Source organism: Apteryx mantelli, chromosome 27 (genome assembly GCF_036417845.1).
Source record: "Apteryx mantelli isolate bAptMan1 chromosome 27, bAptMan1.hap1, whole genome shotgun sequence".
NCBI classification, from domain to species: Eukaryota; Metazoa; Chordata; class Aves; order Apterygiformes; family Apterygidae; genus Apteryx; species Apteryx mantelli.
In genome coordinates, this window is record NC_090004.1 from 4481358 (window position 1) to 4605661 (window position 124304).

A 124304-nucleotide genomic window follows, 5' to 3' on the forward strand; every position below is an offset into this window, starting at 1 on the left:
CCCGTTGCAGGAGACGGCAGGAGCCCCGCTTATTGCACTCGGAAGGGATGACTATGGCTTTAAGCTTTGAAGCCGTGGGAGGGCCGCCCGGGCCCCCGGCGGGGCCTTCGGAAAGGCTTTTCCTTGTGCACGGCAGCGTCGGTCCCCGTCCCGCGGCGGGAGGGAGGGGGGCAGGCGCGGAGCCCTGGCGAGCGGAGGCACACGTGGTGGTGATGGCTGTCGTTCCGGCGATTGTCCGTGGCGTCTCGGCTTCCCTTGGGGCGCTCCAAGAGAGGCAGAGGGCTGCAGTCCGCAAGAGCTCTTTAGCGCCCTGAACGTACTGGATGGCCCACGGCGCGCGGGAAAGGGAAAGGAGGAAGAGAAAGAGAGGGTTAGTGCCAGAAACACCGCAAGGAGCAGCAGCGCAAAGAGGATCATCCAGGCTCGCCAGAGGAGAGCGCAGAGTGGGATCGAATGAGCGTCGTGTTAGCGGCAGAGAGGTCTGGCAGCGGTTTATCCTACTGCCGGGACGGCTCAGCCGCGCGAGACCCTTCACAAGAGACCAAGAGGCGAGGTGTTAGCGCCCGGCACGCTATCACATCGTGCAGCAGGACTCTGCCACGCTGAGCACGACGGTCACGGCGCCGGACGGCGCACAGGGAGGCACCAGCACAACTTCCACCGCACCGACGGAGCGGCGGGCGCAGCCGCGAGACAGCCGGCGGGTGACCACCGCCTCGGCATCAAGGTCCAGAAATGCAGCCTGCTCTGCAGACCACGCTGCGACGGCAGCGACAAGATACGAGCAGGGAGGAAGGTCCGTCTGCTGGGCAGGAGAGAGGCCCGGTTCCAGCAGACACGAGCTCAGGACGCGTTGCACGGATGGAGGGAGAAGGCAGGGAAGCGAGCGCGCCAGGGATGGGATCGAAGCAACACTAATTCGCAGTGCGCTTCGAAAGGAACTTACCTCCGTTGTGGGCACGTCGAAGGACAAACCTTGGGTCAAAGAACAAAACTGAGGCGCAGGGGGAAGGAGGGGAGGGATCGCCTGAACCACAGAGCGCACCAGCGGCAGAGCTGGGATTAGAAATCTGTTCCAGGCTCCCAGGCCTCCGTTCACTGTAACCACCAAATCTCTGCATCAGCTGGGGGCTCCCTGCAACCCGGCAGCACCGCGGCTCGACCGAGTGCAAACCACGGCTGCAATCCAGCCAGCAAGCAGCTGCCACCCTGGGCTCGACAAACCTGCCGCCCTGAGCCCCACGGCTTCCTCCAGGCTGACCCGCCGCCGCCTCCTTCTCCGGACGCCGCCGCGCGCACCACCTCCGCGCACACCAGCCCCTCGGCTCCGTCCCACGGCAGGCCCCGGCGCAAAGCGGGGAGAAACCGTCCCTCTCTTCTCTCCGAGGCTGCGGGCAACCCTCGTAGCACGCAGCCCCGCGCCGCGCCGGCGAGCGGGACCCACTGCCCCCCGCGACAGCGGGATGCCCGTGGGGGTGTCGGCACACACAGACGTCTACACGACTGGCGGGTGATGGGCTCCGCGGACAGAGCTGGTCATGCAGTGGAGATGAGATGGGTCGCTGGAGCGGATGACTGGGGGAGGAGAAGAAAGCGCCATCTTACCGGCTAACCCTCAGAAAGCAGGGCTAACATCCAAGGAGGGGTATATCCCGTCAGGCTGTGCAGGAAATGGCAAAGTCCTGGCAGGCATCCTCCTGGGGAAGACACCAGAGATTACGCACCTCAACGTCTGCTGGTATGGACAGGGTGGGCTGGGTGAGACGGGGAGACCTCCGATTCTGGCACAGCACCGGACCGGGCAAGCGTCCGGGTGGGAAAAGGACGCTCAGCTGACGACTTCTGCAGGACAGTGCAATCGGAGCTGTGCCAGCTCCAGCAGCTGCAGGATGAAACCCTGTCCAGCCTGGAGACGCGGGCCAGAAGAAAAAACTCTTGGCTCTAGCAAGAGCTGTGGCACCACAAATTGCTGCTGGGCTCTGCTGCTAAGTGTCCCCTGTGGGCCCATCCTGCAGGAAGTCACAAGAGCTTCCAGGAGAGGTCGGTGACTAACGAGCAATCCAACTGCCACCTGACAGAGATGTTAAAAACAGACACCTGCCCTCTTCCATCTTAAAGGAACAAATAAAAAAAAAAATCCAAGCAATTAACTCTTTAAAAATATAATTTTATTATGTCGAGTAACAAAAGAAACCGGTTTAAATAAAAGCAGGAAGGCGTCTGGCCCCCCCGTAGCACCCCCACATTGCTCTCCCCAGCCTCGGGCATTCTCGGCTCCTCGCTGCCCGAGCGCCGGCCCCTCTCCACGCAGCTTGGCCCTCCTGCCCCGTCCCCAAGCCTGCCGCTAGAAGGCAGCGTTGAGGCTCCTTGAGGATGGGGACAAACCCCTTTGGGGACATCGGGGCAGGAGAAGCAGGGACATTATGGCACAGTAGCCAGCTCACTTCCTCTCCAGATGCAAGACTGGCTTTTACGCTGTCACACTAAGGTGGCCTGGCCGGTGACCCGGGGCAGGAGATGGCACAAAACGCGGGGCCAGGGCTCGCTGGGTCCAGCTGGCAGAGTGGCACCGGGAGCTTCCCCGAGCAGCGAGGGCCATCTGCCGGGATCCGGTAGAAGTTCAGCAGCTGCCGCCCTCTCACCGCGGCTTCCTGGCAAGAGGCCGGCCAGGCTCCGGGGTGCCACCACCACCCCGGGGTGCCTGCACGGAGAGCGCGGGCTCGCAGCACGCAGCGAACCCCAACGGCTGGTGGAAACCCTTTGACTTTGGCCTGGCCACCAGGAGGAAAGCGGGCGGACGTCAGCACGTCACGCCGGGGTCGCCCTGCCCTCTCCCGGCAGCGGGAAGCTGTCGAGCCGCAGCTCCGGCTCTTCGCAGAGGGGAAGGCAGAGCTAGCGGTCACAGCAAACTAACGCCAAGATCTCCGCGCAGCAAGGCAGAAACACAAGGCAAGAGGAACCTTTCCCGGGTGCGAGAAGCAAAATGTTAATCCACTCTGAAAGGAAAAGCAGCCCAGGAACTTGCTTTTCCACATCCCATCCCCAGAGAGGCAGGGGAAGGCAGCAAAGGGGCTCTTTGATGTCAGGACTGGGGGTGTCTGCAACATCCCACAACCGACAACCAAACCGGGTTGCAAAGAGTGCCGGAGTCCTGGGAGGGAGCTCCGAGAGCCGAGCGGCGGTCTCGCCGCACGAGGCTGCCGCCCCGCGGTCCCCCCCAGCCCACCCCGAAGCAGCGCCGACAGCCTCGCTCCCCTCCGCCTGCGCTAGCTCCCCGCTGCCCGCGGGCCGGCTCCGTCATTCACAGTGTGTAAAGCACAACGCTGGCTAATTCAGGGGGGACAGGCTGCCCCCCGAGATGCGCCGACTCGGCCTGAGGTTAAAATCTATGCGTCTGACCCACGGAAACCTAACCGGGTAGCTTGACACAAAACACTGCAAGTCTCTGCCCTGCTGCTAACATGCACAGCACTATCTACACTGAATATAAAACGTTCTACATAGAAAAAAAATCTACAAATTTGTGCAAAAATATCCAGCAGCTTTTAATAACGCGATTCAAGTATTGCTAACAAGGTCTGTGACTCTCCTCTACGCACGCTCCAGTGTTAGCACCCCGCAGAGCAGGCTGCCCAGCCCGGCTCTCCCGGCTGCCTCTGCGGGCGCGGAGGGCTGCTCGTGACGTGCCGAGACACACACAGGAACCGTTCCTGAGGTGCTGTGGACAGTCCTGCTCCAGTCTGCCGGCCAGAAACCCAAACCAAGAGCACGACGTGAGGTTATCAGAGACCAGCACCCACTCACTGCTTCCTCTGTGTAACTCCAGCTAGGAAGGATGCGACCCTCAGGAATTCGCCTACTCTTCTATTGCCTTTAAGTGTCCTACAGACAGGACCCAGCCAGGCTTTCCTGGCAAGCTGAGGTCAAATCCTACAACTGTCCCTTTCCAAGCAGCATCTCACCGTGAGAGCTGCAGAACACTGTGTGTTTTTCCTTTTCCCCATGAAGATGAGGTTCTTCCTAACTTGTGTCCTTGCTGCAAAACATGCTCCTACTGGCTGAAAGAGCCAAAACACTCAGAGCTCTTCAGTACTCCCTCAGCAACCAGCCAGTAAACAGGATCAATCAGCAGCTGGGACATCTAGCCAGCTTCCGCATCTGCTGGGAGACAGGGAGCCCTCCCAGGAAAACAGCCACAACTTATTAAGGCACAACAGCTTCCAGAAAAAAAAGCTGCTCCTGCAGCAGACCGAGACCCAACCATTAAAACAGAGAACCCCTCCACATTGGCACAGAGGAGGAGGCGGCATTCATGGAGATATCAGGAATACCAGGGAACTTCCACCTCTGTCATCCCAGAAGATGAGGCTTGACAGTACAGCACAGGGCACAAACCGTTTGCCAGTGCCCACCTCCCCTCCTTGGCCCACCTCATTATTCCTTGCAGTAAACACAGCGACTCCCTGGAGCAGACGCTCCAGGCTCAGAGGTCTGGTGGCTTTCCAGACCTATTTGCTTCCCAGGTGCAGTGAGGACCCCCTGCTTTCTGCTCAAGTCTGAGGGTCTTGCATGCTGTTTTGCTCTATCAGTCGAAAGTCCAGGCAGGCCACATCACAGTGAGACAAATAAACAAAAATAATAAATAAATAAAAAAAAGGCAACGTATGGCTCGACTGAGTCTTTGGCAGCTCTGCGTCACAGGGCTGTCCCGCCTGAGGCCAGGGAGATGGTAAGAGGGGAAAGTACTGGCTGGAGTGAGGTGCAGGCACAACAGGCACTGGGCTACGTCACAGCACCACTAGGGAATGCCTCCTACCATGCTGGTGTCAGTTTTGGCTCCAAAGGAAGGGATTTCATTCTTAGGACTGGATGGGGTCCCGACATCTGGCTGAATAAATCCTCTTCTGTCTATCAAACTGGAAAACAAAAGGGAAAGGGTGTAAAGGGAGAGGAGTTACAACTCTCAGGAAATGAAGACAAACAAAGACACAGAAATGAAGCTACACACCAGCTAAATCAACCAGTTTCTACAGAAAGAGATACCTGGCACAAAACAGGGCATTTAAAGCTTGGACAAGGGGAAGAAGGGGCAAGTCTGGTAGTGAAAATTCCCTTCTCCCAGTCTCATGAGGGCAGCCAGGTGAAGGAGTAGAAAACAGACTGCACTCAGTATAGTATCTTGGTTTGCTCAGCCACCCCAAGCAAGCGCCCCATCCTAGCACTGAGTTTTAAAGCAGAAGGTCTTGATCCATTCGGTGTCAAGCAAATGTGCAGAGAAGCTGCTGTCTCAGCTGGCCTGGGCAGCTAAATCAACTCTGCCCGCAACATCAGAACCCTCCTGACATCCAGACGCCCCCACCACAAGGATGGGAGCTCACATGCCGCAGCGGTTCAGAGATGGGTCTCCTTGCAGGAGCAGCTAACCAAAGCATCAGCAGGAGCGGTTTGGACAACACAGCTTCCTGTCCATTAGACAAACCACAAACATATCACACAAGCCACCACACAGTCTTTAGTCAGTAAAAGCTTTGGGTCACCACAAACCCAAATGGGAACTGGCGAAAGGACTTTACAGCAGGAAAACAACATAAACAAGAAAAGGCTTGGAGTAAATTGCTACTCTCCTGCCACACAGCTCAGCTCTCTCAATCTGCAGACTTATTACCGAATGGCAGCAGTGGCATTTCAGCACTTCTGGACCAACCAAGAGCTTGGGGGTACTTCAGAGAGCAGGGCAGGACACGAATGGAGATCACACGGACCCTAGCTACGTGGCCTTACTTGAAACCTCAGACACCTTCCCCTGCTGTTCCATTATACTGAATTAGCACCTCTGGGATGCTCTGTGTAAAGCCGGACTGGGTCCCAGCAAACAAAATATTGTCTCAAAGACACCTGCACGCTGTAAGACAGGCTGAGAGCTCCAAGTCAGAGTGCAGGTCCTCAACCCCAGCAGCCAAGTGCAAGAGGACTCCAGCCGAACTCTGCCCAATTGCACCCTCTTGTGACAAAGTGGTGATAATTCTACACTGCTGATGGGACTGAAGAAGGAAAAGCAGCCTGGAGGTGCCCATGCTCCAGGCCCAAAGCTTTATTTCAGTACACTTGGAGGGAAGTGCCTGCCTTCGTCTCTGTTTTAATAGTCGTTCTGGTTAACCCACAGGTAAGAGAATTTGGTAGGATGCTATTAAGCAGTTCAGGCAATCTGAGTGTTGCTTAAGGACCAGGGTCTCCATGCTGCCTGGTGCGGATCCCTGCTGACTGCTTGCCAAGAGTTACAGCCCGATGCTCAATCCTTGCACTACAAGGAGGAAAAGTATGTGCTAGCCACATACTGCCACAACTGGTGTTTGCCATCTGCCAGCAAGGCCTTTGGTGCCGTTACTGCCCCCTTATTAAACCACAGGATGCCTAAGCTGCAAGCTCCACAAAACAATTACAAGTGACCTGAACTCAGCAAGTTCAAACACAGAAGCAGCAAGTTAAATCTACTTTTACATTTCTCCAGTCTTTCTCTGCAGAGACTGGGAAACTGTTTCCCCATCTTCATGGATGGGGGATGTTCAGCATCATGGGAATAGATGTGTTTGGCTGACACAACCTCTTGCAAATCATAATAAACCTGTGCTTTCTGGGGCCCCTCTCACAGGGCAGGATGCACTTCCCAATGCAGTGGAGGTCAAAAGCTCTTACCTGGGATGGAATGGTCCACACAGCACTGCACAGCAGTTTGTGAGGATACTTTTATGGCTGTAAGGATTGGCAAACTCTGAGCCCCTCTTATTTGACCAGGACCCTTTGATCTGAAAGGGAAAGGATAGATGCAGATTAAGATGGGAAAGATGTGATAAGAGATAATTACATGATAACAGAGTCAGTTCGAATCCTTGCTCAGGAGGCAAAAAGCTTCTGCCTTGCTACAAATAACCTCCTCCTCTTTGCTTTAGCAAGCAGGACAGCTGCAGAAAGGCAGCCAGAGGAGAGAGCAATATGTTCTCCTGCCTTTGCCAAGGTTCAACCTTGGGGCTACAAAGCTCCGAAGCTGTGCCCTCCTCATGCTTCATGGCAACTGGTTAGTGCCATTGCCTTCAACTCCAGCCTCCTCTTCCCTCATTTTCTACCAGGCTGAAAGCTCATCGAAGCAGGGCTCCTAGCTAACGGTACGGTACCTCGTGTGCTCCTCAGGCTAAACAAACAGCAAGGGGATTCCCAGGCCATTCTGCTAACGCAAGGAAACAATGTCATCTGCCCACACCCTGAGCAGCTGTCACCGGGACTCTGATTTCGAAACCCCAGTCAAGTCAACCATAGGCACACAAGAGTGGGCAGATGCTATACCTGGCCTCAAGCCCCTGGCTGAAGCGAACCATCTACCACCACGTTTCCTCTTTTTGTTTTTACTTCCTCTCCCCAGGTGCAGCCCAAGTCTGGCAATGTGGGCAGTGCAACCAGAGAAGCAACGGGCCACGTGCTCTGGACTCGGCGCCTCGGAGCGCTCAGCACCACGGTGCAACCTTCATTAGCTTCACTTACACGACCTTGCACAGTTCTGCCAATACTTCTAAACAAAACCGAGGAGGAGGGAAAAAAATGCAGACATTTCTTCTGTAGTGATGGAAGCTTCCAGCAAGCATTACAGGTATCTGTGGCCAGAAGGGTGAATTTTGAGTCCTTCCAAGGATCAGATAGATCCTGCTTTTCCATACAGTCTGCCTTGCTCAGGGTACTCATTTGGCCCTTCGAATCTGCACGCACCACGGTCTTTAAGGCAAATATCTTTAGAAGCCGTCTGTACATTATTTGCCTATTACCCTTGAGGAACTGACAGAGACAGAGGGACTTGCCCAGGGTCTCACAGGAAATCTGTGGTTACGCAGGATGCTGAATTAAGATCACCCATGTCCCAAGCTAAAACCCAAACCTCTGGGGGCAGCCTTCCTTTTTGAAATCTCAGAACTCCAAATTTTAAACAAGGCCACATACAGACCAGAAAAAAAAAAAAAAAAGAAAAAAAAAAGGCACGTGACCTTTCAAACATCTCAGCTAGTTACTTCCTAGCCTGACACTGCCAAGTAACACGTGCTGCCCTCCCAACACGACGCCCTGCTGCCGTGTGCTGTTTTCTCCCCACTCAGCTATCTGAACTAGAGCCTAAATGCCTTGGGCACGGGCTGTTTGCTTTGCCATGAATTACCACAGGCAATGCAGACAGAACGCTTTACCCAACACCCCGCACCAAGGCACCCAGTCGAGGACTCCCTGAAAATCCCACCTCTGCTTAGAAAGTAGCAGGGCTGGCAGCCCCACTAACACCTTTCAGGGCCTGTCCTGTGAAAGCACAAGCATCTAGGTACTTACATCTTCATTCGTTGTCAAGTTGGAGGCGACTAAATAAGTGTGAAAACCTGAGAGGCCCAAAATAGACCAGACTGAGAAAAAACAAATCACCAGCTCCAGCACAGTGAAAAAAGGTAGTCAAGGAAATCTCAGGGAACAAAATCTTCCCACAGGGAGAGGCAAAGGGCTGTTTTGGGAGGTACTCATGGTGAAGACCACATGCACAGGGCCTTGAAAGCACCCTGGCTTCTGAGGGGTTGGCCAAGAAGCCCACACAACACAGGTACATGCCCACCCCTTCTTCTAGGGAAAAGACTCCCCCACTCCCAGCAAGGAGAGAGCATTTCAGCCACGAAGGCAGGTAAGCTGCTGCCTTCCCATTCCCTGTGCTGGTCTGAAGGTGTTCACCAAGGCACAACCAACTCCAGCCATTCCCCTTTCCACATAATCCTGCAAGCTGCAAAACAATTCTGCTACCAAGCCTTACTCCTGCCTCAGTGAGAAATGATAGTCCAGCTGCGGCAGTGACCTAAATATGGAACTAAAGGTCCTACCAGCTTGGTGGTGGTATCAGTGTACAAACGGAGAGATGCCTGCCTGCCCCAACCAGGTAGCTAGGGGCCTAAACTAGGTTTTGGAAAGTACATGAAGATGCCCCTTGGAAGAACTCATTGCACTTCCATGTTACACTGTTAGTGTTGCTGCATCAGGGCTTAGCAGTCTGAGCAACTGAGAGCATTAGAAGGATATCTTGCAGGCGTTGTCTTCAGAGTGGTGAGGAATCCATCTCTCTGAGAGCCTGCAAAGCAAAACGGGACAAGGAAGCACGTTCCATCAGGCAGCCTTGCATCTCCAGCCAAGCTGCTTCACTCCCGAGTACACAGCCGCCCCCCTGCAGGTCAGACGGATCTGCCTGGCTGCCCGTGAAATATATGCAGTCTGTAACTTTGCAGAAATGTCAGCGAGCAGACACAGCTCCGAGAGGTTCAAGGCTGACAGGCAAGTCATTTTCCTTGCGAGATCCACAGCAGATGCACCAAAGCCCTCCAGCCCACTGCTGCCCTAGCATCACATGTAACTCATCTGCTCTGGAGGGAATAACCTAGTCACCAAGTGTCACGATTTCTCTGCAGTAAGGTTCGGGGTGGATCTAGGGTTCCCTGCAGTCTGAGAACCAGTTTATTCAGGCAATGCTGCAGTGAAGAGCCTCGTATTAAAGCAGCAAAGACCAGACCCTTCCCCCACTCTGTCCGCTAAGAACAGTGACCCCGTGCTGCAGCAGGGCCTCGAGTCGCTTGTCTCCAGCAGCGCGGCGCTCATTGCCACTAGTAACCACAGTACTTACGCAGAGTGAGGTGGGTGACGACACAAGCAAAGATGAAGGCTGTCAGGAAGGAGAGGGAGAGGATGAAGGCATAGAAGTAGCGATAGTTGCGCTTCCCCACGCAGTTGCCCACCCAGGGGCAGTGGTGATCGAACCTCTCTGAAACAAAGGAACATGGTGAGGACTGCTGTCACCTCGCGCACAGTAACAGAGCGACCTCCGCCGAACCTCCGCGAATCCGGGGGCTGCAAACTGAGCTTCCACCCGCCACACTTTAAGATCAGAACCTCTTAGCAGCAGTACATTAGCATAAGGTTTCAACAAAGCACTGCAGCCTGCTCACATGCCCTTTTAAAACATTAAAGGCCAAACCTTTCCTCTCTCCAAACCCCACATAAATACAAACCTTGCAACCGGTAGCATCTACCATTACTAAAACTGAAAGAAAGCAGGGAAAGTGCAGATGTTTTTCCACTATCTGGCAGCAGTGGGTGTGTGCACTCAGCACCGCTGCTCCCCTTCTGCGCATCAGTCCCCCCTCCACCTTCTTCCGAGCAGAAAATAATTTTCAAAGTTGTGAAGATACGCCTCTAAAACCACAGAAACTGCCTGGAACCCAGAGCAGGTGCAATACATCTGGAAACACTCCTAGCTGTCTTCTAACGAAAGGGTTGTATTCAAAACTAACAGAACTGCTGTAACTGTAGCGTAGGGGCGACTAATGCAAGTAAAATTCATCCAATACAAAGCAGGAACATGCCTGTTCCTCCAGAAGGCTCCCCTCCAAACGCTGCCCCAGCCACGGCTGCTTTCCAGCGAGCCATTCTAGTGTAAGGAGGAGTCAGAACATCCACAACTATCCCCAAACACATGGCACTCAGCAGCTCGCAGACTTTTCTTAACCAGAGTCCTTGGGGTCCTGCAACACTCTCGGGTCAGTCATCCCATCCGTTCCTCAAGCTGCCCCTGCAGACAGCGTAATGCACAGCCTCCGGTTGCACGCGGCGCACGACCAGGAGCCTCCCCATGAGGACCGAACTCTCTGGACGTGCCACTCAACCACGTGCCACCCTCCTGCCAGTTCAAGCTGCTCCTGCACAGCCAGACTGAGCGGGGAACCTCACGTCATCCTCACGTTTCCTGCCCCGCTCATCCCCCTGCGCCTGCCTAGGGCCTGGTTGTGCGGAGCTATCAGAGGCTTTTCTTCACATCTCCATTCTCTCCTGTTCCTCCTGTCCCACCAGAACCTCAGAGCACGGCAGGAGACAGTGCCCGTGGCACTGTTTGACCGCTCTGTGTCTGGGGAAGGCTTTAATCACCCCTCATGATACAGTCCTCCCAGAACCACAGAAAGAGAAGGTGCAGAGAACTGGATGTGGTGTCCCCCAGCCCAAAACCACTGTGCTGGCGTTGCTGTCATTTTAAACAGGAAGAAGAAAGACGACTTAGTATCTCACTTCATAATCCTTTAAAAGGAGCAAAAGCAACCTGCCCAGGAATCTAAAATACTCCCCTGCTCCTCTCCCACAAGAGGCATCAGCACGTTCCCAGCCTCTGGACTCACCGACACAGTTGTCGCAGACACTGCAGTGAGAGGTTCGTGGCGGGCGGAACATTTTGCAGGTGTAGCAGTACTTTAGTTTCACCACGTACTTGTTTATGACCACTTCCATCGTGCGGGCTGGTGGGCGATAGGTAGAGGTACCCATGTTATCTACGAGGGGAAGGAGGGACAGTCAAAGTGGTGCAGGTGAAACCCAACCTACCACATGTTCCAGGCAAAGCTCCCACATCAGGCCAAGCGGCTTCCTGGCAGGATAAGGGATGGCACGTGCTTGCCTGCTCTCAGCATTTCAATGCTGAGCTGAGAGGCAGTTCAGCCTACGGGATTTGTTTCCGAGTGGGCAGCCAGGAACTCCAGTCAGCTCCTTGCAGCATTGTTTACGTTCCCTTCGCTGTCTGTTCAATGGAAACGCTGCTGGGATGCCAAGAGGAAATAATATCTGCCCAACGCTTTGAAAACATAAAGCAATATATAAATAGCGAGCATAAAAGCAGCAGTGTTAACGTGCCCGGTAACACCAACTCATCTCTGCACGCCTAACAGATCACAACAAAAGGAGGCACATGATCTGTTAATGCACGTGCGGCTCCTCCTCTACTGTATGCACAGCATCAAAGTTACAGAGATCAGGAAAACATCACGTCAGGGTAAGCTCAGCAAAAGCATCGCCAGCCACCGCCAGCACACAGCTCTCCAACCTGTAGCTGAAGCCAGCAGCGCAGCCACGCTCAAGAGACTCATTTTCGTGATAAAAGGGGAGGATGCAGGCAGGTCTCAAGTGCTCCAGACAGATTTCATTGAAATTTGACACATGTACATTAATAGCACAAGGGCAGCTATTCTCCTCCAGGTTGAAACTGAAGAATTTTTAAGGACACTACAAGTTGCATTTGGATATACTAGCATTTGACTATTAATTTGGGACTGACAGCTGCAGACTCTTTCCGATCAGCAAGAGTGTGAGCTGGGAAACCTCTGTATCATGTTTGTAGTTCTGGGGGTTATTTCATAATTTATTTAACTCACTCTTAAAAGAGCATCCTTCCAGCTTTGAGGAAGTCTTTGAAAATAGAGATTTACCAGTGAGTGGGTTAAGAAGAAAATGAATGGATTATATTAACAGTAACAACTGGCACAACCAGCGCTTCTGCAGCCAGCTAACAGCTTTAGGCACTTTTAAATAGAAACATGGATAACCACTCTGAGGATATTTTAAAACTAGCTGTATGGGCAGACACAGAATTATGGCCTTGCAACCATCTTCAGTGGGGACAGGTTCAAGTTGTCTCACGTTAGCTTTGCTAAAGCATTTGTTACCAAGGACAACATCAAAGCAGTCCACAGATCCTGAATGCAGACACTTGCTTGGCTACCACAAAGCCAGCGTGACATAGCAGTTTTTAGATGGGGACAAATATTAGCATACTGTTAGAAACCATTAATAAAGGAGACCTTGAGGCACGGCAGGCTAAATGGCAAATCACAACCTGAAAAAACATTCATTTCTAAATTAATTATCCTAAGTCCTAGCCACCGATATTTTGCAGGAAAACTTACAGGGTAAGATCCCGCCTAGTTTGGACAACATTCAAAGTAATTAACACGCGGTAACAGAAGGGCATAGGCGCTCTCACTCTAGTCTTTCTTTCGGCAAAAGAGAGAAGCAGAGCAGCTAGGCAGCCTTCTCGGCACCAAATCTGCAAGCCTGTCCTCCGGATCAGACTCTTTTCTGAGAGGCACAAACAGGGTGTGGGTGGTTAACAGCAGCGGCAGTTGCTGAGTTGAGTCTTCTGCTGTCACCACATTCACCTGTCACAGGGCATCCTTCAGGAAGGATGGGATTTTCAAAGACTTTCAGAGAAGTCAAGAGGAGCCCAGATAAAATTCCATAAAAGCCAGGCACAGAAACGGTTACTTAGAACTCCAAGCTGAATCTGTTTCACGCACATACGCACCGATTTCATGGTATTGGTCAGTACTATGCAAAACTACAGACAAGCAAAACCGCAGCCCAGGCTGCCCTGGAACAGGACACCTACTCGCCCCAGCCGAGCCTTGGTGCCTTCACCTGGAGACCTATTTAGCGCTGCTATAACTGCATTCACACAAACAGAATGAAACACTTGTATAGAAACGCAAGGACATGGGGGCTAAACACAGCATACAGCCTTTTTCCCTTATAAGGCTTAAGCTTTTGAGCTCACCCCTCCCTGTCTGCAGCATAACATAAGTAGAGATTTGTTGTGGTTTACCAGAAGCAGCTCTGAAATCCACTAAAACCAGCAGGAGTCTCCACGAGGGGTGGTGCCAGCCCCCCGCGCGCTCGCAGCTACCATACAGATTACATGCTCAGCTCCTTCTCACGTCAGTCGTCACAAAAAAACCCAGCATCAGTCATCTCCCCCCTCCGCTCCAGACACATCAGCCAGGAATCCGGCAGGGTGCTTCAAGGCTACAAGTCCACGGTCCCTCTACTTCACCATTTCTCCGGTAAAGTCAGTCCTGCTCTCTGCTCCCCTGCTTCATGGTCCTGCCACCTTCCCTGTGCTGACAGTAGCGAGAAACACTATGTCAGTGTTTGTCCAGGCAAATTCCCTGCTCCTGCTCCCTGGGCGACCACCCAAACACCAGCGCAAGGGAGGCAGCAAGAACAGTCGAAGATAAGATTACCCATTCAGCAGCAGACCACACTCAAAATGGATTCAGCTGACCGCAGAACCATTCTCAGGGTGGAAACAGTCTTTTTTTCAGCACCAGCCAAGTTTAGCTGCAACTGTCTCATTAAAACAGAAAAAGAAGGCTTCATTTCTGCATGTTTTTAGAAAGACTTCTCTGACCCAGGAAGCTGACTCAAGGATCCTGTCTGTCACCTGCTGGCCAGGGAAAATTCTCCCTTCAAATTCCAGAAGACGGGGGAATAGCAACAAAAGGCCAAGCATTAATGCTTTTTATCTTCTAGGCATGCTTCTAGTTTTAGCGGTTTTATAAATATTACTTAGTTAATCCTCATTGGCTTTCCTGCTTATCAAGGTCTCTATATTACAGCCATGTTACACGGGGAAAAATGTTGAAGTAGCAATGAACTGGCTCTTCCAAGAGGAAGAAATAAAATAAAAAAATCAAGTTTTGTAGCCTGGACTGGAATTCAGTGAAAATTCACTGGAACTCAGATCATCACAAATCCCAGCACCAGATCTGAACCAGTGTTCAGATCACAAAAACACTGCTTAAAAGCATGGCACAGAGTGATTCTGACTGGGGACTCTACTCCTCCAGCTGCTGGTAAACAGACTCTAATGGCATTAACGCTGAGGGCACCGATACTGCCAGCTCCCCCTTGTCTGAACCCCGCACGGGGCCACGGCCCAGTCAGGCCTCAGTCCCGAGGGCAGGAATAGTTATAGCCTCCAATCCCTTGCACAGGACTTTGCCTGGGAAAGCGATGGGATTAAATAGAAAAGGAAACCACCACTGCTTCTCTGCAGATCCCCTTCCTAAGGCGCAGCCTGCTGTGCTACAGGAGCTTGTCACACCTCTCATCAGGGCTCCTAAGACGCTGTAGAGCCTCCTGATCTACTGCTCCGGCCCCTTTCCCCCCCGAGATGACCGTTAAGGAGCCAAGACTCGCTGAGCCTGAAATGCACCAAACACACGCGTGCACTGAAGCAAACACAGGAGAGGGAGCAGAAGTCTCACCGATCCGCTTTTCCAGGTCTGCGGCTTCACTTGGGGTGGCTCGAGGCAGGATACCTGGATCTCTGAAGCTCGTCTGGAGCAGACAGCTGATGACAAAGAAGAAGAGGACAGCTGCAATGATGGGGATGGCCAGGGTCAGGTGGCTTGCAAGGAAGGGGCAGCTGTTAAAATAAAAAATGAAAAAAAAGAAAAAAAAATCATTACAGACCATCCCTACAGCACTGCACCAAACACTATGAATTACCGTGGGGTGGTGGACTAAAACACTGCTGCTTTGCAGAGACCTCTGGAACAGTAATACACAGCCCAGATAACATCCTGCAGCTCTGGAGTTGCACTGGGAAGATCGGGCCTTTGAAGCAAAGACAGCAGTACGAGCTCCTATACACAGCTTCTTGGTCCTTCTGACGTCCCAGAACAGTGCTTCTAAAAGCTGTCAGCTGTCCCAAAGCCTGGTCACCTTCCACAACAGTAGCATCAAGCATATATGGAAAACGCCCTAAGTTAACAAGGGATCAAAACTGCCATGAACGCGATTGCACTTGGTCCAACACGTGAAGCTGAAAGGGAAATTGGCTTTGATTCAGCACAGCTTTGCTGTCTCCGGATGACTCGCGTGTCCTTCATAGTGCGCCAGATGTTTGAGCGGGGACGCATTTCAGTACTGAAACTGCTGCGACAAGCCAGCATGCATCTAAGCAAACGATGCCCGGTCCTGGGGTCGCTGCTACTGAACAAATAGCAGTCAGACCTGAGGCCGTTTTCCTGCACGCAGGGACCACAGCAATTGCAAGCAGTGGCAGGGCAGCTCAGTTACTCACAGCACGACATGCTAAGACCTCCGAGGAACACAGCTCTCCACAAAACGCAGCGCTGGAGCCCCCCTCCCATTCCTCTCTCTGCAAAGGGATTTGCTATTATAAGCACTGATAAGTAACCCGGACTCGTCGCTGGAGCCCTGATGGCCATGGGCAGTGCTAAGTCTCAATAACATAGCGAGGCAGTTCAAAAGGATTAAGCAACTTTTGTTTCAACTCCCAGGCTCAGCTGTCCAGAACAAAGCAGCCACCAAGCAACAAAACCCCTCTGGCCTGAGACCAGCTCTGCTGCCCAGCCCCTCAGTCCTCTCCTGGATGGAGGCACAGAAGGGCCTCTGAAACAAGACACATGCTTTCTTGACACCCCTTTTCTGGGAGAGTCTCTGGGCCCCTCCTTCATCCTTCAGGCAACAGAAGGAATCGCATAAAATTGTGAACTGCAGACACAGGTAAGATGTATTGCTATATATCTAGCAAACCGTAACCCATGCAACAGAAGTGCACCGCTATAATAATAACCTGGAAAGCCCCAGGGTATCTTCAACCAAGAAACAGTGACTAGGCAAGAAGGGAGGAGGAGAGCAGATGTCCTTTACTTGGCCCTGTGCAAAGCAGTTACTGTGCTATTACCATCCATTAGTTTCACATGCAGCAGAGAAAGCTGTCAAAAAGTCACAGATGACACTACGAAAGGAGGTTTCGCACAGGTATCTATTACTGCCTCCCGCAGCTGCCTACCAGTTTCAGCTTGTCTGATTGCTCTTTCTCAGAACCTCTAACGTGACCAAATACCTCAATGTCTCTGACTGCAGGCTTGGGCAGCTATACTCTGGGACTCGGAAAGGTGACACGGTGATCCGAAGGCAGGTATGAATCCTCCACTTCATACAGCAGCAGGGAAAACAAGCTCCCTTCCCTCCCGAGAGGCAGAAATACAGAGACAGAACAGCAGAAGCCCTAAGAGATGTCAAGAATAACCTGAGCTCCCTCCCCAGCTCCTCTCAGGCAGTGCAGGACATAACTGGGCGTTCTGGGCTCTCCCTTCCTGCAGGGCACAGGAACAGGGAGCTTCCCTGGGCTGGCTCAGAGCCACCTTCCTGGAAGGAGAGGGAATTTGGGGAGACGCAGTTCCCCGTTCGCCAGACACCGCTGCATAAGGAAGGAAGAGCTCCAGCGCAGACCCTCAAGGTGAGCCCTACGAGTCAGAAAGGGCTTTGCCATCCCTCAAGAGCCTCTGAGAGGAGCTCTATTCCTACCTCCTCCACCTACCAAATGCACCGGTCTTACCGATTTTCTGGCTGCACGGACCGATTCTCTCCTTGGTAGGCTTGGAGGAGGAGAGACTGCAGGGCTATTAAGAGACAAGGAGGGCATCCCAGGGCAGGGAGCTGCTGAGGTGACTCCCCGCTTCGGTCACCGAGGATGTTAAACCTATTGACAACACCAGGCTCGGCAAACAAGATCCGGGGCTGCCTCTACCCATCCCTCCCACCCCGGCACAGAAGAAAGTCGGTGGAAGAGAGCGGAAAAGTCAGCGAGCTTCCTAGCGGCACGGAGGGGGGGGATCTGGGGTGACTCAGACCTCCCTCTCCCTAGCCAGGGGATCCCTGGGGATAAGAGGAACCAGTGCTTCCCCCCAAAGTGGGGCTGGGAGCTTTGCAGCAGGGGAGCAATTTAAGGAAAGACGGTGGGGAAAAAGGGAGCGATACCGGGACTCTTGTACTGGGGAGAGGCTCCCGCCTGCAGCTCTTCTCCCCCCCACCAATAGGCCACAGCGGGTGGGCGAGAGTGGGGACTCAGGGGGCTCAACGGAGGGGGCGGCAGTCACTCAGAGACCCCAACCTCTGGCAGAGAACGATCTGGGAAAGCGGAGAGGTGCACAGACCCCAAAGTGGGGGACAGACCCCACGAGGCTTCATCCCTGCAGGGAAGGGGGGGATGATCCCCAAAGGGGAGGAGGAGGATGAGGGCGCTGGATCTCCCTGCAGAGAGGCAGACCCCAGAGCTCCCCAAGGAGGGGGGGCAGATCCCCGGGGGGGTCCCAGAGCCCCCTGGAAAGGGGGGACCCCACAGGGGGCGATCCTAGAGCCCCCAGCATGGGGGGTAAGCCCCCAGGGGGACCCCAGAGCCCCCAGCATGGGGGATCTGCCCCCCTTCCTTGGGGCCTGCCCCCAGGGGGTCCCCAGAGGCCCCTGGAGAGGGCAGACCCCTGGGGGGGGTCCCATAGCCCCCAGTATGGGGGGCAGACCCCAAGAAAGGACCCCGGAGCCCCCAGCATGGGGGGCAGGCCCCAAGGGGGGGCCAGACCCCAAGGAGGGGGAGAAGACCCCCAGGGGGGACCCAGGAGCCCCCAGCATGGGGGGCAGGCCCCAAGGAAGGACCCCGGAGCCCCCAGCATGGGGGGGGGGAAAGGAGGGCAGCCCCCGAGCGCGGCGCAGGCCGCGGGCGCCCCCGGCCCGGCAGCGCGGGACCCGCCGCACTCACTCGAAGGCGAAGAAGAGGCCGCTGGTGGCCAGGATGAGGCCGAGCGTGAGGGCGAAGACGCCGCTGTGCCGCGCCAGCATGAGGCGGCCGCCGCAGTAGAAGCGGTTGCGGCCCGGGAACACCTCCCATTTCCGCCGGGGCCGGCGGGCCGCGCCGGGGCGCTCCGGGCCGGCGGGCGGCGAGCCGGGAGCGGGCGGCGGCGAGGCGGCAGGGCCCGGCGCGGCCGCCCCCGGCGGGATCTGCCGGTACTCGCAGTCCTTCATGGCGCCGCGCGCCTCCCCGCAGCGCCGCGCCCAGCCCAGCCCCGGCGAGGCGAGGCGAGGCGAGGCGCCGCGCGGCCCGGCCCCGTGCCCGGCCCCGGACACGGCCCCGGCCCCGCCGCCGGCCCCCGCCGCTCGCTCGCTCGCTCGGCGGACGTGTCCGCGCCGCCCCGCCCCGCCTCGCCGCGCCGCCCCCACCGCGGCGCCCCCTGCTGCCGCCGCCGCGCGCCGCAGCCCCGCTACGGGGGCGCCGCACGGTCACGCTCACACACACACTCCTGGGGTAGCTACACACACACTCACACACACACACAGAGTCCTGGGGGAGCTACACACAGACTCACACACACACACTATTGTGTGGTGAAATACCCCCCCACACACACACAGTCAGAGTCCTGTGGTGAAACCCCTTCACACACACACACGCACTGTCCTGTGATGAACCTCCCTATCACACAAACACACACGGTCCTGGGGGAGCTACACACTCACACACACACACACGGTCCTGGCGGAGCTGCGCACACACACACTCACATACACACGCAGTCCTGAGGGAGCAACACACAGACTCACAAACACACATTATTGTGTGGTGAAATACCCCCCCCCCACACACAGTCCTGTGGTGAAACCCCTTCACACACACACACACACACTGTCCTCTGATGAACCCCCCACACACACTCACACACACACACACAGAGTCACACAGTTCTGTAGTGAACCCCCCCCCACACACTGTCCTGTGGTGACACCCCCCTTGCGCACACACACACACACACACACAGAGCCCTGTACTGAGACCTCAACGCACACCAGGCAGGTTTGGAGGGGAAGAACGGGATCTGAGTGTGATCTCACCGGCAGCACGTGGCCCCCGGGCCAGGGAGGGCAGGAACCGCCTCCCCTTCCACAGCAAGATCTTAAAGAGTTTTGTGCGTGCTGGGCTTTGTACACGTTAATCAGCTGAAGGAGCCTTGAGGCAGATAAGAAAACCTCGCATTGTCCTTTCTAAGAGCTGGTGGTCTTAGGATGCGAAGAAGTGACTCCTGCCAGGCCGTACACTAGCCAGCAGGAGAAGAGAAAATGCTCTGTCCTGACGATCCCCCGCTCGCTGTTGAATAGAGCAGGAAAGAAACCACTGCTCCTCGAAGCCTGTTTCCCATCCCAGGACCATCCCTGTCACACCTCCCACCCACTCCAGGCCTCAGGTTTGCCAGAGCGGGAACTGTCACTTCACTGAAGAGAAGCAAACTCTGGTTCCTGTAAAATCTATTAATTTTTATTGGCGATATTCACAAACTTCCACGCTCCCTGTCCCACAAAGTGTTGAGCTGCAGCACCGCAGTCCCCTCCATAAGCCCCTAACAGCAGTCCTTGAGAATAGCCGTAGCCATCCTGGTTGTGTCTCCAGCCCCCCAGTAGCTCTCACGCACTGACACTGGCTCCTCTTCCCCTGTAGCTCCTCCTGCGTTTCCCTCACTCGCGCCATTGCCCCACACTCACACCTCTGCTCCATGCCCACCAGCAGCGGGTGGCCTGCTCTGACATGTGCCTGCCAGCTGCGGGTCGATGGTGGAGACCGTGACGCCGTGCTGCACTGCAGCTGGACATGTGCTGCGTAGCGGAGCCTCACACGTGGAGCAGCTCTGGCAGACAGCACACGCCACAGCTGCTGCCGGTGCCGCTGCCTCCCTGCCGCATGACTTGCTGCACTGTGTCAAGTACTTTGGCAAAGAAGGAACTTGAGAGGTCTAAGTGGCATGTACGACACAACAGGATCCTCCCGCAGAGCCTGGGAATGCTCGGGCTGCAGGAGGTGTTTGCTGTGATCTCAAGAACACTTCCCTGAGGTTTTCCACCAGCTGAGAATCTGGCAGCAACAGATCTTTGCCATAAATAATTGCTCAGGGACAGTACTTCACAGAAGACATAATGGACATGCATTCCCTGTTCCCATCGAACTTAGGGAACTTTCGGCCATCAGTAAAGAGCAGGGGCAGGATGCTCTAAGAGTCACAGCAAAGAGAACGTGCCCATTTTAGACATGGTCACATGCTGACAGTTTTGTAACTGAGCAATTAGTAACTGAGTAAAACAGCTTTGTAATCTTTACAACTGACACAATAGCACCATTACATATGTCGGGCTTTTTAAAAAAAGTGAGCTCCAATTCTGACTTCTGCCCCACTACCAGTCTGTAGAAATATATACTCCCAACTGCTAGCTAGGTCCAAGGCAAGAAGTTGCAGTGCAGGATCAGTCCCAGTAGCCAGTAGGACAGGAAGTATCCAAGAATGCATTTGGTGAGGGGGGTATTTAATCTATAGTTGAGCAGTAATCTCACAACGGGGTTTTCAGAAATCCCTTTCTCATAGGAGGCAGCAAGAGAGTTACCTAAGACAGACTTCTCAGAGAGAGGTGCTGTGGTTTGATTATCAGTTCCTTCACTCCAGAGCAAAGGTTCATATTCTTGAAGCAGGTGAGCAGAAAACCAGTACAGAATTGGCGTGGAGGAGCCAAGGAACCTGGTTAGAACCTGAGAACAGGCAGAGAGAGAATCCCATAAATTGCAGGTCTTTGACTCTAACCGACCCTGACTCTGAAGAATGGAAGGAGCAATCTATCTGCTTGAAACAGATTACTGATAAAGAGGAATGAAATACAGCCCTGCTTCACGGTGTTAGGATTTACTACACTTGGAATGAAACATCTCTCAGCCCAGGGCTGCTTTATTTATGAAGACGTTTGTGTAAGCAGCCAAGTGGTCTCCAGGTTTTGGACAAACAAATTGCCACAAAATCACTGAAATCCTTGTCACAGTCCAGCTTAGGATCTGGGCAGCAGCAGTAGCTTCAGGGGAGATTTGAACCTCAATGTTCAACCATTTTTTCTGGATTTTCACTGGAACACCCAATCTTTAGGATCACTAGCTGTATCCTGAAAAGGCCCTGAAACACTTTCTAGGGACTGACAACAGGCTCCGGATCCTTTCACTGGCATCCATTAGAATTCTACCAAACACGATAATGACCCAGTATCCTTATCCTCTGAAAGCTGTTCAGCAGGATTTGGCAAGCCTGGCATTAAACACATTTGAAATGCCTCCTAAAGCAGCTGGCACCTTTGATCCAAGTCCTAGTGTCCTCATGAAGCAACCTCCCTTCAGCAATTCTCCAGGAAACAAGAAGAACTAAATGATTTTGGAAACTGATTGGAGAAATAGCTCCTAGAGAGGAAAGGTAAAGCTTTTGGAAGCAACGTTTGCATTGTCCTGTGCCTGTCCCGCAGCTTAGAGAACTTCCTTCAGATTGTGTGACTGTCACTGAGTCACCTCAGTCCCACACCATATTCCCTTTAAGAAATCACTTCTCTATGTTGCTATGAACATCATACCTGCACGTGCATGCAGAAGACTCCAAACAGCAGCAGGACTGTGGCATGGACCACATACACCAAGACAGCAGGGCAGCAAAATCCAGTTCCTGGTTTACCCTCTTCTTGTTCTTCTTCATTCTTTCTCCTCTCTAGACCAAGAGTTAGGCAGTACCAAGGGTTTGCAGTGAGGTAGGTCCAGGCAGCCCATGAGCCCAGAAGTGTGACAGGCAAAGCAAGCAAGAAATTTGGTACCTGTTTGAACTCAAAATACCTTAGAAAGCCCACGTTCCAGTAAGCCTCTTGAATATAGGAATAGACCACAGGGAACCGCTGGGAACACCAAGGGGGTTTAAGCCTGTTCATGGCCGCCAGACGATAGCCCTTGTCCAGAGCCAGCTGCAGCAGCGGCTTGGGAACACTCTGCTGCAGGCCAGTGCCAGGAGCACAGAACCTCAGGTAAGCATAATACTGAAATAAAACAAATGGCAGAAAGATCCCAGCACACATCAGAATGACTGAAGATGCCAAGTTAAGGAGCTGCCTCCAGAATGGAGGGAGCTTCCTTACCAATCCTGAACCCACCTGGAGCTGGAGGGCAAAGCATTTACTGCGGGAGTAGATAAAGAAGCCAGCATTGATAAGCCCATTGGCACGCACCCCAGAAGCAAGGGAGAAGAGCAGTCCGCTGAGCCAGCTCTGCCCCTTCTCCAGTTGCCACATGGCACTGAATGCCAGGAAGGCAAACATGCTCTCGGAGTAAGCAGCTGCCATAAATACGTTGGCAGGGCTGATACAAAACAGAATGGCAGCGAGGAAAGCCACCCTGCGACACCGCAGCACGACACAGCCCAGCTTATACAGGGCAGCCGCTGCCAGGACAGAACAGAGAGAATTAAGAAGTACAGCTGACAGCAGCAGGCGGCTCCGCAAACGCAGCAGCCACTGCAGGGGCCACAGAGCAGCTTCTGCCACGGCACGCACGCTCAGCGGGTACGCTGGGAAGAAGGCAAAGTTGTGCTCGTACAGGTAGCCTCGCTCAGCGATGAACAGGAAGTGCTCCGCGTCCCAGTGCGAGAGGCCTCCCAAAAGCCATTCCAGGAGCAGGTCGCAAAGGCCAGGCTCAGACAGGCGAGGGGGAGAGAAGGCATCTGCAGCATGATCTGGGATCAGGAGGTTAAACAGAGCCTGGAAAAAGAAGGGAGGATTGAAGTCCAGCAGACATCCTCTTGTATCCTACTGAAAGCACCAAGCAGGAGGATATTTTTCAAATATGCAGCATGGGTCCCCGCAGAACTAGACAGGCAAAGGTTACTCAGCCCGGTGTTCCTGGGCACATCTAAATGCTGATGCTCACACCAGGCACCTTTGTAGCGCTGGTAAGCGTCCCATTGTACTGAATTTGGCCTTATCATCCCAGGCATGTATGAGGGAGAGAAGATAGAACTAGAGAAAAGATTTTCCCAGAGCAAATTGATGCAGAAGGCAGAGCAAATTTCCAGGCCCCTTCTCTAGTCTCTAGTTCACTCCATCACCTCTGCAGCTCGGCATGCACAAAAGGGTTCTCTTTCTGGAGATGAGTAAACAGAAAGCACGAACCCATTCCTCCCAGGAGCTTGTGGGGCTGACCACAACATTTTAAAAGGTGGAAGAAAAACCCAGACAGCTCATGAGATAGCGGGGTTGCAACTTAGCACATCATATTGTCACATTGAATAAAAATAGGTTAAAAAAAAAACACCAAAAACTTCAAATGTTAAGTTTTGCAGCTTACTAAGTGGAGACTGTGAGGAGTCCCCTGCAATTAATTTGGCTTTGGCAGAGAAAAGAAAAAGGGCCACATTTAACAAATTGGGCCTAAAAGACATACAATGCTGACATTTTGCAATGAAGCAACAGAATCACACATCTGGACTAACCAGGCCTCTGGCATCTGTAGTACAGAGTCTTTCACCTCAGCTGATGGTTCCCCTCAGCCCTACCCAGTGGTTACCAGAGCTGTCACAATTTGCCCGGCTGGTGGCCTGCTGCTGAAGATCTTTCTCACTTAGAGAGATTTTGTCTCACCAGGGCCATGGCTACAGCAAGACTCTTTGCTGGCTGCCTCGGTACGTGCAGCTAGGGCTGAGTGGACCAGGAGCTAGCTCATGCTCAGAGAAGGATGTCTCTGGAAATGAGACTTGGGAAGAATGTGCAGGAGGAGATTATTGTTCCTGTTCTGTGGATAAACAGAGGACTTCAGCCTGCTGTGCTGCCAACTCAGTCTCTTGTAACAGCAGCATGAAAACATAGTAAGTTAGAAGGAACTGTATATAATTTTATTTAACAGCAACCTGTCTCCTTGGATGCAGCTGGTCTCTTGGCTCTCCAAAGGAGATCATTTTTCAATCAAGCAGAACCAGCTAGCTCATGGTGCAAAAGGCAGTACCAAAGAGAGAAGCCTCGGAGCAGCAAACAACAGACATTACAGCATCTTTGCTTCGGGAACAGGAGACTTGCCTGCAGCAGAAGTGTCAGGGCTCTGCAACACACTGCAAACCACAGGACCTCTCGGAGGTAGGGATCTTGCCTGTTCACCAGCTCCATTCTGAGCTTGAAAGTTGCCTCACTAGGTCACTGATGCCAGGGAAATTCTCCCTCTGGTTTGGGAAACCTAGATTGATAAACAGAGAGATCAGACACAGAAAGGTACTTCTGGCTTCAGCCATGTTTGCAAATCATACACCTCTATTTACTCGTACTTCAAAAGGTTGCAAGTCTACATGAACAAGAAAGCCACTTATGAAAGAGGTCATGGAACTGGGAGATGATGCAGAAGTCTTCTGATACTCTGCCTATAAAAAAATAATTTCCCTGACTTCTTAACCTTGGCTAGGATGCAGAAGGAGAGAAGTGTAACATGTACTCTCAGCCCATTTCTTACTGGACCAGTGTAAATACCAAAAGCAGTCTCCTTGGCCTCTGTGCGCACATTCAAGTTCCAATGTGTTGAATGGGATTTAAACCTTTCTGCCTTTTTTTGAATAGAGATAATTAAATGTGGGCTTTGAGTGTAATATCCATGCAAGCACTTTCATGCCAGGGGCTCTCTGTCGGTCAGACACTGCCAGGCACTCTCTCTTCTCTCTCCTGCTGTCTGTCCTGCGTTTGCTCCTGGGAAGCAGAGAACACCTTTATTCAGGGCTGCCTTCCGTGGCACTGATCCTCTGGGCTATTTCACGGCCAGGCTAAAACGCCTTCTCAGATATGGAGGCTCCCCAACACACACCCTCCATCGATCAAGGACAGCATCCTCCTGACATGACACTTACATAACTCCACTCTCTCCACCTGTATTTTTTCAATATTTTGGCAGAGGTCCTGGTCTCCAGAGTGAGGGCATCTGCCTGTCAAGCAAATTACATATGCTAAGGTGGCTCTCTTCCATGTCTTCCCCTGCAAACCTTACCTGGAAGATTTAACCACTTTGAGGAGTCTCGTTGCTTTCCTTGCTTTACATTCTGGATTGACATTCTGGGACCAGCTATGAAAACTACTGGCCCGGAGCCACAAAAGGCAGGCAATATCTGCTGTGCAGCTTTTTAAGATAACACATTTCTTCCGTTGGTTCCTCAGCCACCAACTGCTTTTCAGTTTGAGAAACAGAAGACCCGAGGCGCTCTCTAGGTTCCAGTGACACCACATCCTGAGCTATTTCCTACCTGCCATCTTTCTAATCCAGTGCGGTTTTAATACATAAAGATCCCCAAGCACTTCACAAGTGATCACCTAACGATCTAAAAGCACTCTGAGACTTCCCTATTCCCATTTCACTGACAAGGCAGATTGAGAAGCCGGCAGGTTAAAAACTGCACGGGAGAACAGAAAGCGAGTCATTGGCAAAACAAAAAACAAGACCCAAATACACTCATTTACAGCTCCAGTCCTTAACCACAGGGTTATGCTTCCTATTTTGCCACATATAAAACTTCTGGTTTTGCTCATATTCTCCTCTTGCTCCAGAGCATTCATAGCTACAGACAAAGCAACTGGTGGGAGGCATATTCTACTGAAGCACGAAGCTGCAATGTTATTTTAAGAGAGGGGATACTTCAGCCCAGCTGTAAATTCTATTAAAGCACATTCACAGCTGCAAATCCTATTAAAGCACAGAGGCAAAAAATTGTCCAAGCACTTTAAATATTTTTTAAAAAGCACAGAAAAACCCTAGCATGAATGTGCCAAGAAGGCTCAAATCAAACAGCTTTAAAAAGCCTGTTCCTGTCACGATGCAGCACACCTTGTAGCAGAAAGCAGCAAAGTCTACAAAAAGCTGCAACCCACAACCACCATTCTGGTAGAGAACACAGTGTTACACGGAGCTGGAATATCTCTACACCGAAAGCAGCAAGAAGTGCTGCTTAAAAGGCACTTATATGAACACAAAAAAAACATAAAAAGGCAGAAGTGAGTTAAAAATATCTTCGCAGAAAAAGATGTAAAGTCTTAATATTAAAGGTATATTTCTCTCCGTGTTCTGTGTTTCTACCCATCCCTTTGCTCTTAGATACGGATTCATTCTTGCTCACTCTGGAAACTATACTATCGAAAAGGACACACATATGAACAAAACAGACGTTGGATAAATTATCATGTAAATGAAAATACGAATTCTGAAGGCCTGTAAAGCTGCAGTATAGACTGATTGCCACCCGGGGGCAGCAGGCACTTGCTACAAAGGCATTTCTTCCCTCCCCACACCATGGCAATCAGTTCCTGGTTATGTTATAGGATTCCTACTGGGAAACCTATTTCAGGCTGCCTACTGAAAACACAGAGCAATGGTTTAGGCATCTCTTGGCATTTCTGCAGTCTGCCATTAGATCAAAGAGATACTCAAAACACATCTGAAAAACTGTTCTAACCAGCACTCCAAAGATAAAAGAGCGAATTTAAAAAATCCCGGTGATTTAGCAGGGTTTCTGCTGGTCTGGGCACCCCTGGCTTCGCCGCAGAGCCCTGGCCACTCTCACTCTCGCTCAGTTTTGGTTGCTGGTCTGTAGGCAGAAATCCCAGTACAGCTTAAAAATGGATCTGAACGGAAAACAGTTTCAAGAAATGGGAACATTTCTACTGCTGTACAGTAACAGTTCTATGCGTTTGAACAAAACCTACATTCGACCAAAATGTAACATGACCTTTTCGCTTGAGACGACTGACCCACCGAGCGAAGCTGCTGAAGTTGGAGCTGCCCAGCGTTTATATCAGGTCTGAGAGCACCGCGATGAATCAAGCGTGAGAGTATGCTCCAATCATTTCTCTATTTTCCTGTGTTTTAATGTCTGCTTTACTCTTGTGCAAAGCCACAATGCAAAATAGTAACAACAAACCCCGCTTTGTAAAGTGCATTCAGTGCACATGCTAACTTTCAGTGAGGAGAAGCTAGGGACTGATAACTCGGTATTTCTGGTGCTTCTTCCTGACGGCTAAAACCGTCACTGCCTGCACCTGGCATAAAGTGACAGAAACACAATGCAAAATTGTTTCTCCTCACTTTGGAGATAAGAAAGGCCTGCAATTTGCCGAGACTCCAGCAGAGGTTAGATCATGGTTGAAACGCTTAATAGGAACGTTTTCAAGGTTGGACACAATTATCGCTTCTGTGTTTATTAACGGATTAATATTCAACACTATATAGAACCAATCAGCATTTGAGGCACAAAAGGGCTCAACCCCAAGGCAGATCAGTTCAAGTGTTTCCATTAAATATGCTCTTAGCTGTTGTTATAAGCCTCCCTAGAAGGGCCAGACCGGAGAACACTCTGCTATCTTGCAATGTACTGAGGTATTCAGCCTAGGAAATCTAATCTTTCCATTTCACTTTTTATTAGCCAGGCCTTTTAAAAGGATTGGTTTGAGTATTCAGTACCGCCTCCAGTTTAAAAATAAAAAATAAACGACATCCAGCCCTTCCCCCTTCCTCCTCCTCGCTCAGATTAGTTTTTATTTAAAATGTCAAGAGGAAATATTTCTCAAAGCGAATCCCACCCCATGAATGCGAATTCTAATTTCTGAACCCTTGCTGGAAAGCCCCCCCAAACTTATTTGCTTATATATAACTTAATAGCAGTTCAGCCCGAGGTGAGCACCAACCGTGTTCAATTCCCACCAGTTTTCACTTTCACCGCTGAATCTCCTGGCCTCTGAAACCAGCCCTTCCCCCTCCCACGCTTGGCAGTGGGGAAAATCAGACTCGTGCCTTTAACACACTGCGGCGTGGAGACAAGTTCCCCAGCAGGGTCAAAGAACAGAGAGGGGCAGCCGACATCAGGCTTCTGACGTGTCTACACTTGACCTTTTTGGTCCTTTTTGCCCAGACTGCCTGCGCCCGCTGCACCAGGGCTCAGCGCTAGCTGCTCTTGCGAGGTGCGGGGGAGTCAAACCAGAACACGACCAACAAGCAGCGCGTTTCCACCGGAACGTGTGACGGTGGGAGCCAAGGGCTCGGCCCCCAACCTGGACACGCTCCCAGGGGCCACGACGGGACCCCGAAGCCCTTAGCTTCTGGGGGGAGAGCAAGGTGACGGAGGCAGCGGGCAGAGCCGAGCTGCCTCCCGCCCCCTGGGCGCTGAGAGACCCCACGCCGCGTTTTACGGGCGCTGGTTTCCGGCGCGCGGGAGGACGAAGAGGCAAAGGCTGCTCTAGGCCCTCTTCTTCCGCAGGTCACGGAGAGCTCAGCGCCATGGGGGGACGAGGCTGCCCGCGGGGCCCCCTCCTCCCCCGGCAGCGCAGGCAGGGAGTCCTTATCGGACGCCCCACGCCGCCGAGGGGCAACTGCCACCCCCAGAGATTGAGGGGCTCAGGAAAACCAGAAATGGGGGGAAATATCTCTGGGGGCTGTTTCTCCCCCCCCCCCCAGCAGAAAGGGGGTATCGCTGCACCCTGGGGGGTCTGCAGCTGCTTTGGGCCCCCTGGGTCAAGGGCGCATCTCGACAGCGCCCAGGAAGGGCAGAGCCCTGGGGGCCTTATCCGCCCCAGGAAGGGGGGAGCTGTCGGGCTGGGGGGGGGTCCAGGCCCTGGGCGGGTGTTTGTCCCCCAAAGGGGGGTGTGTAGGGCCTTGGAGGGGGGATTTAGACCTTGGGGGGGGGGCTTTTTCCCCGCAAAGGGGTGGTGGGGGCCCCTTCAAGGGAGGGGGACTGTGGGGTGACTTCTGTCCCCTCAGGGGGGTGCGGGCAGGGCTGGCGGAGGGGGCTGTTCCCCTCCACAGAGGAATATGTCGGGCCCGGGGGGGGGAATCTAGGCCCTGGGGTCACTCTGCCCCCCCCAAGGGGGGTGCGTAGGGCCCAAGGGGTCTCACCGAACCCTCCAAAGGGGGGGGGGGGGCGCGGTGCCGGGGGGGGGAGGGGCAGGTCTGAGCGCGGCCCCCGCCCCCCCTCCGGCGCGGCCCCTCCCCCACCTGAGCGCCCAGCGCGCGGCTCCCGCGCCGGCTCCATCCCGCCGCCACCGCCCCCCACTTCCGGCCCCGCCCCTTCCGGGGCTGCGCGCGCCGCCGCGCGTCACGTGGCGGTTTGGGCGGGGGGGAGCGGCGCCATCTTTGTTAAGGGCGGGCGGCGGCGCGGGCCGCGCGGAGGCGCTCACGGCAGCGGGGTCCGGCCCGGTCCGGCCCCGGCGGGCGGCCCCTTCCCCTTCCCCTGCGCCGGTGCCCCCCGCCTCCTCCCGAGGGGCTGCGCCAAGGGCCGGCCCGCCGGGGCCGTCGCCCCAAGCAGGCCGCCCGCCCTGGCGGCCTTAGCGTAGGGGTGGCCCTCGGCCTCCCCCTGAGCCCAGTGAGGAAACAGAAAAAAAACGGTTTCCCCGAGGGGGCTCAGGGTCTGCTGCCGGGGAAGGCGGTAGAGGCCTGGCCCCGTCCCCCTGCCCGGCGCTGGGGCCTGCTCTCCTTTGCTGCTGCGGAGCGGCCCGTGCCGGCGGCCAGGTATTGCACCAGTGCAAGCCTCCAACAGAGTCAGGCTGCTGGTGCAGGAACGGCCCGGCTTGAACAAGTCACTTGCCAAAACACATTAAGCAACAAGTAGACGTTATTGTATTAATTACTTACTCTTGCAAGAGGGTGGGCAGGTTTCCCTCGAGATCTGGTCCGGGCGATGACAGAGGCATCGCATTTTGCTTTCACGCTAACCAAGCTCGCGCTACGCTTAACCACGTTGTGAGCAGCACTGTGGGGAGCCGGCTGCGGCGCCCGTGGTGGCACCGGGTCAGGCCTTGTTCCGGATCTGCCAGGTTCTGGCAAAACACGGCAAAGGCTGGCAGAGAACAGGCAAGTCCTTACGCTTCAAAACTGACTTACTACAGTATCCTCACTGCAGGAAAAAACATCTTTGCCAGCTGAGTCTTCAAGGGAGATTCCCATAGAGTGGTTTTCAATCAGGGCTCTGACTTGGGAAGAGCAAGAGTTTTCTCCTTTGCTGGTAAAAATGAAAAACAGAGCCTCCCAAGTCAAAGAAAGGAGTTTTAAGGAATGCCTACAGATACAGGGGTACGAATCAGGTCAAAGCATTGAGGATTTGCATTCTGTGCAGTCAAGTCAAGTTTTAGATCAGGTGTGGCTCTCAAAATAGTCCCTAATTACACACTGTGAACACTGCTTATTCTCATTTTACTAATTCCTCATCTGTGCAGTTTTAACCATTTTAGAAGTGTAAGAGGTACGTGTGTTTACGTGCACGCAAGCATTGGGGGAACAGAATCACTCCCCTCAGATCAATCGGTTGTATAAATACTGGTAAAATGGGTAGTTAGTATCACTTGTGACTGCTCTCTTCCTCCCAGATGTAGCATTCGCTTATGATTAAATTCACCATAACATGAACACAGAGGCTGTACAAAAGTTGAGTACTCTTTCCAACCTTGCTGTTAAAGTTCTGTTAAAAAAAAAAAGATTTTTATATTAATCAAACTAGTTTAAACAGAGATCCTAGTATACAAGACTAAATTATCAGAGAGAAGGTGCTATTAAATCAACAACACTGTCATAGAAAGGCAAAGTCTAGTGACATTCTTATCCTACCACCTGGCTTGGTTTCAGTTTTGCTTTTTTAAAAGCCAAGGAAGACCACCACCATTCCTAACTTAAAAAAAATCAACTTAAGGACTCCCTTTGGCCAGCTAGGCAAAAAGAAGCAGAGTTCCTTCCCAGCATTTACTGGTGATAAACAGACATTTCAGAATCACGTCAGTTTGATTCTGGCACAATTACTACCAGAAATAGGAAGTTTAAAGAATGCGACTAAGGGCTCTGGGAACTGGATGCTCCACAGGGGGACAACACAAGGTCTTTTTTTTTGAGCAAAAATGACGCTTCCCTAAAAAAGTTTCTCCTTTTTAACTGTCTCTTTTGCTTGAATGAGTTCGGTGCAGTTCTAAGCTAGCCTGCTTCTATCATAACTTGAGGATGAAGCTTCAAGCTAAATAAAATAGCCATTTGCTAACCCATGAAAATGGGCCGATTTTCATATGAAGAGGCTGAACTTTGGCCATTTGCTGAAGGGCGCTAGAACTCTGTCCGCTGGAAAACCCCGTCCTTTGGAGGAAGTCAGAGTCCACATTACAGTTCCAAGAAAATGTGAAAAATGCAGGGGGAACGAAAATTTTCCGTTTTAGAGCTGAAAGGGAACTGCCTGCCTTCTAAAACACGTCTCTTTTCACCCTATAAACCGAGCATCTATCAGTCACTGCCACAGCTTCACCTTACGCTGCAGAATCACTCAGCATAAGCAGTACTCAAGTGAAAACCCCATCACTGAAACAAGCAGGAGAAAAAACAAAAAGCCAGACCACATTGCACTAGGCTTTCTACAAAAAGAGAGGACTTCGTTATCCATATTGGCTGCCACATAAGCTGCTGTACTGGGTAGGACCTTTGAGGCCTGTACGCTCCATGGTAAGAGCTGGCCTAGAACATTAAGTCTATAACCCTGACAGCACTGAAGTCCATTCCCAATTCTGCTGCTTAAAAAAAAAAAAAAAAACCCCTTACAAACATCTTACCAAGATTTAATGTACATTTATTCTTAACACGTGGAACATATAGTATAAAGATTTCATACTGAATAAATGATATTCATTAAGCCAAAAAAGGAAAAAAGGGAGGAATTTACATCAAGTTTTTAGCTACATTGTCTGAAATACAAATATGCAGAATTCATCACTGAAAAATCTCAATTGTGTTTCTTCATCAGGAACTTCAACTGAACCTAGAACTTTTTCACACCTCGATTAGAAAGAAAACAAAAAACAGGAAAAATAAACTATAAGTTGATTGGCTGCTGAGACAGCAATGACTTTATACACAGAGACCTGTACAGCATCCTCCAGGGAGGGATGTCTGGCAAGAGATTAAATAATTGTGTCTCGCTTTTGCAGGTCATCAACTCGTTAACTCGTCATACTATAAAGGGGTAGGGAGAGGGGGACAAAACTGCAAGGAATCTTAGGGTATGTGCAATGTACAACGTCATATATATATACACACGTGGCAGCATTCAGGCTGCAGCTAAAGGTTAAAACCAGTTCTAAGAGGTGATCTCAGGGTTATTCATACAATCAAGGAGGAAGAGAGAAAGAGGTCAGGGTGTTGTAGGTTCACACATGATACTTTGGGGGAAAAGCCTTTTTTCTCCTCAACATTAACTAAAAACATTTTTAAAAACTACAGCTTGCTGCTGATCCAGCGTTTTTTTTCCATGTGAGACGTTATTACAGTATGTTTACAGTTTAAGGTGTACAGTACATGAAGTTCTACACGCTACTGCACAGGCCTCCCTTGGACAAGGTCTGTTCACAACTGGTAACTTCTTGGTTCCTGCAAGATTGTGAATGTACAACGATAAACCACACAGAGTTCAGCAGTCACTTTTGTCCTTCAGAGTTTACCATTAAAAACAGTTATGAAAGTGGCGCCTGTCAATGTGATAACACGGCAAGTCGTTTTCCCCAAACTCACTGTAAACGACAGTAACTTTGGTTAAAATAAAAAAAAAAGTCTTCTATGCAGACAGAACTTTGTCTCCTTTAATAAGGGGTTCAGGACAAATTTGAAGGGCAGGGGAAGGGAAGAGGGAACAGGGACATCTTTCCCCAAGGGAGAAGCAGGACAGCGCAGGGCAGACAGTGGATTCTGAGGTGGTTTTGCATAAATAAAGGGCAACAGTCAGTTTCTAAGTTCTCCACTCACGCACACGCACACAGGGTCTCGGATCCCACAGCTGTCATGACTGGCCAATTAAAAACAGTACATCACAAATAACTTGTGAAACCAAAGAGTTCATCAAAGGCGACACGGAGATGTCCAACAGCCGCGACTCGTATAACGTGAACTCCGAGTGGTTCTCGTCCACCTTGGCCAGGGCGAGCAGCGCCCGAGCAGCTCGGCGCATCATGTCCACGCTCGTTGACTCGAAGGGTGGGTTCTGCATGTGCATCAAGCCAGCCTGGCTCTGCTGGAACTGCGTGGCGGCCAGGCTGTCCTCCAAGAAGCCCAGCAAGTTGCCAATGCTGCCCTTCTGCACAGCAATCGCTCTTGCTGCCAGGCTGTCCCCCTGTGCCAAGTTGGCCAGTAGTACCACAGCCATCTCTCGACACACCGGGTTCTTTCTGTCACTAAGGAAACGCACCATGGTGCTGTAGAGCTTCTCCAAGCGACTGAAGGGGGGAGTTGCAAGAATCAAATCCACGTTGTTGTCCTGGATGCTGAGTTTGCTGAGTGTTTCCAAAACCAGTCTCTGAGGGGAGAGGACAGCATTAGGCCCCAGCGTTGGAAAGGGATCCTGGGCCTCTGCTGATGGACATACTGCCCAATGGAGAAGTCCATCCAGGATAGGCAAACAGATGCTTTCTGGGTAAGGGGAAAGGTCCAGCTGGCCAGAAATGTTGGCCAACGTGACCAGTGTATTTTCACGCAGCATCTCCAAGCAGTCCCACCACCACTCCACCTTGTTGCAGCTCACACCTTGGTCCTGCTCCTCCTCTTTCTCATATGTCAGGGGTGCCTGTTTGCGCTCTGGATGCTTGTGGTGCAAGAGAATCAGTTTCCCTAGAATCAGCAGCAGCCCGGGATGTTTAGACATTTCAAAGTCATTGCCCGGCACAAATGATAAACTCCTGATGATGTTAGAGACACAGATGCAGCGCTTAGCCAGAGAGTCCTGCCAGTCTAGGAGGGTGCAGAGGGGCGTCTCATCTTTACTGTGAGGCTCGTCCTCCAAAATTTTTATATTTCTGTGGCTCTGAGCTGGACTAATGCCAAATGGAAACTTGCTGCTTTCCTTCGCAGTTTCTGAAGCTTTGACTTCTTCCTCCTCACCTGCCAGGGAGCCCGGACGTGCTGAAAGCATGTCATCCATGGTGGCAGTTATCCTCTTCTCTGAGGAGCTGTCGGACGCAGAAGCCTCTCCTTCCCTAGTGCTTAGATTGCTCTCAGCCGCTGAACGTTTCCTCAAGACAGAGTTGCAGGAAGCTCGTTTGTGAGTAAACAGTAGCTCCGTCTTGCTCTCAAAGTGGGTCTGAATATGCTCAGTGGTATCTCCGCCACCGATCCGCCAGTGCAGCAGTCCGCTGTCAAACTCCTGCACTCGCCCCAGCTTGTCTGAATAATCTACCACAAACGGGTCGTTTTTCTGCACGACCTTGACTGGAAGCTTGTCAAATTTACTAACTAGCTTTTCCTCGCTGCTCTCTAGAGGTGCTTTGTCCTTGCTCGCAAATGCAGCCTCCTCCTCTTCTTCACCATCCTCTTCCATCTCACAGTTCAGGCGCCGTGGTTCATCATCTTCATCCCCTTCTTCGTGAAGGGGACTTGAAGCTCTGCAGAACCTTCCAGGATCCAATAGTGTTCTCTGCCCTGGGTCTCCCACCTCGTATTCCTTCAGGATTCCAAAGATCTCGATCAGGCAACGCCGGAAATACTCCACCAAGAGCTCCAGCAAGCCCGGCAGCTACAAGGGAGGAGAAAAACAGGAGGGGAAGGAAGGGAACAGTGATCAGAAACCAACTTAGGCTAGCATGAGCAACAGGGAAAGCAGGGCATGAAGGGCTAAGAGTTTAAGCAGTACTGTTAATTAACGCGTTCTTTTTACGCTGGCAAGAAACTGCATTTGCAAAAGGAGTTTTCTGTCCTCTGAGAAAAGGAACAAATGGAAAAATAGATACTGTCAGTATCCAATCCCCCCTGCCGCAACACACACACATCCCTCTGCAAACACACATCTGTTCTTGGTCATATCTCCTCTCCAGTTAATACACAGCGAGCCAAAGAGCAGTCCTAAGCAAAAGAGCCTTTACAGTGTCGTGGAGCGGTTTTTACAACAGCCACACATGCACGTGGCAGCAAACTGAGAAAGGTTGGCCTCTCCGGACTAGCAGCCCAGCCTCAGTAAAGACAGACCCAGGGGAGAGCCAGAGCTAGAGGCGCACGCCATCAACACCAGGAAACACAAGCAGCCTCCAGCCTTTCACAGTGCCCACGCTGCAAAGTCCGTTTTAGCCTCCTCACCCTCATTCAGTTCCTTTGTGCTACAGAGGCAATACATCTCACCAGAGAGGAGGTGACACGTGCTCTCATACCAATAAACATGGAAATTACACAGGCCAGTGTGTCACCAGCACGCAGCTACCCAGACCCCGTGCTCTCCCCGACCTGGCACACTCCGCAGGTGTGGGGATGCCTGGGAGTTTGGCCCTGCAAGGGCACGAGCTGCTTTCTGCTATGTTGCTGACAGAAAACTGTGCAAAATTAGCACTTCAAAGACCTGTGTCACAGAGCATCTGCACCCACCTGGCTGAGGTTGAAGGTCATTATGCTGTTGTCATCATAGAGCAGGATGTTTATGGTATCTAAGGCCCACGTACTTTCAGCCAACAGTCCAGACTTCAGAGACATCATCACTCTCCAGGCTTCAGGAGTTCCTGTAACATAAACACATGATACTTCCAGCTCCTGGAGTTTAAAAACAAAAAGGAGATACTTGATACTGCTTTCTGGTCCCATGAAGAGCAGAGCCTGCTTTAAGATGTTGTACAAACTGTATGCACCACCAATCTCTCTGCAGACAATGCCAAACACAGACACTGTAGCTGAAAAGGCAACTATCCTGCAAAAATGAAGTCCTTACAGAGCCAGAGCCCTTCCACCTGGCAGCACTGTACCAAAGGGTAGCAGCAGCACCTCTTGATGGACACAAGCAGAAAAGCACAAGCTTCCTCTTACCAATATCTTTTGCTGTCAGCCGTCTCCTCTGCTTCAACACAGGTTGCGTAGCTTCTACTGATCCCGGAGGGAAGGTGATGTCTCGTCGTATCATGGGAGGCTGTACAGCTGCTGGTGTTATATGCGAGGCAGGGACTGGTGGTCCTGCCTTCTGCATTTTCATCCCCGAGTGCAGGAATGGAGATTTACTAGGAGAAGTGCGGTTCTCCAGAGGTCTGGGCAGAGGTGCTGGGCTGGATACCTGAGGAATGTGATTCTGCATGCTAGGAGGGGTCTGGTAGTTAGACTGGGGGGGCCTAGTCATTGGAGGTACGGGGGCAGAGGGACCATAAGGAGGTTGCCGGTTCCCATGGGAAGGCCATGGTCCCTCATGGTTTACCCTCTGATCTGAATGCAGAATTTCATCTGTTCGAGTCACTCCGTGATAAGCAGGCCCCTGGGGCGCAGAGCCAGTGCTCTGCCGATTCGGATAGCTGTACCCTATTTCGTTGCGCCCTTGCCACATGGCGCCCTGCTGCGGGCCCTCTGGAGTAGACTGTATGGGGCCACCCATCATCTGAGGAGGCATGTTCTGCTGAGCATTGGAGCCTGGGGGAGCCGAGACCCTGTCTCTGCCAAATTGGAATGGGAACTGGTTCTGTGGCCCTCCGGCAGATCGGCGGTCAGCAGCAGGGTATGTACTCCCATACTGGTTATACAAGTCCTGCTGGGGAGACGGCTGTGCAGTTTGCTGCTGGCTCGGTTGCTGGGTCTGCGCTGGAGGCAGCTGCTGCTGCGTCTGCCCTTGCCCGGCACTGTATGGTACGTTGTACATCTCCCCTTCGTGCCGCTTGGCAGGCGGGCCGTAGCTGCCATCCATCGGTCGCTTGTAATTCTACAAGGAAAATAAAGGCATCGGCAACAATGAGATGCATTTAGTTAGAAAGAAGCAATCCTAACTCAGTGGGCAGATCCACACAGAGCCAGAGACTGTCTCCACGGCATGGGGACACATCCTTTCTCTTTTCTTTTCTTTTCCTTTTTTTTTTTTTTTGTTAGCCATATCCAATGTGAAGTTAGCTCGACCTTTCAGTTTCACAAGCCGAGGCCAATTCCTTGCGGCAGGCTGTGTAGTTTCCTTGTGGATCCTACAAGGATGCCCTAGGGGCAGAAATCTGTCCACAGAAATGACTTTCCTGTAGAAAGGGCTCAGCCCTACTGTACATTCACCACAAACCAATCTGTGTTCAGGTACTTGTTCCCTTGCAAATCCAGGAACTTTATCAGACCCTATTTCTCTTAGATTTCCCAGAAAACAGAAGTTTCTGCCAAAGCATCAAACAAGATGCATTAAAAGCTGTTAGTACATACTTTCTGCTTCTTCCTTTCCTTGTGGATTTCAAAACACAGCACTGAAAGGAGCAAGAACTGTTCTCCTCCTCTACTTCTTTTAAGTGCCAATGGAGAAAAAAGTCAATTGATGAGACAAAATTAAAACCCAGATCCCTCCTGCCTCCAAGGGTCTGTGCTCTAACTACTATCCAGTCGATTCAGAAGCTCTGCTGTCATGACTGGCTTCAGATGGAGCTCTAGGGCTTTAAAGATGACAAGTACCAGAGTAACTCGAACTCTTGGCTCAGAGCCCCATGGCTCTGGTTGCAGAGCCAAACTGCAGAGCAGTTGGAATTATTCTTAGCACAGCTCTGCAAGTGCCCTCTCTACACTCTCCTAAACCAGAGGGCTCAAAATTATCAGGAAAATATTATGGGTCCTGGCACTGATACAAAGAGCAAGTTATATATAAGGATTATGGAAAGAGATATATGTTCATTCAAACTCTCTCTGAAACAAAGCTATGAGTAGGAGAGGCAGTGGGGCAACAGGGGAGCGGAGGCACTTCTGAAGCCTTTGCCTGCAAGCTCATTAAGTTGGGTGGAATGATCCACCTGAAACAGCTCACCAGAATTATCAAGGGACTTATTCCAAACAAAATCCTCTGATTACTTGGATCAACTTGGTACAGAAACACAAAGGGACTCAGAAAGTTCCAGAGGGGCAGAGAAGCCCAATAAAGCTTCCTGATCTCCTGCCTCCTGAACCCCGAGCACACCCGACCGAACTGCACAGCTTCCATTCTCAGAACATGGTGCTTTTTCTAACACAACACTGGAAACGCTAATTAAAATTTCTTTATGCTATTTGGAAACTGGCAAAAACCTGTATAAGGTACTTAATTCTGTCTAACACCTACATGTCCATAAAGCAACACACCGCCCAAAGAGTTTTCATCCTTCCTTCTTCACACTTTGCACAGATAAAACTCCTCCTTCTCTCAGTCAACCAAACTGGAAACTTTCTGATAACTTACCTGCTGTTGCTGTTGATACATGGTAGTTTGCTGGCTAGGGAAAGGGCTGCCCGAGGATGTGCCTTGAGTGGAGAATTGATTGCCATAGGAATCATGTCTAGAGAAGAAACAGATGCGTTACTCTTCTGATCAGAAGCATATTTCGTTTTAACAGTCTCAAAGCTCCCTAAGTGGGAAGAGCTGTTTGTGGCAATACCCTACACAGACCTTTGCTGCTGCTGCTGCTGCTGCGGGTAGCGGCTGGGAGAGTACATCCCCGACTCAGGGGTGGAAGGCATGATGTTTGGCTGTGGAGTTCCAGTAGCTAAATTGCCCTCGGGTCCCATGCCAGGCTCCGTCCTACATAGAAACAAAGAGGGAAAAAAAACACACATTCACTTAAATTCACCCTTGCTCCTCAAATGGGAAAGGACGGTCAGGAGAATCACTGTAGTGATGAGAAGGTAACCGTTTCACATGAGTTAAGCAAACCAGGTTCTCACTGGTTTCAAGCACCCACCTCACTCTGTCGTAAGGACCTCCGTAGGAATAGTGTTGCCGCTGTCCCATGGCCATGTTACCCATCCCTGGACCTGCAGCACGATTGTAAGGGTCACCCATACCACTGTTGGGGCCCTGCCCTGAGGACATGAAGGGATCGCTTCCCGGAGCTGAAAGATTGAAAGAAGGATCAACAAAACATGTCTACGTGTGCTCTAGAGACAAATCCCTTCTTCTGGGGGAAGAAGGGCAAGCAGAAGGTCTAAATACTCCTACAGCACATTCCAGCATGCAGCCAGATACAGGGATTAGCACTCATGGAGAAAAGGGAGAGAAGTAGGCAAGGACTTCCTCACCTTTCCTCATACTGCTGTAAGGATCTTTATTTGGCTCATAAGACATGCGACCCATCATGTCGGAGGTATTCATGCTGGGCTGGTAACCTGGATTTGGAGTCATGGAGTTCCGCTTCTGGAACGTGGGATCGCCGCCATCTGCGAAGGCATCCTGAAGGCCCACTGAGTTACTCCTGATTCAAAAAACCCACAAACACAGGGTTATAGAGGTTCATGATGCTCTGCAGGATTCTTCACCCCATATATTCCCTCTCAGGTGTTGCTATCCCCTAGAAGGACTGTAATCATGCTCCTCCAACAGAAGCAGGAAAAACTGCCCTTCTGCAACACCCTCCTCAGTCTCAATCCCCAAAACAATGATTATACAGACACACAGAGAGATGCAGAGTCAGCAGTGTTGCTGTGAGTCGTTAACAAAGGAGGAGCAAAGCCATGGAGCCCCATGACCCCCCCATACGGTACTGACCCCAAGACAACCTCACAGTTGCTTCTTGTGGCCACCCTGGTGGGAGAGGGTGCGATGGTTTCATACCTGATGCCTGGCAAAGGGGGCATCTGACTGTGTGGCGTAGACGCTGGAGTTGGCGGCTTCAAGTCTCCTCCTTCTGCCATGGAGCTGCTGGTGGACTGAGGCGTCTGAGGACCCTGCATGGAGCCTGAACCCGCTGCAAGAACAGAAATGTAGCATGAGCAGCTCTGCACTCAACAGATGCAACCCAGAACCCCCCAGAATATCAATCTCAAGAACAGAGAGTGATGAATCCTCAAAGACAGTGACAGATAAAATATGGCCAAAATACAAGGAGCCCAACACTGCAGGAACGTACCACTGGGCCGGACTTCCCAGAAGAACCACACACACAAGTATAAAGCTGAGAGGACATGTTCATTTTTGCCATGCCTCCATTCTTAACCATGTTCCCTTTTATGCACCATGCCACCACAGCGGTCACGTTCCCCAGGCTACCTAGTTTCAAAGAGTGACACTCTACAGTGTGCCATGAGGAGGGGAAGATGATGCTTCCTCTCAAGTGACAACTACAGCCCTGTCACCTTCACATTCGCTTTCTACCCAGGAAGGAAGGTGGGTTCGAGCCCTCTCCTGCAGCGTCACATTCTTTATGAGCGATGGAAACTCCAGCACTTCAGCTGAAGTCACTAAGCAACTCTGAACAAGGCTCCTCTGTCTGCTGTGCCCTTCCAGTGGGTTAATTCATGCAGGTTAATTCAAGCACCACTCCCAAAGATTCCTGGAACAGGGAATGCCGGAGATGCCGGATCTTTCACTGAACGACAAAACCCGTCCGGCAAGTTCCCTGGCTCTGCGCGAGTTACTTTACGCTACAGCAAGCTTTCAGCAAAAATCCCAGGCCGTCATGTGTAATCCAGCTGTGCCGCCAGCTCCAGGAGCTCTGCTCTGCCCCTGGATCGCCGTGGCAGTGTCAGCTCTCAGGTTCATACGCTCCTCGCAGCTGGCAAGAGCTGAACTCTTAATTAATGTTTCCATTAGTTACCAGCCCCAGCACCCGATATCCCTCAGCTTCAGCCCTGCTGGTTGATGAGTCATTTCAGCTATTCATTAAAATCCTCCGAGGTCACGTCCAGGGCACGTTTGTTTACACCCCACCTTCCTGGCACCCTGTCTCTGCTCGCAGCTCCCTCCCAGCCCGGGGAGGTCTTGGGAGAAGGAAGGGCAGAGGCGAGCTCAGCAGGGAGCTTCATTCATGAGCCCTCCCCGGCGTCTGTCTCCATCCTCAGCCAGCAGCGGTTCAGTTCCCCTCCTTCCCCCAGGAATTTGCTGCTCGTCTCCGCCGCGCGTTACGAGCGCTGGCATCGGCAGGAAGAGGCCTCAAGACATTCCCAGCGTCGCTGCCATTTGGTGTTTGTCCCCACCCCCTGCTGTCCCTCCCACTCACAAATTTACACACGGTTGGACCCAGGCCAATTCCAAGCTCTGGGAATTAAAACCCAAGAGCAGACTGATTACGCCTCCCCGGGGACACACTGCTGTTGGCGAGAAGGACCCAAGAAGGTTTGCAGGAAACCCATGCTGAGCGCCCGCAAAGCAATACCCAGTTCACTTCAGGCAAGGCCCTTCAGTAAACATTCTTGGGTTTGGAGGGTTATGAGTGCACGGAAAACAGCTCTGGCATCCAGAGCTCTACCCAGACAATCGCCCAGCAGGGCCTTTAGATGCTCCACAGCCACAAAAAGTGATATTTAATGCAGAATAATACACTGTGATCTTCACAAAGTTATGCAGAAGCTCGTTTTCACAACTGAATGGGCTGGAATGAAGTATAAGCCAATGCCAATGGGTTATAAAGTCTGCAAGGAGAGCAAAGCACACATCTCTCTGAGGGATGGCTTACAGCCCTGCATCCAAATGATGGGACTTCAAGATGCCCTGCTTTTCTCCACTCAGCTTTCAAACAGGGACGTTATTCTCCAGCAAGTGTGATTCCTTGGGAGACAGGCCTCTGCGCATGCAAGGCTGGAGGATGCTGCCTTAGAGGGGCCGCAGCAATCCCTGGAGCAGGAGGGCTCCTCGGGACTCAGTGCTCCTCTCAGGCTCTTAAGCCCGGAGCTGAGGTTGAGAGAGCAACTCACGTTGTCCCCAGACTCCTCGATTGCTGCTGATCCAGGGGAGCAAGAGAGAGGAGGAAAAGGAAAGCGAAGGAGTAGCATGAACATGCCGAGTTATGTGGCTGAAAGGATTGCAGCAACCAGCTGTGCTTCAGTGCTGCTTCTGCACATTCCCAGTCACAGAAGTTTGGACTAAGACAAGCGGAGAGAGTAGTTTAAATGTGAAACGCAGAACAGTCTTCTCATAGCAGGAATCAAACCTATGGACCGAGTCAACAGAGCCGCACAGACGTGCAGTTCGGGGTACCAGCCCTGCAAATTCCTGCAGCTGAAGTGCTGAAGCGCTAAAGCAAGAGCTCAGTCTCAGCACAGCCCTGAAAGGCAGTCTCAGGACTTTCACGTACCATCACATTAGCTAAAACAAAATAAGAATTGATGCACCATCTAATCCATTCTGGCAGGCACCTCATGCTACAAGAGGTTTTAAGTGGCTTCCCAAATGCCTCAGCCCTATCCAAATAAACTCCAAATGCTCTTAACATCTTTGTTCCACTGCCTAGTATCTCAGCTGGCAAGAAAGTGTTTTTGGAAAGAAAGTGCGATGGGATTTGTGATCTAGTTTAAGTGGAACTCAGATGCCACTTTAGACAGAATTTTAGTCTAGTGACACAAAAGTCATTTTGTCTTGCAGAATACACCAAGGTTGAATCCATACTGGGGCAGGTTTCCTGACTAGTGGAAAGACATTACTTAGTCCTTAAAAAAAAACCCAAACCCAAAACTCTTTGACCGAGGGGACAGATAAATGTAGTTGCCAACAGAACAGTGATATTCGGACAAGCACACTGTCGATCAAGGGATTAGCAGGACTGAGATACAGCTGCAGTACAATCAAAAAAGGGTTCATTATTCCACTCCTCAGGAGCTAGACAGAGATCCCACGTTTCAGAACCAAAAAGGCTTTTTTTTCCCCAAACGCTAGAGGAACTTCAAAGCAGACAAAGTTTTTATTTCACCTACATGAACAGGCTCCTGACCAGAAAAGGCATCTGAGGGTTTTGCTTGTAAGACAAACTGGAAAACTGAAGCTTAAAAGCTTGGCAAATTCAGCAGCAATTCAAGCAATGAACTTAATGCAAATGAGACAGAAACAATCAGACTTCTGGAAGACGAGAGAGTATAACGTGCACTGCTAGCCTGGCTGTTTTCTACCTTTTTTTTGGGGGGGGGGGTGGGTGGGTGGGTTTGTTTTAACAAATCTGAACTGGTCTCTATGCTTAAATGTTCAGAAACAGGAGATCCCCATTAAATTTGGAACAACAGCATAAAGATTAATGAATTCCTAACTTATTAAAAGTTCATTTTAAAGGTCTCAAATCCTAGAGCATCTAACTCCAAGCAGGCTTACAAAGGTCTCTGAGCACAGAGCCTCAGAAAGGCCTCACTGTCTCCTGCTAAACACAAAAAGAATTCATGAGGAAGATGAGCGCACACCCACATCAAGCATTTACTGCCAGAAGGTAGTACTTGCAGTCAAAGCAAGCACTGCTTTTCTAGAAGGTTCCTAAAGCTAAGCAATAACAAGGTCTGCTGCTAGAATATGCAGAGATCGCCTCAAAAAGTTGACTTCAAACTTCTCTCCCCACCAGACTCTCATATTGCAGTGATTCACTGGTAATCACAGAGGTGTGTGTATATACATATGTATATATTTATGTTTTCACTTTTTTTAAACTTTGTACATGGGTGGGACACACAAAAAATGAAATATATCCAACAAGAGGCTTGGCTTATTCCCAATATCATTCACTCCCACATTAGGAGAGAATTTAATCTACACAACCAACAAGAGATCTGATTAGGAACGGACACGGGGACTTTGCAGAAGGCTGCAACCAGCCTGGCCCAGAGCACGGGGAGACAGGCCTGCTGGGTGCAGTCGATCCCCTGGTTCAGACAGTCATCACACTCCTGAAACCAGTCTCTAAACTCACCTGGAGATGGAGGTTGTATCTTAGTTTGAGACTTCTTCGAATCTGCAGCTGCAAAGATATCTGGAGGGGGGTCTTCACCTCGCTCAATCTTGCACTCAAAGGCATAGAGACACTGGATGTACTGCTTCTTCAAAGAACTAGCTGCACTGCTGGACGTGCCCACGTTGAGATTTGTGGCTAACTCGCGCCATTTCTTGTTTTTGTTGACCTGCACAACCAAACAAGAGGCTCTAAACTCAAAATCCCAGCTACTTCTCTTCCAGGACACTTTCTGAGAAGAAATTGACACTTCCCAACTAAAACAAAAGGATGCAGTAAGGGCTAAACAGAGCATCTTCAGTAGCGTTTAAAAACAAGAACGAGCAAACTCTCTTCTTCTGAGAGTAAGCTAGTAAACTTCTCTTTTCTCACCTCAAGAAAACAGTTTAAACAGGGACAGATAAGGTCAAGTGGCAAAATAACTAGCCACAAGGTCAGTTGACAGCCAGATGCAAAGACAAAGCCAGTGTCACCAATCTCTGCACCAGACAGAGGGGAAGGGAAAGCACTTGAATTGGATCTCACCACAGACTGTTCTCGACCAGACAAGAGGACAGACGTTTGGCTCACTTAAAAGATGCTGGGTTTTATAGGCACTATATAAACTTTTTTTTTTTTAACCACTAAATAAAAGAAACCCACAGAAAAAAAAGTCATGGCTCACACCTAGCAACAAAGCTACCTTTGAATTCTGTTGCCTATTGACCTGTGACTACCAGACACTCACCTGAGTCAATCCTCCAATCTCCTTCACTGAGATGTAGAGCCGGTAAAGGTCCAAGGGTTTCCTGCCTACTGCTGGGAGATTGGTCATGCCCATGGCCTTCTCTTCAGTAAAGGCTAGATACCGATCTACCCAGATCTTCCTTTCAGGCTCACCACCCAGCTCATAGAGTTTGGTGATCTTCTCGTTGGTTGTAGTAGAGGAACTGGACTTCTAGGAGAAAGAAACAGATATCAGGACTGAGCGCACAAAAACAGCAGGTTCACATCCAAGATGGTTTTAAAACCAGTCAGATGAAAGTTCAAGAGTCAAAATTCTGCTGTTACATGGAGAACTGCCTTATATTAGGCCTACACTTGTCTTAGATCAAGGTCAGTATAAAAGACAAGTGTTATTTGACAAAGGTATCAAGAAACCAGCTGCTATTCGAGGAATTCGCAGAATACCTATTTTTAAAAATAAGTGAAAGGTTTTAGAAATGCTACAGAAACCAAACAAACCTCAAGGAGACTTTGCAGAGAGCCATCTCTCTGAGAGATCCTCTGTGGGCTTGTTTGCTAAATATATGAGAAAACTTCTATTTCAACTGCAAATGAGATTCCCGTGGCTGCCGCACTCTGCCACGGTGAATACTGCCCTCCAGTCAGTCTCTCCTCTTACACAAGTAGAGGATGGCAGGATAAACTGGCACGAAACATTGCAAAGGGAATAAAAATAAACATGCCCCAGGCAACCGCTTGACCAATACGTGTGAGAGGAACCCCCAAAACGATCTCTGATCCCTTCCCTATTCCCTGACAGAAATGCAAAGATCTCCTGCTACCCAGATGTGACACGAGTTCCCATACAGGTTTGCTACTGCTCATGCATCAGGATCCAGGAAGACTGTCTGATATGGAAATGTATTGTAGGAATAAGGATTACAAGTTTACAGCCATAAAGTATGCATATCACCCACTGGTTCCTACACATCTGCTTCACTAAGTTGTCTGGGAGTCTATTCAGAGGTAAAATCTGCAGTCCTGCATCTTGCCTCAATTTTCACTGGCCTTCATGATATGAGAGGACATCGCAGGCAGTTCTTGATGATAGGAAGAGAAAACTCCCCTGTCAAAGAAAGCATGGCACAAACTTTCTCTGGAGTAAGTTTTCTGATGCTTGCTTTGCTCTGTTTTGGCCTGCTGAGCCAATCTGCCAGGAAGAAGGTGAAGGCCAGGGAAGCACAGTGCTATGGTATGCTTTGATTTGGGATGCACCTACAAGAAAGCTGAGTGAGCAGAAACGATCCTTGCTCCCCCCCCCCCCCCAAGTCATTTGATGTAGTGCAAGACGATGTTATTTCGTCTTTCATCACCTGGATCACATACAGCTGCAGTAAAGGCAGAAACGTTTTTGGCATGCCAAATGCCTACTTAAGAACAAACTTCCGAAGTGGACGTGAACTTCAAATCTGGTGATGTTCTAGATGAAGCCCTACACCCAAAATAGGGTGTGTTCACTGCTACTATCCTGGCAGAAAGACGTACAGAGAAAAGCATCCTCCAGACACCCAAAGGGAGCCCTTCTAATTGGTTCACAGGAAAATTTGTTGGGCTTGACCACATACCACATGCAGTCAACTAGGCAAATAAGCAAACTTCAAGGCACAACAGCTGTGGATTTTAAGGCTACAATGATGAAATTTCATAACTGATGTCAGAACTGATGAAAGCCTCTAACAGGCTCTGACTTCAGTTTTAGTAAACCTGATTTCCTTGTCACCTTAGAGGAGCTGCCACAACAGTTACACACACAGCCAAACTCTTTCAGGTGCTGTAATGCCAAAGTGTCCTGCCCTTCAGTGATGTGTGAGATGTCCTAGTAATGAGATATTCCTACTAGAAGTCCAACTTATTTTCTTTAGACCAGAAAAAACTTATACACTTGAAAGTTATGAGCTGCAGCCAGTCTTGATCTAACAAGGACATGAAAGAGGCTGATGCACCATTCTGAACGTCAAATCAAACAGCATGCTTATTAAGCCCAGCACGTGGTATTGGCCTCTTTGGGGAAAAAACCTAACAGAAGTAAAATTAACATTCCTGAACTCAAAAGCACTACTGTGTGTTTCATGTTCTGGAGGAAAGTCCATTAGCACGAGATAATCCTTGAATAGTGCAGGCCAGGAAGACACAACATCCCCTATTTGCAGGTTCCAGGATCTCCTGGTTCAAGAGCATTCAAGTCCTTGTTTCTCCTAAATAGAAAGGCAGCTGCCAGAACACATGAGCAGAAGTGAGAGATCTTCTAAATCTTCCTAAAGACTCTTGTACTGGTGTTAAACTTGCAGAGTGTGTATTTTCCTTCAGGTAGCAGAAAAGGAGACTAAGGGCTCAGGGTTAGAAATGGCTTTTTTGGAGGTACTTTTGAAACCGTAACAGTATCACAAAGAAAAATACTCCTTGAAGAACTTGTTTGCTTCCTTCTTCTGGCTTTAATACAGGGATTAGTAAGAGGTTTGTTTGTGAAACAACTGCAGCACTCTAGTTTACCACCTCCCAGCTGAGAGGGGATAACTGACTAATTCTGAGCCTGCACCAGAAACAAACCCAGGTTTGTTTATACTTCTTTTGGCAGTTTCATCATGATGGGTGATAATTCCTAAAACCACAAAGTTGTTTTGCAGTTGAGTCTGATTACTCCCAAAGGGCTAGGAAACACTCCTGGAAGCCCTGGGAGGAAAGGGCTTTCCTTCTTTTCTGAACTGAAGAGTTGATGAATTGCAGAAGTAAAATCTTCAGTTGTTTGAATCTTCCTGACAAATCCTGAAGAACCTCTTGGAACCACTGGCACAGCCCGAGCACAGCCCATTGGGCTGGACACATCAAGGGCAGGTCATGTTGAATCTCCTTACACCTAGCACTTCAACTAGATGGTCTTTACCTTTCCGAGACCACTTCTGATTCAAGCCGCAGTCTGTAATTAGCTATGAATAGCATCTGGAGGCTCAAAAAATGCTGACTCAGAAGATGCATCTGTTCAGGTACCTTCTCCCCAGTTAGTAAAGGCAAGACTGACCCAGGAATAAAATGAGAACATACAAATTCCTGGAGATGGACAGGGGAAGAATGGCACTTCCTCCCAGCCGGCTCAAACATTAGAGGAGATGCCAACATACGCCACAAATCTCCTGCAGGTCGCAGCAGCCCCTGGATGACAGACGCCCAGGTATTTAGAGATGTGGACCACTTCTCAAGGTGTATCAGGCATCTGTTAGAAATTCTAGATGGAGACCTGAATTCCTGAGTCCTCAACAGAAGAGGACATGTGAACAACAGAAAAGTCCCTTTCCCAGCCTTCCTGATGGCTTATGGGTCTCTGTAAAGGATGGCAGGGTCTCCTCATTCAATGGCTCGCATGGCTCATGCTTTTGATTCTAACTTTTACACCTCTCCAGGGCACACCATGGTCAGCTCAGGCCAGATTTACAGAAGTTTTTTTCTAGGATCTGGGTGTTCTATCCACAAGGCTCAGCACATGGGGCAACACCTGAGATCTAACACGATCTCCAAATATACTGTGGTCAGCTACATAACCATGGACGTATTCATTCGTTTAAGTATAATCATGCTTTCCTAATCTAATCACTGGCAACTCCAAACCCTTTTTGCTTCCAGCTTTTTCTTCATAGGTGAAAGGCATGGAAGAGGGACCCGAAGTCTTCTAATACAGACTTTAAGAAGGGTGCTAATATGCCCAAAAGCTGAGTGTATACAAGGAACTGGAACCTCCTAATGTTAATGTGAATGTGGACAACACTAGGTACAGAGTGATGCTGGGCTAGAAGACAACACTGGGCACTAAGTGTCAGGGAAAACACTGGGTGCAGAGCAGAAAATGAGCCCTGTGCGTATTGATACACCCTCACACAAAATGCCAACGTGCTGCCAAGCATTCAAGACAGCCATCTTGCAATGAATTTGCATAACAGCACTGCGTTAGTTGCAACATATTGATAAACCCCCCAGCGACAGGTAACAGCGCAGACAGACTAACTGTCATGATGCAGGAGCACAACACTGAATAACGCTGTGCCTACCACAGAGCCAGGGAGCATGGCTCTACCAATGAGACACCACAGTCCTGGGGTCTAGCTTATGTCCCACGGTAACTATTCCTGTCCTTAAAGGTCAAACATCTCTGAGAGCTGAAGGAATTTTAACCTTGCAGTGAGAGACTGAAACCCAAAAGGAAGAAGTGTGCCCTGATGGCATCTGTAGAGAATTCAGGTGTAGCTGTTCCTGCATCACCGGCTCCATACAGGATTCAAATACAGCAGAACATATAATAACAAGTAGATGGTACCTCCCTGAGAACCAAGGTGTGTGCACCCATGGCAGGAAAGGGGAATGTGATATCTACACTCAGATTTGGATGGGGAGACCAAAGTATCTCCTTGGGAAGAGATGATCTTCTTATGGGTTTGTACTACACATCACAAATACAGGCTCCTGAACAGTGCCTTTATTAACATATGTTGATATTTAGTGGTTTTTAAACAGGAGTAATACATTGCAAATATAGCCAGAGCCTACTCTAAAACACACTTACACATACATTTTGAGACACTTATTTCTTTAATTATGCTCCAAAGCATAACACATCCCAAAAGAGGATATCCAACTCACTCGCTACACTCTTGAGCAAGAGCCATGGTTGCAAGTAGCAGTCAGATCACATATTACAAGGACAACCATGCTAATGAGAAGTCTGTTCAGGGTAAGAAAGGCAAATCAAATTAGGTTTCTCTCGGGAAACACACTCACTAGATAGATACCATGTTCAACCCAAGTTAACACATGACAGTTTTATTTCCCTGGACACTGGGGAAGATGGGAGTCAGTTTAAAAAAAAAAAAAAAAAAAAAAAAAAAAAAATCAGAAAACCAAAACATTTTACCTTTGACTTGGATTCTGCTTTTGGCGTCCCATCTGCTTTATTGTTCATTTTAGTAGCAGGTGTTAACTTGGCATCCCCAAGACCCATCATTTCAGGACTTGCTGCCATCCCTAGGAAGTTAAACAGAAGCTTTAACACTGATTTTAATCTAGTACCATGAAATCAGTGCAACTCCCAACAACCAGTGAGGCTTACCTGCAGAGTTGTTGGCCATATTGCCACCCATCGGATAGGGTGGGCCCTGGGGGTTTATCATGCCAGCCATACTGTTAATTCCCTGTCCGTAAGGAGGTCCAGTCCCCATCATCCCCCCTTGGTTCATGTTGGGATAACCAGGAGGCCTAAAGGACAGGAACAAACAGACTTTTATTCCAAATATTAAACACTAACATCTTATCTTCTACCGAAAAAGGTTTGCTAAAAGAGACCTTCTGCAGAAGAAGTAGAGAAGTGACTTTCTCCAGATCACCCTTCCACCAGAACTTACCAAAGATCAGGCGCTCCTGTAAAGCTTAACTACTCTAGACCCCAAGCCTCATTCTCAAAAGAAAAGGAGATGTAAACCATTTTGAAAGAGGGACTTCAGTTCTGAACATTTTCACCCTTTATCTTGGTCTACTGCATCCCCAAGCTGAACTTCATTTCAGCTGTTAAGTCACCTATACAGGGAACAACAGATCTGCAAATTTTGCAGCTCTTCGCATTTAAGTGAAAATATACTATTTGTATAGATGGGCAGGGCAGTGTCCCAGCAAAATTTAATGATTCTTCTCTCTTTCTTTTCTCCTTGTTACCCATATAAGCTACATAGCTTTACATGTATGTATCAGGCAACTTTGTACACAACTGTCACTGAAGCTTGTTATTCAAAGGGGCAACTTTGATGCCTTTATTGGCGTTTGGGAACTTGACCTCTTAGCAATCATAGGTAACATCAGGCAGTGAACTGAGCAGAAAAAAAAAAGCCCCTTAAGACAAGCCAGCATAAAGAGCACAATGCCCAGACAGACCACAAATACATCCAAATCTAACAGCTTTACTGGGGGAACCCGATTTATAAGCAAGTTCATGGCTCTCATGGCATTCTGATAGGCAACATATACCTACTCTGAAATGTAGAATTAAAAAAAAAACAAACAAAAACCACAGAACATAGCTGCAAAATTTAGTGCTGAATTCCAGCTCTCATTTCATAGCTGCTTATTAAGACCCTAAAAGGAAAAAGTTCATTACACTGGACGAGCAATGCCTTGGTTGAGACAAATGCAGCTGGATGGCTGTCTGCTAGATTTATGGGCTCTACCACACACACAGCATCTTGTAAGTCACTGATCCAACGAAGTAGACCAGAAAGCCAAAACAACTGAAGGGATATCCAAGTTAAACAGATTTCTCTTACGAATATTGAAAATTCCCTAAGCATGTCATTGACGGCATATTCAAAAACACTGCTCATCCAAGTTTTATTCTTTTTCTTTTGTAACACTTGAGATTGATGAATATGCCTCCAAGGGCATATATATTCAGGATTCCCCCACCTCTGGGTTATTTCATCCACAGCTTTAAAACCCACAGATACGACACGGGGAAGGGACCTAACAGAGTCCAAAGGAAATCTCATTCCTTACCTGGTCTGGATGGAGTTGGCAGCAACATGCATAGCGGCAGCAGCCGCCTCTTGTGCTTTGCGGTTCATGCCACCTGGTGGGGGGCACATCCCTGTGCCCACCTGAGGAGGCATATTCGCCATGTTAGGCCCATAAGGTCTGTTCCCCATGGTCGCATGGCTCATCCTCCCTGGGGGAAGCCCACTGTATGGTGGCACACCAGTCTGCCCATGCATCTGGCTCCCTGCTCCCATCGGGTTCATGTTTCCTCCCATTCCTGGACTGGGGTAGTTGGCATTGGACATAGCATTGTAGTTTGGCTGCCTGGGATAACCTCCTAAGGAGATAAAAAGAGGGGGGAAGACAACATCATTCAACTAGTTAGTTTATGAATCACTATAAAAATCTTCAATCAGCAAATATTTAAAGATCACTAACAGAGATGAGGGGGAGTGTTAACACCTCAACAAAAAGTCAAAGCATTTGGATATAAGCCACATAAAATGTGTTTTGACACAGCCAAGTAACAACATCGATTCAAAAGCTGCCTGAAACTCTCCCAAACCTCAACAGAGCAAAGTGAGCTAAATGATCCAGGACAGGATGTAGAAAATTCACTTAACCCTTTCCAAAACACGTAACACTATCAAACTTCTTCCTCTCTAAAGAGGACTGGATCTTCTTCTCCACTGCACTGGAGGCAGTACCTACATCTTTTTAAACCAGGAGGAAGGATCCTGCATTTAGAAGTGCAACTAGCTCTGAAAGCAGCATATTTCATCAATCTCGAACATGATACACAAAGCACTGTTCCTTCCAGCTTATAAGGAGTGTATTGTTTTGCATTACCCACGCATTAAGAGGAGACAAACACACACAGTTTATCAAAGACAAGAGATATTACAGTAGACACAGGTCTTGTGCATTTCTGAGCTCAGTTGCCACCTTGAGGAGCTCGCTGCGCCTCACCTTGAGGTCCGTACTGCCCGCTCTGGGGTCCGTAGCTCCCCATGGAGTTCTGCTGGTACGGCCCGATTCCAGCGTGCATCTGTCCTCCAGAAGACTGACGGGGAGATAAGGCTGAGCCGGGCTGGGGCGAGCTGTACTGGGGCATCTGAGGATTCCTCTGCATGTAACCTGGGCACCAGAGAGAGGAGCAGACAATTATTAGTGCAGCTATTCAGAGGTGCCACTGGACACACGTTCTTATGTAACAGCAGTCTCCAGGACCCACTAACAAAATCCTTCCAGCAACAGCCTCGACAGATTTTACAACAGTTGCTAGCAAGGAGCTCATGTTCTCCATCAGGACAATATACTCAAATTCCTGTTTTTACCAGGGAAAAACTACTGTCACAGGAGTAGACAAAACAACTCAGCAAATCCTTATTTTTTTATTTTTATTTTTTACTTTTTTTGGAAAGGTGACAACTATATACTTTCAGCCATAAAAGCTGTAATTATACATGTCCCCCCACACACTTTATTCTCTTATGGGGCAAAGGCACACAATATCATTGCAAGCAGCCCTCATTTTGAAGTATAAGGTCATGGACCTTGGACAAGCAACATGCACAGAAACGTGTTTCAAAAGCCAGAGAAAACACCTTACAAGTCAAACCACTAGCTTGGATGAAACATTAAAGAGGCTAAAGGATGGCCAACAGCTGAATTTCCTGCAATGTGCCTGAAACACTCGCAGCTTCTAAAGCTGGGGCAGCTTTTTTTAGCACTATATCACCACAGAATCCATGCCATCAAGCCAGGTATTTTTTAATTACATATCTAGCTTTACAAACTCTTTATGGCTCTTTTAGTTAAATCTTTTAATTCATGTCACACACCTCGATCTTGCGCTATGCTTGACTGGTTCATGGAAGGATGCATGATACTGTCCGACTGGCCGCTAGGCGGTCGGGGTGGCATCTGATTGCCTATGCAACAGAAAGGAGGGTGGTTAGTCAGAAAAAAACCCTGCATGCCAAAAAATCCAGGATGCAAGAGTATTAAATACCAGAACTACGAACATTTTCAAGAGAATGGCATGTCTGCCCCAGCAAGGGAAAACAACAGCAAGGGGAAGATCAGTCACATTAATATTTCCTTATTAAACCTTGGAAAAACGATGCTGTTGGTTTGCTAGCCAGCCCACCCTTCTTACTGCATGCTTTACGGCTGTGTTTTAAAACAAACAAAATGAAATCACAAGATCTCAATGACCACGTAATACTGTCACTGGCCAATTCTCCTCACTGGCTATTTTAATTCACTTTTCAGCTGCATGAGGCAGTTGCATCAAAGGATTGACACATGTCAAATAGCATTACCTGGTACTGCAGCAGGTGAAAGTGGACCAGAGCGGGACTGAGCAACACTAGCAGGAGATCCAACAGGGGACGGGGAGGGTCCTCTGATGCCTGGCAGGTGAGGAGAGGTATGTGGAGAGAAAGGAGACTGAGCTGGGTTACTCTGCTCTCCTTGACTGCTGGAAATCCCTGATGTGCTTACTCCAGGACTCAGGGCTCCTTCTGTACCCATGGGCAGATCATCTATTGAACCAGACAGGTCCTGCAATACACAGAGAAACAGATCAGGCAAAAATAAAGAGACATGGGATTGTTCCCTCATCTACCACCATGAAAGAGTGCGTTTCCCCCTTAGGCTTACTACAAATAGAAATCAATGAACCCGGTTCATGTTATTGTCAGCTACAAAGCTGCTGCACCGGCTGAGGTAACTGCCAAATGCGTCTTATCCTGCTGCTTGTTCCTGAACCCAAGAGTTCCCTAGCTGGTTTGCTGAGTGCTTGCTGATGGTCCAGACAACTGGCCAATTCTCTTATTTGTTTCTTTTAATTCAGTTTAGAGGCTAGAAATTAAAGAATGCATCAACGATACACGTAAAACTGCAAATAGGGGAGATGGTCCACGTGATCACGACTTGGAAGAGAAATGTGGCTTGGCCTTTGAAAGGCAGAGAACTCCTGTCTCCCTGTAATTAATTCATAAACCTCATATGAGCTGGGAAGCTACTCACTTGAGATGGATAAAAACAAAATAAATACAGAGATTTAAAAGAAAACTGTAAAACATTTTTCAGGGTTCCCACTGCTCCTCCTTCAGAGATAGCAAAAACTAGCGATTACAATGTCAGCTTTTAAACTTCAGCTTTTGAAGGTAAGGCTAGAAAACACCTTTCCTAGCGCATGTATCCACCCTAAAAAAGAGGAGCATGAAAAGCCTGTTTAAGAGAGCTGAAATCTCCAATTGCCACAACAGTGGCCACAAAACTACAACACCAAAAAAATCCGTCAGCAAGTCGGTGAAATGGGGACGCTTCCGAGCAGATGTCATTCAAACCCAACATGTGCAACTGTACTGGCTGTTTGATAATAAGGTGCATCATCTATTCAGACTTGGCCTGGAGTAAATGAATGAGTTACAGACCAAGACCAAGAAAGATGAATAGGCAGCGGTGGCACATTTGAACAGAACACCGGGAAGTCGTAACTATTCCAGTGATTAGATAAAATCTCTGCCAGAGATTCAAAGGATCGCAGCAGGTGAAGAAGTGGCAGACCCAAGCTCACCCGGACTTCACCTACCCTTTGCAAGTCTGTCAGAGCAATCAACCCTGGATGAGAAGTGCTCTGGCCTGTGCCCTGAAGTCATTTCAGATCTGAACAGGATTCAGCTGACCAGCCCAAGCAGAGCCAACCTAATTTCAAACACCATGCAGAAAGGCTAAGCCAACTGATAAATAACTTGGGCGCTCTGGTCTCATTTACACTGGCTGGATGATTTCTTGTTTAGCAGCAGTTCAGATAACACTTTCCCAGCTCTGTGCAACACGGAAGGACCTCAGACACAAGATACTGCAAAGTTATCGGTCTTCAGAAGCAAGCAAGAGCCCTATCACTCTGTAAGACCTGTCTGCCAGGTGATGTGTGAAAAGGCTCTGACAGCATGTCCCAGCATCTCGGCCGGAGAGCAGTACTTCACCACCTCTTAGGAAGTGGAAAATTGGAGTAATATAAGAATAAAAAAGCCCCAGCAGATATCCAACCACCTCATCACACTCGTTGGATAGATGGTGACATTCAAAAGGACAAGCAAATGGGAGAGTTGGGTATCGGCTGGACAGCACGCAGATGTCTGTTGCAGTAGTGCAACCTTGACTATTTGAACAGTAGAATTTGGTCAAAGTGCTTCTAACAAATGCTGGCAAATGCTACGTTTGAGCTGCAAACGCCAGACCCTTAGTGGGATGACTTAGTGCATAGTATGTCCTTCCTCCCCTGCCATTACAGCTTGTTTGGCAGATCAATTCCTGCAAGACAGTCTCAGAGGTATATCTGCTTACTGCTGCAGTATTATCTTCCTGAAAAAAAAAAGCTTTGTTTTATTTCAATGAAAGCTACAAATTTGCAGAAAAAGCCTAAAAATAATGTCTATGAGAACTTGCAATTTGCATTACCTTCCTATTGTAACATCAAAAGCATTGCTAGCTACTTGTTTCTTTTTCTGCAGACAACTTTGACAAAACCCACATTTGTACTGCAAAGCCATCTGAAGTGGGAGTAAAGGGACAGTATTTCCAACATTTTGCATTAAAAAACATCAACCAACACAAACAACAAAGAGCAAAAAGCTCCTTTCCCCTCTGTAACTGCTATTTAAGAGGGAGATTAATCACACCTAACTTCAGCCCTTGGCGTAAGCTGTCAGAGGGGTTCGCAATGTCCAGAAGCCAATTCAGTCCAACCTAAAACTATTTCTAATGTCTGCTGGCATTCTCCTGAAATACTTTAAGCTACTTTTAGGCTGAATCACCATATGCATCCAAACACTCCATTTTCATTCTGAGAGAAACAAAGTTGGAGGCCAAAACCCCTTTGCAGCTGTAAAATCCTCCATCACCAGCTTTGTCAGACCTGTGTTGGAGAGCGAAGTACAGCATTTCAGAGCTATTAAACCTTTACGCCAGAGGGGCAGAGCAGAGAGCTACTTAGGTGAGCGACTTTAGGCTCGGTGGAGAAACACAAACGTACATGTGAGACAGAATATTGGCATGAAAGGACAGGTAGAGGGCTAGTGTGCAAAGGGAAATGTCAAAACTTCCTTCCGTTATCCGGACTATAAGGGACGTGCTTCTGACCTCCAAGAGGTAAAAGAGGGTGTTTGTCTCCAGGATCTGAGGAGGTCTCTGTCTTCTACATGATACAAGCAATATTCGTACATGAACTGGGCAGAATAAGGGTATACGGCTTGGTAATGACAGGCAATGAATATATCTGCAACACGGAAACGAAGCAGTATTAAGAACTGTTTGAATATTAACTCCTAAGTAACTAGATAAAAATCTTTAAAGCTGATGCCTTCGACCTGGCCTATGCATCAAAGCTTAACCTAAGTACTGCAAGTCATTTAAAAACATTCAGTTTTAATTAGGCGGGTTAATACAGGGCTGCTGCAGACATGCAAGCGAGGGCCCCTCTGCATTGTTAGCATACCATCGTGGACCTCACATATCGGAAAAGTGGGCCTCCCAGCTTTAAGGCTTCGGATCAGACTCTCAGGCAGTTTAAAGACGTTAAAAATGAATCACATGTAAACCCTTCTTGGATGTTAGGGCAATGCGCAGGAACTGAAACAGGACAATACTGTACAAATCATGTAACTCATGAAGCCACTTCCATCTCTAAAGCTTTGTCAAGTTTTATGAATCCCAACAATACAGCCATTCCCCGGCAAAGAAAGGCTCCACCAGCACAGCGGAATTTTTCTAAGTTTGTTATTCAGCTTCCAATTCTGCAGTTCTGTACACTTCTCAGAAAGCACCATTTCTGCGAGGGAAAGGAGAGAAGCAGGGACTGGAACGCCAAAGCGCAAGCAGCTAATCAGCAAGGAGCTGTTTGCCTCCTATCACAGTATCTTCTCAGGATGCCAACCATCAAGGCAAGAGCGTTTTTTTAACCAGACCTAAAGGACACTCAAACTCTGATATTCCATTTACTGAAGTGCACCACAAACTGGGGAGGGGGAATCTTTTTACAGACTGCTTTAAGGACAGCTATAGCAGAGAAGTCCTGGGAAAAAAAAACAAACTAAAAATAAAAGTAAACTTGTTGGAATAACGGAGCCTTACTGCCTTTGGTGGTTTATGGATCAAGCGCAAGGAGGAGAGGGCCAGTGAGGTTTGCTTAGCCCCCGCAGAGGATCAGAGGAGACCTGGAAAGACGCAGCAGCACGAGGAGGGCTCTCCCCTTCCCTCCTCCTCGAGCGCAGCCAATGGAGCCGAGACAGGAGGTGAGCCTCAACAGCAGTAACTCTGCCAACTTGAAGGAAACGTCAGGGTCTGGAGAATTTCCTCACGTGTTTCCAATGTGTTTTTTATGCATTTTATTGCTCATCTGCCATGCAGATCAAAAACGCTGGAGGGATTCCAACTATTTCACACAGAATCTCACACTCCAGGCTGGCTGCAGCCCCAAAGCCTGAGTTTCTTCACTTGAAATACTGCCCAGTGTTATTTTGGGATGTGACCTGATAGCGGAAGCCCACAGGGACCCTGCAACGATAACTGTTCCAGCTGCGACTGGTTGCCCAACCGGCGCCGATGCCAGCACGGGTTTGTCAGCGCTGCTGACAAACAAGGACTCGGCAGCTAACACCTCCTTTTCACACCACAACAAAACCATGCCTGAAATCGCACAAGCCGGTACCCAACCGAGGGGCCGGGGAGCTCGGCTGCCTCAGGGAAAGGGCTGCAAGTTCTGGCACGACCCACACAAGGGCGCTGGGCAGTTTGGGCTGCAAATAGCAAGGGTGTTTTTATACGAAAAAGGGCCCCACCATTCCACTATCTGATACCAGCTCATTTGTTAAGCAAACGCAGAGATGAAACAAGGAGAAATACTTAAGATCAAGGTAAGACAACCCCAGAGGAGGGCAGATCCCGGGTGGTCCTCCGGCCCGTGCCCACTGAGCGGGGCCGGCGGCTCCCGACCTACTCCCCTGCCCAGCTCCGGTGCGAGCGCACACGGAAAGAGCAGGGGAAGAGGAAGGAGCGCAGTCGGGCTGTAATGATCGGCGGCACTATCAGATCACTAGATAGCACTCAAGGAAATTATGAGCTGAAGACGAGCGTGTGCCGGAGCTTAGAAATTCTGTAAAGCCAGTTGTTTCCATAAAGACGCGTACAAGCAAACCCAGAGAACAACGGCTGAATTTCTTCCCCGATTCTTTCTGAAAGGGAAAAAGCCTCTTCATTGCTTCTGACTAATTGCAATACCGACTTTCTATTACAATTTCATTTTCTCTGCAGTTGCTTTTCCACTCATTCAAGAACTATCAACACTCAAAAACCACAAGCTTGTCCTTTCCTTCCCCTTCATTTCCACACCCAAAATGCCTCAATCCACTCTATCACAAAAATTACGCAGCTGACTGGCAAGCCAGGATCTCCCTGCTATTCTGGGGAGCTGTGTAGACTGGTTCCTCCTTCTACAGCCCAGACAACCGAATCTTGCATCTTCTGCTTCACAAAGCACGGGTCTCATCACACAAAGTGGCCTGGAGACCTCACACGCTCCACTTACACTAGACTTAAAGGCTTGCTTCACAGCTTGAAGGTGCACAGAACCACCTTGCAAAGCTGGCTTGAGGTTTCCACAACTGACAGAAGGGTCCGGACAGGGGCCTAACTCCCCCTCGTCCCCCACTGCCTTCCTCCTTACCATGTGTCCCCTTTGGATTGTTTCCCCGACAAAAACTAAAGTTAGAGTTGGGGATCCTAACTTAAGCTACAGTAGACAGTGAATTTATACATAATTTTTTTTTAGGAGTTAGAATATTCTATCTCCAAAGTTTTGTCTTGTCGACAAACTGAAGAGACTTCTTATCCTTTTGCTTTAACAGGTCTCCCATCCCATAATAAAAGCACCACTCAATTACAGAACCTGAGACTAGATAAAAATCCAATAAGAACTGTGTTTTTCAGTCTCGGAGCTGAAAAGGCACCAACTCCAGCTTACTGGAGGCATCCTGACAAGGGCCCACGCTCCCACAGGCCTGGGTCACCCCCAGTTTGATTTCACTGCCATGTTTCGTGAACCATCAGCACGTACCAACACAGACATGAACCCCACCAAACACGGGCTCTCAGCATTTGTTAGGAAGCTGCTGGCTAGCTGAACGTCCTTGGCAGGAACATAAAGACCTATGGCTGCCACGAAAAGGAACAGAATTATTCCATAGCCAAAGCACATTTCCAGAAGTCCTTCCTACCCCAAAAATACACAAGTTGCCCCAGGGAGAGCCACTATTCAGCTCGCTCCATGACCGGGTGTTGTGCAGAGGGGAATGATCGCTCTGTACAGCGCCAAAAACACCTTCTGGATGACCGTTGTTCTTCGTGTGTGTACAGGCTGGGCAAGAGAAAGGGGAGGAGGAAGGATGCGTGCAGAATCTCTCTTCAATAAAACCTCCCTCAACCTAGAATATTTCTGGAATTTAAAATGAACTCAAAGATCCTGTTAACAAACGCTTTGCTCCTGTCTGTTCTGTACCCTGTCATACCTGGGGGAGGAGTGGGGTAGAAACCAAAAATACATATTTTTGAGCTGTAAGTTTACCTGTTATTTATTTTGGGTTTATACACGTGCAGGAAGCATGCTCAACCACATTCCCAAGCTACCCAAGATGACTAAAAACTAATGAAATACTATCAAAGTCTAGCAATACAAGCTGGTGTCCCCTTGACCACGTACAGCTTTCCATGCCACTGCCATAGCTCTTATATCTTACTCTCCTAAGCACGGAAAAAGTTTGTTTTAGTTTAATAGGGGAAGATAACTTTCTCCTGGCATAAAAAACAGGGAATGCTTAGAAGAAAAATCACTACCATAGTAGCATGAGTCTGCACAGTGCACCTCTTCCATGCCTTCGTGAAAGCTTCAGGTTCATAGCCTGGTCTCTTCCCTTAAATACCCTTCAAAACAGGATAAAGATCAGTGACCAGAAGGAACAAAGAACTTTAATTATGTAACAAAATCACTGGTTTTGCCCCTCAAATATGTCCATGAAAATTCAGCCTCTGATCTGAGCAAGGACCACATGCGAGCAACTACAAACTAGACACTTCTTGTGTTCTGCATCAAGCTCTTCTGGGGACAAATCTAAGGTCCTGATTACAAAACTAAGGATGTGTAAAAATGTTTAAGTCCTATTACATGCCACTTACTTCTTTTATTTTAAAGATTGCTTGCAGGAGTAAGTAATAGACTTTTACTACTTCAAGGGAAAAACACCAGCCCACTAAAACAAATATCAGTACAGTAACACCATCAAGGCTGCAGTCTCTGCTAGATGGAGTCCATATTCCCTTCCCTTATGAGGAGTTTAAGCTCCTCTCGGGCATCAGTGCTGACAATTACAAACCTAAGATGGGGACCAGAACATACAAGAGAGATTTGTACAGTTTCCTTGCTCAAAAATGAAGCTGAAAAGCTCATTCTTCCAGGCTGGCTTTAGACAAACTGGTAGAAGCTGCTGGCTCTAGCTGCACTGCAGGAAAAAGAGCATTTGGAAAGGAGGCTGGCAGGAGGAGGGGCTCGATGTCACACAAGAAATTTTACTCTGATTGCAAAAATAAGCCGCTGTTCTAATCCACCCCAGTAAATCTAGGTGAGTCTGGCCGTTTGGCAGAAAGCAGGTACAAAATAAAAAGGAAGGAAGGTAGACGGAAGTGCTGCTGGCTTTACTACATTCCTGCAATGGGAGCCCTTGCAAAACAGCCAGCACTGCTACTGCAGCAGCCATTGATTTTTCAGAGGTCGATACTCCACTCCCACAGATCTGCTCGGCAGGAGCTTTAATCACATCTACTGCTCCTACTCTGTGCCACCCCCCCTTCTCTTCCCCTCCAAATAAAATTAAAAAAGAAAAAAAGGGGCCTTTCCCCCTCCTCCGAACACTGAGCAGACCAGCAATTTTCATATTCTCGCTCTGCCTTCGGAGAGGAGAGATGCAAAAGCTGTAGTTGCAGCATGAACTATGGAAAGAATAACATGATTCATCCACAGAGCAAGATGTCGCCGAAGGGAAACCCACCGCGTGGAAGGCCGGCGTTCCCACCCTGGGCGCTGCGGGTGCTCAGCTCTTCTGCAGGACCCTGGGAAATAAAGCAGCAAAACTCTCCAGAAGGTAGTTTCCTTTTAACCCTTCGAGAGCTGGCTCAGCTTCTGAAAGTATTCCCAGGTTTATCTGAGCATTAATACAACACAGAAAGCATTCAGAGTAACAGTGGGAACGCTTACGTTTTGCTTGCTAGCCTAGTGATGCTGGCTAATGTTAAAGTCGGCCCAGCCATCTAGCAGCAGCAACAAAAAACAAAAGGATAAAAAAACTCAAGTTTCAATAGTAACACTGATCCCTTAAAAAAGTTGCAGGAAGAAGCATGCATGACCCCAGGCACAATGAGCAGCACTATCTCAACAGCAGCGAAGGATGTTCTCAGCGACGGTGATTTTTTGGAAGGTGTTTCGGGTGGGTGAGGGCGAGACCTACATGCTGACCACATCAATCAGAAAGGCTGGTCCGACACCAGGCCTTGGGAAGGAAAGTGCAAGTGAGAAACTAGTACAGGTCTCAGATGACAGACCACAACCTGTTTATTTAAAGAGCTTTTGGGTTTTTTCCCAGAGGTTTTTGTTTTTTAAGTGTTCTTCTACTGCAGCCTAAAGACAAACCCCAGATCATAGGCAAAGCTCAATCGCGGCAGAAGCAGGAAGCTCCCCTCTTCTTGCCAGCCATAAGGATATTCCAATTCTGCAGCAGTGCTTCCTCTGCAAGGCACTTTCCAATCTCTGATGTGTTCAATTTAGACTCCAAAGCATTTAGTCATCTCAGCATGTGATTATGCCACCATGCCAACCACATGAGCTTGGGTGGGCAAAGAAATGCAGCAAAGGCAGGAGTTTAAAATAGTTTTAAAAAAATGTTAAAGGCACCTGTTAAAGCCAGTACTTTGGATTTTAAGACGACTCAGCTTTTGGTGTTATCATCAGCCTCTTTGAAACAATTAAGAGAATGACAGAATTAATTTCTAACGAAGCATAAGGAAGAAAGCGATTTTAGGAGAGAACAAGCTTTCTAAAGGCAGCAGATATCTGCCAGCCTGATGAACCTGGCAGCTCCCTCGCGAGAATGGGCTGTTGAGGAGCCCGTTGAAAGCTGGCAGCCCCGTCCTGAAAGCCACCGTACCTGCGGGCAGGCAGCGACGGAGCGGCTGGAAGGGCGGCTGCCGAGCCCTCGGACACGGCCAGCCGGGGCTCTGTAGAAAGGCCTCTTTCATGCACACATCTGTCCTACGCAACGTACCCGCGCTCAGGTACCGCTGGCCTGGATGGGGCCGAGGAGCTGAGGACGCACTTAAAAAGTCAAGGAGATTCTCCTCTCGCAGTAGCTTGGAGCAGCAAGCGTGCACAAGGAGAGGTAAGCAGAGTTTCTATTTTCCCAGGTAAGACTCAGTTTAAAAAAAATAATAACTACACAACTCCTCCTCCAAGCCTTGTACCCACACAGACATGGCAACAGCCCATCGAAGCAGCGCTCGCCGCTGCAGGAAGGGCCGGCGCAGCCAGCCCTGGGCCTGGGCCATGCCCGCGTTCGCGAGCCGCGCAGGGCTGCTTCCTGCGCGGTGTTTGCGCACGCCTCCGAGACGAGTCGATCCGGAACGCCAAAACGGCATGGGCAGGAAAAAGACTTCTGCAAACCGAGAGCTCAGGTGCGTGGCGTTCAAAACGCCAAACGTCAGCCCCGTCCTTTCTCCCTCGGGCCGCTCTGCGCAGCGGACACGGGCTGAGCCGGCGCGGAGCCCCGGCAGCGGCGGGGGCTCCGGCAGGGCTCAGTTTGACGGAAAGGGCGGGGGGGCGACGTCAGTGCTTGCAACAGGGCCACGGAGGCTCCCGCACGAGTCTCCAGTGCCACCCACTCAGCAGCGAAAAGGAAGTGAAAACCCGACTTCCCCGGCTGACGGTGCCAAGCGGCTCGAGAGGGTCGTTATAAAGCACAGGGTCGCCCCGCCGGGCACCCGCTTTCCCCGTTACGGTGTAAACTAACGGCTATGTATTTTCAGGTGGCATCAGTTCAGGGGACGCGCGTGACTGAGCCCAGACTATTGTCCAGGATCCAAGATCACAACCGCTCGGCCTACAGCAATTTCCGGATTCGGCACTGGCCCGCCTAGTCGCTCGAGCGGGGCCTCAACCCGGGCGGCAGCGGGGAAGGCCAGCGCCCGGCTTTCGGCCCCCATCGCCCGTGCCGCCCACCTCCCCGCGCCGCCTTTCGGCTGAGCCTGCCGCCGAAACCGCTCCTAAGCCAACGAAAGGCTCCGGCGAGGGGGATCGGCGCAACGCGGCGAGGCAGGAAGCGGAGCTGCGCGGCTCGCGCCCGGAATAGAAACAGGAAACGAGCCCTGCATCGAGCATAGCGCAGCCGGCGGCGGGCGCCCGCGGCCCCGCGCGGCGCCGCTTCCCGGGAGCCGCTCATTGGCTGCGCCGAGCGCCGAGGCCTCGGCACAGCACGGCACGGCACGGCACGGCACGGCATGGCCGCTACGGCCCGGGGGTGGGGAATTTCCTCCCCGCGCACCGGGTCAGATTAGCTCAGCGCCAAGCCCGGAGGAAGGGGTGGGAGGAGAGGAATTGCCACATGGACAAACAGCGGAGCAGCCCCCGAGAAGCAGGTCACGCACACGCCCCCCTCCCAAACACGGCACTGGAGCGGCCGGGAGATTAGGGTAGCTTTGATGGCGGCACGCAGCGCTCTGCAGCGGCTCTTAGCAAAATTAAAAAAAAAAAAGAAAAGGCATGGCCTTCCCCAGAAACCACATAAAAATAACAGTCGCAGTCACACACACTTAGACTTATGAGCTTTGGTCAGGGAAAAGCATTTTTAACTCTTTATATCCCCATAACTTGGGCAGAGACCTTTCATACCATCAGAAAGTGGGATGCACCCATCTCTCAGATACCCGTGTCTCAGGTATCGCGCACCCTGGGGCGATACCTCTGGGTGCTACCGCCTTTATCTGCACATGGCTACGATGCCCAGGCACCACGGCGCACAACCAACCTGCTTTGAAATGCACACACCACTAATTCTGCTCTTAAGGGGAGCAATAAGACAAGCTCAGAAGGCCAAACACAAACCAAGCAGAAGCAGGAGGCCACGTCTAAAAAGAGACTGAAGTGACACCCAGATTCTACTATAAAAGTTTGCTTTCCCTTCCCCCAAAAGAAATCCCCAAAATGACTGATACTGAGCTCAAAGAATTTTTAAGAAAAACATTCATTTCCTGGGCTGCACCTTCCTCACCATCCACAGCAGCTTTGAGACTTTTTAGCTGCATTTCAGCCTGTTGTATTGATTATTTCCAGGTCAGGGGATGCAGCTGACGGAGCTCAACTTTATTCCACTTCAAGGACCTACAGAGTACCAGCTGAAGTGACGATCTGGTACAACTGGCAAATCTGACTGGTGCTTTCCTGAGAACCTCCAAAGTGCCCAAATTCAAAAACTACTTAAGGAAGGAAAAAGCAATCAAACAAATCAACCCCCCAAAACTGCTGGGGAGGGAGGGCGTATGCACAGAAGGGCTCCTTCCGCCCAAGCGAAAAACCAGTAGCCTCATTCTTCTCCACCTCTAAGCCCTAATTTTGTCAAATCCATCCTGCAAGGATCCGAGACCAGGATGCATGTTTGGAAGTTAAATGCAGATCAGAAATTTGTTTTGAATCACATTCCTTTCTGCCATTGACAAGTAAGATGCTTTTCAGACCAGAAGTCGGTGACGAACAAACAAGTGAAGCACGGCTGAATGAAAATAAAAGAGTTTTGTAATGGTGTAAAGTACTGAGATTAAAATAATTCCCATTCCCCATCAAAATGAAACTATATTGCCCAGGAAAGGGACGAGGTTTCTCCCTCAGCTGACATAGTACCCTAACCAAAAAAAAGCAAGGACTTTCTGGGATGGAGATTCTGAAACATCTGTACGAGCTGCCTCATTTTGCCATTACACATTTACTGCAAAAAAAACTTAAACGCATCCTTGCCATATTTCCCTGCCGATATCTCTCCTCCTGGTTTGACCAGCAGCCTCATCCCATGGATGACCTTTCCCATCAAAGCACTGCTGAAAATGGTGCCTCTCTCAAAAGTTTCGGTTTCAACAGATAGAAAAACGTCACTGAAGAAATCTCAGGAGATCCAGTGAAAAGCACATGCAGCCAGTAGATACTGGTATCAGAACAATTTTGCTTTATAAACAGCTTTTGGGGCTGATCAGTAAGTCCTGACATCACAGTTATCAACTTCTGTGCTTGGAAAGTTATAAACAGCTTAGGATGGCAACCACTCTTGCTATGCTCCACTCCACATCCACATTCAGAGACGTAAGGAACTTGCACTCGACTCCTTCAAGGCAACCCAAAAGACAGAGACTGGGGCAACATAACGACCTGCTGGATGTTCCCTAACGAGATACAAAATCCCTCCCAACAAACCCAGAACTCCAGTGATCTTTGCAAGAGAACTGATTTGCAATCCAAACGTAACTGGATGTCCTAACACCCTGTTTGCTTCCCTCTACTTGCTACCAGCACCTTTCAAGTCTAAACAAAAAGTAATTAATAGCTGGAAATATTTGATTCCAACAGACTCAGAATCCAAGTCTCAAAAGCTAGAGACTCCAAATAAACTGAATATGACTTGCCAGGAAGAATCCTTTGCTGAAGAGATGAGACTCGGGATTCTCCTGGGAGAAAGAGATTTATACTAAGGATTACTACTCAGCTATTACACCCAGGCACAAAAGACTACACTTCTCCCATACACAATAGCAATCTTAGTTTAGCTGCAATCCTGACAGCAACTCCCTAGGGAAGCAGAGAATTCTTCAGAGAAATTCCTCACCCAGCCAACTACAGGAAAAGAGTACCAGCCAGGACATTCGCACGGATGCATTACTCTTTAAAAGGCATCAGCGAATTCAAGTTAGTGGCAGCATTCTCCCCCAATACTCTAAGTATAATCTTTAGAAAGGGAACAGCAAATCAGGAAATATTTAAGCTAGAAGAGCCTAGTAACACAAGCAGATATGGAAGACCAGACATTTTGCTGCTTACAGATGAGCACATACAGCATTAGAGAAATAAGTAATTTGACTCTTCCGCTGTTAAAAAGTCTGTATATGGGAACATTGTCAGGAAAAAGTTTAGTTAGGGACACAAAAAACGTCACTGGAGAGATAACTTAAAGACCCCCACCCAGAAAGATCAACATGACATTTCTCAGGCAGATCCTAACAAAGCCAGCAAGAGCTGTCACATTGCTCAACTCCTATCAGGGTTACCATACTCACGCTTACATCTCTTGGAGATTACCATCTCCTGAAATGGTGATAGGATCTGCTGAAAAAATATTTCCCCCTTTATTGCTGAAAATCCCAACATTAATACTGAAGCACAACATTAAATGTGGAGCAGCCAAAGACTACTGTGAAGGCTCTAGGTACATAAATTTAACACTTCCTAAGTTAAGGGCCTAAAAGCTGAAATTCCCTATTCCTACTAGAGCTGATCTATGCTTAATTAAAGATGATGCATGGTATGATTTGCCCAGATTCCGAGATACCCAGTGAGCTATGCCACAGTGTCTGCTGAGCCTTGGAAAAGGACTCAGACCTCAAACAAAAAATTAAAAGCCCACTAACTATGCTTCTGTAAATCATATGTATGGCAAAACAGTGATCTAGAAATTCTCCTGAGTAGGATAAAACTTTCTGAAACAGATAAGACTGAGAATATAAGGAAGATTAAAAGAAACCAGTAACACCCTTCCATGTAGCACTTCTGCTTCTAAGCAGCCCCCATCCAAACTGGGGGACTGATCACTGAAACAAGAGGGTGGCGGTCACAGGGGTCCTCTCTCTAAACCACTCCATGGCATCACCGCCTGATGCACTTCTCACTTTACAGCCGGGGTGCTGATCTTGTCCTACGTACCTGGGGGACAAAGAAATCTGCAACACATACAAGAATAAGGGTGAATTTCTGTGCAGGGGGACGTCTCCTTTTTTTAGCTTTTGCTTACCTAGGAAGAGAAGGCCCAAAAGTACACCAGGCACAGGTAAGCTAAAGACTCACTGATTTCTTAAATGCAAATTATTTGGTGATAGAGTCAGAAAGTCAAGACGACTATAAAATTCAGTTTAAAACACAAAACAAGCCTTATAGCCAGCCAATTCCAAAAGCTGGACCAATTACTTTGTGCCCTGGGTTTCTCTCCAGAAAACCTCCCAGGTACCTGATCAGAAACTGGGGGACATGTTAACATTTAAAAACCTTAAACAGGATCAAATTCCCTCCTTTCTAGGTTCCCCCACTCTTACAGGAGAGATGGGTATCTTTTCTTAAGCTATCTGGAAAAAGGAAAAGGGCCAAATGCATCTAACCACAAGGTACAAAATAAACTCCCACTTGGTGCTGAGACGAAGCCACTTCTGCTAAGCAGAGCAACTAATTCCTATAATCTGAGTCAGAGGGCGCTGATTGGTAGGATTCATGAAGGCAGTATCAACAATGCCACTAAACAGGACTTCCCACCGTTCAGAGCTACAGCAATTTCTTCAATTACTTCAGTGGCTTCACTTTTCCTACATTCTTCGCCAGAAGATGGGTCACATGGAAGAACTTGTGGAGAGGCAGAGTGGAAAGAAACATGCTATTTAAAAGGATTTCCCCCCAGGCCTCAGAACAAATTAAATCTTTGTAATCAGGGTCCAAAAGGAGGGAAAAAAAGAAGAAAGAAAAAAAAAGAAACAACCCACAACTACTCCCACTAGGGGGTCAAAACTAGAATCGCTTTGTATTTTGGGTGACAATCTGTACCCACAATCCAAAGGAATTATTTCAAGGGGCTCGCAACAGACCTGTTACCACTCCTGAAGGCAAAAATAACTCCGCTATATACACAGCTCACTCTCCTTTTACCAATCCAACTGCTGCTTAGAAAGAGATTTAGCCAGTGGCTAAATAAAAAAAAGACTCACTCACTTCCTACTAGGTACAAGTGACAATAACCAGCAGAATCAGAATTTTCAGCAACTCAAACTGTTCTTTCAAGTCAGAAGCACAGACCAACTTGGGCAAACTAACCTCAACTTTTAATCCTTCTCCTCAATTTTCTTGATGGAGTCTTAACCTTAAGTTTAACTATTTTAGTCCAAAAACTGCTGGAACACTAGGTACTAATCTGATACCCAACCGTTCACTGTACATACAGCAAGCAGATTTAGAACACAAAAGGGAAAAAAAATAATTCTCCATCTGCAAAGGAAGGAGCTATCTGTGCCTGATCTTCCTCACTCCAGGTACTAATAAACTTGTCTTTTTCACCAACCGTTCAGTCCAACTGGACCAAAGAAGCTTAAATCGGCAGTATAAGGATCCACTGACACAGAAAGGCAACAGATCTACCAAGCTGCCAACCACCAGAAAAATAGTGGGCTAAATGAACAATAAAATAAAATAAAAATGAGATACCTTGCCCTGAAGTTCAGAGCCTACTCTAGCAGCAATCAGGTACTTCAGACACTGCAAACTGAAAGCTCAAGAAATCTTTTAGCTAGAACATGCAGAGCAGAGTTTTTAGGGTTAAACTTTACTCTTGGATCCATTACTTTTGTAAATTACATTTAATCTCCAGTGGGAAGCCAGAAGCTAATGACTTAGTAAAAAGCACAGGCAGCCTCCATCATTCCCATTTCCATGTGGAATACTACCAGTGCTAATTTATCCTGCTGTGCTTCTGATTGCCCTCGCCCCATTCACTTCTAGATCAGCTCACCACTCACCGGCAGGCTAGAAGGTCTGGACTGAAGATTCAGGTTCATATCTTCTTGCCCTTTACTGGAAGCCAGTGAGGGAGCAGATGATGCCTGGGACCCAAACGAGTCTTGAGACAACTCCTGAAAAATCAAGCAACAGCAAAAAAACATACAAATGGGAATAAAATAAAGGCTCTGCTGGAATCGGTCCGGTATATTCTCACATTGTGGAAGAATTATGTACCCTTGGTGACATTTGCCCAAAACAGGAAATAAGACAGTAAAGAGTTCAAGTCAGCACGCCTACTGCTCTGCAGGAGGACAAACGCTGCTGGACTGCTACAGAGACTGTCAGGACTGGAAGTCTAAAATACGACAACACAGTAATTCTCTGGCTTTCCCTTATTACAGAACCAGAAGAACAGAGACCGTCTTGGGAGACTGCCCACTTAGCTTCTTGGTCTTCTAACATCTTACAATAGCAGTAAAGTACTTCATTACACAAACAATGCAAGGCAATTAAAAAGAAAAATCTTCCAACTTTTGGGAAGCTACCTTTGATGCGATGCAATGTTTGCTGAAAGGCTTCTAGTTAGCTTTTTGTATAACTGTTACTAAGCCTTGCTGGAAATAAATACAATTAAAAAAAAAAATGCTTCATGATTGTATCTTCCATTCCACAGGCACACCGCTTTATTTCTCCTCCCTAAAGCCAGGTTTTACATTTAAGAGCAACTCTGCCGTCATCATCTCTGCGTCACTCTGCAAACTAACTGTCTCTTTTTGGCTCCAGTTCCATTTTTGCTGCCATCTGTAAACGTACGTGGAAAAACTCCACCCAAGCAGCAAGGAACTCGAGGAGCTTTCCCATGCTCGTTTCCTCTGTGCGATCAATACGCCTCCTGAAGTCTTGGGCTGAGACACAAAAGCACCAGGAAATAGGTTTTTTTGAAGACTCAGAAGTGCTCTGTTATTGTGCTAAACTGAGTAGCTCTGTAGACCACCTGGAGATATTCCACAGACCACAGTTTGAAAACCGTTCCAGTATGAAATCCTTTAGCCTGGTATTGCCCATCAGCAGCATTTACGCCACACTAGCCTTCAAACTGCAGTATTAACGCAGCTCAGCCTGTTACCACCAAACAGCTAAGAGATACAGATCTAGACACAACAGAGAAGGCAGAACATTTATTATCGTAATCATTGCAGGCAGCATGCTGACGTGCAGTCCAACCAACTCAAATATGTGAAAAGGATTTGCCCAAGTTTCTTAAAAACCACTTACGCAAGGAAACGAAGCGGGAGACGGCCTACCTGAGGAGGGGGGAAGCGTTGCTGGGAGTACGCAGACTGCTGCTGCTGCGGCTGCGATGGAGGGTATGAAGATGACTGCTGAGAAAGAGCCGAGGAAGCCGTCTGCTGGGTTTGTTGCTGCTGCTGGTAGGGCGACTGCGACTGCTGCTGGGAGTAGGGAGGCTGACTCTGTTGATGTTGCTGGGCTGTGGATTGCTGTTGAGGATATGGAGTCGGGGACTGCTGATGGGGTGGCTGGGATTGCTGCTGCGAATAGGCAGGCTGGGATGTCTGCAGCTGTGGAGGTTGAGACTGAGGCTGTTGCTGCTGCTGATAAGAAGGCTGAGAGTGAGGGGTCTGGGATGGAGGCTGCTGGGAGTACGGAGGCTGCTGCTGCTGGGGATGAGGGCTTTGCTGGTTGTAATACGGAGTCTGGCTTTGCTGCCCATATGCACTGGGGCCCTGCTGTCCATAAGGAGGAATCTACAGAAGAAGAGGGTAGAATTAAACCAGTTAAAAAGGTATTTTACGCACACACGGAAAATGAGATTACGCTCAAGAAGAGACAATTCAGGGACTCGCGCAGAGCGGTTAACTGGGAACATACTGGAAATGCCACTATACAAGGAAACCTCCCAGACAACAGCAGAAGTCACTTGTGTATGACATTTTTCTTGGCAGTAACAAACCATCACTAAATTCTTAGGGATCCCTATCTGACCACCCTTCAACGATAGCAACATCAAAAGGAATGTAGGCTTGCTCCAAATAAAGGCAACCTTTTCAATCCTGCAAAAGTCCTGCAGGAGCCACTTGGATCAAGCAGTGAGCCAAAACTGACCTGGAAGTCATTTCTACTCTAAGGAACATCTGTGACTTTAACAGAACATAGTAGAGTGGATCTTAGTCCACTAGATCTTTATTTTCCCTTGTTTCTGATTCACTGCTCTGCTGTTGCCTCTCTTGGAAGTAAGGATTTCACAGGTCACTGTACATCACACTTGGATCCTGATGTGGTGCAACATGCAGCCTGAAGAAATGCCCTTCTACCCAAATAACTGTTTCTGACCTGGTTGAAGGCAGTCCCTTCAGAACACACAGTATTTTGGTGCTCTTCTGCTTGCCCCTGCTGTAAACAGAGACTACAGAGGCAAGAAGCTTGGGTGCTCTACCTGCTGTGCATATGAGATGCTGCCCATTGTACTCTGAGTCCTGCTTTGCATTCCCATGGGATATCTCTGGGGAGTCTGTGGCCCGTATGGCTGTCCTGGATAGCCATGTCCTTGCTGCGGCCCCGCCTGAGGTCCCTGCTGTTGTGTGTATGGGTTGTTTCCTCCATACGGCTGAGGCCTCATCTTCCCCATCTGATCCATTGGGCTTGAAGGCTGCAAAGCAAATTGTGACACATGATGTACATCAAGCTGCATACAGGAATTGTTCGCAACTTCCAAATCCCCCCAGAAGACTTCATCAGGAGGTGTAGAGAATGAGAAGCTAGTCTGCCTCTTTGAGCGCTAAAACCCATGGTTATGTTCTGAAGTATAGCACCACTCCCGCTGCCCTTTCAAATCTATAGATATTGTGCAAAGAACAAACCCAACGTGAAGAAGTCATTCTATGCTGACATCAGCCCTGTGGCCTGAGACAGAAAATTAGAGGGAAGATCATTAAGAAAGAAAAATTATCAGCAGAAGTGACTTTTCTCCATAGCAGGGAGTGGTTTAATGTCCAGATATTCCACAACAAGGTAAGTTTAGGCTGAAAACTTAAATATTCACAAAAAACACTGCTTCTTGCACATATAACAAGGTCTCCCAAAACACTACAGGCAGTTAATTTACACTTACGCATTTGAATTAATCCATACTGATGTACTAACACTGGGGAGTGCTACCGACATTCACATCAGCGGTCAGGTAAGACTGCAGTTCCATTTTGCCCACTTTTTGTGCGCTCTTTGTCTGCTGCCTTTTGTAGAACAAAGATTTCTAAATCGAATTTCTTTGGATGCATGAAAAAAAATTATTCATCCTTGAAAGTCAAGTCCCTGAATTTTAGAGCAGACATCATGAGGCAAGCGAACAAATGCAACTTTACTAAGACTTCCTAGCCTGTACTACCTCTGCCTGGAGCCAAGACATAAGCATAGTCAATCAAATTTCCTGAAAATACTATAAACTTCAAAGCATAGTCTTTGAATGCGTCTCCTCTACCTAGGCAGTACTATTCCCACACTAAAGCAAGGACTGTCATCAGGCTGTTTTAGCCTAATAACCTCTAAATGAATCCCAGGCCCAGTCTTTAACCTCCACCATTTGGACTGAATAAGAACTGTTCACTCATCTCTTGACGACCTACCTAATACCAATTAGATGTTTTCCACCAGATCACCATGACAATGGACTCCCTATTACACCATTCCTTCCTGCAACTAGCCCTAGGGTGGTATTTGCACAGATCCACCCTCTCTTGCCGAGATCAGGTGCTTGAGGAGTGGCACTACAGGCCTGCACAAGCCAACAGCGCGCAAAGCTAGAAACCCCCAAAAATCCCAGAGACTGGAACACTCTTGCAGTTATGTTTGCAGAATCTACCCTCCTAGGAGAAAGTTCATGCAGTATGGTACACTTCAGAAAATCCTGCCCCAACAGCCAGCACAGCTTGAAGCCCCAACACGCAGCCCCTGCAAACATTTGTTTGACCAGCTGTCTGCTGCTCCTCGCCTGCCAGGCGAGCCCGGCAGCACCACGCTCACGCCAAACAGGAGCGAGCAGGGGCACAGCAGCGAGTTAGCGGTACTCTTATAGGGGCAACTGGAGCTGGGGGCATGGCAGGGGGTTTCAAATAGTGCAGATGGCAGGAGAAGCACTCCAATTTTTGGTAAACGGGGGGGCTACCCACTTAGCTGAAATCAGGTTCTCTTGGATATATTTACATCACAACAGCACAAATCAAGTAAGAACCAGACCCCAGTGTCCTCCTCCACTTCAGTTCAGCCCTGGACACCCCTGCAAACAGTATTTGCTGTCTTGCAGAAGCCGTTCATAGACCACCACGCACACTTTACCAATTTGATGCTCTCTATCAAGACAGACAGATTTAAAGAGAGATGTCCTGCCACGCTCGTTTGTGCTTTTAGTGCACACCGATACTAAAACAGTTCTGAAAAAGTTACGCTTCATGTTTTATGGTAAAGCTACCGCAGATGCTACTGCTGAAGAGTAACATGGATTTCGGCTGCCGTAACTCGGAGAAGGAAGAGCGGAAAAGCCCTAGCCCACGGTGCTCCCAAACGGCAACACCCACACCAACCATCACCCGCATCTGCACAGGGCTTCAAGGGGCTCCGAAGAGGAGCTTCATTCAGGGGGATGGAAAAAAAGGTCTTCAACTGCTGTAGTCCGAATCCTCCGAGCTACAGCAACTACCTCCCGAATGGGAGCATCCATGTGGAGCTGTAATACACCCTAACGGATGCAAATTGTGTTTACACCTTCCAAGGAATTGTCCCGAATGCTTCCTGAGCGTTGCCTTGTGATATCACCCTAGATTACTGAAATCTTTTTCCTCCCCACTTTATCTTCTTTGGTATGTAAAAACAGTACCACCAGGACCGTTCGTCCTCTCCCCCTACTCCACACACCCCCTTCCTTTCTCCTACCCATCAAATGCAACTTTTGGTTACTGACTAAACATTTCGGCATCTTTTCCGCTTGTTACTTGCTTTCCCCTGGTTGTTACCTCATCCTCGCAGCACGCTACTGAGGGCAGCTTTCAAATACATTCCTGTCTGAGGATTTTTTTTTTAATACACACACACCACATGCTGCCTCCTCTGCACAGATTTGCTTGTCTGTGGTCACCCACAAAGCTAACCATATCTTCAGGAAGAAGAGAAACAAGGTGAAGATCCACTCTTGCCATGACTCCTACAGGAAGCTGTTAAAAAAAAACTCGAAGAAACATTTGGAACCATTTATGTAGCCATGAAAAAAAAAAAACCCAAAACACAAAAAAGCGTATTTCCAGGATGTGACCACGTTGCCACCTTGATCGCTCAGCGTAGGAGTACGCGCGACGTACTTCCAAAAACTGCCACTCTTCCACAAGGGCCTAGCACCCAGAGGGTGCTAAAAACAAACAGGAAGAGCAGCACGCTAAACTACAGCCTTTTAAATAAAATTCTAGAAACAAAAGAAAACTCAATGCCAATTATTCTCCAGTAAAGGAACAATTTCATACACACGTTCCTGACACTTTGCAAACCAACGGGCTAACTCACGCTCCCTGGGGCTGCCACGGACCTCTGAAATACCGCAACACGCCGTTTCTTCCTCAAAAATCTCCCATTAAAGACACACAACTCTCTCACCAGGAGGGCTTTAACTGTTCTAGTTGGAGCAGCGTCGCCCTGGTTTAAAGAGCACACCATCAGGAAGCCTACTCCAACCTGCTATCTCAATCCTTTTAGGTAATTTAACTGCACGTGCTTCAAGAAAAGAGCAGTCGAAGCTGAAATGCACTGAAGTGCCGATCGATCCGAGCGCTCCGGCGAAGGCTTTGGGGGGAGCGGGGCCGGCATCCAGCTCCTTTGTACGCTGACGTTATGCGGGACAGGAAAGCCAAGAGGAAGCGAAGCCTGTTCTCTTGCAAGAACACTTGAGGATAAATAAGGAAATACCAAACTCTGACTGCAAAAGGCTGGAGCTTCTTCTCCGGACTGATACATGGGAAATCCTTTCAATAGGAAACCGCAGGAGTAGATTACTGTGATTACACTTCAAAAGCCAAGGCCCTGCCACAGAGAGACATAATTGAGAGAAAGTGTTGCTCCTTGATCACTGAAGTCCAGGCCCCCTGCTTACACCTCCTTGCATTCACAGAAATTGCTTCTATTCTCCCTTCAATCGCAGAATCTTTGCTGTTTTATAACACCGTTAAGTACCCAAACTTGGCAAAACATAGTTCTGTCACCGGTCTAACTTCCAAAACCAAAGGTGCTTGGTACGGCGCATAATGAAAGCGACTGCAGAAAACGCTGATCTTTCAATAAAATTTAAGATATTTCTAGACCTAGAGCTTGTAACGTCAAGCCCAGAGTGAGCTTAAATTGCCCAATTCAAAGCAATGCTCCAAATCAATATGTGTAATGTAAAGTATGGCAGACCCCTAAAATGAAACAGCACCGTGAAAACCAACTATTCTTCAAAAATAATGCCAGAGCTTTCTGGCTGCGTGACTGGGCTGAGACAGCCTCAAAACTGTAAAAATCGCCCTAAGCGGAGAAACAAAACAACCGACAGCCAGGACTTCTGCTTTACAAGTATACAAGCAAACGGGCACAGCTTTCTTAAAAGTCTAAGCAAACAAGACGATTTCACATCCAATTTTTCTCGATTTTGTCTAGTCAAAGAAAAATTCACCTCTTTAAAGAGCAGTTTGGTTAAAGCGGAGACTTTCTTCCCGGCAGGAAAAGGAGTAAAGAGAAGAGGCAAATCCCACTTTGGGAGCAAGAGCCAAGGAGTCCAACCCTCCGCAGCCATAGAGAGAAGCATAATTCTGACCTCCCCGATTATCTTATTACGTATTTGCATTTTATTGGGCCAGAAAAGGCAGTGAAAGAAAAGGAAGGGGAGCTATTTACTGAATTCTCCAGTTTCAAATCAGCATCACTCAATTATTGGCAAATCTGGGTATTGGCCACAAGCGGTTTCCTCGGCCTCCCAAGAAAATAAAAAGGCCAAAAAGGGGGAGAAAAAAAAAAAAGGCACCGAGCTCTCACCTTGGATCTGAAATCTTTTCCCAAGCAGATCTGCTGTCCATTTTTGGTGATAAAAAATAATAAAAAGCATTACTGGCTGTTTAACCGAGAGAAGCCCTAATTGATTCCCACAGTAATTAACCTGCATTTTACCTCGGAGAGTGGTAGTTAAGGAAGTCGGCACTGCTATTTATAACTCATCTCAAATTGAGGGCAGACTGCCTAAAATCTAACACATCCCAGCTGTACTCCTGTTTGAACTGGGGCCAAGGGAATTTTTTAAAGCAATCTTGGCACTGAATGAATGACACCAACAGTATGAGAGCGCGTGCGGTTGTGTTGTGGTGACGTAGCCGCGGAGGTGGGATGGGGAAGGGGGGGCAGCGCGCCGTAATCCCTCTCCCGAGCGCCCGCGCCGCCGCGCGCAGGCCCCGGCCCCGGCCCGTGCCGCGCGCCCGGAGCCGCCCACCGGGAACCAAACACAGGAAACGGCTTTTCCTGTGCAACGCCTTGAAGTGAGAAGCACATGGCTAATCTGCATAAAAGCAAAGCCACGGCGGGCCCTGCCAGGAAGGTTAGCGCTTGTAATCGCTGGCCACGAAGCCGGCTGCCTGCGAGGACTTGGACCCGCGCCTGATAACCCAGAAAGAGCCGGGAACAGATGGGCAAGGACCCCAGCAGCAACAGCACCGGCGCACGTGACTCGCCACATGGCCCCGCCAGCGCAAACTATTGTCCGGCGGCCGCGTGCCGCTACAAAGGCGGCCCGGCCCGGCCGAGCCCCGAGAGGCACCGCCGCTCCCCGGCCGGCTTCAGGGCAGCCGGGGGACGGGGACGGACCAAGGCCCGAGGGCTGGACGTCACCTGGGGGACGGGAGCACTAACCCAGGCGAGCTCCCAGAAGCAGCTCTGCTGGCTTCCCCCAGGCTGAACCGGGACGGGGTCACAGCGAAACGAAGAAAGTAGGTTTTGGTACGGCATCGTTCTCATTCCTCGCATCTTCAGCTCCACGTTACCCAAGCGCAAAGGCAACGAGTCTCTACGGCTAGTTATAAAGCAGATTTTCACGATAGCTAAAAGCGTTAAGTCAGCGATGGACAATACTGGGGAAGGCGAATCATTCTCCCTAAGAATCTGTCAGCCGGGATCGTGGCTGTATCGGAATGAACTATTTAAACAAGGCAAGAGAATAAAACCGCCTGTGCTCCCAACAGCTCTCTGTGGCGTTTCTATCAAACTCAACAAGCTGCACAAGCAAAAGTGGAAAACCAGCAACAGCAGCATCAACTAACACATGGGCAACACCTACAGCAGCTCCTGGAAGTGAGTTGGACTCCGAATCAGCAGCTTTACCTGCCCGTTTTCCACCACCTTTCCGTCCCCTTGAGACATAGCAACTACCCCAAGGAAAGTAGGGGAGAACCACCGGCAAAAATCGAGAATCATTCAGGAAAAATATTTTGTCTCGGTCACGAGGCAGCCAAGTATCAACACAGCAGTAAAGTTGTTTCTAAAATGCAGCCCAAATCCAAGCGGAGAGGCTGCGCTGGAGACCTGCGCACCTGCTAGTGCATCCATGTCCTCCGGACCTACTGAGAGCCGCAGCTGCGGCAAGGCATCAAACACGGGGCCTGTTCCTGAAGGTCCCAACACCAACGCTATTAACAGGCATCCACATCACCCTGCGGATGAGGCGTTTAACCTCCCGCCATGAAGCCCTCCCGTCAAACTAAACCTCGGTAATATTTTAAAGGATGCTATTAGAGCTAAGCTATCTGAAGCATCAAGGCAACAGCACGCATCAACAAGACGGACATGAAATTTTCACAAACTCACCAGTCCCAAAGCCCGTTAGAGGCAACGGTGTCTGCGCGGACAAGGAAAAAGCACTCGCTGAACGAGAGGGATCACCCTCAGTCGGTACGAGCCACCACTGACCCACCAACACCAACCAGGCCGTGGCGATTCACACCGACCAAAAACTGCCAGAAGCTGACAGTTGTACCCTTCTGACATCATCTAACCATGGCGACGCCGCGACATCATAGAACAGAGCAGAGGAACCCGGGGGACGTGGAGATACGAACCTCCAGCAGCAACGCAAGGCGTCCCAGCGCATCCAGCTTGCTGCAGCTCGTCCTCGCGCCTCGAGCTTGCGCTTCAGACACTTCCCTGCCTAGCTACAACTTCTGAAACTCCACACACAAGCGACTCAAATTCCCCTGTAACTAGTCTAAAGCGTTCAAAGTTGAGAAACGAGCACAAACTAACAGCAGTGAGCAAACACAGGTCGTCTTCCAGTCGGGAACACTTTCATGCGATCTATTTAAGATGTAACTGGCTGTGCTGGGGTCAGGATCCCAGCCTGAACTCGCTACCTTTTATAGCCTTCTGAAGGGCCAGCATACCGGGTCATACTTCAGTGCCTCTCTTCTTACGGTCTTCCATTTTTAAAAAGAGATGGCAGATGCTGAGGTGAAATTAAAGTTAAGATAAAAAGAAAAAAAAAATCCTCCTGTAATAGATGAAGATGCCCCCAAAAGACAAAGACTTAGAAAACCCCGTTAGAAGTAATCACCACGCTAACGTGGATCAAGTGTCCCACTGGGATAGTTAAAACTGTAGATGTGCTTTATTCAGATCATCACAGAAGCGTGCACTTCCCTTTTTTTTTCCCCTCCCCTTTTCAAACTTGAGAAATCCACCAACTGCCTGCAGTCCCTCAGCCGAACGAGGGCAACATGCAAAACCGGCGTGGGTACTGCTCGGCACCCGTCACTCGCTTTTCTTGACTACCCTCCAGGGACGTACCTATCGCTTTGGGAAACAGGCAGTCCCTGGCAGACCAAGGTCAGTACCTCCAAGAGGCAGTACTAAACTCCTGGAGGTATCAGACCAGCGACAGCAACCAAGGAAATGCTCTATGTCGACCATACAGTGACACAGCTCTGCTTCAAGGTTCCCTGCATGTCTTCTCCCATCCTTGTGCTGTAGTAACGAAAGGGGGCAGCTGGTTTGCCTCATACTCATTTGCCAGGGATACCAAAACCAGACTTTTGGAACACAGTTAGGCTTGGTTTCAGGGTGATGAACACTCATCCTTTAGAAATTTGAGGGACAAAGCCAATTTTAGGTGAGCTACAGAAAGTAAAATTGACACACACGCCCCACCACGCTATAATATAATTTAGATTTGAACACACAACCAAGTGGTGAAAAGCTCATCTCATTATCAATGATGTATGCAGATTAAATTATTGGTTACCAGTGTTTGAATAGCTGAGCTCTGTTTAATAGTTTCAGTTCTGCAACTACAGGGAGCTTAGTTTTTCTTCTGATTTTTTCAGTAGGCCAGAGTTTGACTGAACATACTTTCTATTCCTCTAATAATCTGCTAACACACAGACCTCAGAATAGGCTAATGAAATCAACTTTATACACAGAGGGAAAAAAGGGACATTTTCTAAATGACTTCACTCACCTGCTTCTAACCAAGAGTTACTTGGAGCACCCGCAGATTTAAAGTCAGCCCTGTTCAATGTTGCTCCTTTCTTTGATAAACATTTATTGCATTGGTTTCCTTTGGGAGATTTTCTGTAAATCCATGATACTAAGTTTTCCCAGTGAAAAAGGTGAATAAGTTTCGTCCAAATAACTATATTGTTGAATTGCATCTTCCTGGTTAAACATAATACAGTAATTACCCTATTAACATTTCTCAGCAAGAGGCCAGTCCACACATCTCAGAGGACTTTCCTAAGCACCACTCTTACTAATACTCTTCAAATTGATTAAAACTGACCAGAGTTTTGCTTACAGGATACATCATTATAGAACACTTTGTTCCTAAAAGAAGTAAATCAGGAGAAGGTGATCTGGTGGAGTGAAACCAGAGCTTCAACTCAAACCTTTCTCAGAAATAACCCAATGGGGTACAGTGTTTGTACCCAAGTATGATGGGGGCTCTTGGATTTTTTCTGTTTTTGAAAGGTGCAGGAGGGAGGGAGAGAGGGTGCCAAGAAAGCCTCCGTTTTAACGAAGTGCATTCGCTGATCTCATCTTTCCCTCCAACTTGACTTTAAGCCCTCCTTAACAAATCCAACAAATCCTACTTACCAAGGCTCTAGATTTCAGGCCCTTTCTTCAGTCAGTCATTCTCCTTGACATACAGCCGTGCTGCTTATCACACCACATTATTTAGGTATCTCTCAGGACCCTTGCTCTATTATTTCAACAGCTATCATATCTAAAGATGACAAACAATTGGTTTTCTGCAATCTTCAGAACCTCCTTGAAGCAGATGCATACTTACATTAACAGGGCATTTTTCTACATTTCTGAAAAGCTGCTCTACAAAAGGACCTGACGTAAGGTTTACACTGCAAATACTGACATGGGCTGCACCAGGTGACGGGGGAACTCTGCTTTGTTTTTATGCAAAGTTAGTGCTTGTGAAGATGCCAGGCAGACAGGCCCAACCTTGCTCATAGCCAGATTTGCACAGCTGGTATCTACCATGCTGCCCATGAGACAGAGAAGCAGTGCGCCGCCGGCTTCCTCGGGGACTCCTTTCCTGGGTGCAAACTCAGGATACGCTGTCAAGCACACATCCTTGTTGAAACACTGAACCAGCAACCCCCTACCACCTGCAAATGAGGTAACAGACCAAAAGTTTCTTTTCACTCTTTCTACAACTGGTTTTGCCAGCACGACTCTGATGACATGACTAAGCATCCACCTTGTTTCAAAGTAAGGGGATCTAAAGCCTTCACAGGAGCTCTGAACTGCAGAGAAGGGAACAAACCAAAGACTAAGCGGGTCTCCCCGAGGTACAGTTCATCCTCACACTACAGGACACACTGCACGACACATGGCATCTATGTCTGACAACCTGGCCCAGGCCGGGTGATCTGGCTGGGCTGCGAGTTGCTTTTGCTCTCCCTCATCAGCAAAGATGTCTCTTCTTCGTCAGCAAAGAGACAATGAAGTGGAAGCGGGAGCTGACAGTTACCTACACGCTTAGTTTGACATGGGACAAGGTTCTGACAAACGCTATTTGCTGGATTAGTGGCGGTCTAAATTAACAAAGGTTTATGATCCTTCTGCAACAGGTGGAAACTAGTGAAATTTTCAGACATTTCAGAGGGAGTTGGAGTCAGGTTACGTAGTTTGCTATTTAGAGGGGCAGTGTGATTTCCAGGGCATCCAATAATTTCAACTTACATTTACACAAGAAAAAATAATTTCCTTTTGCCCACATAGTTAGGTAACTAGCTATCCCCTCACTCTCAAACCTCATTTTAGAAGCACACTATTCAGCCAGTTCAGCCCAAAATTTCCAAAGTGCCACTGTTGACACCTTCCAAAGTCGTCTTCTACGCAATCCCGCATCATCCAAAAATTGACATCTCAACCCCATGGGAGATGATCCCAAAGCAAATGTGACAGATGTAATGAGGAGGTGCTTCTTCTATGATGGAAGAAAGAAACTTCCTTCCTGAATATTAAATCAGGCTTTAGGTTTAGCCAACATCCTACATCTGCTCTAATGAACTGGAAGCAAGTCAACGAAAAGGCAGTTCAGTGTCTGATTACAGCATTTTCGTTCCAGACCTCCTTACACACTAGAAGGAGCAAGCATGCTCATGTTGTACCACAGAAATGGGACCTGGCCAAGAGCAAACTGTAAAAAAAGCAAGAGGAGGAAGGGCTCGGATGGAAGAGCAGAATTATTCTAAGTGTCACCACTATTTAAGTGATCTAATTTCAATCACTCAGAGTCCAGCTGCTCCAGATTGCTAGCAAGATGCAAAATACTCACACTAAGCACTACGGAAAACCTACAAGGGCTCCGGAAGCCCTGTAAAACCATCCAGACAAATGCAACCTGCGGCAACCTCCGGTCACCACTATTCAGCTAATTCTCCAAAACCCCTGTTTCCTCTCAAATAAGCAATATGGATCTCAAAGATGGATGTCTTTTCATACCCAACATTGCTGACATTTAATTTGTCCTCCAAAACTTTAGGCCTGAAGGAAGACCCAAGACAAGAGGGCTCACTAGAGTTTACTTTCCACAGCAAAGTTCGTTTCATCAATTCATTAACAGCCGTATGCGCACAGAAATCCAAGTGGTCCCAGTGTGCATTCAAAACTCTGGTAAGGCACCTTCAGCCCATCCTCCTAATTTTCTGAAAACAATTTCTTGTCATGGGCCTGGATGGCAAACCATTTATACATTATCTGAGCTCCAGAGCATTAGGATAGAAAAAGAGTTCATGCATTTTCAACTTCTCCCACTCCAAAGCAACAAAACAGTAAAGCTGCAAGCAGTTCAGAAGGAAGTCATGGGTCAGATTGCCTGTCACGCAACTTTTAGGGGGGGAAAGGAGCGGATACAGTTAAATTGCAGAACTAAGGAGATCCAGATTCTGACTGTACTACATTAGACAGCTTTTGTCATTTTAACCTCTGCCTTAGTTTTTCACCCATAAAACAGGAATAAATATGCATTACAGGTTTCTACCCACCAGGGTCTGTCCAGAAAGCACAATCTGTATTTGAACATTTCATAATTTTGCATTTTTCTTCTTCCATCGGGGTAAAGGGTGGCTGAACAGACTCACTGGGCAAGCACGTTCCCATGACCGCTTCCCATGCCGAGTTGGGAAGGGTGTAGCCCAGAGGCCTTACAGGATCAGTTCAGGGATCCAAAACATTACAGGTCTTCAGCGCTCCCAACTCTCCTGCAGTAGATAGCACTAGGATGGAGGAGGCCACTGCCACGCTCCTAGGTGCGAGAGGTACGGCTGTCAGAGGCCACCTCAGCACAGCATGCACAGCTCCATCTTGTCCAGAGCAGCTACCTGCTTTAATAAGAGCTGCATGTCAGGGCCTGCAGTTTCTACAAGCTATGTTTCAGACTTACGTGGGCTCTCCCTCGCTTCTGCACAATAACCGAGCTCATCGGAAAGCATGGATAACACAGCTAAAGGAAGACCCAAATAATCCAAGAAAGCTAAATTTTGGAAACAGTCTGTGGAAAAGACAGACGATCTCAGTTTAACACCCGAGCAACACACAAAACAGCGTTCCACCAGCCCATGGCCGCCTTCACCTCCGAGACCCTCAGTTCTACCTGCTCAGCAGTTGATGGTGGACGTCATGGCCCGAAGGGACACCCCTACCCCTGCCAATGGTGCTGCGGCAACGACCTCCAGAATATCTCAAACATACTTCGGTTACAGATTAGCAGCTGATGTTCACAGCACATTCTGTATTGCACTAAGATTAGTCCTAGTGTCACCTCATTAAGAAGCACTTTAGTACTCCTTAAACACTGTCCATCCATCCTGACCCCAACCTGATATTTTATAGAAGGGATCCAACAAGATACAAGCTAACACAGCTCTGTTTTGATAATAGGAAGAAGAAAAAAAGTTATTTCCCCCTTATTACAGCAGCTGACAAATTTGGATGCTGTTTTTGTGGACTTTGTGGAGCCTTCTTTTATTTTAGCCTTAAAATTCAGCCTTCAAGACTCCACTTTGGTTCCATGGAACCGAAAATACTTAAAACCGCAGTAATGGCAAGTTATTGCCTGCATTTACCAGTGAAGCACTCGATAACTTTGTAGCAAACAACAACCAGTTTCCAGGATTCATACCCAAACAATCTATTTGCATCCAGAAAGCAGAGCTGCTGTCATGCCTGTGTTGGGAAGAGGAGAGGAGGTTGGAGGAGATGAAAAGACCATGCAGGCAAGAAACTCAGAGCTGCAACCAAGTAGGTGCTCAGAGAGCAGTGAAGACACTGGTAGAGCCTTCATTAGGCCAACACTGTTCTGATTCAGGAACATTACTCTTGGAAAGTCCAACATAAATCCCGATCCTACAGTGACACAAGGTCATCATCATTAAAAACAAACAAACAACAACAACAAAAAATCAAAAAACCCCCACCAGCCCTATGTAGCTAGTTATAACGATATTGAGGCCTGGGTCTTACAACCCCACGTTAGCTTCTGCCCTTGGGCTTCGATCCCATCTATGCCCAGAAGCTTTCAGCTTCTTTTAAAGCAAAATGAACAACGCAGGGAGTTGTTTAGCAAGTTAAGAGTGCGTGCTGGCGGCTGGTGAGAAGATACAAAAATTCGTAACTGTGCCAATGCCATGGGGGGAGGAGGAACAGCCAACATTGCAAGCTCTTCACTGGTTTCAGGAACAGGTATAACAAGAAACTGTAAGACAACTCATACGAGAAAAGGAAAATGAGACATGACTGTACCTTGACAGCAGTGACAACTCTGAACAGTTTATTGCCATTTACAGAGTGATCGGATTTAAAGCTAACATTAATACATGTTCACCACTCAGTACAAGTATTACTGTTGCCCTGACACAATGCACTCTCAATATACTCCGCATTCATCATTAAAGCCAATACACCTATATTCTGAAGCTCAGAACCGAATTATACCGCTATTCTCTGCTCCAAAATGCCCAATAAATTCTTCTCCTAAGCGCTCAGACAGCAGATTTAGCATCTTGTTCCAGAGAAAGAAAGGGAGGCAAGGGTTAAGGGCCAAAGCACAGTTGAAAGCCAACAAGGAACACACGATTGCTTGGGGATATTTCATAGAACACTAATCACTTCATCTGATTTTAATTCCTGACACCAAATCAGCATATAGCTTTTCAAAGGAAATCTTGTCCTAGATTGCAAGGTAATCAATCACAATTAACGTGGAAACAAGCTTCTCCATCGCTGTCATGCCTTGTGGACCAAACAGGAGGGCCAGCAAAGGCATTTTAGAAATATCTTTAAAATCCAGGCAGGTAGGATAATTCAGGATAGGCCTGACAGTCGCTTCTACACATCCAACAGTAGCTACTGGGAGATAAACTTCAGCCAGGCATTGCACTTCTCCTCCAGAGCATTAGCTGAATGAGTGCTTTTTATGCCATTTCTATTATGAACCTTCAGCCAGATCCAGGATTAGCACACTCATTACCTGAAAGTCATTTCCCTGCTAACATACTGTATTCCAGGGGAGCCAAGTTCTGCCCTCAGAAAAGCCACAGGCAACCAGAACCGACATTTCCAGTGAGATGATTTTTCCTAAAACCAAAGAAAACTCTTCCAGGTGTAATCCCATGCCCAGAGAGAAAGTACGATCTAGCAGTTATAGTATTAACCTTGATTTTGTGAGATACAGCTTTGAGTACCCTACTCTGAAGACTTCCCATGCAGCAAATCGCAGGGTTTAGAGGCATGGAAAAGCTATCTGAAAAGTGGAGAACTGCTCTTACTAGCTTCACAGGTATATCATGATACACATATATCATGAAAGACTAGGAGACACTTTGATATTTAGATGGCTCTTATCACAATAATACCCAATTACCCATGCACAATTAGAGAAAATGTCCAAGTCTGCTGCATGCAGCAGCTGCCCTGGGTCCTTTCCAGGGGCTCCAAAGCAGTGTAATTATCACAAGTCCCTGATGCCACAGTAAGCAAATGAGTTTTTTTTTTTTAAAAAAAAACCAAAAAACTCAACACGCACATATCTACCCCAGCCCAAAGGGCAGGACTCAAGTACTTCTTGGACCACTGTCACAACGTGCGCAGCCACAGCACAACAAGAAGGCAGTTTCTGGGAACACATGATCACGCTCAGCAAACTGGCCTTGAATCTGGAGCCTTCTCTTTAGTTAGCAATGCCAGCCACCGAGTCAGAGATACTTCGTTTAAAGAAAAAAGAAATCAAGCTCTATCTAACACCAGCACTTCTACCATTTCAGTATATCTCCTGCACAGAGGTAAGAACTTTTCTTCAAGCTATTTCACAAGTATGTCTGAGGGAAGACCACCTCTAGTCTGGCACCAGCTTAATTATTTACATACAGTTAATGAATACCAGATTCTCCTCCTAAACTTGTACAGGGTGCATAGTCCTACAGTCATTTGGACTTTAAATCCATCATCAGACTGTTACAAAGAACAAAAATCAAAACAAGAGTAGAGGAAGGATCCAAAACAGCAAAGGAAAGCTATTTATAGACTGAGCCTGTTCATCTCTGGGACCCTGGAAAAAGTTCAGGTGGTAAAGCAGGACAGTCCAATCCCTTCAAAACAGTCCCCGGCAAGCACAGAAATCTAGAAGTCAAAGGAGACATTTTGCAATTTAACTGGCAAGTTTATCTCGAGGAGCTAGGGGAAGGGGAGAAAGCCCCACATTTAAAAAGCAGGTTATCCCATTCTTTTGCTTCTGTTCCCCATAGCTAGAGAGACTAGGACAAGACCAGAATAAAGATAAGCAAAGATGACTTGAGTTGGAGTATTTTTCCCTATGTCTAATGTTAGGGAGAGCAAAGCACTGAAACAGCCTGTCTGAGGAAACTGCATCGCCTTCATCACTGCCTATCCTGCTCTTAGGTATAGCTGATCCTGCCCTGAGGCAGGAGAACTGGCTAGATGACCTTTTGAATTGAGATCTAGACCTCTGTTGAACGATAGAGCTATAGAGCCACCTACGAAGAGCATGCAGGCAACAAACCGACGCCGGCAAGGTTTTGCAGGAAGGACAGACTGCTCTGCACGTTCTCCTCACCAGAAAGATCAAAATCAGTGCCCCAAACCCAAAACAGAACATCCATTTTCAGAGCATGCACCCTGCCTCTCCTGCGCTCGTGCGTCTAAGCCTGTATTCATACTGCTGTAACCAGCGCTCTGCAAACTCAAAGAGTTTTTAAAAAGTACGAACCCTACCACGGGCAATTTGCGTGGCTGCGTCACGCACCGGGCTGCGCGTATCTCCAGCCCCGGCCCTCGCCGGGCAGAGCGGTCTCCCGCCGCGGTGGCGGGAGGTGCAGCTGCAGCTGTGGCCTGGGCACAGGTTTTTAAACATTCCTGTGCAGTTATTCACAGGCAAGTTGCCAGCACGATGCTGACATCAGAAGAGAAACGGTAATTTTCAGAGTTTCTCTTAGTCAGACCTGCATGAAATTTCACAAGCGAGGGGAGGGGAAAAAAAAAAAAAAAAAAAAAAGTACTTGTTTTAAGTCTCCCCTGGGGAAATTCCAGAGTCCTCCTAACTTCAAAAGCTTCTCTTTGAGAAGAGTCGCAGAATTTCTCAGGACGGAAAGTCACAGCTACTTTAGGCCACGGTTTGTTGCTGCTGCCACTGCAATGCTCTCTCCTCCCAGCCTCCTCCAGGACATCACTGTCACGTCCCAGAAAAACCGAAGAAGTTATTCTTCAGCCCCCTGATCTGGTTGGTCATGTGGCCAAAAACTCTCGGGCCAGCACAAAACACAAGGGCAAGTCCACGGCGGGAACCAGCAGCCGGGGTCCGCTCCATGCGCGCAGGGTACCAGCGCTTCGGGGGCTCCCTCAGCTTCTCCAAAAACTGCTCCCTACCTCCAACTCGCAGCTTGGTGGGACAGTTTAGGCATAATATTAATTACGTAGGAGCAACAGGAAGTTACGCAAGTTTTCAAAAAAAAAAAAAAAAAATGTTAGTAGCAATTTAAGTTGTCCTTGAAAGAGGTTCAATTGTGATAGTTAATTTAAGGAAATAATGACATGCTGGTTACTGCATGAAATGCCATAGACTATAATGGACCAGTAGGTTTTTCAGGGTTACTTACACAAACTGATTTTTCATGGGAATTTCATAGGAATTAACACACACACACGCACACCCCTACAGGAAATTTTTTTAACATGAGTGTTTATGGAGCGAAACAAATCCCCTTCTTTACTTGCTCCTACTCCTTTTCACTCCTTTCTCTCCCAAAAAATAAAAAGGAAGAAGATCAGAAATCTCATTTTAGCTACAGTTATCATTTTACTCTGAACATATAAAGCAAAGAATTATCTGCTGAGAAATTCTGAAGTAGCTTTTATTAAATTTACCTACCATTATGTAGCATCTTTTACATTTCGCTACAGAAAGCTCATGCCTACATTGTGTAAATACTTACTGAGCTGTCACTTAAACTCAAAAATACTCCAGAAAGGAAACCATGGCAAACTTGGAAATGCTCTTCTTGATGAATTCCACAAAAACTCAAAAAATGCTCAAGTTGCAGGACTGAACTGCTGAGCTCCAACACTGGGAGTGCAGGTGCACAGAAGAGTAAGAAACAGGAACCCCTCCCTCATCCATATGTTAATACATATTATCATCTGATTAAGACACTACAGGAACAAGTAAAATATGTGCATGAGATCAGTCCTGAGAGAAGCAGCAGCTCCTGTTCCAGCCCTGCTTCTTCCATTCGACAAGCCTCCGAGGGCAGCTTTGGATGCTGTTTCTTTAAGCGCGTAACTCCATTAAAAGGGTCTTAACCACGCATTCAGCTAAAACCATATACTAGGGAGGAGTGATGGTCCTGCACTTACAGAATGAGACTCGGAAGACCGATACTCCCTTCTCGGCCCCGTCCCAGCCTCGCTGCCTCCCCTTGGCAAGTCCCACCATCAGCCCCTTCACCGCAGAACAGTCATTGGAGGAGCTCAACACCTTACGTTCCTCATCTACGTACCAGGGACGAACAGAAGACTGCCCAAAGCCCAAGTTTCTACACAATTTCAGCCTTAAGAACAAGAATATACTTAATAGTGCGGAGATGACGTTTAATTTATGGTCGGAATTTTACTGGAATCAATTTACAGATACAGCATGGTCTTCCCGAGCCTGCAGAAAGCACAGGCTGCCTCTCTTTAGCTGCTCAACTCCTCTGCCTTTTCAGCCACTAAAATAAAAAAACAAACAAGGCATCATCAACTTTGCTAATGCCATCGAGGAACAGGTGGACAGCAGGGACCCAGGCAGAACGCACGGCAGTTTCGGTCCAGCGTGCCAAAGAAAACTGCCTTTTTCCTCAAATCCTGCCTGTCTCTCACTTCTAGCTGGAGATTTATAGCTTTGGCTAACAGGCACCTAGTATAGTTTTACCAGTAGCATGTACGTAACCCCTTGATAAGCTAAAGGCTGAATTTCTTGAAATCAGCACATGACAGAAAAGCCTTTGCAGAACTTTTTTTTTTTTGGAAAACTTTCTTCCTCCCAGAAAATATCCTGTTTTTTTCACCAGAAAGAAATGGGAGATATTATTTTGCATCCACGCTGATAGTTTAAGGACCCTTCTAGAAGAGAAAGCAAGTGGCCATAACAGCACTGCTAAATACTAACAGTCTTATCTTTTTCATTTCCCCCCCTACACTTATGCCTGCCTTCGGTTTCTGCTCTGCTGCCGCTGCTGCTTGGGAGTTTCAAACACTCTTGGCAGGAATTGGGCAACGGCATGCTGATGAGCTTTTCCCCAGAGCAATCCATCACACAGGAGCTGCAATTCAAAAAAGAACTCAAACCGACTAGACAAAGCATTTCAAATACGCAGAGTAAAAACTGGAAAGGGCATCTTTCTCCTCTAATATTTTAATTACGGAGATCACAGATTCAGATGCGCAGGGTAACAACTGGCTTTCCAAGTTGGTGGTGGTCCTTTGAAAAGGGTAGAAAGAAAAATGGTGGAAAAGTTGCATAGGAGGCAAAAGTTTTTTAAAAAAAAAAGAAAAGAAAAAGCAGTACTATTTAGCTTAATTTTAAACTTTAGTTTCTCTCTGAAGGAAAGCTTCTGGGATTTTGATAGGGTCTTCATGTTAATACTTCTGTAAGGTAGCGTTCATTAACCAGTGCTCTCACATAAGACTATGGAAAAACAAAATATCATAAACATACTAAACTGAAGAGACCAGTAAGGCACAGATTTACTGGAACATTTGACTCACGCGCTCCCCCCAACCCCAATTTCTAGCACTGTCTAAGAACAGGGAAGAGCTTCAGCAAAGTTCAGCAGTCACTTTAGAAAACAAAAGTTTTAGCATTATAGTTAAGTAGAAGGAATTAAACTGGACAGTTTTAGAAAACTGGCAAGTATTCTAGCCAAAAAACATGGCCCAAAAGTCAAACACAACCTTTCACAACTGCAAGAGACACCACATGGAGAAACCTCCTTCGTCCAGGTACCAGCCAAGGACTGACAGTGCCTTTAACTTACACCTGGAAAAACACAGGTAGGCAAGCACCACCAACCCCACTGCAGTCAGAAAAAATACAAGACCGAAAAATCACGTGATTTGTCCCAGGTTTCCTAGTAAGCCAGTGATAAGGACAGGAAAAAAGAGCTCAAGATGAGAGTTAAAAATTAGATGTACCGTCCCGTATCCTAATTTACACACCCCTTGCCTGGGAAGGCTAGTCACCTTAACAACAAGCATCACAACAACGGTATTTCAGAACTAAGATCCTTTAAGAGAATCAAGCAACACTTTGGCTACTTCAGACCAGAGCAGACTAGCTGGAAAGGTAATCCAGGAAAACCTGCAGCGTCCACTTTAGAATTAACTAGATCCATCTTTACAACGACATTTAAATACTGCATTTTTCTAATACAGAGAAGGCCTAAAAATACTGCCCATTCAGAGCTGCGCCCCACCTCAGAAAAAGAGGATGCACCACTCTCCTTTTTGTTGGAAAGATCTAGCGTTTGCTACACCTTGCAAGCAACTCGAGGCCTCCTAGCATTACAATGCTAAGCAAGGAAAAACCCTGCGATAAAAGCCAACAGGAGCCAGGTCTCAATTTCAGATTCCAAGATATCACAGCTCATTGGCAGCACAGAGCCATTTGGTGCCAATTTAGTTTAAAAACCATATTTTCAACAACATTTTTCATGCCTCGCTTGCTACTGAAGTTGAGATCTAAGTCAACAAAAAATAGCTATTGTATGGCAACGGGCCTGGAAGCGTTTTTTAACATACCATTTTTAAATTGACTTTGCTGAACTTATAATAGAGGCCTAGAGATGTCGGTACACCTATGGGGAGGTTATCCAAGACGTGAATGTTTAATGCAATCCAGAGGCATCTCCCGTTACAGGAGATGCCGTTTGCTGGAGCGAGAGCTTGATCCGCGAGAAATGCCCACCTAGTAAAGGGAGGGAAGTCACCTCTCTTCAGCAGTTTCCTTGAAGTCTCAAGGCACTAGGAAAGCCAGCTGATAATTAAGAAGGGCTATAGACTCTGCGGGGAAGGGGAGGAAGAGGACAAACACATGACAGAACTGTTAGTAAAATGGAAAAATTGAAAACAAAGAGCCCTGGCTTGGTTTCCTACCAGTTGTTCCCACAGAAAACCACAGGTTTCTCATTCCACATTCTGCAGAAGAGGCATTCTGATCTCTTGACCCTACTCTACATTTCCCAGCTATAAGTCATCAGGAAAAACTGTGAATTCCCTGAACCTCCATGCCAGCCCCTACGAACGCCGAGCCCGCCTGGGCTCCCCGTCGGCACTGCGCTCCAGGGAGCGCCCGGCCACCATGCACGTTAGCGAGGGCTACAAACTGCAGTCTAGGCTGTAGGCAAGCGATTATATTCTCGATTTATTACCGGAAATATTCTGCCAAAACAACTTTCACGCCAGAAATTACTTCACTTTTCTTGATGAGCGATGTGAAGAAACTCCTCTTATGGCATCATTCATAAATCCTAATGAGTTTAGAGAATTAAAGGCACTTCTCTTTTCTGTATAATCCTTCTTCCTCTCCCCCAAAACCTCAAGTTTTCTATCCCAAACGTGCCTGGATGGAGGAAGCCCACATCATCTTCTCCAAGCCTGTACCAAGGGATGCTTCTCTGTCTAGTTTTTGGCCAGAAGAATTACATCCTCCTGTCACTCTCCTAGAGTTTCTCAAAGTTACATGGTAAGCACCCACTTTGCTCCCTGCTGTACAAGACAAAGACAAGACACAAGCTCAAGCACTAAACTCTTCCAGGCTAGGGCACATAACGGAGTACACCAAAAGTTAGGACTGGAGTATTATTATTAATCAACCATTTCTTGTGGGCAGCACAGATGACATGTGGAAGCTTGTTTCACAATGCTAGATAAGTCTGGGGTTTTTTTCTTTTTACAACAGCAAAAACGAATTGTCAGTTTGAGTCCAATAATCCTTGGCAAAGAAAGGGGTTTGGGGTTTTGGTTGTTTTTTATGGTGTTTTGGGGTTTTTTTGGTAGATACATTATTGGTGCTACACTATCATTACTATCTAAAATTAGATTAAGTCTCAGAACAACTCTTCATGAAAAGTTTGAGTTAATAAGACTAGCTGCTCAGGTGTTATTAATACACAATACAGCATTCAACACAAACAGCTCAAGGAATCAAGTTGAATTCACCCTTCCAGGACAAAACAAGTTTCTTTTTTGTAAATTCAAATCAGAATCACGATAGAAAGACACTTTTGTCAGATACGCACCACAAGGAAATACCTCCTTGAAAAGTTCAATTTGACACCATGTTTTAGCACCCATTTTATCCAGGTTGAAGTTTTACAGGATACAAAAAGTGCCCTCAAGTAAACACACCAGCTTCCACGACATCTGTGCAAAATTCTCGCAGGTCTATACAAGCATATTCCTGGGCAACCAAAATCTTCGCTTCGAATAGTCAAATACTCACTACAAGTTGCCGTTGGACAGTTTGATGACCACAGCAGAGATAAGATCCACCCTACTAGAAAGCACCATTTCTATCTGACAGAAAAGACAATTAAGTAACTCAAGATGCTGGAGCAGGCTTTGCCTCCAGTAATCAAGGAACAAAAATTAAGCAGTTTTCAGATTGATGCGAGGGAAGTACTGAGCAAGAAGGGAAACTCTGGAGGCTGCATGTCACACTACAGGGTATCAAATGTCTCTGACCTAGGGCTTGAAGTTAGCCCAAAGCACACAGAATGAAAAGGAAAGTCTGTCGATCCTGCATCAGGCCACTCTAGGCCTTGGACAGGCATGTCTAAACACAGCAAGTTACCCGTTTTTAATCACAGTTTTCAGATATTAGATTCCAGCATCACTTTTCCCTGTATCTAAAATGTCTGATGGGTATGCTGTGCCGCCTTCTCCTCTGCGCATTTTCTGGCCTTCCACATTTCCAGCAAACAAGTAATTCTACCCATGTACTAATAATTGCAATTTTCACACGGGTTTGTTCTACCACTCCTCTGAAAAGCAAAGAGTTATGGCACTGCTGAACCTGGCCTTAATAAGTATCTCAATATCTGTAATATGTGCCTTTATTAAAAAGAAAAAGGGGGGGAGGCACTATCAGGGCTTACCCAAAATAAGTCAAAATAGCATTAAAATGTGCCCTAATATTTACAGCTGGAGGCTCAAGCCTGTGCCATATTAAAGCCCTCTATTAAGTGCAAATTAATAATTGACCATTTTTAGTGCTTCGGCCACAAGTTTGGTTTTGGTTGTTTTGGACTGTTGTTTCTTTTTGTTTCCTTGAAGGCTTTAACCTACCCCAGACCCCCTCAGTTCTCCACCTAAGGCAGAATCCAAACAAGCCTCACTTCTGCAAAGGGTCAAAACCAGCCAGGCACAAACGCATCCTCAGCTCCACCAAAGAAACCGTTTACACCGTCGGCCAGAGTCGCGCCACCAAAAATAAACAGCGAGCCCATCGCGGGGAGCAGCCCCGCCGCCGCTCCGACACCGCGGACGCTATTCCGGGCAGCGCACGGCTGCGGCGAGGGACGTAAACTCGGGGTGCAAACAGGGAAGGCGCCTCGGCCTCCTCTTTTGTTCCAGGCAGGCGCAAGGCGAGGCGCGCCGGGCCGGGCCGGGGGGCTGCGCGGTGGCGGCGGCGGCGGTGGCAGCGGGGGCCGTGCCGCCGGCCCTCCTCAAGGTCACGGCCGGTCTCGGCGAGGGGGACGAGGCGGCGGCGGCGGCGAGCGGCGGAAGGCTGCTCCGGGTCCGGGCTGGCGGAAAAGCCGAGTGTAAAAGTTTATGAGCTCATCAGGATTGTTGTACCATTACATCAGAGGCAATTATAAATGGCCAAGAGCAGGAGATGGGGAGCCAATCAGATCACAGATAGGATGTCAACCTAAGACCAACTGTCTCCTGGCTTTGACAGAAGGATTTTACCTCCATAATTCAAATCCCAAACCAAAGCAATCTGCACTCGCTGCTCCCATCGCCGAGCTGTTTACCAGCGCTCCCGGCCGCAGGCCGCGGCCGCCGGCCTCCGTCGGCGAACATGGCCCCGGCCCCGGCGGGCCCGGCCGCCGCCGAGCCCCGGCAGGCCGCGACCGACCGCCGGCCCCCGGCCAGGGCGCGGGGCCCCCCGCTGCGGGGGCGGCCGGGGGGAGCCGCGGCGGGGGCGGCGGCGCCCGGGCCGGGCCGGGCCGCGGCGCCCGGGCCTGAGGCTCGGCCGGGCCGGGCCGCGGCTGGCGCGGGGCCGCGGGCTCCCTCCGCGCCCCCCCCCGCCCAACCCCCCCCCTCTCCCCGCTCCCGGCTCCCCCCTCCCCGGCCACGGCAGCCCCCGGAGCGGTCCGCGGCGGCGGGCGGGAAGGAGGCAGCCGCCCGGGAGCCTCGCACAAAGGCCGGGAAGGGAGGAAGGGAAGGCGGCGAGGCAGCCATTTTAGAGAGCGAGAGCAGGCACAGACAATGGCAGCTCCCCGGCAGCGCCGGCCCGGCGGGGGGAACCCGCGGCAGAGCGACGGCGCCGGCCCCCCACCCCCGGCGGCCCCTCTCCCCCCGCCGCCCCCGGCCGCCCCCCCCCCCCGGCGCGCCCCCCGGCCGGCCCCGTTACCTGCTGGCTCCTGCCGAGGCTCTGTCCGCCGCCGCCGCCGCTGCTGCTGCCGGGGCTCATGGGCGCGTGGTGGCTCCTCGGCGGGGCCCCGGCGGCCGCCGCGGCCCAGCCCTGGCCGCTGCCCCCGCCGTACTGCGAGACCATCTCCGCCGCGGCCGGGCCCTTGGCGGCGGCGCCGCCGTCCTGCGGCCCGCTGCTATAGTCGCCCGCGGGGTACCCCTGGTAGCCGCGGGCGGAGCTGGGGGAGGTGAGGAGCTGGTTGAGGGTGGGGGTGGCCGTGGGCTGCGGGGTGGCGCCCCCTCCTCCTCCGCCGCCTGCGCCGCCGGCGGCCGAGGGCCCCATGACCCCGAAGCGCTGCTGCTGGAAGGCGGCGGGCGCCTTGGCGCCGGCGGCCGCTTGCGCCGAGCCCTGCGCGCTGCCCCGGGGGGAGCTCAGGGCGTAGGCCTGGGGGGGAGGCGGGTAGGAGCCGGCGCTGCGCCCGGCCCCGGCCGCGTAGTAGGAGTTGTACTGGTGGTTGGGGAAGCCGTGCTCGGCGGCGCCGTGCGAGTTCTGCGGAGGGGGCGGCCCCGCGGGGGCTCCCGCCGGCCCCGGGTAGGACTGCTCCAGGCCCCCGCTCTGCAGCGCTGCCATGCCAGGGCTTTGTTGTCCGCCATGTTGGTGGAAGGCAGCGGCGGCGGCCGCAGCGGCGGCGGCGGCGGCAGCAGCCTGGGCGCCGCGGCCGTAGGGCTGCCCGAAGCCGTAGGCTGGCGGGGGCAAGGCGGCCGGGTGGGAAGGGGGAGGCTGCTGCGGCGGCTGCTGCTGCTGCGGCGCCCCCACCCCGTCGCTGCTGCCGCCGCCACCGGGCGGCTCCGGGAGGTTATTGTTCAGGGTGGCGGCGGCAGCGGCGGGCCTGGGGCCCGGGTTCCCGTTCGAGCTCTTCAGGTCGGACTCGGCCCCTGCGCCCCCTCCGTTGCTCTCGGCCCCGTCCTGCAGCTCCTTCCCCGGGGGGCCCTCGCTCTCCGCCTGCTTCTCGCCGCCGCCGCCGCCGCGCTCCGCCGCCGCCTCACCCCCCGCCTCCTCCGGGGGACAATCCCGCTGCTGCGCCTCCGCTTTCTTCAGCTCGGATGGAGCCGGGGCGCCCAGGCTGCTGGCGGCGGCGGGGGCGACCTGAGCAGCCATGATCCCCCCCCCTCCCCACCCAGCCGCCCCCCCGGACCGGTCCCCCCGAGCTGCTCCCTGCCTGGCCGGCCGGCGTGAGGCCTCGCTGCTCTGCTGCTCCCCGCTCAGGCGGCGGCGGGCTCTTCAGGGCAGCGGGGGCTCATTCCCCCCCGGCCTGGTTGGCGAGGCGGGGAGGGCTCCGCTGGGCTGGGCTTCCCGGGGCCTGGCCCCGCTGTACCTCCTCGGTTGCAGCCGGCGGAGAAAGGGGAGGAGGAGGGAGTGGGGGGAAGGAGGAGGAGGGGGGGACCCGGGACGGGGCTCCCGGGGCGGGAGAGGCGGGAGGGAGGGAGGGGGGACACGGCGGGCGGGCGGGCGCCGTCCCCGGAGCCGGGCCGAGCGGCGGCGGGGCCGGGCTGGGCGAGCCGCGCGGCAGCTCCCGACTCTGGTCCGCCGAGTGGGGCTCACTCCGACACGAGGCTCAGCACTGCCATTTTACCCAGCGCCGCGGCCGCCTGCCAAACCCGGAGCGGAGCCGCGCGCGGCCCGGACGGGAGCCTCCCCCCCGTGACAAAGGAGGAGCGGGCCGGCCCCGGCCGCCAGCGGCTCGGCGCGGCTGAGGCTGCCGCACGCAAAACCCGCAGCGGATCCGCGGAGCCGAGCCCGGCCTGCTGCCGCCGCCGCCGCTGCCGCCGCCGCGCAGAGCAGCGCAGCGCAGCGCCGCGGCCCGGGAGCGCCCGGCGGGCGGGCGGGCGGCGGCCGCGGCTCGGCCCGCAGCGCGGCGGCGGCGGTGGCGCTGCCGGCGGGCAGCTCCCGGGGCCGGGAAGGGCGGCGAGCAGCGCGCGCCGTCCCGGCGAGGCGGGCGGCGGCGGGCAGAGGCCCGGGGCTGCGCCGGGGGAGCAGGGCCCGGGGCTGCGGCCCCGGCGGCGGTGCCCTCCCTCGGCTCCCCGGGGCGGCCAGGTTACCTCTGCCGCTGGAAGGGGACCTCCAGGCTGCCTCCGGGGGAGAGCGGCCGGGGCGCCGCGCTGCGGGGCTCGCCGCCGGCTCTCGGGTTTCGGCCCCTGGGTTAACGAAGCGCCTTTCCTTTGTCTCGAGAAATTCCATGTAGAATTAGCTTTTATAAACTATTAAAGATTGTCATTTCCTCTCTGCTGGTTGTGTCCCTCTGGAAAAAAAAAAGAGTTGGCGATGCGCCAAAATAATAACTGCGCGCGGACATCCAAGGAAGTCCCGTTCCTGCTCCTGCCAAAGCGACAGCAGCGGGCACTGGACCAGGAACTCCCTCGGGGTGGCTAGATGGGGAGGACCAAAACCACCTGAACGTGTCTAGACACAACACGTTGAGCAATGGGACAGGATGCTCTGGCAATCTCGTGGGGTAACACAGAGCGCAGCCTTCCCAACTGTCAAAGAGGTGAACTGAGAATCAGGCCATGCTCCTCTCTAACCATTTCAGACCCAGATTCCCTCCTCCTCCATCCCAGTGGCCTTCCCAAGAGCAGGAAGGAGAGAAACAAGTACCTGGACCTCAGTCCTGGAGGCACCATGTCCTATGCCAGCCGGTTCTGTAGCTAGGCTTTTTACTTCAAATGATACAGGCCTGCGGCAAAGCGTGGAGGGTTCTCGTTTGCTTTATTTAACAAGAAAAATCCTAAGATTCATACAAAAAGAGAAGTTACTTAGATTTAAAAACATAGGAGAGAGTCACCCAGTAAAAACAGCAATCGTACAGTTTAGATGTTGGTTCTGTGTATTGAACCTGGGCAGTGGGGGGGGGAGAGGATCTCCTTTACAATATGGAAAAAAATGAAAAAGTGAAGTTTAAGTCAGTAAATATAACTTTATGAAGTGAGAGAAAACACGAGAAAACACTGCTTGAAGAGTCAGAAGAGGCCTCTGAGGTATGGACTTCCATTTTAGAACATCACCTTGACACGAGGAATAGCTCAGAAGTAACCTGGAGTGGTTAGCGGCCGTACGCTTTGCGGTAGCTTGAGAAAAGCAGGGTTCTCGGCCCAGATCAACAATCAGCAGGACGTACCACAAGAAACCCCACTGTAACAACACTGATGACAGCGGGGAAACTTGAGTCCGGAGCAAGAGGCAGGACAATGTATGTAAAGACTGAATCACTGCTGGTACTGTATGCCTGTTGTGGAAGATCTCAAGTTTTCGGTGTCTACTACTATCAGCTCAACCTGCGCACTCATTGTAAAATTTGTAATACGAAATATTCATTACCTAGAACACAGGTGGCTGAACAAAAGGGTTTATTCCAAAGCTGGAAGGTGGGATGGAAGTCTGGACAAGTCAAGAAAGAGCAAAATTTTACATGTATTCTAGAGCAATAAACCGCCCTGTAGGCTCCGTAGCAAAGACACTTGTGCCACTGCACCGCTTTTATAGCTGACTGAGCAACACAGAACACATTCCATCTCAACAAGTTGGTCCATCGGTCTGTCCTTCTCCACAGCAGTAAGTAAACATTAGAAAGAGCAGGATAACAAACGATGACATCTATATTGTCATAGTACCCAAAAGCCTTCAGGAAGGTTGGAGCCCCAGCACATGAGGTGCTACACAGATAGGTAATCCTTTTTTTGGGGGAAAAGCCTATAATCCAGTCTGAAACAATATAAGAGAAGAGTCTGGAGAGAAAAACTGGACTGCAATCTGCTTCACAATTGTCCTTTACCAATTGCCACAAAACTGTAAAAGTATTTGGATGAGGATTCACTTCCCTGACTGCTCAGTTGGAACTGGATTTTCCTTGCCAGTGCGTTCTGCCATGTGTGCTGGGGCAGAGAGAGGTTTAGCAATCCAAGGAACGTCTCCATGCTACTCCTGCGGAAACTGGCTTAATTTATGAATAACAATTTTGAATGCCTGTAACTCAGAAGCAGAGATCAACAGAAACTATCCAAATTCCTAGACTGCTGAGGGCATTGGTATTGTGTTCCTTGCCTTTTCTCAACAGGCTAGATCTTTGCATTTTATTGAAAACCTCAGAAGAGTTTAAAAACTGAGGAAAATTCTAGAACAAAAAGTTAATCAGCCCTCAGAGGAGCCTGTTACTTGAGCAGACCCTGGCTTCTAGAAGAACAGAGACAACGAGGGCAATTCTCGGTCAACAAATGAGGCTAGAATCTCACAAGCGAGGCCCTTTGGCTTTCCTAATATCTATGGTGGGCTGTAGTGGACTGCGGAGCAGCAGAACCGCCAAGATACTCTTCTTCAATGTCCCGTTTTCTATAAACTTGTACACCTAGAAAACAAAACTGGAGACAGTTATGCCATTTAACCCAGAACACTCTTGAGCAACAGTCTCCCCAACTTCAAAGCTATAGTCTCCTTCATGAATGAAAGCCCTGCCACCTAACTAGAGCACCTTTGAAAGTTTATCAGAGTTCAAGAGCTTGAGTCTCAGCTCAGGTGCATCCACATACAGACTCCATATTCGCGACTGCTCTAAGTTTGTCAGTCTTTTGGAATCTTCTTCAAAGAACGCTATGGCAGACTCGGAAACCTGGTGTTGATTGTAATGTGAAAAGCAGACAGGATTCCCCAGCCACCCACACAATAAGGAGACACTCACTTTACCAAATGTTTGTGAAAGCTGAAGCAGATTTTGGAATATGCCTCATAAATGAGGCCCTGGCACTTTACTAAATACTAAGGCATTCAATGAAATTCCAGCTATGGGGTTTGGAAAACAGATGACGGTATAGTTCTTACAACATTTCCATCTAATAGCTGAAAATCCTCCCACCAGTCCTGTCATCCTGTGTTGTAACTAGCATCCTTCCAAGCTATGCAGGAGTGGACAAGACTTTCTTTGCAACGCGTCAATACTCTTCTCAGCCTGAGTGATCCCTGCTAAGTAGTATGCAGCAGTCGTCTCTTCCCCATCTCCCTAAGTGCTGAGCATGCTTTCCTCCACAACAGGCTCAGCCCCTGGCTGCTCAGATAGGCTGGGGAACCAGCTCGGCTCTCTCACATGGCAGTGCAGGCCACCACCACTAGGCTGGCTCCTCCTGAGTGGAGTCTCCTTCATGAAGGTGGCCATGCCATTTAACCTAGCGCTAAGGCAGTTTAGGAAACCTGGTGTAGATTAGAGTACTAGAAACAGGAGTAGTGTCTCCCCCATGAAAAAAAAAAGCTCTGCCAACTGTGTGATGGCAAATATGGACTGAATCGTTGACATGGAAACCGGACTAAAGTCAGTTGCGCTCCCTTGCACTCACACACGCACAAGTTATCATTATCCCCAGCCTTTAAACTTGCTACAAACATGGCCTGGATTCTTACTTCAGGAATTGGGTAGAGTTTCTATAATAAAGTATTAACTAGTGCATCTAAGCTAGCATGCAAAAAAGCTGAGAAGCAATTAGTATAGTTGGGAGAGGAAGGATGCTCTTCCATTTTACTGAAATGCATAGTATGCTGAGATATGCAGACTGGACCCAAGAACAAGAGACCAATCTATTATAATTCACTGAGTGCATTGCAAAATATGGAATGGAATAAGGAAAGGTTATCTACAGTACCCTAGCTTATCTGAGAGTAGTTTTTTCTAAAGAAAATTACATTTCCTGTAAATATGTTTATATTTGTCCAGGCCATTCTTTCCAGTATTTTAGACGCTATCATATCTAGGTTAAGCACTCTTGTTGCAGCTTCATAACCACTAAGATTAATATTGTTTGAATTATTTGTTTGCTGTGAGTGGCTAATGTGATGGGCATTGTACGAGACAATGCTTATTTATCCTCTTTAAAAAATGTCAAGATATTGTACAGTCCGCCTCTCCAGCGCTGACACCATGGCACGGGGGCACGCCGCACGAGAGCCCTACACCGCGGCGTGGAGTGGAGTTTAAGCAGGAGGCAACTCCGCCAGCTCGCCGAAGGCAGCAGCAAAGGCAGGAGCGGAGCGGCCGCGGGATTTGCTGCTCCCCCCGAGCCAGCAGGCAGGGGAAGCTGCCGAGCCGCTGCTCCAGCCGCGCCGCTCCAGCCGCCTATTAACATTTGACAGGGAGCTGCAAAACTTTGGATGCATATTAAGAGAGGAAAGTGGACTCGGGCTGACTCAAGGAAATGCATTATTTTAGCAGCCCTCGCTAGGAGGAGTAAAAGGCGAAGCGGAGTTTGCTGGGAGGAAGGGACGGGAAGGGAGCGGGCGAGCCCGCAGCGCGCCCCGCGCAGCCCCGCGCAGCCCCCGGGGGCAGCAGCACCCTCCGGCCCCCTTTGCTCCTCTCCCTCGCCAGCCCAAGCCCGCGGGCGGGGTAAAAGTGGAACAGCAGCAAGTTTCCGTGCACACGTGGGTAGCTTGGGCTCTAGAGGGGGAATCGAGGAGAGCGACTCTCCCTTTAGCCATCAGTGAAAGAGCAAAGAGCGAAGCGGGAGTGGATAAAACCCAGAGGGAATTGGCAGATGATCTGGAACTGGACAACTCGGGGAGGAAAACACTAATAAAGTGCAGTGAAAGAGCAAGCGGATCTTGTTTTATACACGCGGCTGTGCACACGGGCGCCACAGCCTCCCTCAGACACCAGCTCGCTGGTGCTGAGCTCTCTTGGAGAAGGAAGAGTAAATCTACTTAAAAAAAAAAAAAAGGCAAAAAATAAAACAAAACGCGGACCGGAGTTTATAAAAACCCCTGCACTGGATCAGGAACCAACCATCTAGTTTTTGCTGAATCCCACCAGATTTAGGACCCGTCTGGTGGGCTTGCAACAGCAACCACGTTACACTGGAAACCCCACTCCGAGGAGTTAAAAAGGCTTTTAAAGCTGCAGAGAGAGAGAAAGACCTCAACTCTGGGCCTGGATTTTCCCACTGAGGCAAAACTATTATTCCATTTCAAGTAGTTGGGAACTGGCAATACCGTGCAGAGAGATGAAATCACCAGCGAGTTAGCCTGCATACAGAAAGCTCCTGACTCTGAGCAAGTCTGTCCCTCCGTGTTTCTCCCACCCTCAGCTGCTCTTTTCAGGGGAGTGTAAAAAAAATACCCACCCCCGCGAAACCCTGCCTTTCTAAAGTGTGTTTTTCGAGAAGTTTGAGTTCAGGAGTCACGACTGGGGTGGAGGATTTTACTGCAGGGAGAGCCAGGCGCCGAGAAAGAAGGTTTTTCACCCTTTTCATAAAGCTCTCGCACTGCCATTTTACTGAGCCAGGGAGGGAGAGAGCAAGCGAGGGAGGGAGAGCGACAGACAGGGCTCGCAACGAAGTTTCTCACGGCAACTCCGGGCTGGATCTGGAACGGAGCCTTTTGTTCACAGCAAGTTCAGCAGGAGAGAGAGTTGGAGTCTGCTGAAAAAACAGCGGAGAAATAAAATGGAGGGAAGTAGGAAGAGAGGAGACACAGATCATACTGAGCTGAGATTAGCAGCAGAAGGGGAAAAGCAGCGAGCTCGGTCATTCTCTGCAGCACAGCATTTATTTAGAAAGTTAGTGTCGTAGCCTGAGGCACAGATCCCTTGTTAAATGCATGGGAATGAGTGAGAGACCCAAGGACAAGCATTAGTATACAGGAAGTGGAATTTTCCTAGGGGTTCACATCCTTTGGTGCTCTTTTTGCCAAGATTTTATCTACTTGCTCGATGAAGGGAGCCTCCTAGAGACATCAGAAAGCAGGCCTTAAAGTAAGACAAGGAGAGCTATAGGTCTGTCACGCGCTAAGCAAAATAATTAAAGGTAGAGGACGCCTTCCCTTAGAAATTACAACAAGGTCCGAAGACCAGATGCAACTTCAGGCACCTCCCTGCCTCCTCTGTTTCCCTTCTCCCCCTGTAAGTGTTGAAACACCATTCCGACCCTAATATTTGAATGGGGTGAAAACCAAGACAACTAAAAAAAGCCCCCACAGCATAGATTTAACGCCTATACACATATCCAAGACATCCAATATTCATATAAACAATTGCTTTTGTCTCCCAGTACGCATAGATAGCTCTTCACTCCAAAAACACACATGCTGTTTGCATGTATACACACCCAGAATGTCAAACACTGTAGAGAAACTTGTCTGAATTAACCCTCAGACAGCAGACAACCCTCGACCGCATGAACAGGGACCCAGGAAAGCTGGAGCAGAACTTTAATCTCCTCATTATTTGCACACTTGGTGGTCGGTTCAAAAAGCAAGAAACTGCTAATGACCATAGCTGGCTTTTTGTGCATGCTTTTTTTCTGTGTGCTGTCTTGAAAATACTGTATGATTAAAAACGTTAATCACCTTCTGCGTTCTCAACAAACGCAGGAAATCACTGAATTCACTCTGTATAAAATGAATGTGCGGCGTGCCTATGACAGTAGCTCAACAAGACACCACGTGGGAAATCCGAGTTAAGGATTTAAATGTGCTTTTCCACTCCGGCCATGAGGGACTGAGAGCCTTAGTGGGGAAAAAAAAATGTTTCTTGCTGCTCAGAAGCGACCTCTGTGGCTGTTTGAGGAGTGAAGTTCAACAACCCTGAACTGAGCGTACAGGGCAGACGCGGCACTGTACCGACTTCTGGGTTGGGAAATCAAAAAGCAAAACTGGGAAAGGGGGGGAGGACCCCACGAGGGAAGCGCAATTGGCTGCAAAGCGCTGCTCCGCGCTTTGCAATTAGGAGTCACACCCCAGCGATCGGAACTGGCTCTGAAGCGGCTATTTCAACGTGTGGCCAAGCACAATGATCCTCCGCGGGGTGCACAATTACGGAGTCCTGTGCACGATCTCCAGGTGCTGGAGACATCTAGCGCCAGATTTTCAAAGGCGCCCGGTGCCCACCACGCCGAGCGCGGAAAAACCCGAGCAGAGCATCGCCGGGGCCGCGAGGCCGGCTCCCTCCTGGCAGGGCAGCTCGGCTCCTGCCCTTCGCCGAGATACTGTACGGAATAATTAAATATTACCAGGATGGCTTGAGTCGAGGGAGTGTTCGGCGCTCGCAGTTGGATTGCCACGATTTCATCTTCATTACTTTCTCCCAGAATATTTAATAAAATCGTGTTGCCATCGGGGAGCTCTAAAAGGCCTGTAAAAGTTTAATAGGGAAATGTCATAAGGCATCGTATAGGAATTTCAGTTCATCACATTTTTATGGTGGCATTAACTTTTACATATTTGTGAGTAATTAACAGAGTGGCTGTTAGATTTAAGAACCACCTTTCTTTCTAAAATGGTGCAAATCCTGTGTACCTCTGACACGACACGCATTAGAACAGAGGTGAGGTGAAAAGTACAACCACTACGGTTTGTCCACATATGCAGGAAAAAAAAGATATTAAAACCTACATGTTAATGAACATGTCAGTTAAAATAAAGATTATTTTACTATGGTCATTTGGGGTTGTCCCCCCCTACCACCCCCAACTTTGTTTCACTAAAGCAGGGAAGCATATACAGAAACCTTGCCTGCAGTAGATGCTTTTTTTTTTTTTTTAAACGGAGCCCAGATGCTGGTCAGGATTAAGGTTACACCAAACACATTCTACATTGCCATTTTCCAAACAGAATGAAGCAGATGGAAAAGATGGACCAGGATAACACAGGAATGGAGCATTACTGAAAACTGCAAGCCCTGCACTAACACTGTAGAGGAGTGAGCTTGGATGCCGGGAGAGACAGAAAGTAGCCAGGCGCATCAACTTTACACACCGAATTCCTCAAATTTGGAATAATATAGCTACTTTGATTAAACTTCTGCTTTGAACCTTATTTTTTAAAAAGGGGAAAGAAAATTCAGCTGCAATAATTAACTATAGGCTCCTTAGGGCTCAATCCTAGAAGATGCAAAAACCACTGGCCTGAGGCCATCAGAGTACTTAAGTACATGCGTAATTTTAAACATCAGCAGTCCCAGTGATTTTAAGCATATACTCCCTTAAAGTTAACCATGTACTCAGCACTTTGCAGGATCCGCCCATAATACTCATACCAGTCCCTAGCTCAAGAAAATGAATATCTGTACATCTGAGAAAACAAATAAAATGTTCTTTTGAAAGGGGGCTAAAGATTGTGAATTTCTAAAAGACACCAGTTCATCAATATTGCAGACTCAAACCACCCTGAAATAAAATCTCTAGTGGAAATTAGCTGTATCCAGGATTATTTGTAAAATACGACAATTTTGTAAGTTAATTCCAGTATTTTATGTAAGATTCTACAATAGCTTGGTTTATTCAGAAAAGTATACACGGTGACTCAATTATATGATGTGCTTTGAAAATCTCTTGCAAAAATTGATTTTAAGAGTTTTTTTGTTGATACTATATAGGCAAACACACACTAAATACAGAGAAAGACAAACTATTAAATATTGATGGTATGGAGAGAATACTAAGCGACGTCCCTTCGTTTCAGATATACAAAAGAAGGTACAAATAATTGATAGAAAATTTAATAAAACAAAACACTGTAATATTCCAGATAAACAAATTCTTGAGCAGCTTTGAAATGTTTGACCATGAAGGGGCTGGACTGGAATTCTACTTACCTTCCTTTCAACAGTCATCCATAAGTGTGTATTTCAAAATCTTAATTCTGTAATCTAATCCACATGGGGAGCTTTTAGGATTTTACACGAGCATAGAAGTCTGCATGTAGGATGTGACTGAGTCTGCTTTTGAAGGCCTCCATCCCATAATCTTGCTCAAATGTGCATGGCCTAAAGTAAGATTCCTCACTTTGCAAGTATGCACCTCAGTGAAATTTGCTTGCATTAAAACCAAAAATTTAAGCACATATAGACCAGCTTCACCGGAACTTCTGAAATTCAGTACTGGAACTGTGAAACAAGGTCATTTTATCTAGCTGTTATCTATGACTTTAAAGAGGCCCACAATAAAACCTTAGCAATATTACTTCTTTATAAAAAGGCTGATACTATCACACGCTTTCAGTAAAACAAAGGCATTGGTCAGAGCTGTTTGCTTTCTCAGTAAAATAGCATCCTGAGCTCAGGACATACTGAAGAAACATAAAGAATACATAATTTGCAAATACTTATTTATAAAAATATTTAGTATACTCAACAAAAATACATCCCAGGGTTGTTTTTTACATTCCTACCTTCCATAATTAAGTACCTAAGTGATATGTGCTCAAATCAAAAAAGATTCATCTTCATTATATGTATTTGTAAGGATTATTACTACATATGTTATGAAACAAAGCATTTACAAGCATTTACATTTTTTCCTGCCTTCAGGAAACATAGTTAATGACCTAGGTTTTCCACTGGCACGGGTTAACGTCATCACTGAGAAGTGTTGTAGTCTCCCCTATGTAATGCCGACAGGCCACTTCAACTGCCTTCTCACTCTATTGTTTTACTTATTTTGTCTGTTCTTAGAGAGTAACTCTTAAGGATTAATTTATACTATTTGTAGGGTAGCCAGCACACTTCACTTTCTATTTAAACAAAGAAATGACAGCAGAAATCATGGTGAAGCAGGAGCACAAGGAACATAACTTCTAGATACCCATGATCAGTTCTTGCCAGAGACTGTAATGATCCACTCGGTAGATATCAACAGCTGCACAGGATACTGGAGTCCTGAAATCGGCTATCATTAGTTAAGAAGCTTCTCATTAAAAAAAATTTTTTTTAAAGGACTTTGCAGTTCTTCAAAATTAATTTTTTTTTTTCTGAATCAGCAGCCATTGTGTAGCATCTTTCTTAAAAGAGAGAAAAAAAGTGAAGCACTGTAATTGACTTTTGATGCAAATTAATCAATTTTCTTCTAACTACTCTTGGGATGCAAAAATAATCTAGAATTTACATTGGGAGAGAAAAAAAATCAAGCTCAAACTGAAGACTTGGAAAGTAGTGCCCAGACAACTACACGCTAATTAGTCTGACCTCAATGAGATATAAAACTTGAGTTATTTTTCCCCTGGAGAAAAAAAAAGTCTAAAGATGTGGAAGAAAATAGGAAAACAAACAGATAAATGCAACATAAGTTTAACAAAGGTAATCATGCAGACAAATCTGATGTCTTTCTTTGATAAGAAAACAGATTTTTCCTCGGTAAAGGAAAATGTAGCAGATCTAATCAACCTAAACTTCAGGAAAGCATTTGATCTGGTGCCACACACTGAAACTAAAAGTTGAACTGGAAAAGATGAAGATTAGTACAAGAAAAATTTTGTGGGTAAAAAACTGGCTAAACAAAATATGCTGGATTGTGTTAAAAAGGGAACTTTCAGGCTAGGGAGTGATTTACTTCAGAAGCTCCTCCAGGACTGGTACTATTTATTACTTTTAAGTGACATTAGCACAAGGAATTGAAAGAAGAGTGTTAATATAGCTAGCTGGGGACAAAATTAGAAGGCATCAATACAGAGGAGGACTAGAATATTGTAGGTGAAGAACCAGATGACCTGAGGAACAGAAAACCAAAGTGGACTGCCATAAGAAGATTAATGCAAAGCACAAGGCTATTCACATTGGGACAAATAGCAAAATTGTACACTGGGAATTCATCCCAGTTAATAGAGAAGAATACAGAGTCACAAGCATATTTAGTCACAGAATGACTGAATGTCACAAATATGAATATGACAAATTTGATCTAAAGAGCAGGTAAGGCACACACAGATGTTTACTGCAATGGCTCTCTTGCAGAATTCTGTGTATATATTCAAAACCGATACGTGAAAACTGGAATAGGCACAGAAAAGGCTTACTAAGATGATTACAAGAGCAAAGAATCTATCATGAGAAAAGACTAAAGTTTTATTTCAGCTAACTCAAACAAAAGAAAGGCTGATACAGGATAGGGTTAGTCTGTATAAATAGATTATGGTCTGAACAGAGCTATTTAAAGTAAAGGATTATGTTGGCACCAAACACATATAACGGCCTGAGTACATTTAGGATAGAAGCTAGAATAAGGTGTCTTACTATTAGAAGAATTAGATTTGAAAAAATCCTTCCAGTAGGGCTACCAGGCTAAAAGGGACTAACCATTTTTATGAAGGAGTTTGATGTACTTATGGACAAAATGAGATATGATTGCCTGTAAAAGCCGGGAATAAGGCTTGGTGACCCAAGGAGGCTCTTCTAGCCCAATATTATGAAAGTCCAAACACGTGGGATAACCAGTATCAGCAGCACCCTTTGAATGCTCATCTGCAACCTGGTGGATGATTAATGAGGAAGCTATTTACAGATTAGTTTACTGGGGCAAGTTGCAAACTTGTTTATTGTCACTGTGGAACAAACACATACAGTGGAGAATTTTTATAGCTTTGCCATTAATTTCTCTGCTTTGCATCAGTGAAATGAGAGTAAAACCTCTTCGGTGAAGATAAATTTACGGTGGTTAAAATGTATTCAGATACTATAATGAAATCACACAAAAATCCATTACAATTAGTAATTCTGTATTTACTGCAGCACTTGAATTATATGCAATAAATAAAATATGTAAGCAAACATCAAATAACAGGGATAAAAGAAATTCTGGAAAGATATTCATTGAATGAGACAGGTCTTGAGAAGGCAGGCTATATGATTTGATTTGTAATTAGAGACTGCATCACAGTGCAGGGAACTGGATTAAAATGGGCGAAACTGTTAAGAACCCTACACAGGAAAACTGAACACACTGCTCAATTCTCTGCTAAATTAATCCGGGTCACAGCAGTATAAAAAAGCACGAAATACAGAGAGTGAATAACATGTAGGTTGACCTGGCCCTGGAATACCCACTAGCTCAGCAAATTCTCGGTGTCAGACAATACTTGGAGAACTCAGCAGTGATCCTTGTTCTAGTCAAACCTATACAGGCACACATCCCCTCGGCAGTATAAGGGTCCTCTAGCACTGTAGAGAACTACTGAAAGAACAGTCCTTTCAAATGGTAGGGCTTTCCAAACTGTCTCAAAGTCAAATTATTGTCGCTCCCCAGAAGACTATAAAAGGCTGAGAAGTTTCCTGCCATCATATTTCTAGTTTTTGCTAATGGCTTCGTTTCCCTCACAAATAACATCACCAGGAACATACCACCTATTTCTTTCAATCCAAGATCTCTGAATCTCTCCAGACAAAAACATACCTGCTTTAGCAATATTCTTCTTTAACAAACAAACCATGGCTGCTGTTCTTGCAATCGTCTGTTCTCAGTTGTTTGACCACTGGAAATGTTCTTCATGATTTCAAGTGCACTATGTTCCATGCTGCTAAAGACCAATTTCTTGCATCTGCCACCTCTTTTTGCTTCTTTAAACTGTAGTATGCAGTGGCACAAGACAGAAATACATCCTTTGTCTTTTATTCTTCTGAAGTAGTGTTCTGACCAGATAATGGCATGAAAGGCCGATAGAACATCTCACATCCAAGGGATTGTATCTTCATATGTCCTCAGGGTTTTGGACAAAGTCAGAATCATGTAATTTTTCTGGTTGTTGTTTTCCTCTTTCTTCAACTGTCTTTCAGATTTAACTTTGGTTTATCTCAATTCCAGTAGCCACTTCTACTGTGTGTTTTTTTTTTTTTTTTTTTTTTTTAAGGGACAAAGTCATTCTGCTCATTTTGTGGATAGCAGGAGAGTGAAAAAGTTTAGCAAGAAAATGATCATCTAAGATTCATATACTGTAACCACTTTTTTGCATTTGCAAGTAAATATTCCTATTCCAGCTCATATTAGGACTTTTATGAAATTAACACTTTTTCAGCAATATAGTAAGACATGTTATGATCTCCATCCATTATTGAAAACGAACAGTAGCTGACAGTTCTTCTTCCATTGGTGAGCTGACGCACTCGGACTTCGCAAAAGAACTGCATTCACAAAACCTCCTCAGATTTTTTTCTCCCCCTTGTTTACAGGCATGACATTTTCAGGGAAGTTTTTTGTAACCAAGGATCAACACACAAGCATGTACAACAAGGTGAATAACTGGCTGGGCAGCAATACTGCAGTAAAGAAGTCAGTGGTTATAATGGATCACAAACTGAATTTGAGTCAATGCAATAAAGATAATACATCACAGAAATATTTAATAAGATTCTTTTACGTAGAACACCCATGACCATTATCTTGCTCAGTGCTGGTGAAATCTCAGCTGGAATATTGTATCTAATTTCAGGTACCACATAAAAAAGAAAAACAGATATAAACCAACCGGAAACAGTACAAAAAGAGCAACAAGAATGCTGGGAGGCTTAGAAAATCTGACCTCCAAGAAGAGGTTGAAATACTGGATTTGTTTAATTAAAGAGAGAGACACAGACAGATTGACTGACCACAAAATACCAGTCTCCCATTTTGTTGAACCAGAGGTCAGCAATCAAATGTTCTCTATACCCACTGAAAGTAAAATAGGTAGTAGACTTAATTCATAATAAGATTTGGTAGAGATTAACAACAGTGACATTCACACAATGAAACTATTACTTTGGGAAGCTGTAGAATGCCCTCCTTTATGCTCTTGTAAGGATAGGATACACAAACACCTGCATGGGATATTCGAAGCAACCTGTCCCGCTTCAGAGTAGGGATGGGACCAAATGACTTCCTGATGTCTCTTTGCATGATTGCTATGTTTATTATTACAGTAAATATAGCAAGAAAAGTAGTGATAAGAAAGGTGTATTTCAATTTCAACAGTGGGCTCTGCTTTTAGATAACGAACACATCATTTTGGGCCAACATTTCAATAAGTTATTTTCTTGCAACTTCCGGCCTCCACAACAGATGAAGGAGCATATCGCTTCTGAGAATACAAGTGAACTCTGAGTTTCTTTAGGTTAAAGTTTACAGGGCATTTCAGATTAACTGTGCTTGTTGCATTCATTTTATTTTGCTAAGTCAAACTATGATACTCTTTTGATGAAGATCTTCACTGAGCTACACCTCAGCCAACAGTAGCAGAACATCACTTACAGTAATTATTAGTCAAACGCTCTTTTTCTTTGATTAATCTGCTCAGTTACCTCTTGTTCATAAAATCGTAGTGCATAGTTTTCTGATAAAGCGGCTATTTTGCAGAAGCTTTTTAATTGGATGTCCATAATATTGAGAGACTCAATTTCTAGTTTCTACCCACCTTCAGTATCTTTCCCTTCCTCTTACAGATGTTGTACAAATCAGGACAAGCCCAAATTTCTAAAGATTCTGTTCTGGAAAAGTTTCATAATACCAATTTACATTCTTTTGGGAAAAGTCAACAGTAATCATCTACATTGATGAGCAAGGCCTTGTACAACCATGAAGATGTTCTCTGTGTTCATAAATTCCCTCTCTTGGCTTGACAGACCACATTTATTCTTTGAAACCCCAATAACCCTCATTTGATTCACAGACCATACCTGGGAAAAGCTGTCAGTAATTTCTTATGCACTGCCAAGCTTTATGACACAGAAGATCAGCACCTTCTTCAGATGTGTACATTAAAAACTCCATGACAACATCCCTGGTATAAAACTGGCAAGTTTTCAATTGGAGGTAATCAGAAATGATGTGCTTCCACAGAGTTGATGGCAGTAGGCTTCTGTATGTTAAGGGAAATCCTTGTATTTGTATTCTGTCTCTGCAGCTGAGCTCTGCACAGATTTCTAGGAGTGAGATTTTGTCATCCTGATGTGTGGCTGCCACTACTGGTCATCCCAGTTCTGCATCACTACCCTGTGCTATCAGTCACTGCTAGCTGACTACACCCAGAAACAGTATACCGTTGAGTAAACTGTTCCAGATAAATGTTCTCCAGAAGTAACAGGTTGATTACATCCTACTGCTCCTCTTTGTGTATTTCTTCCACTAGCAAAGTAGCAAAAGCTCTAAACTGCAGAACTAAATCCTTTCACATGCGCAACCTTTCAGGAACATGCATATTAATGGTTTTACCAGTTTCTTCTTCACACAACCTCACAGCATTATGAAAAAAATACTGCATTAAATAAAGCATTATGAAAAAAATGAAGATAAAGCATTATTAAAAAAAAAACAAAAACATACAGCTGAGTAGCAGAGCACTGCTTCATAGGATAACTGCCCACAATATTTTGATAGGTGAATTCATGCAAGAAAGAACTGTGTGAACCAGATTAACAATGAAATCACCTTAAATCAGCATAAAAGTGGGGTGAATATACTTATGCTCAATATAGTTAAATAGCTGTAATTAGATCAAACAAACTAGACTGATATATCATCCCTTTGTAGACATGGCCTTAGAAGGTAGGTCAGGAGCTAAGTTCAGTAAAACAGTTTCAGTACTGCAGCTTTCATCTCATAAGGCAGTGTCACACACTCACTCAAAAGTAAATGCTACACAGAGGAACTGCAGGTTTCTAGAGGGAAAAAAAGTTTATATGCAAGACTGCATTGTTTAACAGTAACCTTACTTTGTCAACAATAAAACTCTTCTGGTTGATTTGATAATATACCTTTTGGATAAACAATGTACAAAATCTCTGTTACAAATTCATTTGTCTCAAAGCATTTGAAGGTCTTTATTGAGTTGTTTCCTAGTCAGTTCAAAACATCTACACAGAAAGAGTGAATTCTAATTTGCTTTGTTCTTTACAACCTTTTAATTCAGTCTTAAGGAAATAATGTACAAGAATAATGTTGCATGAAGTATGGTTACTAAATTTCAGAGATGAAGAAAACATAAGGTAGCAGATGGCATGAAGATGATATATATGAAGAAATGTAAATAGTAGGGAAACTCACATAATCAAAAATGTAAGGCAGAACTGAAAGCGCATGCAAGACCCCTGGGAGAGCAGAGAAGATAAAGTAACAGCTGAGCTGAAAGAATTCAGACTTTCCTTACTCAGAAATGACAAGCCAACAACAGGAAGCTCTAATCTAGTAGAAAAGACCCATAATATCTAGGGGAGTCATGATTGTTTTGAAGGGTCCTTAAAATAAATATGGAATGAGTGGAAAAAACAAGGATGGAGTTTGCAGGTGCCAACAAATATATTCAAATGCTTTTTGAACCACCCCCCCCAACCCAAACCCTGCAACCCCCAACTATTTCAGAATTGTAATCAATAAGTAATGAAGATTTTATAAAAGAGCCGATAGTAGAAAATAACCTTGGATTGAATAATGGCAAGATGAATTGTTTACATTAAGCAGCAGACCAAACAAAAAGCAGCTTGGTAACTAATCAGAAGAGTTCCAATAACCAGAAAGAGCCAGAGCATTACCATAGGGCTAGGAAGAGATGTTGCCTGCACATTAGCATCATTTGGTACAGAACCTGCACTCCCAGTCACAGGAATGATTGTGGCTGTACAACTTTCTGTCTAGTAGCCCTAACCTTTTATGATGTGGCCTGTTAATGAATAGAATATGACATAGCTGCATATGATAGCAGAGTCTGGATGAAGACCAAGAAGGTCTTTCCAATCCTTTGATAAAAATAAAAGAAGTTATCAAGAACAGAACACTTAAATGAAAGCAACCAAATACTGTATTAATGCAGAGGATACCTCCAGGTATCTGAGAAACTGCTGGGCCATACATTTTCTTAATATGTCTGTTTACTAAGCACCAAAGATCAAGCTCAGTTCATAAAACCCAGGAAAATGAAGAGTTGCTGGTTTCTGAAGTGGCCCTTCCATACAACTGCAGCGAATACTGCATCAGTGCCAGAAAGTGATGTACCTTGTCCTGTGAACCGAGAAAGCACACTAAGAAAACACCAAACTGTCTAACAAATCTGCCTGTACCTAGTGAAAAAAAAATCGCATTCTGAGCATCAGAAACGGCATCACAGAGAGAAAAAGGCAGCACTGTGTCCAAAAGACAGCATTAAAGAAATATGGGACAACTATCTGAATACGCTGCGTGATTGCTGATCCCATTGAAGTCACCCTCATGGTGCTCCCTCCATCATGAAGATGCATTTGGTGACAGGTGGCTCTCTCTGTTTGTCTCATGCAAGTACATTTCCACAGCAGAACACCACAAAGTTCATTGAGTCTAAATCACAACTATTCTCATTTTGTATCTTATTCTGCCCCGAGTTGGATTTGTCTAGGTGATTTATGAGGTGAACTCTGGCTATGCAAGTCTTCTCTCCTGAATGGAGAAACAATTCAGATAAGAAACAAATCTCCAAGTTAATAAAAGAAACCGGACTGATCCAAATTCACTAAGGTATTTATTATACATCTAGGCCAGACAAAGCTTAGCACATTTAATACATATGAAACTACAGATAGCTGCTAGGTAGGAAGAGCAAAAAAAAACCAAAAAAAGATTCACAAGTTTCTTAATAACTTAAATTATGCCGCTAAAGTAACAGAAAAAAAGAAGAGTTGCTGGCAATAGCAATGGATATCTATCAATTCCAGCTTGCTGCTTACAGCAACACATACGAATTGAAAAGCTGTTGCCTCTATGTCCCCTTAGGTATCCTCAGGCTGAGGGACTGCTAAATTGTAATCAATGTGAATACGTAACCCCGACGGGCACTGCATTACTTTTGCAGCTGTTGATTTCATAAATTGTCTTGAGGTTCTTTGTAATGAAAGCCATTGTATATAATTACAGAAAAAAGAAGATTGTAACTTACGGGCCTGGTCCTGTGAAAGCTGCATGCTCTTTGATGACTCAGCAGTTCACAAGTGATCATCAGCACTTTGTAGATGTGAGCTCAATTCTAAGATATAATTTGCAAGAAATAACTTGAAGTAATACCACAGAGACTTATCAGTTGGGAGAAGATCATGTACAAGATTAAAAAGCAATGAAGTCACAGAATTAAAAATTTTAAAAATCATTAAGTCATCCAAGTCCATTTACAATTATTGATGGTAAATCCATGTACTCCAGATGGGAAGAGGTCATTCTCTTCTTTTTCCAGGGCAAGTCTATGAATAATTTGAGTGATTAAAGCTCAAAGCAGGTGTGAAAATAAAAAGGACCAGTAAGGCACATGGGAAAAAAAACACACTCATATGAAGATACTTAGCTTTCATTCTGGAATCAAAAAATGGCTTCCTCCATTCTCCCCAGGAGTCTCAGACAAAGTCCGTAGAGCCAAGAAATGAAGATGAATTTGTATATTTTTTCCTAAGAATTGTCACTTTTAAAAGCATATTGAAATCTTATTTTTACTTTTTTGGTTTCCTTTTCCTTCCTCCATCAGAGATGACCTAAATTTTGAGCTGAAGTATTCACGGGATCCTTGCTTGGAATATAAAACAACAACAGCAAAAGCACTGGGCTGCAAAAGAGGCAAAATAATAGGAGGGAAAATTACAGTGAGGACCTCCCTGAATAAAAGGAGGTCACAAACACTGCAGAAATAGATGCTGAAGTAGTACTATCCAGAGACAGTGGACATAAAGTGATTGCATTTACAGAAACCTAGTTGAAGGCAGGTGGGCAGGATGTGAATCTAAGCAGCTGGCCACAGTTCTGGGAATACTCAACTTATCTCAAAATTTCCTCTCAGATATATAACTGTATTCTTTCTGCAAAAATCTCAGGGACACACCAATATCCAAAAGTCTCTTGGTGCAATAAAAACTTGAAAGCATATCAGAAAAATACTCGAATGGGATTAAACAGCAACAGAATGGGGGGAGGCTATATTTTATATGTTAAAGAGAAAAATTCATGGGCTACACATCTAGAACCAGGTAATCAGTAGTATGGAACATTCACGCAGCTCTATTAAAAAAAAAGTTAGTTACAGATACATTTCCTTCATTTTGTTTTGTCAATTTTAGCTAAAACAATCAACAGAAACTAAGATTATAATCTGTGCCATTTAAAAATTCCATTCAACAGATGTTCATAAACAGAATACTTGAGCCAAATTTCAGTTCCCCAAAAGGATATTCAGCCAAAGAACTTTTGCAATTGATGAAAAGTCCTACTTTTTTGCTTGTAAAGATTGATTTTCTGAGACATCAAATCCTCTTACCCTCATTACAAAGATCTCACCAGCATAAAACATATTTTTCATTTCCATTTCCTATAGTATTGTTTTCCAAAAATGGCATTTGATGTTCCCAGCAGAAGACAATTTTCCTTCACTCCTTTTGTACGTCACATGCTCAATATAGTATAAAGTGATTGTCTCAGTGACAAGGCTCTGTTCTTTTATAAAGATGAAAAAATCCAACTGGTACTAATAAATATTTACTTAATGTAAAGAAAGAGGAATTCAACAATTAAGTATGAAAATTACAGAAAAAAAATTATTTGGAAATGGTAAAGATGTAAGAACGTGGACTTTTCATGAGAATTACTGCACCATAGTTCCTTTTGGGACACAGACAGACAGTTTCTTTAAAAGCACAGTCTAGAAATACCCCAAAATCACAGAAATTATAAGTCACTTGAGGATTTAAGATGCAAGTGGAACAGAAGATATAAAGCATCAGGATGCATAATGAAAACAGGGTTGCACCTTCTTGTCTATGTTTAAAAGGGGGGGGCGGGACTGAAGTGGAAAGTTTTTTTACTTAATTACTATTAGTGTTCATTGGGGACTCCCTAGAAGGTGTATCTTATATTTGGACCTAAATGCAGGGAAGAGTCAGCCTTGATCTGATTCCTTCTGACAGTACGTTTCTTAAATTAGAAGTCCCACAGCTAGAATGTTGACATCAGCACTAATATTCCTCCAACACCTGAGAATCTCTTACATATTATCAATCTATTAATCTGGAAGACAGTTAGCATGAGAATAAAAAGAGACTGTTTAAAATGAAAAGCTAACCCAGAAAATAATATTCTTTAGGTTTGTAACATCTTTCATCCAAGGATCACTCCTTTGAAATATGGAGTCTCACAACAGTTTCAGAAAAAAATATAAACTTTAAGGTATTCTGAAAACAGTAATACATCAAATGAGTGAGCCTCCACCTGTGATGCAGTTACAAGAGTCTCCTACTGCAGCATTTCACACACATATTCAATCCACCTTCTGGTTACAGCTTACAAGTTTGTGGTATGTAGAAGGAACAGCAGAGCTGGTTAAAGATTTTCTCTTGCTTCACATACTCTGCAAGCTTCTCATTAACTCGTACATGACTTTAATCAGTGCTGAAGCACACACTTCTTTCAGCATGCATCATGACTGGTCTGGAAAAAACCCTCACTCAATAAAATATTATCATAACTGTGAATTAGTAAAGAAAAAGGCAACCTTTTTCTAAAGTGACTGCTGATTTTCATATAGAAGGGGTTAAACCGACCTTCACTGATCCAGAAGAGGTAATAAAATATAACTTTAAGGACAAAAATGGAGCACTTCAAGAGATTATTCTGAAGAGCTATATTCAAGATGACAGGAGACAAAAACCTTATTCCTAAAGCACAGATGCTTCTAAAACAAGAGCTCAACCCATTTTAAAAAGCACACTACCAACTCCTTATAATGAATAAGCAAAACGGGGGGGGGGGGGAAATCGGTGTTTCCTTGCAGGGCTGTGGGGCTCGGAGGAAGGGGCATTTTTAGGCGGTGTGCTAGCAGAGCTCAGATGCACGGCTTGCACTTATGCAGCCGGTATTGGTTGGAGGGGGGGGGGAGAGAAAACAGAGTAAGCCTGAGAAAAAACCATCAGAGCTCCTGTCCTCCCCTTTCAGCGTTAATGGGAGGGATAGGAGGCTATGGGAGCTGCAGTGGGGGATGGGGACGGCAGAGGGGGTGGGGAGAAGCCGAGCGAGGCCTTGCAATCAGCGGCAGCTCTTGTTCTCCTCTCCTTTCAGCGCGAAACGGGAGGATGTCGAAGCCCACGGAGCTGGGGATGGGATGGGGGGGAAGCGGGAGCAGGATCATAGTTTAGCTTTTTTCCCCTCCGCGCAGGGTTAATGGGAGGACACGAAGCCAGGGCCACCGGGATGGCGGGGGGGGGGGGGCACCGAGGCCTCGGAGCGCCGCTTCTTGCCCCGCGGGGTTAAGGGCAGGATGCGCAGTGCAGGGGCAGCGTGAGGGGCTCGCGGGCTCCTGCGCCAAGCCCGATGGCCTGGGGGGGGGGCTGGGGGCAAACTTCCTCAGAGGCCTGCTTGGGCGGAAAAACGAGGCAATAAGTTACCCCGTGGGGCGCCCCACCCGCGCGACCAACGGCTTCCCGGCTGAGGGAGGGGGGCGGGCGGGCCCAGGTGCGCGGGCAGCGGCGGGACGAGTAAGAAAAATCGAGGCGGGGAAGAGAGAGGAGGAAGAGGGCAGCGCTGCTGCCCCCCCCCGCCCCCGGGCCCTGTGAGGGGGCAGCGCCGGGGGAAACAAAGCTCCGAGGGGCGCTCACCTGGCGGCGGCCGCCAGCGGGGCGCCGCGCCGTGTGGAGGCAGCGCGGGTGTGTGCGTGCGGGGGGGGAAGGCCCGACCCCAGCCCCGGGAAGGGGAAACTTTCCCAAACTTTGCCGCTCGAGCACCCCGCGGCCCCCGCCAGAGGCACCGCCGAGGCGGCGGGGCGCCCCCCCGGGACACGGCCCCCACCGGGGGCGGCGGGGCCGAGGCGCTTCCACCATCACCCCCCCCCCGCCACGGCGGGAGGGGGAGGGGGCGCTGTTCCCGGCTCCGCGCCGCGTTTTCCCGCTCACCCCCCTCCCTCGCCGAGCGCTCCCCGCGCCTCCTCACTCCTCCGCGCCTCCCGACCCCTCCGCCGCAGCCGGCGCTCGCTTTTTTCCACCTAGCCTCCCCTCCCCCTCCCTCCCTCCTTCCTCCTGGCTCATCCCGCCCAAGGCCGCGAGGGGAGCGTGGAGGGGGAGCAGCGCTTCTCCCTCCCCGTTTGTGTAACGGCCTCCCGCGAGGGGAAGAGCGGGACGGCGCCTTATCGCGGCTGAGGGCGGAGAGGCGGTTGGGACTACTTCGCGTTCCTGCCACGGTCTCCGCGGAGGAGGCCCGGTGTGCGAGAGGCTGCGCGGTGACGCGGCTCTTCTCAGCGCTTCCTGGAAACTCCCGCTTAGGAGCGGAGGGGGGGGGAAGAGTCCCAGGCCGGGAGCGAGCCGCGGTTGGGGGGGGGGGGGGCCGCCACGGGCCCCCTTCCCTCCGCCGCACCGGGGAGCGCACACGCAGCCAGGACGGCCCCCGAGCTCACTGACACCCCCTCAAACTACCCCCCCCTTTCCCTGCCCGCATGGAGCACTGAGAAGTGAGGGATAAACTCCCCCTTCCCCCCCCCATGCAGGCTGGGGGGGGGGGCTCCCCTTTTTCCCCTCATACCCAGGGGGGCAGCACCCCTCGGCACCCCCAAAAAGAGTGACGGGGCGGGAGAGGCAGAGACAGCTCAGCTTGGCCGAGGACACGCAGAGCCCTTTCTCCTGGGCAGGGGAGGGGAAGGGGGCAGGGGGAGAAACAGGCCGGCTGGGGGTGCAGCGACCCCCCCAAATACCCCTCCTGGGGGGCTGGAGATGGGGGGAGGCAAATACCCCGGCGGGGTTCAGCCCCTTCTTGCGCGGGGAAGGGAGGTGGATCGGGCTCGGTAGCTGCAGCAGCAGCAGCAGCAGCAGAGAGTTAATGCGAGAGCGCCTGAGCGCGGGGGGGAGGGGAGGCAGAGTTTGTAAATGGAAACACTGGTACATAAGCATTTAGCACAATCGGGCTGGAAAGCTCCAACTGCAAAGGGCTGAGAACAAAAAAAAAAAAGAAAAGAAAAAAAAAGAAAAAGTAAAAAAACCCTCCCTTTGCTGCCCCCTGGCTGCCGCTGCGCTCAGCAAAAAGTGCGATAAAATAAAAAGGGTGTCTGCTAAACTCTGTCTCTTCCCAGCTACTTGCAATTGTTTCTAAGAGGAACCGTATGTGCCCTCTTAGGTAACCGGGCAGAATTGGCGCAAAGGCGTGTGGAGGTTCGTATTAGGCCTGTATTTCTACGCCTGCCCTTCTTCCCCCTTGAGCCTTGACAGTCGGGTCTTCCTCGTGAGCAGATTTCCCTACTTGAGATGTCAAACAAGAAACCCACGTGACTTTTCTTTGGTGGAGAAATTTAACAAATGAAACCCGCTCTCGCACCTGTGCAGGTTTTCTCACTTTGAACACAGTAGGTTATTCTTTTTTCCTGGATATGAATCCACTTCTATTCCCCTCAGTCCCAAACAATAGAGACTTTCTTCCTAAGGGTCTAAAACACATTTCCATTAGATCCAGCTGAAGGATCCATGCAAAGTCAGAGGGCTCTGCGGCCTACACCCTTAGTACCAGCGCTAGTACACCCTAGTAACAAGACAAGAATAAAAACACAAAGTGCAGGTAGGCCACAAAAACTGAAGGAGAAAAATAGGAGGGGAAAGCAAGGCCGCCGATGAATGTCCGTAAGGTGAAGACAAGTACATGCAGCATCAATAAATACCGTATGGTTCGTTAGATACGGACTCTGGTGATTCTGCCTAACAGCTGAAGACCTTATTTCCGCAGTCCTCTAGCTTGTTGCCCATTCTCCCCAGATCTGCCACTTCCCATAGTTCTTGACATTAAAAAAACCTTCTTCCGCTGCATCTGTGAGTCTCAGCAATGTTGGGGTTGCACTCAGTAAAACAGGCAACATGTAATGAAATTATGTGGAAGAGGAAGATTAATTATAGCGAGTAGATGCCCATAAATGCTGTTAGCAAGCAAGCACTTCCACAGAAATTTCGCGAGTTCGAGATGCCCAGCACCTTTAACAAGCTTCCATTTCCTTACCACTGTTCTCTAAATTTGTATGTGGGTTCATTTACAAACATAAAAATCCAAATGTAAATTGAGGGTGAAGGGTTAAGAAGACCCAGTTGGCCCAGACCTGCTGATCTCTTTGAAGTTACTGTCTCCTACGTTGTTTATTGCTTTAAATTAAATAGTTCAGGGCATACTGGAAACTCCAGCCTTCAGTTCATAAGAATTTTCAGGACAAGGAGAGAAGCATCTAATGAGCGTAAGCTCCTCCAGCACTGGTCACTTAAAGATGATCTATGCTCTATATTAAGCCTGAGGTCCCTTTTAGTATCTGACTTTTAGTTAGTCGCTCGCTTCATTGCACTTCTATTATTTTGGTTTTTGTACTACGATCAGTACAGAACATCTTGTAAATATATGTATTTATTCTGTCAGTCTTACACTGCTTTCCTTCTACCATCAAAATATTAAAACACAAAAGCTTACTGATTACTCATCAACAGAGCTATGAATTTACACACAGACAGCTTTCCTTGCAGCAAGTCAGCAAATTAAAAACAACTCCTGCAAAAAACTTTGGCTGAGAACCTATTGCTTCCAGATCCTTTTTTTCTCAACAAAAAAGGCAGGTCCTGGGGAAAGCTAATAAACAGCCTCTATTGAAAAGCCAACAGTGCACCAGATTCTGATGTTAGTTGTTTTGGCGTAATTGCAATTTTCTGTTTAGATAGCAGGAGATAGGAAAATGTCACTTTGTCTACATGTCCCATTAGAATAAGTCTTCTAGGATACTTCAAGGGGATAAAGGGTTTACCAATAAAGAATTTATTCAATAGTCTGGACTAAAAAACTTTACATTGCCTGGTAGGTAGTTTAAATGATCAGCGGGACAATTGTCAGAAAGCTAAAAAAATCCCAACACATTCAAATGAAGAACTCAAATTCTTACTGTCCAACTGCAGGAAATGCAAGTACTGGAGAGAAAAAAAACCCTGCAGCTCCCTGATTTCATGAACTCTTAATTGAGGCAATGTGTTTTACTCCTAAATGTCCATTTAGCGTGCGCTAGTCTGAGTAAGTTACTGTTTCTCTTCCTGTTTTTATGGAAACCGCTCTAGTATTGACCACTTAAATATTAACCGCTTGAATATTTTTAGTGATTCCTGAAAACAGTGTGAGTGATAGGTACCTCCCGCACTCTCAGTTCAGCAAACACATGGCTATTTAAGCGGTAAAGATACACTTTGAAAAGTTTGGGGTTCTGTGATTAAGTATTAATCAATTACCCAATGTCTGAAGCTTGTTTAGTTAACAATAATGTTAATTGCTAGGCCTGCAGACAACTTTTAGAACCTAAAACTGATTCATAACTGATACATAAAGATTCTGCAATTGGAATTGATTTAACTGTATTGTTGATAATAGATCAAATACAAATCCCTCTTCTGCTGTTACGTTAGCTCTTCAGTGCCAAGCAGAAGGGCAGATTGCTTGATTAGGAAAAAGAAAAGATAATCCGGTTGAGACTTGTGCTTCATTAAAAAAAAAATTACTGCATCAGCTGTAGTTTTTATACCTGTATTTTTGATGTTCTAGCTGAAAATGCTTTTTATTTAAAAAGTTCTTCATGTGAGCAGAGATCATTCTGAATCAACTACAGAATCTAGTAAAAAAGGTGTTAGTTTTATATAGCTGCTGTTTTCGCACTAAGCACATATTAAACAAGGAAAGATGTGGCTATCAGCCTGGAGCACTCGATACTCAGTACTCCCACACGGTACCTCTGAAGTGATATTACCGAAATATCTCATACTGGAAGAGACTGTGCTCTTCATCCTTCAAGCCTCCTGCTGGGCCTCTGGCAGAGGATAAGGGAAGTTTACAGGAGCTTCCCAAATAGGAAAGGAAAAAAAAAAAGTCAGTTAAATGATTTATTTGTGAGTCAGCAGCTGAAGAAACATTGCCATGTGAAGGGAATCCCACTGTTAATGAAAGAAGCATTTCCATGCCTGCATGCTTAAGCCGAAGCCTGTGCACCACTGTAGCCTAGTTGCAGTTCCTAGGCGCCGCAAAAATACAGCATTTCCATGCTCCAAATAGAGGCAACACAAATACTGGGGAGAACGGGATGGCAAAGTTTGCTCAAATACATCAGCAGCGCAGATGCAGTTGCGGGTGTCTCTGTTCACCTTCCCACCTCTCGCTGGAGACCGTGCTGCGGGTCGCAGGAACTATAGCCGTGAGGATTAGGAGATGTGGAGCTTACGGAGCCAAAGCGCACACGCTAGAGAAGCTGGGCAAGTACTTTTGGAGGAACAAATTTCAAGAGCGCTTTTCAGCCAGTCGCACGACCTGTTTGCGGCCTGGCACGGCTGTGTTAATCCTGGTGACACAAGGAGTAAAACGCAGTTAGAAGAGACAGGTGTCTCCTCTCCGTGGCTGCCAAGGAAAGCGAGCGCAAAGGTAGCACCAGCAAGAACAAAACTTGCCAAGACAGAGCGCTCACTTTCCAGAAGTCACGCATTAGCAGAATTGTTTCTTTGCTCAAATTTGACAAATCAGATCAAGCCCACGCGTATCCTGCAAGACGCATTACACTTGAGGACCGAGCCTCTTGCATTTCCCAGACATCTCCGTTACCCTACTACAGATCTTCTGCAGAAGACATCTTGCTGCAATTTGTAGTCCCTCAAGCTAAAAATAATTCAAAATACTTGCACTCTTCTTTTAATGGATGGAAAAATGCTCCTATGTATAATTCTGAAGATGTGGTAAACACTAGCAAAAGTGGCTAAGCTTGTCTTTTTTAACTTTTCAGGTGAAGTTGTGCTCTTCACAGATCTTTATACTGTTCTTCTAGCCTCAACAGATTTAGAATAATATTTCAGTGACTGCTGATTGTATCGTTCTGTGGCTTGAAAGAGAGCAAAGCAGGGGATGGACTTAAGGAGAGACACGAAAGCATGCTCCATCCCCAAAACAGTAATTGTACGATGCAGGGAGCTACCGGGACGTTAGAGCGTGACCCTACGCAAGATGCTTTATGCGCGCGTGAGGGAACCTGACAAGACACTAACTCTCCTTGCACGCTTCAGGCAGCAGCTGATTACGCATTTATATATTTTCTGAGTATATAATTACCCGGCACAGAATGTGCGGGTTACGGAGCAAACCCAGAGGGGAGCGGAGCGCCGAGAGGGGGACAAAACGTCTGCGTGCGGGTGGGTTTGCTGGCTTGCACTGGCGATTGCCCCAAATGGTGGATGCGATGCAGGGAAAAGTCTCATCTGGGAAGAAACTGAGATAATATCACAGCTTTATGCGGCAAGCAGCTCTCACCCCTCGCAGGCTGTGAGGACCCAGGGCACTTGCTCAGAAGACGTAGCCCTGAGCAGGTTAGAGAGCAGGAAACAAAAGTTTCACCTTCTTGGAATTGAGGAGTTGGAGAAACCTAAGTGTCCTTGCTGTAAATGCAAGGTAAATTATTCATTCTCTCTTTCTCCCCCCTCTTCCCGCTCTCTAGTTCAGTTTTTCTTTTCATGCTTTAATCGTTTTGACACCAAGCTGTACGAAAGTAATTTAAAATTAACATGACTGACACTTGGTAGATAGCAGGACCCGGCGCGGAGCTCCACCTCCCGCTCAGGACTGCGGAGAGGGGCCCTGGATTGGCTGCAGGTCCTGAGGCAGCTGATGGGAACCCAGGGAAAACATGGCAAACAATTAATTTGCTAATTTAGTTTTCTGTTTAATTTGAAACCGGAAAATTGTCAGGCACCCGTCAGCCCACGAGCAAGGCCGGCTGGACCGGATCCGG

At 48.0% G+C, this 124304-nt stretch overlaps 3 protein-coding genes across 6 annotated transcripts; all 3 read right to left on the bottom strand.

The window, feature by feature from the left end:
* Nucleotides 1-290: 290 nt before the first annotated feature.
* ZDHHC18 (zinc finger DHHC-type palmitoyltransferase 18) lies at nucleotides 291-18486 on the bottom strand. 2 transcript variants are annotated; one of them, XR_010886436.1, is made up of 10 exons: nucleotides 18224-18486; nucleotides 14922-15082; nucleotides 11226-11375; nucleotides 9683-9820; nucleotides 9088-9136; nucleotides 8359-8461; nucleotides 6694-6803; nucleotides 4817-4916; nucleotides 1606-1697; nucleotides 291-319 (listed from the first exon to the last, which is right to left on the bottom strand). XR_010886436.1 is itself a non-coding variant. In XM_067311382.1 (9 exons), exons 1-9 carry the CDS (start codon nucleotides 18484-18486, stop codon nucleotides 1656-1658), a joined length of 1116 nt encoding a protein of 371 aa, XP_067167483.1. In that variant the 3' UTR covers nucleotides 1479-1655. The 2 variants fall into 2 exon arrangements, 1 of the variants encoding a protein (XP_067167483.1); XM_067311382.1 differs by lacking the exon at nucleotides 291-319 and having other exon boundaries at nucleotides 1479-1697.
* A 1274-nt stretch (nucleotides 18487-19760) lies between these two features.
* PIGV (phosphatidylinositol glycan anchor biosynthesis class V) lies at nucleotides 19761-29363 on the bottom strand. 3 transcript variants are annotated; one of them, XM_067311491.1, is made up of 4 exons: nucleotides 29300-29363; nucleotides 24364-24517; nucleotides 21886-23052; nucleotides 19761-21028 (listed from the first exon to the last, which is right to left on the bottom strand). In XM_067311491.1, exons 2-4 carry the CDS (start codon nucleotides 24448-24450, stop codon nucleotides 20717-20719), a joined length of 1566 nt encoding a protein of 521 aa, XP_067167592.1. In that variant the 5' UTR covers nucleotides 24451-24517; nucleotides 29300-29363; the 3' UTR covers nucleotides 19761-20716. The 3 variants fall into 3 exon arrangements, with proteins under 3 accessions (XP_067167592.1, XP_067167594.1, XP_067167593.1); XM_067311493.1 differs by lacking the exon at nucleotides 29300-29363 and adding an exon at nucleotides 27042-27059; XM_067311492.1 differs by lacking the exon at nucleotides 29300-29363 and adding an exon at nucleotides 25313-26043.
* Nucleotides 29364-31884: 2521 nt separating this feature from the next.
* Nucleotides 31885-95976, bottom strand: ARID1A (AT-rich interaction domain 1A). Its single transcript, XM_067311738.1, has 20 exons — nucleotides 94794-95976; nucleotides 71529-71741; nucleotides 70378-70839; nucleotides 69091-69204; nucleotides 53499-53739; nucleotides 53016-53105; nucleotides 52141-52308; nucleotides 51193-51508; nucleotides 49760-49905; nucleotides 49565-49674; nucleotides 44630-44839; nucleotides 43864-44071; nucleotides 39816-39948; nucleotides 39284-39456; nucleotides 38947-39097; nucleotides 38655-38786; nucleotides 38448-38544; nucleotides 36101-36974; nucleotides 35669-35799; nucleotides 31885-34829 (listed from the first exon to the last, which is right to left on the bottom strand). Exons 1-20 carry the CDS (start codon nucleotides 95949-95951, stop codon nucleotides 33105-33107), a joined length of 6852 nt encoding a protein of 2283 aa, XP_067167839.1. The 5' UTR covers nucleotides 95952-95976; the 3' UTR covers nucleotides 31885-33104.
* Nucleotides 95977-124304: the final 28328 nt, after the last annotated feature.

What these genes read in the sequence shown, in the direction of transcription:
- ARID1A (XM_067311738.1), bottom strand. Translation starts at nt 95,951, where the DNA reads ATGGCTGCTCAGGTCGCCCCCGCCGCCGCCAGCAGCCTGGGCGCCCCG. An exon ending in TATGGCCAACAACTCTGCAG is followed by an intron (nt 49,675 to 49,759) that starts GTAAGCCTCACT and finishes TTAACTTCCTAG; the next exon opens with GGATGGCAGCAAGTCCTGAA. An exon ending in GCTGACAGCAAAAGATATTG is followed by an intron (nt 35,800 to 36,100) that starts GTAAGAGGAAGC and finishes TTTATGTTACAG; the next exon opens with GAACTCCTGAAGCCTGGAGA.
- ZDHHC18 (XM_067311382.1), bottom strand. Translation starts at nt 18,486, where the DNA reads ATGAAGGACTGCGAGTACCGGCAGATCCCGCCGGGGGCGGCCGCGCCG. An exon ending in AGACCTGGAAAAGCGGATCG is followed by an intron (nt 11,376 to 14,921) that starts GTGAGACTTCTG and finishes TTCCCCTCGTAG; the next exon opens with ATAACATGGGTACCTCTACC. An exon ending in CGTCACCCACCTCACTCTGC is followed by an intron (nt 9,137 to 9,682) that starts GTAAGTACTGTG and finishes TTTGCTTTGCAG; the next exon opens with GCTCTCAGAGAGATGGATTC.
- PIGV (XM_067311491.1), bottom strand. Translation starts at nt 24,450, where the DNA reads ATGGAGCTGGTGAACAGGCAAGATCCCTACCTCCGAGAGGTCCTGTGG. An exon ending in CCCTGACACTTCTGCTGCAG is followed by an intron (nt 23,053 to 24,363) that starts GCAAGTCTCCTG and finishes TTCTTTTTCCAG; the next exon opens with GCTCTGTTTAACCTCCTGAT. An exon ending in TCTTCTGCATGCACGTGCAG is followed by an intron (nt 21,029 to 21,885) that starts GTATGATGTTCA and finishes GCCTGTTCTCAG; the next exon opens with GTTCTAACCAGGTTCCTTGG.